This window comes from Coturnix japonica, chromosome 24 (genome assembly GCF_054131305.1).
Source record: "Coturnix japonica strain WE chromosome 24, WE-NBRP24, whole genome shotgun sequence".
Classification (NCBI taxonomy): domain Eukaryota; kingdom Metazoa; phylum Chordata; class Aves; order Galliformes; family Phasianidae; genus Coturnix; species Coturnix japonica.
In genome coordinates this window covers 4,832,501-4,952,500 of record NC_140686.1, presented here as the reverse complement: position 1 = coordinate 4,952,500, position 120,000 = coordinate 4,832,501, and the positions used below count along the sequence as shown (strand labels likewise).

Sequence of the window (120,000 nt, the reverse complement as noted above, 5' to 3'; positions counted from 1 at the left end):
TCGCTCTGTGTATGCACCGAGAGCACGGGGACACGGGGACGGCGGTGACTGATAGCAGGTAATGGGGTATTAGGTTATAGGGGCTATTAGGTGATGGGGTTGTGGGTTATGGAGTTATGGGGTTATTTATGGGGTTATGGGGTTATTTATGGGGTTATAGGGGTATGGGGTTATTGGGGTTTGGGGTTGTGGGGTTCTGGGGGTTATAAGGGGTTATGGGCTATAGGGGTTATGGGGTTGGCCCCCACATATTGTACTGTGTGTGTCGGGGCAGTTGTGGTGGTGATGATGTTCATTAAGGCCGTAATTACTAATTACTATTACTAATAACGCACTCTGTGTCATCCCCAGGCTGTGCTGAGCGCAATGTGGGACAGAAGGCAGCAGCTGGGCACCAACTGTGCACCATCATTAGTGCACTATCACTTGTGCACCATCATTTGTACACCATCAGCTTTGCACCACCGCTCGTGCACCATCATCTTTACACCATCACTTTACACCTTCAGTTCTGCATCATCACTTGTGCACCATACCTTTGCACCATCACTTTGCACCACTACTTTGTACCATCATTTGTACAACATCACTTGTGCACCATCACTTTGCAGCATCCCTTTGCACCTTCAGTTGTGCACCACCACTTTGCACCATCACTTGTGCACCATCAGCTTTACACCCCCACTTTACACCCCCACTCTGCACCAGGAGCAGAGCTCAGCAGCTGTTCCCTGTTGTGTTGTTGTGTTATTGTGTAGTTGTGTTGTTCCAGCCCTGCTCACACTCGTGTGTTTATTGCACCATTATGGGCTTTTTTCCCCCAATAAAGCCCCACTCACAGCTGCAGCTTCATCCTGGCTCGTCCCCCTCCATCTTCCTCCTCCTCCTCCTCCTGCTGTTGTTCACCCCCCGGCTCCGCTCACGACGCAGCCGCAGCAGCGACTCCAGGGCACGATGGGCGCTCATCACACGGCGGCTGTAGGATAATGGGACCCCATAGGGGATAATGAGACCCCATAGAGACCAATGAGACCCCATAGGGAACAATGAGACCCCACAGAGACCAATGAGACCCCATAGGGGGCAATGAGAGTCCCCATAAGGGACAGTGAGACCCCATAGGGGATAGTGAGACCCCTATAGGGCACGATGGGCGCTCATCACACGGCGGCTGCAGGGACAATGAGACCCCATAGAGACCAATGAGACCCCATAGGGGATAATGAGAGCCCATAGGGGATAGTGAGACCCCACAGGGGACAGTGAGACCACACAGGGGACAGTGAGACCCCATAGGGGACAGCGAGACCCCATAAGTGCCAATGGGACCCTAACCCTAACCCCCCCCCAGCACTCACTTGAGGTTGGACAGCTCGAGGATCAGCCCCCCCAGCACCGCAGACGCATCCTCACGTGGTGCCACCTCATTCCTGGGGGTCAAAGGGGGTGAAAATGGCACCAATCCGGGGCTTTTTAAGCCCAAAATGAGCTCTGGGTTCTGGTGGGGGGAGGGGGGTCCGACCTGGGGGTGCAGCTGGGTGAGGCCGGGTCCCCATCGGCGTCCACAGGGCACAGAGGGGCTGCAGGCTGGGAGGGGGTGGGGGGCTGGGGGGGAAATGGGGTGAAATGGGGGCAACTGGGGCAACAGGGGATGAACTGGGGGGAACTGGGATGAACTGGGGTGAATGGGGGTGAATGGGGGGGGATTGGGGGATATGAGAGTGACTTGGGGGGGGACTGGGGTGAATGGGGGTGAATTGGGGGGCATTGGGGGGATCTAAGAGTGACTTGGGGGGGAATTGGTGTGACTTGGGATGATTTGGGGGTGAATGGGGGGGAACTGGGCTGAACTGGGGCACCAAGGGCTGAACTGGGGGGAACTGGGATGAAATGGGGTGAACTGGGGGGGACTGGGGGGATCTGAGAGTGACTTGGGGGGGGAACTGAGATGATTTGGGGTGAATGGGGGCAAATTGAGGGGGACTGGGGGATATGAGAGTGACCTGAAGGGGGACTGGGATGAATTGGGGTGAATGGGGGCAAATTGGGGAGGATTGGGGGATCTGAGGGTGACTTAGGGGGGGACTGGGATGAATTTGGGTGATTTGGGGGTGAATGGCGGAGAACTGGGGTGAACTGGGGTAAGTTGGAGTGATTTGGGGTGAACTGGGGTAAAATGGGGCAATCTAGAGTGGAATGGGGGGTAAACTGGGGTGAACTGGAGCTCTATGGGGTGAAGTGGGACAATGTGGGTTGCAGTGGAGTGCTATGGGGCTGTTCCCTATGGGTTCTCATAGTACTCTGGCATTACCTGCAGCAGCTTGGTGTCCCCCCCTGGCACCCCACTGTGCTCTGGTGCTGAGATGTGGGGCAGCCCCACAGTGCCAGCCCCATAGCGCTCCTCACGCTCTGCCCCACAAGTGGGCTCCGCTTTGGCTGCCCACTCCCCCTCCAATGGCTCTTTGGTGGCCTCAATGCATTCTGTGCCCCCATCAGTGTCACTATGGGGCTGTGGGGAGCTGTGGGGTGCTATGGGGCTGTGGGTCACTATGGGGCTGCAGGTCTCCCATATCAGGGCTGTTCTGGTCTTCCTGCTGCTCGCAGCCATCCATCCCATCCTGGAACAACCCCCCCCATAACCTGTGTGCTCCTTACCCCATAGCTGTGGGGAGCTGGGGGGTGGGGAGTCCAGAGCGTCGCCTCCAATCATGGCCCCCATACTGATGTCCTCCATATTGGTGTCCCCCCCATTTATGTCTCCCCCATTGCTGTCCCCCATATTGCTGTCTCCCCCCTTGGTGTCCCCCATATTAGTGTCCCCTCCACTTACATACCCCTCATTGCTGCCCCCTCTATTGGTGTCCCCCCCATTTCTGTCCCTCTCCTTGATGTCCCCTCCATTGATGTCCCCCTCATTGGTGTCCCCCATATTGCTGCCCCCTCCATTGGTTTCCTCTTCCTCGGTGCCCCCCATATTAGTATCCCCCCCCTTGGTGTCCCCTCTATTGATGTCCTCCCCCTTGGTATCCACTCCATTAGTGTCTGCCATATTGGTGTCCACCATACTGGTGTCCCCTTCCTTGCTGTCCCTCCCCTTGGTGTCCCTGTCCCCTCCATTTTTGTCCCCTCCATTGGTGTCCACCATATTGGTGTCTGCCATATTGGTGTTTGCCATATTGGTGTCCCCCCCCTTGGTGTCCCCTCTATTGTTGTCCTCCCCATTGGTGCCCCATCCAATCATGTCCCCCCCCTTGCTGTCCGCCATATTGGTGTCCCCTCCATTGTTTTCCCCCTCATTGGTGTCCCCTCTATTAGTATACCCTCCATTGATGTCCCCCCCCTTGCTGTCCCCCATATTAGTGTCCCCCCCATTAGTGTCCTCCATATTGCTGTCCACCATATTGCTGCCCACCATATTGCTGTCCCCCATATTGGTGTCCCCTCTATTAGTGTCCCCTCCATTTGTGCCCCCTCCATTGATGTCCTCCCCCTTGCTGTCCACCATATTGTTGTCCCCACTATAGTCGTTCCCCCCCCTTGTTGTCTCCCCTCAGTCCTGCCCTGACTTTGACATTGGGGCCATCATGGTGGTCAACACCTGCAAGAGGAACAGCAGCTGCATGGACGCCATTTTGTGGCCATTTTGAGGCCCTTTGGAAACCATTTTGTGACCATTTGGTGGCCATTTTGAGGCCATTTTGCAGCTGCTTGGAGGCCATTTGGTGGCCATTTTGAGACCGCTTGGAGGCCCATTGGAGGACATTTTGAGACCATTTTAAGCCCATTTTTTGGCCATTTTGAGGCCATTTTAAGTCATTACCTGTCACCTGGCTGCTCCTCCTTTTGCCCATGGCGCCGCTCACCTGAGGGGAACACACGCCCATTGAGCATCATTTCCTCACTATTTCCCCTCAAATCCCCCCTGGCCGCCCGGTCTCTCTCACTCCACGTCCCAGAATAACACCGTTATCCCGCTATAACGAGGCCCAATGGCGCCCATCCCGCCCCAAGGCCCTACCAGGCCCCGCCGCCATTTTGCTTCACCTCAGCTCCCGCCCAACGCCTTCCCGCCTTTTTCACACCGCGCGCTCTGCGCCTGCGCCGCGCGGGGGACGCTGGGAGTTGCAGTCCCCGGAGAGACGTAACGCGGCGCAGCGCGGGGGATGCTGGGAGTTGCAGTTCGCGGCGCGCCGTAAAGCGCAGCGGGGTGCGGCGCTTTTGCGACAGCGTCGCCGTAAAGTGCGGAGGTGTTGGCAGCCCCGTAGGAGGAAGCGGTGAGTGGGGACAGACCGGGACCGGGGGGGTCCGATGGGGGGGGATCGAACGGCGGGGTCCAATAGGGGGGGGATAGACCGGGGGGGTCCAATAGGGGGGATCTAATGGGGTGGGGGTCCGATGGGGGGGGTTCAGTGGGGGAGGGGGGGGGGGTACAACGGGGGGATCCAATGGAGGGCGGGGGGATTCAATGGGGGGGGGGGATACAATGGGGGGGGATCCGATGGGGGGTGTACAACCGGGGGGGTCTGTGCTCTGTCTCAGGCATACAAGCCTGTTGGGAAGGAGTGCATTGAGGCTGCAGCGCCCAGATGATAAACCTGAGTTTGCTGTCACCAGCAACCAAGCTTACGGTTAATTTCTGAAACAAGATTAGTGATAGTATTTCCACGCAGCTGGCACAGAAGCTTCTTGGATTACAGTGCTGACAACACACATTCACCAGAGCCAGCAATGACAAAAAAATTTCCCACTCCCACCAGAACTTGAAGGACAGAGACCAATTTAGGTTTCTTCACTCTCACGAAGGGGAGTAAGTAAGAAGTTTCACTCAGTAATTCAACCTTACAGAGGCTACTTAGTAATTCTGTGAATTTAAGGAATTATAAAATGATGGATAAAAATCAGAAGTATTTTGTATTTAAATATATGTATACATTATACAGTTATTCTAATGCGACATCAAATGATTACTATTTTGCCCACAGATGTGAGAACTGTTAAGAGAAAATATACTTGCTTTTAACCACTGTAGATCACCCATGGCACATACCTAAGGACAACATAACAGCTGAAAGCAGTAACTGGGAGAAACACTGTACAAAGTATACAGATTGGGCTGCACGTGCGTCAAGTGATTTATTAACACAACGAGGTTGGGGGGGAAGAAGAATTAAGTTTGATACCTGTTGTCTTCATTTCTCCTCTTCAATAACAGCTTTGGCTTCTGCCTCTTTTATCTGTCCAGACATACAAAGTGATAAGTAACTGTTGTAAAAGCAGGTAAAACTATTATCTTACAGAGCCATAATTTATAGAACAGTTCTCAGAAAAGCGAGCAAAACCTTCACCAAGTGAGCTGTGAGCTTACTCAGATTCTAAAACATTCTGTGAAAAACCTCTATCAATTCATGTTTGAAAAACATGGAACATAAGAGACGCTACCATGTTATAAAACTAAACTTCTGACTAACTGGAAAATTCAAATGACAAATATAAAACCTGGGGAAAATATAAATATATATATTCATTAATACCAGGGAAAATTCCTTAATAAAGTCACTCTCTAAGCTTTCAGTAACTCAATCCTCAATTCAGCACACTGTACACTGATGGGTAAATCCTTATATATGTATGTAATTTACACTCACACACTTCATTCCAAGTAATTAAATATGCCCTGACTGCTAGAGCAAAAGGAAATCTCCACTTTTGTACCAAATGACATATTGGATAATGCATACTCATATTGTTCGACTGCTCTTGTCGTAATGGAAACTGTCAATGCAATTACATTTGCTTCACCATCAGAAAGTTTTATGAAAAATAAAACCTGGAACTACAACTGATCACTCTACAGAACTGTTACATAGCATTCAAGACAGCAAATTAAATGCCAGAAACTTAACCAGTTCATGCACCACTTCCTCATGTTTCCATAAAAGGCCTAGAAAAACAATGTGGATATTCTGTCTCTTTAGGTGAGATTATGCAGCAGTTTCTTTACTTCAAACAAAATTATTGGAGAGCATCCGTGTTTACAATGGGCTGAAAAGCACATGCAGTTGCTGAAAGCTCTCTGTAATTGTGGCAGTCACCTAATACTGTGCGACAGGAACACACAAGATAACACTTTGCTAACCTTCAAAGTAAAAGTAAGGCCTAAATGAAGTGCTTCTATAGCTCTCACTAGCAGTAATGATTTTATTATCATTGATTAGCACTTCTTGGCTGAAGAGGAAATCTCCAGTTCCAATGTACATTAAAAATAAAGAGGTAATAGAGCATTACCTTAACACACTGTTTCATCAAGTGAGTTGACACTATCTACAAGTAGTGCAATTCTCAGCAATAAGCCAGATTCAGTAGTCCAAAAATTAAATGTGCAATTAAACTGTACGCTGAGTTACACTGCATTTCTTGCTATTACTGTCTTGAAAAAATAACGATCTGCCTGTTTTTTCCAACTTTTCTCAAGGCAATGAAGACAACATAACTAAAATGGATACACCACCTCAGACGCCTTCCGTTTCATTTCCTTGCATAACACATCACACTCCAGTGAAACTTGGCCTTCTTGTATCTTGCTGCACTGTACTTCCTGTTAAGTATAAATTGAATTGTTTGTAATTCATTTCCCTATATAAAAATTTAATTATAACGTTCATTTGGTTGGGAAAATTGTAAAACAATTTTATTCGGTATATTTACAGAATGAAGCTAATAAATAAATATTATTTGAAACTGTAACTGTATTCAAGCATCCTTTTCTATTTTCCTTCTTTCTGATAAGCTAAACTGAAACAAGGATAAATCAAATGGTTCAGTTTAATTTTTCTTGTCTTTTTTTTCACTTATTTATTTAAGACAAAGCAATATAACTTTTTTTTGAATTTTTGTTGTTGCTTATGGCTTTTGAGGTGGTTGCCCTAAATAAAAAAAAGAACCACAAGCAGTTGTTTCCTTCAGTAAACACCAACTCTCGCAACGATCATCTCTTTTACATGAATTAGCTGTTTACTGTCTGGCACAGCCTCAAGAGCACAAGTGAAGTATGACATATGGGACTACATCTCTTCTCTTTGTCTGGAGGAAAAAGAGGAATTGGTCGTTCTATCAAAGAAGGAATTCAGTTTTGTCTGGCACAACTGATCACCTGCAAATCTACTTGAACTCTGCCTCATTGTTAAAAGATGGGTTAGATGCTCATGATTAAGCCTTGCACATGCTGAAGTCAGGCATGCTTCCATTAATAATGTCAAAGCCTGAACAGCTACATACCACCAGAGCACAGCACAGGAATATACTTAATGCAATACCAAAAATCGTATTTGCTTATTGAGTTCATACACAGCTCACATTCAGTGGGATGCAGGACAAGAATGAAGCTGACAGTTTCAGCTGCTTCTCAACCCCTCCAGTGCAAACACAACATAAACTCATGGGAAGCAGTTCTATGAGTGGCAAAACAACAGCCCCAAGAGCTAAGAGAACAGAAGCAATCCAACCAGTTCTGCCAGATAAGTGCTGTAGTGGGAAGGGAGGTGGTTTTGTCCATTTATTTTTTGCAAATGTTGAGGTGCTAAAATATAATGTGTTTATCCCCTTAGATCTTTTTCACTGTAAATATTCTGTTGTTAATAGCTAGTAAACTAAAGGCTGAAAAGAACAGGCTTTATATTTGTCATAGCAAGCCCATTAAAAGAAAGCAGTATAACCCACAACTCTGAAAACAATCAAACAGAAATCTTCATGAGCGTTTTCCACTTTGGGAATGCATTTAAATCCTAACATTATGCCTGGTGATGACAAAAACCGTCAACATTTATGGATGCTTAATCATTGATTAATTAACCATTAATCAAAAAGACAAACATCTCAAAGCTTCAGGAGAATACTGTATTCCATTGAACCTAAACTGCACCATGCCGAACGTGGTGGAGTTACAGAATACACTGATTTTTAATAAACATTAGTTTTCCTGAGCTCTTCTGGTAAACCAAGCTCAGATTCTGACACTGAAAAGGAAATTCTCATAAAAATTAACCTGGTATTTACTTTTGGGCTGCTAAGATAACATAAAAACATTTCAGATTTGGTGTTGGGGGGAGAATTCTATTTAGGCATGAAGAAATTAAGAAGAACAGAGAGTACTTCTGAGGTTATCAGAACAGGACTAGGGAAAGCAGGAGGAACAGAAAAACAAGGACAGGAACTACATGAAGCAGGACTGTGCTAACACATTTCAAGAAAATTACTAAGACAGAACTAGAAACACAGGAAGGGAAGAGAATGTATTTTTATGTAACTGATTACACTACAAAGTTTTGCATGTAGATGAAACAAGATATATCCATATCTACAGGAATGAGAAGAGTTAACCAAAAGCCTTATCCAACGAAAACAGACCCTGCTGTCCTGAGTCTTCTGTTCACATCCCACTGAATTCAATTCTAAAAAGGCCCTGCTCTACAAACGATGCAATTCTGAATTGCAGACTTGAATTCAGTAGTACTACTGGATGGATTTTAAACCTCAGACTGAGTCTTGGGAATACATCCAGAAAAATCTCAACAGTTAACATTAATCAAAATCAAAGAAGAGATATGGAAAAAATCTTTGAAGAGAACCTGAAGTACAGGAACACACAGTTCATGTTAAGAGATTAGAAGTACTCCTGAAAATAAAGAGGAGGAAGCGTTGCAGCAAATAAAACCAAAGGAACAGAGAAGGAAATGGAAGGACAAAAGTTAAGAGGTAAACAGTGAAATAATTCCCCTGCCGGGAAGAGAACTTTCAGACATCCAGGTGAGAAGATTGTGACAGATGGATTCATTTACTCAAGTAAGACAAATAAAGAGGATGTGCAAAACAAAGACATCACAAAGACAAGGGCAGAAAGCAGAAGATGCAAGTAGACACACAGCAAAGAGTCCAGAATTTCTATTGGGGTTTCATGGATTTGTTAACATAACCTTGTCTGAAAAACAGAGACTCTTGGGAAGCAGGCAGGAATACTCTCAGTTTTGCAAGTTACTCAAAACCAGGAAAGTCTATCTAGTAAAAGACTGGACACTTCTGAAACCAGAAAATAATGCAACACAGGTTTTGAATCTATGTCTATTCAGTTGAGGCAGAATTCAGGCAAGGTGAGACAACAGATCTCAGACTAGAGGACTCCACAGGCAAAGCAGCACAACGGAACAGAAAGCAAACAGTGCAGAAGGACAAGCTGAATCAAATTACTTCTGAGTGCCAACTACGTACAAAGTACAAGACAAAAGTACAAAGACAAAAAAGTACAGAGACAAAGTACAAGGCCAAAACAGAGTAAAAAAACAATAAACAATTTCAGGATTAAGTATTTTCAACCCTTTGAAATTATGCACAAGCCTTTTCTTTACAGCTGGGAAGCAGAATTTCTGAGAAATTCTGAAGTGTTTAACAGTGGAAACACTTTCCAAAATATTCCTGACTATTCACGTTTTTCCTCTTTGTAAATTTCCTAATTCTACAGTAAGGAAACAGAGTGAAGAAAGGGCTGTCACCCTTGCCACAACTAATGACAACTAAAGAACAAAGGCACAATAGTAAGTAATACATAGATTTCTGAAAACACACAAGCAGCACAGAATAACAGCACTGGGAGGGACTAGGAACAAGTCATTTTGCCCGTCCCTCATGTCTTACAGCAATAAAATCCATAACTAGACTAACCCCAATATATGTCTAAGCTGTTACTGATGAAAATTCTGTAGCTTTTCCAACCTATTCTTCCCAAGCTCTACAAGCTTTACTACTCAAAGGCAGTAACTAACACGAATCTTCCTAACTGATACAACCACTAGTTCATAGCCTGTTTGCCATATAACAAGTTTACTATTCTTCTTTACAGCAACCCTTCATATAGTCACATACAACAAAGCAATTAGCTCCTTTGTCTTAAGCTTCAAGCTACTCAATATGTTTCACTAGCACAGTCAGTCATTAAGAATTCATTTTACTTAGGTCCCATGCAGTTTTTTTTGTTTCTCTTTTCTTGTTTCCTAAAACTGTTGTGCAGACACTGATCACTGACCCTGCGCAAGAAAAATCACAAATACACTCCTCTGTATTTGTCCCAACAAAGAGTATCCTGTTTAGAAAGTCTGTTCAAGATCAGTTTTCAATCAGTTTTTCAGATCAAAGGACATACTCTTCCTCATTCAACCTCAGCAGCTTCAAGCTTCAGCTTTCAAGCCATGAATGAAGTATTCACTGATACTGTCCTGGAGTCCTTAACCCTCATAGAATAAAAAAATCATTACGGTTGGAAATACCTCTAAGAACAAGTCCAACCATCAACCTATCACCACCACGTTTGCAGCGTTTGAGGCACGGACTCAGATGTGAACGATCCAAATCGTTTATTACAAGTTCTCACATCCCTTATAGACCTTCACAAGTTGTTATTTTCTAACTTTCCCGTCCGCCCTTACAACTTTCCCAACCACCTTTACATGTCAACAGAGCATTCTACAGAACCCTTTTCAACTGTCCATGCAGGCACGTATCCAATCAGAGCTGTGAGACCCTTCTTCTCCTTGCAGAGGTGTCCTTGGTTCTCATGCTGTTTATCTTGCTCCACAGCTGCTGCTCTGAACAGCTTTTCTTGTATTCCCACAAGTACCAGTGCAGCCACCGCCCTCAGGCACCCTGGCCATCCCTTACTCACTTCCTTGGCAATTTGCAGCTCAGGGGTTTGGCAGATGACTTTTTTCCTGGCAGTTCTTAAGGTTCAAAGTCCAGCTGTAATCTCATTTCCCAAATATGTCACTTCCTGTTGAGTTATTTGTGCTTTCTGTAAACCAAGAAACTCAGCAAACTCTCAGTCTATTGTACACAGTCCTTTTGTTGCTGTGGCAGCCACGTGCTGCAGTAAAGTTCCACCCTAGGATGGAGGATCCCAGATCTCAGGCTCATGAGTTGACCATCATTCAGCTGTTCTCACAACCCTGGGTAACACTGTCCAGGTTAACTGAGACTCTTCTCCCCATATCAGGGCTTTCCTTTTCAAAGGCAAATAACCTTAGGCTTCCTTTGGCCAAACCAGGCAGAAGAGACATCCCTCAAATCCAGAAGGTAAACTTAATCTTTTTGTTCCTTAACTTGGTTAATAAAGTGCACGGATTTGCCACCACTGAGTGTATCCATTCAACTATTCTAGTACTTGCCCTCAAGTCTTGTACCAAAGTACAGCACTTGCTATCAAAATTGGAATCCAAACTCCAAAAAGTTACCTATTATTTCTTTTATCCTTCTACAGTCCCATACCCTCAAAGGGCACCGCTTTACCCTGACTAGGCAAGCTCTTGCTTTTAACTTCTATTTAGGGCTTCATTTTTGGCCCTGATGCCCACACCACTAAGTGTATCATATTTGAGATTGCTGTAACTCCTGGGGGTACAACATTGTTTTGCCCAGTTTGTGTTAAAGCCAGAGTTACAGTTTTTAATCAGTCAATATCATTGCACTCTTAGCTCCAGTTTTATTCAATTTCTTGCCAGAGTAACCTGGCAGGTACAAGATTTTCTGTATTCCTGCTTGTTTTCTTAGCTTATGTTTAATTAATCCAAAAAAGGAAACCTTTTCCCGTTGGGCAGTAGCATCTACTACTGTTACAAAACCATCTATGGGTAGTAAGAAGCACCCATATCCACCAGAAAATGAACCTCAATATCCTGCTTTCCTAAATGCAATTTCCCACTGCAGTTTGCACACTGCTTTTCTTCCAGTGAGGTCACTCCCAAGTACACTGCCCGGTGCAACTCAAGGGTAGGTATGGCCAGCCATACGGACCACAAACCCACACAGAACCGCAAGGTATCGCTGCACAGAAGACTTATTAGGACCCTTAGACAAGGATCTGGGGAAAGTCGTATTCTTACAGCAGCTTCTGGGTAAAGCTCCTAGCCACAGCTCGGTTCCATTGCAAGAGTTCTGTTCAACACACAATGTCCTCTGGTGCTGTACCGGAGATTGCCTCTTGCTGGGACATACTCGTGGGGGAGAGGAGTGAAAGGAACGCCAGGACAGCAAGGGAGGGATGCCTGATGACAAGGGTGTGCGAATGTCCCCACCGAAGGAAGCAAAGAGAGCCGGCAGAAAGCGATGCTTCATTAGCGTAACAAAACACAGCCCCCATTCCTCCCTCCCTCCTCCCCTGCACCCCTTCCCATCGCCATCCCCCGGGGGCAGATGTGCCATGAAAACGAGCTCTGGGCGTGATCGTTGTGGGAATTCCTGCCTTCCTGAGCCTGTGCGGAAGAGGCGAGAGCCTGGCTGGAAGCCATCCGGGCAGCACCGCGGTGGCAGGAGGTGCACCAAGGCCGTCCTGCGGCCAGCTCCGGGCTGAGGGCACTCGGCGTCCTCTGCTCTACGCGACTCCGAGGAGCCCGGCTACCTGCACCAGAGCTGGGAGCAGCCTGCTCCGCACCCAAGGTAGGTGCCCTTCGTGGCTCGTGCAGAGGAGCGCACGCTTCCTGCCCCCTGCCAGCAGCACCGGGAGAGGAGCGGGGAGCGGCCCCGGACGGGGCGGAACCCGCACTGCCGTACCCCAGGCGGGACCCTGGTCCCGGCTCCAGCTCCCGCTCAGCGCAGCAGGTTTGCTGGCCCAGACGGGCTGCAACCAGGGCGGCAGTTCATGCAGCCCGGGCTGGGCTCCGAGGGGCACGGGAACGGGCTGGGAGCTGGGACAGTGAGGAAGGGAGCAGAGGAGGTCAGCGTGCTCTGCTGCCCGGTTGGATCTCTGTAACACAGCGCAGCTGGGGCTGCAGTTCTTCCTCTGGGCCACGGGAGACACGAGACGGCCTCGCTCTGCAGCTGTGCACGCGTGGATTGACGGAAGCTTTAAACCCCCCGATGCCTCCTTTGGAGTGTCTTAATGTGAAGCCTCCAAGTGGAAATTTGCACTCGCCCTGCTCCTCCTCCCCGGCAGTTCCCAGCTTCTCTTCGGGGACCCTGCGGGCAACACGTGCCTCTGGCGACCCTTGAAATGGCGTTACCTTTTGTTTGCTGAGCGCTTGCCTGATGGCTCAGCTGGGGTTGTGCAAAGCCCTGGCAAGGCTTTTGTTCAGGCTGTCCCGGCAGCTGCAGATGCCTTGAGCACACAGCTGCGGGCCCTGAGCACGTTCAGCATCTGCAGCAGCTCCGGCACTGGGCTCTGGAACAGACGATGAGAAGCTGGCAGCCTGTGGGCTGACTGGAGCACGCGTTGAGAACACGGCCGAGCAGCAGCAGGTCAGTAAAGCACAGCCCAGGTGCCTTCTGCAAAGGGCACGCGTTGCTGAGAGCGTCCCCTGGCAGTGAGCGCAGTCTGCGTGCTCGGCTGAAGAGGGAGGGAGGAATGAATTTATTGATATCATGCAGGTGTCCTGGAGTGCTCTAACAACTGCTTAACAAGGCTGTTGTAACCACGTGGTTGTTTATTGCCTTAATTGTTCTGTTTAGCACTGCTGCTATTCGATAAGTTGCCTTCACGGTTCAGTTAAAATTCCCAGCACAGCATCGGCTGGTGGTGGCTGTGACCGTCACAGGCTGGTTTGGCTGCAGTGCTGTCAGATACTCTCTCTTCTCAGGAGATGGAAAAATAATCTCCATGTGGTTGGATGTTTTGTTGATTTATTGTTGTGTTTAAGTAAGCCATCCTATTTATTTGAGAAGTGTGAACCATCCAGTTGACTCCTCGCCGTTTTGCACTTCCTTACCCGAGGAATGTGAGCCATCACCACTTTTAGGTAACATCAGCAGTAGGTGGTTTTGAGAACTACATCAGTCACCTTTACAGAGTACTTTTCCCAACTCTTTTCTGAGGGCTTGCTTGATTTCAGCAAGCCCAGGGCTACTTCCACTCCTGAGAGGATGTACGGACATCTGCCAGAAGATTTAATCCATTTGCCACCAGGTGTTCCCTCACGGATCTGTGGAGGTGGTGCTCCAGCAGGCTTGCTGTGTTTGAGTGTTGGGGGCTGCATTCACGGTGTTCTTCCATGAACCAGGTGCTTTTCTGCACCTCCTGCTGGATGGTTGGATGGCCATACCATTTTCTAACAGTATTTCTGTTAGGGCAGGCAATAAGCCGTCATTCTGCTGCCTCTGTTTGCCTTAACTGTGTAGAGGCAGTGCCTTTAATTAGTGCTATGGGTGCAGTTTTGCATCTGTTTGGAGCCAAACCCTACAGGTGGAGGATGTGTGGCCTAAAGGATTGTAGGCGACTCGGGGAGGTCTTCGTTTATTGTGTGAATAAGCATTACCTGCACAACTTGCACCACGTAGTGCAGCAGAAATATTGTGGAATATCAGTCGCTTTTGATTCTGGGAGGACCGGTGCAGTTCTCTTTTGCTTCATATGTCACTTCCAAACCCGACACGATGCTGATAACACCTTTCCCATTTTGCATCCTATTACTGCCCCCAGTGACCTCTGCTTTCTGCTCAACTACAGCAGTCGCCACGAGAACATTCACAGAAGAATTTGGGACGTGCTTCATGTCTCTTGTCATCGGTTTGTTTCCCTTCTTGCCATCCTGCAGACTTTGCCCATTGGTCACAAGTGGATCCAAACACAGCATACACTCCTAAGGGAGAAGCAGGACTATATTTGTTGATATAATAGGGATATGCTGTAGTGATTTAACAGTGACACAGCAGGATCGGAGGTGGCTGGATACACTTGGTTATTTACTGCATGGAGGGTAGGGTTACGCACACACCTACAGGAGGCCCTCCCATTGAGTCACGAGGCTCAGAGTAGTTCCCCTTTTTTTCTCATGTCTTCAGACCACAGAGGTAAGGAGCTAGGATGTGGCTGGATCCTCTCCTAGTCCCAAGCTTGGTCAAGGCTTTGTGTGGAAGGAATCATACGTGCACAGTCCCTCTAAGACAGAACCTTAGAGAATACATGAAAGCTCCAAAGTAACCATGGGTGTCTTACAGAAGATCTGTATTGAGAAGGAGTCTTGATGTCAAGCTGCAAGGGATCTCTGTGCAGGTGTGAGCTGCAGAAACAGCCCTGCTCGAGGGCAGGTCCTGTGGTGCAGCCCGCTGCTGTGCAGCAGAGCTGGAGGGGCACTTGGGCTGCTCCCTCTTTTGGGGTAAGATGACTGCCTCCTTGCCGTGCTTTGTCTTAAGTCCCCTCTCAGTCTCAGCTGTTGAACTAAGTGTCAGCTACCAGTTGTTTGAGCCTCCCAGTCTGAGACAGCTTTGTGACGGTTCATCTCTTTGAGCCAGACTGTTTCCTGTGCTGCAGCTCATTGTCTTCCTCTGCAAGGCTGGGCAGTGCCCTGCAGAAGGGCTGAGCTGGAACTGGGACTGCTGCATTCCCTCACAGCTCCCCTGCCATTTCTCTTCTCTCTGCAGGCTCCAGTTCAACTTCTGCCTTCCAGCCGTGATCATCCCAGCCTGCAGGAGAGCAGCAAATGGCCGCAGCACATCCAGTTGAGGTAGGGGTTGGGGAAGCAGGCAGGAGAGGCCAAGGGGCCAGGGATGTGAATGCAGGGGTAGAGGGAGGTGCCCTCAGCCAGCGTGTGTGTGCTGGGGACAGAAAAGCAGCTGGGGTGTGAGGTTCTGTCCTGTGCGAGCTGCTTGCCTGGGCCTTGGCTGTTCCCAGCAAGGAGCCTCTTTGCTTGCAGGAGCCCGTGAGCTTTGAGGAGGTGGCCGTGTATTTCAGCAGGGAGGAGTGGGCGCTGCTGGACCCTGTGCAACGAGAGCTCTAACGGGACGTGATGTTGGAGACATACCAGTGTGTGGCCTCGCTGGGTGAGAGCCTGTTTGCCTTTCCTCCTCGTTAGGGCACCTTTGGCTGTGCAGAATGAGCCTCTGCAAGCTGGGCCTTGAATAAACACCATGCAGCTACATATTGACTCACACCACAGTGCCAGCAAGAAAGGAGATACTGAAAAGCATGAGTTTCAGAAGGGATTAGTATGCACGGCACTCTGATCAAAGCCACAGAGTCAGTGCTGGCAAGCAGGCATCAGCCAGGAGGGAGAAAACCAGCCCTTGTGTTGTGTGTTGCTTGGTGCCACCAGCTCCAGCTCACAGATGAATCCCTGGTTACTGCTATGGAATTGAGGATTTTCCATGCAATTGCCATCAACATTTTGATGCCTTGACCACTGGTAGACTGTAAGAAAACAAATAAGCTGTTGTAAAGTTAATTTGAAAGAAAAAATATCCCTTCACAATGTTCAGAGATGTCAAAACATTCTTTGCTCCAAGGGAAGCTGTAGGCACAGTGTCATTTAGACCTAAATGGTGGTTTCTCCTTGGGGAGGGGCACAGAGTGGAACTGTTGAACAGGCACTGTGCCAGCATGAGGGAAATGCTCTCTTGTTCCCTGTTTCTCTCCCTGAAGCTCCACTTCCAGTGCCCATCATTTGAGAATGATGACTGCTTTGTTTGATGTGTAGTTTCTGGCCCTCATTCGTCCTATTAATGCGATAGAACTGACAAACTTGTTTGTGTTTAGGTTGTTTGTATGCTCTATTTCTTATTTTCTCCGTATATGCACTGTCCCCATGATTTCCTGTGCATGTGATTAATTCACATGACAATAAACAGAAGAGACACTCTCCATTTCTTAGGAATGATGCTTAGGTTCACGTACAGATGAGCTTCTTAGTTTTAGAGGCTTCAGGCTTTGGAGACTACCTTGGTTTGAACAGCAGAAGGCATCAGTGTTCACTTCTCAGCAGCACCAATCTACAAACCTGAGTAATAGCTGCTTGTTGCTCTGTTTCTGCAGAGCCTCGCAGCTCCCCATGCACTGATTACAGCCTTTGGAAAGGCAGCCAACTCACTTTCCTTGGGAAGCCACACAGATGTGAACCGTAATAGCCCATTGACTTTAGAGATGATTGAACAGGACTCTTTGATTAAAGGATACTGTCAGATGCGTGTCTGCCCCTCTATTATCTGGTGCTCTGTGTTGGAAGCTTGAAGCTAGCACATCTTGCTCTGCTGTTTTCTGTGTGTCCTTTTCCAGTTGGCAAGCTCTGACTGCTAGAACCCAAGATGCTAAAGCAATATTTAGACTCAAATGCATTTAATGAAAGGAGGCAATCTGTGTGTGTGCGCTTTCTCCAATGAGACTGGCACTGTTCCCTCGTGTCTTTACCAGATAACTAGACTTTATTTCCCATGGCTGAAATATGATCTGTCATCTGCCCTGAAGGAAACAAGCTTTATAGCTTAGGATTCCTTGTTAGTCCAGGTGAAGAAAGCTTTGCCTTCGGTGCCCTGCCTGGATTTTGGTCTTGGTGTAAAGGCTCTGACTGTGACATTCTGACTGCTGTTTTGAGGCTTACCTTTTGTCTCGCACGTGATAAGGATGAAAATTTAGCAGAAATACCTTTTCAGTGGTTCAATACATGCTGGTGATTCTGTGATATCTTTTTCTGGTGTGAGTAATTGTTGTTTAGTGTTGGTTTTTGTCCTGCTGTTAAAATGGGGGTGTTTTTTCTCTACAAAGCCTGATTTAGGCACTTAAGCTTATAACAACCTCTGTGGTAACAGGCTGTGTGTGGATTCACACTCATCCAGAAACACATGCAGAGGAAGCAGGGATGGTGCTGCTCAAGTCTTACTAAATGTAGGCTCAGCCTGATGTAGATGCATTCCAGCGGAGATACCCAGCACTTACGTACTTTTGCTTTCACATAAATGCCCGAAATGAGCTGGGCATCAGCACGTTGTTAGAAAGCTCCCTGACTGTTTCCCAATTGATTCTTGTAGGACTTGGAGGGCTTTGAGTCTAAGACCTGGGAGATGGTGAAGAAACCCAAGGCAAGTGCTGCTCAGCTGAGCAAGAAAGCCAAGGAAAGCAAAAAGAAGCGATAAGGGCTTGAGCAGGAAGGCACAAAGGACAGCAGAATCGCCTGGAATGCTTCCTCAGAAGTGCACCAAAAGCAAGACTGCATGGTCTGTTTTTCAGGCATGGCTGTGCTTTCCCTTTCGTGGACTGCGGATTGGAACTAAGGAAGCTGGAAGAGAAGGGCTTCCAATGAATTAGCAGCAAAGAGGACTTCACCTATTTGGGACTTGATATATGGCAAGAGCTGAAGACACTGCATTCCTTTAGGCTCTGTCTCTTCAGGGCCAGGGACGGTCTAGTGTTAGCCTGAAATATGGCTAGAAGGGTCTGGAGAGAGGTGGTGTCGTAGCCACAGATTCTCTGTAAGGGATCTGGAGCTTCCTGATGCCAGCTCACTGCTTGCTTTGTTTGATCACAAATGAGTCAACGGGAGGAGAACCTGATGTGTTAGGTGCCCCAGAGCTTACAGTGGCTTTGAAGAAAAGGGTTCTGTGGTGGGGCTGCAAGTCTGCCATCCTTTTGCATACACAGACTGCCATCCTCAATTGACAAATGCATTATGAGCCCAGGTCCAGCAGCAGTGCTGTGCTGTGTCTGTTCTCTACCAGAAGACTAGCAGCACATTTGCTGGAACCATCAGTGTGAGAAGGACCGCGTTTGCTTCTCTCCCTTGCTGTTGGTGGATGAGTCAGGTGGGCAGCATGAGGAGAACAGAACAAAGCATGCGAGACAAAAGCACTCCGAAGTTGCTTGGAGATCTCAGGACAAAGAAACATGACAAAAATATCTGACACCAATTACATATAATCTTTGTTTCAAATTAAAACAAAAGTAACTTTTTAAAAGTCATGCTGCCTCTTTCTGTTTACTATGAAAGCTTCTTGAGCTCTGTAGAAACACAGGGACATCCATGGCCTGTTCACGAGAGTGACGCGTTTAGGGGAGGCCTTTCAGCTCCTTCGATCTGTGTGAGGGTGGTTGGCTCAAACTTTCAGGCATGCGTGAGTCTGTGCTTGACTTGGAAGCAGCAAAATGTCTGCCAGAACACCTCCACCTTCCTGGAAAGAGGAAACAGTGCAATGTCTTAATTAATTTGCCTCTCATGAGGGATGTTGGCTCCAAGAGCCCCCACGGAGGTAGCAAAATTAAGGCAGTGTTTGTTAATAGGATCGGGGGATTAGATGGGGATTCAGTCAATTGATAATGGGGATTTCTGTAGGCCCCATGGCAAGTGTAGCTGTAGCAGGGAGCTGCCTGGCAGCCACTTGGACTGCAGGAGGAGCGGTGAGCTGGGTGAGCTCTGGCTGGTGTTACTTGGTTCCCTCCCCAGAAGAGGAAAGGAAGGAAAGACTGTGCGGTAAGTCCTCAAATTCCCAGGCATCTATCTCAAGCAGTTTTTCTCTTCCATTTTTGACTGTTCAAGCAGGTCTCCCTCTCTGACCACATGCTGTCCCGCTCACAGTGCATCCTTGTGCTCTTCCAGTGCAAGCTGCATGATCCCTTGAGGCAGGTTAATAAGCAGCTCGTGACCCGAGTTCCAGTTCACATCGTTCAATTAAATCCCTATTAATCCTGCTTAGACCTAATTGACTTTCATTCTCATACATGTGCTTCTCTCTGCTTTAGAGATGCTCTCTGCTGATGTTCCCCACTGGCAGCAGCGGAAGAGCCAAGGCTGTCTGTGAAGAGAACCAATACTTCCTTCTTGCTGCTCTGGAAGTTTTGAAGCCAAGATTCTTTCCCAGCCTGGTGTAAAAAACATGAAAAGAGCCCTTTGGTGTCTGGGTGCCAGGGAGTGTCAAGGCTCCGTGTGGTGATACTTAAGGAGAAAGCAATGAGGCTGTAGGAGGGGAGGAGGTGGTCGCTGCCTCTGTTCATGGAGGTAGTTCTTCCAGGAAGGTGTTCTGTTGCTCACAGCGTGTTCCTGCAGGGATCAAGATGACTGTATTGATTTTGTTTGCTTCTGAATCTCATGAAGCATTGGACTGACTGCAGCAAGGAAGTGGGATGATGAATGGAGAGTGCTGGCGTTTGGATCCTGGCTGCTTGTTTGGTGATGAGGTTGGCTGCCGGGTTTGGTGCTCTGAAAGGATCTGACCCTCCTCATCCTCAGACCAGAAGGGATGATTTGGCTGGGGCCGTCCCACAAGAGATACGGAAGCAAACCAGTGTCAGCTTTGGTGTGTCTGAAACTGCTGCTGACTGCAGGGCAAAGGTCCTGCTCTCCTCCAGAACCTGTAGCTTGTGGCTTTGAGCAGTTCTTCTAAGTTTATGGAGTGGTTTTGTGGCTTTTGTTAAGTGGATCAGAGCAGTCGCTGGTCAAAACGTCCCTTGTTTGGGCTGGCAATTACAGGGTGATGATCCTGTTGGTTTCACATCTCTTCCTTTAAATTCAGCTGCTTTTCCCATCTTTCATTCTTGGTCTCCCAACTTCACCGCCCACCCCAATCTATCACCACACATCAGTGCTGTGCAGTCCCCACCTCTGGTGATGTTCACTTCCTTCCCCTCAGCTTGTGGGGTTTCACTCGGAGCCTGAAGGCCCTTGTGTGGCTCTGGAGCTTTCTGTACCCTGTGTGAACAGCAGCTGGCTGCAGCCAAAGGCCCTCAGACTGCAGCTGAAGCAGAGCCCAGTTGATTCCTGCACAGCCTGGGTCCAACCCACCTGCCAAACACAGAACCATGCTGCTGTGTGAGAGCCTCCAGGCCGGAGAGAAGGATCCCAGCATTAGTCCCCCCGCTTGGCAAACCTAAACCAGCCCTAAGCTCATAACCATGGGTTCCTGATGCTGGCCATGCTAATTGCTTGCTGTCACACCCACACTCTTTGCATGTCTGCTAAGCTCAGTGATTGTAAAATGATAGAATTCCTGAGCTGGAGGGTCCCTGCGAGGACCACTGAGTCCAGCTCCTGGCTGCACGCTTCAATGGCTCCAGGTGGGGATGGCAAAAAGCTGCTTGAGTTCCTGAAAAGATCAGAGCAATGGCTCTGCTGCATCTGTCTGCGACTCAAACACCACCACTGTGTTATTCATAATAATAATTCCTACAAATATAGTTGGAATTTGCAGCGAGCAAAGCACAGCTCACCTCAGGAACTGAATCAAAGGCTGGCACAGTCTGGAGCACACACCTCTGCCTGTTTTGCTGTTTCCCGGGCAGATTGCAGCTTGATGACATCCAACAGCAAAGCAGTTCTCCTTCAGCAGGTATCTTCTGAACTCACAAGCACCTCTGCACTGCAGAGCAGCCCTGTGTTTAACAAGGCTGTCCATCATTCACACTGGTTTCAGATCTGACATTCCTCTCCTAGCACCCAGGACCAATGCTTAGTCACTTCCCCGTGAGGAGGAATGACTTAGCATTAGGTAGTAAATGAGTACAGGATTCTTTCCTATGTTGCTCCCTTATAAGCTCAATAACCACATGCTGCACGTGGGTAACAAGAGCCAAACAGGAGCTGTTCCATCCCAGACTACACCTACAGATGTCTCCACAAGGTCCGTCTGAAGAGTCTCACAGCTGAAGGTCCTGGGACTGCTCTTCCTCTCTCCAAACACACGGTAGCTGAGGAAAGCTCCCTATTAGCTGAAGAGACCAATTTCAGGACCTTCACTGACTGGAGGAGCCACTGTGGGACACAGGTGTCCCCTCCCACTCACCCTCTCTCCACAGCCGACCATGGTGCAGCTCTTGAAAAGATGACGGAGCTGTCTAAATCAAACTCTAGCACTGACTACATAAACAAATACATGGACTAGCTGCATGAAGAGCAAGCAGCAGACATTGCAACAGCAGGTCAAATGCAACCTCAAAGATTTACTAACGAAGAGTCAAAATGCTACATTTCCTACCTGCAACCCCCAGCAGCAGTTCAATCCTTCATTTCTACACTTGTGCTTCGTAACACCAAACCAATAACGACAGGACAAGCATCTCTTTGAGTCATTTTATAAAAGTATTTGACTTACAGAGATATTGTTACAGTTTCCTGAGTACTGGAAATTACAATACAAGGAAATTTCCACAATTAACTTCATACAGTATTTTACCATCCAGTGCTGCTGATCCCTGTTCATGTCCTTGTTCAATAGAGCAATACACATAAAACACACCTCGTCCCCTTCCCTTCACCACCTCCCTGTGTCCATTCCAGCGTCTGGCCACCCTTTCTGACCAGTAATACTTCGTAGTGTCCAGGATGAATCTCCCCCCACCCCCTAACCCTCCTCCCCTTAAAACAACCCCCCACCCCCTTAAACCCCCCCCTTAAAAAAAAACCCCACCCCCTTATACCCCCCCCTTAAAACACCCCCCCCACCTCCCCACCCCCTTAACCCACCCCCTTAAAACACCCCCCCACCCCCTTAAACCCCCCCCTTAATACAACCCCCCCCCCTTAAAACAACCCCCACCCCCTTAAACGCCCCCCCTTAATACAACCCCCCCCCTTAAAACAACCCCCACCCCCTTAAACGCCCCCCTTAAAACACCCCCCCACCCCCTTAAAACAACCCCCACCCCCTTAAATCCCCCCCTTAAAACACCCCCCCACCCCCTTAAAACAACCCCCCCACCCCCTTAAGCCCCCCCCCTTAAAACACCCTCCCATCCCCTTAAAACAACCCCCCACCCCCTTAACCCCCCCCCCTTAAAACACCCCCCCACCCCCTTAAAACAACCCCACTTCCACCCCCCTAAAAACAACCCCCCACCCCCTTAAACTCCCCCCTTAAAACACCCACCCCCTTAAAATAACCACCCCCCCACCCCCTTAAAACAACCCCCCCCTCACCACCTATGGGGGGTTAGAGGGCGAAAACGGGGGTCTATGGGGGGATAGAGGGGGAAAACGAGGGTCTATGGGGGGACAGAGGGGGAAAATGGGAGGCTATGGGGGGTTAGAGGGGAATGGGGGGAAACTGGGGGGCTATGGAGGGTTAGTGGGGTAAAATGCGGGTCTATGGGGGGATAGAGAGGAATTGGGGGGAAACTGGGGGGCTATGGGGGGTTAGAGGGGGAAAATGGGGGTCTATGGGGGGATAGAGGGGAATGGGGGGAAACTGGGGGGCTGTGGGGTGTACAGGGGGATGGAGGGGGAAAATAGGGGTCTATGGGGGGATAGAGGGGAATGGGGGGAAACTGGGGGGCTTTGGGGGAGTACAGTGGGATGGTGGGGGAAAATGGGGGTCTATGGGGAGATAGAGGGGGTTAAAGGGGGAACTGGGGGGCTGTGTGGAGGTAGAAAAGGGTAGAAGGGGAAAATGGGGGTCTATGGGGGGATAGAGGGGGAAAATGTGGGTCTATGGGGGTTAGAGTGGGATAAGGGGGGAAACTGGGGGTCTATGGGGGGACAGCGGAATGGGGGGGAAAATGGGGGAACTGGGGGGATAGAGGGGGAAAATGGGAGGCTATGGGGGGTTAGAAGGGAATAGGGGGGAAAATGGGGGTCTATGGGGGAACAGAAGGAGAAAATGGGGGTCTATGGGGGGATAAAAGGGGCTATGGGGGGAACTGGGGGTTGTGGGGGGGGCTCATAGAGGCAGGTGTGGGTAAGGGGGGGTACCTGGGATGGAATGGGAGGCAATGGGGGGCAATGGGGGGGCCAGAGGGACACAGAAGGACACTGAGGGGTAATAGGATGCAATGGGGTGTCCCATAGAGGCAGGTATGGGTAAGGGGTGGGTACCTGGGATGGAATGGGAGGCAATGGGGGGGCCCAGAGGGACACAGAAGGACACTGGGGGGCACTGAAAGACAGTGGGGGTTAATGGGGGACATGGGGGGCCAGAGAGAGACACTAGGGGATAATGGGGGACAAAGAGGAATACTGGGGGGTAATGGGAGACAATGGGGGGTCCTGAAGGCCACATGGGGGTAATGGGGGGTACTGGGGGGTCCTGAAGGCCACATGGGGTAATGGGAGACAATGGGGGGTCCTGAAGGCCACATGGGGGTAATGGGGGGCACTGGGGGGTCCTGAAGGCCACATGGGGGTATGGGGGGCATTGGGGGGTCCTGAAGGCCACATGGGGGTAATGGGGGGCACTGGGGGGTCCTGAAGGCCACATGGGGGTAATGGGGGGCACTGGGGGGTCCTGAAGGCCAGATAGGGGTAATGGGGGGCACTGGGGGGGCCCAGAGGGACACTGGAGTGGAATGGGAAATACTGGGATGGAATGGGGGGCACTAGGGATCAATGGGGTTGTTACCTGGGTGCTGTGGTCCCGTCGCTGTCCTTGCCCTGCGCCGTGTCGTTGTTGTTCCTATCGTTGTTCCTGTCCAGGTCCTTTGCATCTTAGGTTGGGTCTGGATCCAGTGGGGGCTGAGTCCCGTGTAACAGCTCCTTGGTGTTGGGGCCGAGTCCAGGGCGTGGGGCTGCGCCGCCTGCAGGAGGGCTGCGGGGCTGGGGCAGCTGGTGTGGCTGGGTGCAGTGTGTGGGCGTGTGGGAGGGCCTGCAGCAGGGATTTGGGGTGTAATCAGAGTGACTGGTATCCCAGTTCAGTCAGAGGTCTTAATTGTAGGTAAGGGTTGAATCCGCCGAGGTGCTGCGCAAGGAGAGGCGCTGGGTGCAACTATGGAAAGCAGAGCTTGTGTGTCCCAGCAGGCAGGTGTAGTCAGGTCCCCTTTGGAGCCTGCCGTTCTTGGCGCTGAGCTCAGGAGCCCCATCAGCGTGGTGCTGCGTGCTGCGTCTGTGTCCCAGACTTATCTAGATCAATCTATGATGGATAGATCAATCTATGATCTCCAGATGATGTTATGATGTGGAATACCAATAGAAAAAAATACAAAACCATGAGAGTATGGCAGCCCAAAAAGATTCCCTTGTGGAAGAAGGGGGAGGGTGAAGGAGGGTGATGGAGGCTGAGGGCCCTTTACTCGGTGCCGACTCCTCTGTGACCTCTTGCTGGCCGGAGAGAAGGGCTGCCTGCTGGGCACAGGGAGCGCCTTGGAGCTCCCATGTCGTGCCCTGCCCTCCAGCCCCCTCCTCATCCCATGTGGAACGCCAGTGCCAGCAGTGCGGCCGCCATTTTAGAACCCTCACCACGTCACCTTGGTCACCACTGCCGCGCGCAACACAGTCGCCTCTGACAGTTGTGGCAGTTAACAGCCATGTCGGCAGCTAAGAGGGCGAGGGTGGAATTTTCCCCAGTTTCATGCGGGAGGATGGAGCTGGGGGCCCTAGGACTGAGAAGGAGGAGGGGGCCCGCCATGACCACCAGGCAGAGGATGGGTAAGAGAGCCCAGTTCCATCGCGCCTGCACCAGCCTGGTGACGAGCAACCATGTGGAGCCCATGGAGGTGGATCCACCTCCAGAGGAGCCCATGGAGGTGGATCCACCTCCAGAGGAGCCCATGGAGGTGGATCCACCTCCAGAGGAGCCCATGGAGGTGGATCCACCTGCAGAGGAGCCCATGGAGGTGGATCCACCTCCAGAGGAGCCCATGGAGGTGGATCCACCTGCAGAGGAGCCCATGGAGGTGGATCCACCTCCAGAGGAGCCCATGGAGGTGGATCCGCCCGCAGCATAGCTGGCCTGGCACCACACCACCGTGCCAGGCCCCGCGTTGGCACCATTGCAGCTCCACCGTGGCTGGTCCAGGCGCTGAGCTCCTTACCCGCTGCTTGGCCCCCCGCCCCCGGCATTAGCTGGGTGGCATTTTTGTAACATCTGCTCCTCCTTCGGGCTTCTTCTGCAGCCACGTCCTGTGGGCCCCCAGTCCCATCTTTACCCAGTTTTTCTTGTTGTTTTTTTGGTTAAGTTTAGTTTTAGAGTTAGGTGTAAGTTGTTGTTCATATTTTCGAGTTAGGCATAGGTTTTTGTTCATGTTTTACTGTTAGGAGTAGGCTTAGGAGTAGGTTTAGTGTTAGGAGTTGTTGTTTTCCTGTTCGGAGTAGGTTCCTGTTCTTGCTGTAGTGTTAGGAGTAGATTGCTGTTCCCATAGTAGAGTTAGGCATAGGTTACTGTTGGTACTGTAGGGTTAGGCGTGGGTTCCTACCAGCAGCTGGCAGCAAACAGCGCTCGCTCGGTAAGCACGTCTGCTTTCTCCCCCGGAGCCGTGAGTGCGACTGCCATGAGAGCAGAGGTCTGATGCCATCTGTGAGGGATGAGATTTGCATCCGCTGGCTTTTCCGTTGCAGAATGTCCAGCAGCAGAGCGTGAGTGGCCGTGAAATGAAGCTGGGCCTCAGGAGAGCCGTCTGGAGCTGCGTCACGAGCTTCCTGCATGGCCAGCACAAGGTAGGTGTGCCTTACTGTAAGCGTGCGCTGAAGCAGTGTTGGTTAAGCACGGCTCACTCCTCTGTCTGCAACAGATGGGCTTTCTGCACGCTTTATTGCTGTGGCCGGCGTTGAACAGCACAGCAGCAGCGAGGCCTCGAACATGTCCACAGCCAGGTACGTGAATGTGAGTAAATTTAGCTGTGTGAATGATGTTATTGTTCATATTAGTAAGGCAGTATTCACATGTGTGTGATGGAGCTCAGGGATAGGTTTTTTCTTGCCTGGTAAATTTTCCCTTCTTTGACACCCACCCGTCCTCTCTTGCTTCTCTTCCCCTCACCTGTAAGTGCAGCAATACTGAAGGCTGAGGGCTCTTCTCCGAGGCAGGCGCTAAAGGGCAACTGAAATGCAAGTTTGATGTCCCTCTTTGTTCTTGGGTCGGTAGTCCAAGGTGACCAAGCTTCAGAGCACTTCTCTAAGTCAGCCTGGAAATGTTTCTAGCAGGAAGTAACTCCATCACAGTGCCTGAGAGTAATGATGCCTCTATTTTCCCCCCTCACAGCAGGCAGCCTCCATAAGAGAGCAGTAGAGCAGCAGGCTGTCTGTGCTATGGCTGCTGATCTGCATTTCTGGCCACCTGAGATCCCTGAGCCCATGCTAATGAAGAACATGCTGCGCCACGGACTCTTCTATGGAGCCGTTTTGCAGCTTCTCTGTGCTGGCCATCATGCTGCCAGTTTCCAGGTCCCCAAAGGCAGTAAGTGGTGCTCTCATGGGCTGGGAGAAAGGCACGGGCAACCGGCAGGGAGGGAACCATCTGTAGCTGTTGCCAGCAGCCTGGAGGTGCCAGCTCAGTCTTATCCTGCGGCTGCTGCTGCACACTATGAGCTGCCAGGCAGAGGGTCCACCTGCCCGTGCAGGGACCACATTGCAGGAAAGGGCTTTAGGCTCTGGTTTGTGTGGGATTTGGGGAATGAGACAGGGGTGGAGATTCTTGTGTGCCCGACTGTCAGGAAGGCGGTTCCCAGTTCTGGCAGCCCAACGTGCCCAGCAGGGTGACTTGAGCTCCCAAAGCGAGCCGCCAACCAGTTGTTAGCTGAGAAGGTTCCCTGAGCGTTTCTGAATTGATTCTTGTAGGACTCGGAGAGTTTGGGGACTGAGACTTGGGAGAGAGTGAAGAAAGCTGAGGCAAGGCAAGCGCTTCTCAGCTGAGGAAGAAAGCCGAGAAGGAAAGCAGAAAGCAACGATGATGGCTTGAGCGAGAAGCTACAAAGGACAGCAGAACCACCTGCAACTCTTCCTCGGAGGTGGCACCAAAGGCAGCTGACTGAACAGCCCAGTTTACCGGCACAGCCGTGCTTTCCCTGTCATGGACGGTGGAGATGATGGAAGTGAACTGGACAGGAAGGGCTTGTGCTGCGTTAGAAGGAAAGAGGGCTTCACCTGTGCAGGACTTGGTGTATGGCAAGAGCTGGAGATGCTGTGTTCCTTCAGGGTGTGTCTCTTGAGGTCCAGGGCCAGTGTAGGGTTAGGTTGAATTAGAGCTGGCTGGGACTGGAGAGGGAGGAGGTGATGTAGCCCCATGGTCAGGCTTCTCCTTGGGTCTGACTGGAGGCTGAGTGACTGATTGCTAAGCGGAAATCGTGGGCACTGGGGTTTCATTTTGGGGTGTGGGCGGGGTAATAAATAGAAGCCGAGTCCTTTTGTACGCAATAAAATTGAAGCAAACTTTCTAAACCTGGTGCTGCCTCTTTCAGTAGCTGGTCAGAACGTCCCTCGCTCGGGCTGGCAATCGCAGGGCGATGAAGCGGTCGGCTTCACGTCTCTCCCTTGACATGGTGCAGGTTTTCCTACGTTTCCTTGTTGGTCTTCCCAACCTGTGGCCTTTCAGCCAACCGGTAAGTGCTGGTGACAGGCTGTGAGCATCTCCTTACTCTCTGAGGTCCGACAGAAAGAAACCAGAGGAGGGGAAGCAGCCCGCGAGGAAGAAGGGTGTCCCGTGCTCAGCCCCTTGAGTTGGCCTCTCTTCCCTGAGGGTTCTTTCAGCTTCTGATGCACCGTGTGTTGCTGTTTGCCCTGGAAAGCCCAGCTGCACGCTGGCAGCCGTGGCCTGTGCATCAGCCTCCCCTTGAGGCCCAAGGAGTTGTTTGTTTTTATGTATTCACTATTGGTGTGGCATTTTGTTGTTTTGTTCAGCTTTGAGATCAAGGGGTAATTTAACACCGTTGGAAGTAATTGGGGTTCAGGAGTAGCACATGTAGAATTCTGATCATGCAGCAAGTTGTGATTTCTACTGTGTTAAAGAACTGGCACACACATATACGCCTGCAGCCGGAGCTTGATTGACTCTCATCAATACGGCCTTCCAAAGCCCGGCCCTGGGGAGTTGTCCACAAATTTTCCAACCTTTTGTATTACCTAAGTTTATTTTAAACAGACAAGGAGGAGTAATCTTTTAAAGGCTTTTTCTAAGGCATTGGACTAGGTTTTGATTATCATGTCACAGGAAGCTTCTGCATTCCACCTAGTGCTAATGTGATAAATCAAGAGCAGATTACACAAGAGATTCAGGCCTTGCTGCCAGTCTTTTATGAATCAGAACTTTGTTTCATGTTGCCAGATATTCTGGTTTCCTTTTCAGGAGATTCCTTTGCTGTATATTAAGAAGGCCAACTGCATCCTGGCCTGCATCAGAAACAGTGTTGCCAGCAGGAGCAGAGAGGTGATTGTCCCCCTGTTCTCAGCACTGATGAGGCCGCAGCTTGAGTGCTGTGTTCAGTTTTGGGCCCCTCAGGGCAAGGAAGACATGGAGGCCCTGGAACGTGTTCAGAGGAGGGCAACAAAGCTGGTGAGGGGTCTGGAGCACAGGCCGTATGAGGAGCGGCTGAGGGAGCTGGGATTGCTCAGCCTGGAGAAGAGAGTTTCACTCTCCCATCTTCTACAACAGGAGTCCATTCTTCTTTCTTATCGTTGATGGGTGGCAAGTTTCCATGGACTCTGCATTCTGTTCTTCAGCTTACGTGCCCGCAAGCGTCTTGTCCTTCAGCGTGGACCCACTCCAGCTCTGTGAAAAGGCTGTTCTCACAATTTGGAAAGGCTGTTCTCATGGTTCGGGAGACAGCCAGAGCTGGGGAATGGATGCATGGCACCCTAACTCTGACCAGCAAGGGAACGAGAATGGAAATGCAGACACTGCCAACTTCTACCAGTTTAAATCTGCTTCCAAACTGTTGTGGTTTGGTAATTTGGTTGGTGTTGCTATTCCACATCAGAACATCATGTGGGATAACGGGAGTAAAGGACACAAGTTTTTTATTTCTTTCTTTTCTTTTTCTGTGGACAGCCTTAAATGGGCATGGGGGGAGGGAAGCGGCAGCGGAGGGGAGGCCACCCTGCCCCATACATGCCCCCCCACCCCATAACTCCCCCCACCCCACATATGGCCACCCCTCCACCCCATAGAAGCTCCCCCTGCCCCACAGAAGGCCCCCTGCCCCATATAAGCCCACCTCCACCCCACATATGGCTGCCACCCCGCCCCACAGAATAGCTCATGAAGCTTCTTTAGAGCAATACAGTTTATTCAGTCTAAATGAACATGTGAACTTAATTACTCCACCATACAGTAAGCCTAGGATGAGGAATTAAATAGATCCCTTTATGGGTTTTGACATGAGTGAGGTTTTGGCAAGTTGTGCAATTTTTTATGATCTTTAGTGGGTTTTGTTGTTTCTTTTTTCCTTCCTAAATTAAAAACAAGAGCATCTTTCCTTCTGATACAGATTATGCCTCAATCTGTAAGTGTAAATCAGAGGCAGACTTCAGGCACAGGAAGGCAGTAAACATACAGAGTTATAAATTCAAGTACATTTGGACTTGATAAAAGCACAGTAATCCGCTGTTAACTGAGAAAGCCGCTTGGCATTCTGATCTGCTCATCATCATGGGAATCTTGCTACCCTTGTGGAGATGTCTTACTTTTGAACTCAGTCCTGTCCTGTTTCTGTCTAGTTCTTCGTAAATACTGATGCATCAGGAAGGAGAAATACTAGGGATTACTAGGAAGAACAATAGAACAGCAGGCATCATTGTGTCATTGCGTAAATACCTGGTATGCCTTGAATTTCAGAGGGTTGCAGTAGGAAAATGCACAATGAGCAGAAGTTAGAATAACGAGAGGTATGAAATGTTATATGTCAAGGAAAACCTGAATAGACAAAGGCTTCTCAGTGTGGAAAAGGCACAGCTGTAGAGTCAGCTGATTGCTGAAATGGTACAATGAGGTGGGAGAATACCACGAGAATTTGGCATTTAAGTGATAGAGCTCTACAGTTAAATTTAAGCAATAAAAACAAAACTAAGTCTTCACTTTCTAGGTTTGCATCAGAGGATTTTAACAATTGGTAACTTGTTTTTTATTACAGTGCTGTCATTGGTGAGATCGATGAAGAGACAGATTCAGCTCTTGACTTAGGGAATATTCGAGCAGAACCCTTAAGTTCAGTTGTGCATTGAAAAGAAGAGAATGCACAAGGACTTTGTAAATCTTTGGTTGTACAGACCTATTTAACAATGTTCAACAGTTTTTACAAATTGTGCGTAACTTGTCTAGTCACCAGTTTTGGTTTTTTTATTATGAATATGTTGTAGTTTCGCTTGTAAATTAAAGTTTCTACATTTTACTAAGTATGTTTTTGTTGGATTTACTTTGGACATTTCATGCTGTGTAATTTCACTATGAATAATGGGAAACTCGAGCAATATCAGGACAGGGGGCTCTAGTATAGAGTTCAAAGAAGGTAATGCATCTCTATTCACAGGCTGACAAAGATGTAGGTGCTAGAGCATTCTTGGAGAAGCTGAGAAAGGTGATTTCAGACTCTTTCAGAAAAGACTGCTGACAAAAACTGGCAGCACAAAGCCCTATTAGGTTGATAGGCTGTGCATTGTTGAACTCTTCTTCAACAAGGTAGGCAAAGGATGGTCTGCTCACGGGTCTGGTTAGAATTTCAGACTGCAATTCAGTGCTGCCAGGAGGGAGACTACTCAGAAGCAAAGTTCTGTGTGACAGCTTAAACTGTCAGCTGTGAAGTTTGGTTACCTACACATGTAGACATCAGCAAAGTTAAGATTATTTTTTACTTTTGGATTGCATTCAAATTTTCTGTTTCAACAGCAGATTTTATTTCAGTTTTGATGCCATTGGTTTTGGTCTGGATTTGACCAAAGACTGTGCTGGTTACACTGGTGAAGAAATCGGAGAGAGAAGAACTGGTAACAAAGGGGTTCTTTAAATCAAACAGAAGGCCCACTACCCTTCTAAAAACTACAAAGGTGAAATCATAGCCTAATAAAGTTACACTCTACAGTGGATTGTTAGGTCTTAATTAGAGCTTAATTTTGAGAGAAGTTTCATTCTCAGATGTTGGAAGAAGTCTGGGAGAGGAAAAAGGGAACCACAAGCCGTTATTGTTTTGGACAGGGCTGTGCCAGTTGCTGTGTGCCATTTGGCTGGCTGCTAAGATTCCTGTGGTTTCCCACTCTGTACGGATGTAGAAAAGAAAGTGTTTCCTAGGAGATAAGTGGTAATTTCTGCAAAAGAAGTCCTTTCTCTCACTGAAGGAAAGAAAAAAGTACTCAACAAAGAAGAACAATTCTCAGGCTTGAAGGTACTCTCAGTACGGACTGCTGGTCTTAAGACTGACAGATGGTTCCTCAGTACATGGAGAGTCCTACTGAAATACATATAAGGTGTCAGTTCACAGTGTTCTTGAAAAGCGGCTTTTCCTGCCAAGAGCCAAAATCAAGAGTATGATAAATAACAAGAAACTGAGTAAAATTCAATGTGTCCTTGCAAATTAGCAAACTGATTTTACAAAAATGAGCAGGGAAGAGAAAGATGATGTTGAGGACAAAAGGAAGTAACACTGAATTGGAGGTAATCGTCATAATCCACTACGTTTCCTGTGTTGCCTGATGTTGGTCGCTTCCTCCTTTTGTTTATTTAAAAGACATCTTGGAGTTAAGGGACAAATCTTGGCTAACACTGGAAAAGGATGTCTCCAGTGAAAGGACTGAGCTGGCTTATAAAAAGATGTGTTGAATTCATTTGGTGTGCTTGAAGCAAAACAAAAGCCACCTTTGTAGTCAAAGAGCAAGTTCCTTAATTGCACTCCGTGTGCAGAGCCTCCGTGTCCACACGTCTGCAAAATTCTTCAAACATTAGTTGGTCAACCCATAGGTTGAAGGAATGTGATTCTGTTTTGAGGACTTAGTCTGATAAGGGAGGCTTTCTGTCCAGCTCATCCCTTGCTATCAGCTACAGCCTGTTATCCTTAGGCCTTGGACTTGGTGAGTATCAAACATGCTGAGCTAGATCTGGAGACTCATCAGGTAGTGTGATGTATCTAGTACGATTCCATCAGTATACTACCTTCCCAACAAACATACCAGTTCTGTATGTGTGAATAGATGCTTTTCCACCTATTAGCTTCCGATGGGTGAAGCTGTGCTCCACTGAGAATTTTACTCTGCAGGTAAAATGATCCTAAATACCTGGCTGGTGTTCTCAATGCCTTGCTGAGAGGTGATTTAGTTGATTCCATGGCTGACAGTTCATGGCTTGGAATTTTGTCATGTTCCTTTAGGAACTGAATGACCTTGAAGGCACTTCTCAGCACAATGAAAGCCTCTCAGAAGAGACTCAAACTCCAAATGGGAGTAATGCCGCTGTAACTACATGGTTTATGCTTGCAAGGTTTATTTGGTCTATAGTATTTGTGAACACATCTGCCTCTTTCGCATCCTTCAGGCTGTGGGTTTAAGGAGTGACAGTGACAACCAAAGGAAGTGTGAGCCATGGAGCCAGACATAGCAGCTCTGCCTTCATGTCTGGCAGCACTGTATGCAACTTGGCTAATTTTTAGTAATTGTATTTTCATTCCTACCTTCCAGCTGTGTGTTCTGCTTAGTGATTAGAACCATGAAAGTCCATGAGTTTTCTTTGAGTGGAAGAGGGTTCTTCAGTCTCAATTGCTGTCCAGTCAATGAGGGGAAACTTGTACCAGGTTTAGTTTAACTACATGTGGCAGAAGGTAATGAGTCAGGTGTTTGCCTTGAAAATCCCACACTTGCCTCTAATACTCTTTTAAGGATTTATTTATTTATTTATTTATTTATTTATTTACAGTAATTTTTACAGCAATTACAGAAACTGTGACATTTCTTCCAGTAGTAGAATCTTCCCTGAAGAAAATAAAAGCTCTGCTGATGAAGGTAGAAATCAAAGGTGAAAACAATAGCAGTCAGACTCCTGCCAAGAGCCACTTGCCTGCACTGTGATCCTGACCTTATCCAGGCAGTAATATCTTCCTTCCTGGACCTTGCAGCACGTTCCAGGAACTCGGGGACTTGTGCTGAACAATGTGTTGCTGCTGTTAGTCTGACATCAGTAACGCTGGCCCTGAATGGGTGCCAAGAAATGTCACTCCACAATGAACTCCTCCACTTGCACTGTTATATAAACGGTGTTGGTTTCTCCTGGGGACACGAGGGCAGGAGGAGGGCAGTCCCTGTACGATTTTTGTTCTCTGAAACATCAGTAGTGGTTGTTCCCCACACCTCATTGTCATCATTGTGTCATGGTTTTGTAATTTTGTAATTTTGCTATCAGTATTCCACATCATAACATCATGTAAAGTATGGATACTTCTATTGAATGTGCAGTCCACAGAAGAAGACTACATATCCCAGAGAACAACAGGGGTAACGATAAGTCACGGGACCAGGACGCTGTATAATCTCGTTCCCAGGCTGGAGTGCCCTCCTCCTTCTCTCGGACTTCTCGGAGAGTGGGAAGCGTTCCAGCCGTGTCGCATAGAGTTCACAGTAGGCCTCTCTGTTTTCGGGGACTCTTTCTCTCTCTGTTTGTTCGATTTGTTAGCCTCAATTATATTATATTGTGTTATCTTGTATTTCAATATCATATCCGCAGGCACCGAACCCCAAGGGGCCACACACGCTCCGCCTCACTGCTCCGGCAGCCCAACTCTAACTCGGTCCGGTCCTGGGCTTGGCGCAGCTGCTAGTCCGATGGCAATGGAAATTATAATAATTGATCACAGTCCGTTACAGATTTCTTTGTTCTTTCTCCACACCCACTGCTGCATTTGACTAGTCTTTAAAAAATCTGTCATGGGTTACTTAGATTTACCTATGCCCGTGACAGGGGAAGCCACCCCGTGGGCCCCCCCCGGGGCCCAGAAAGGAGGGGGAAAAAGGGGGATGGGATAAAAACAGCGGCAATCTAAGGAGGAAAAACTTATTTTACTAAATATGATATCGAAATACAAGACTCCTCACAAATTGAGGATTTCCCCTGCAGTTTCCTTAAATGACAGCATTCCCTGTCCCTTCTCTATCACAAGGAACTATCCACTCCCTGCACTGAATCTAGTTTAAAGCGCTGGTAATCAATCCAACCAGCTTGCTCCCCAGCATGCTTTTGCCCCACCTGCTCTGTCACATTCTGTCTGATGTCCACATACCTGGTCTCTCAAAGGCCTGCCCAAGATCACAGTAACCAAAACCTTGATCTGACACCATTACCTGAGCCAGTAATTTACCTGGCCCATTCTCACTCTTCATTTCTTAGCCCCCAGTCAGCAGTACAGAGAAGACTACTTGTGTTCCTGATCCCTTTAACATCTTCCCAAGGGATGCAAAGTCCCTTTTAATGTTCTGTAATTTCCTTTTTGCAGCCTCCTGGGACCCTACTTGAATGAGACCTTGAGTGGGTAGTAGCCTTCTATTTTATCAGAGGCAGTAGAGTCTTCTTAACATCTGTGACATGTGCCCCCAGATAACAGCAAACTGCTCTGGAGAGGTTATTTTTGGTGGCAAATTCGGGGCCTCAGTGCCTCCCAGCAAGGAGTCCCAATTACCAAGGCTCGTCAGCTGTTTTTGGTGGCACTAGTTTTAATAGGACTCCTTGGTTGGCCCTGCCCTGCATGCTTGTTGTATGCAGTGGAAGCAGGGACAGGTAGCTGGGAAGGGGCCAGGGATGCCGTCTGGACATGCATGGGATCAGGAAGGCTGAGGCACAGATGGAACTGAACTTGGCGAGGGATGTAAAAATAACCAGAAGGGAGCCTACAGGTGCACTGGGCAGAAGTGACAGTGAGGAGGGAGAACTGGCTTTAACCAACATGGAGAAGCGCAAGGTACTTTATGAGTGCTTTGCTGTCTGGATTCTGCTGGAGATATTCTTCCACCTGGCTCCTGGCTTGTACCAGCTGGAGAGAGCACAAAGGGCCACCAGAAGTTATCTCATAAAGGAATGGCCAACCTGCAGAAAAGGCTCCAAAGATCCCCCTCCCAAGCATGGCCAGGTTTACAACAGAGACTTTACCCTCGGCTTCCTGTTAATGAATCACCACCGAAGACCTGAAAGTGGTTCAGCACACCCATTAAAATCACAACCCTCCACACTTGTTTCAAGCATATACCCCTTAATTTCTATGATGACAAACCTTATGACATATAGTAGCTGTTTGCCCCACTGCTTCAAGTACCCAGGAGGAAAAGAACACAAATGCATGCTGGCCACTTGTCTGATCTCAGGGCAGACTGAAAGCACCAGAAGGAGAGATGGAAGTGAGCAGAGGAGGACTGTAGCAAGTCATAGAGGCAAGGAATGAGGTGGAAAGCAAGTCAAGAAGGCCAACAGAATAAAACAAAGATGTACCAGATATGAAAGTTTATTAAATACCAAGTTGGAACATAAATATCTGGAATTAAATATAGCATATTAGTGTCATAAAATACATTCATATAAAAAGGTGCAGTACCAATTGGACAGAAGGTTGAAACATTAATTTTCCTTCTTCCCACTATGAACCGCTTCAGGTTCATCATGTGTTCATCTACCAACTGTGAATGTCTTAAGATGAGTCAAATTCTAATGCAAAATCCAACAAGGATATCAAGTCAGAAATATCAAAAAGGTCACATTAAAGCTTTCTTGGCACTGCTACACACGCACAGTATTTTTAAACCCTAGGTGCGTGAAAGTGACAGCAATGTAAAGTGCATTCTTCTCCAGCTTAATCACTGCTAAAACTTCCACTTAACCAGCAGAAATATTCACAGCATCAGGACGGAAACAGCTGGCAGGAATCCAATCAAAATCTCCTATGCGTTAAAATAACACTGGAGACTCTACCACAAACAGTGGAAGGGTTAAATAGAACCAAAGGAATGCTTCTGGTAAAACCTTTAACAAAAAACATGGAGCAAAATAATGTGTCAAAAACATTTTGACAGTTCCGTCAAGTTCAAGAACCAACCTTACTCAGTCTGACAGTAATTAAAAATAGATATGGTTCTTATCCTGAGTGCAAAATAAACTGACTACCCCTCGGTGACCAACAGGTAAGTGCAGAGTGTCAACCTATTTAATATATTTAAAATTTATATTCAAACCGCAGTAAAGATGTTTCCACACTAAGCTGCAGGATGGGAAGTCACAGACCTCCTATGTAAACAAATGATCTCCAGTACTTTTCCCTTTACATTTTAAATAAAAATATATTTAGATCAGGTAATTTTGGTTTAAAACATCCCGGTACTCCTGTACCGCTCTGCAAAGGGGATCCTGGTCAACATTGAGATTTTTTGAAGATCCATAAGTAGATTTCATTGGAGAAGCTCTAGCAGTTTCAAGCTCAGCGGTGGCTGGAAAGAAAAGAAACAAGATTGACGATGTTACTTTTACAGTAGATTGAGTCAAATCAGTCACTGTAAAAACATTACTGATAACTGATCAGGCTACGCTCTAGAGAGATATTTAAAAACTTCCAAGGAAAACACAAATCAAAAAGGACAGGCATAAAGGAAGAAACATTTTTTCACATTCAATGATCAGCCAATACAATTTTTAAAGCTAGTTAAAGAAATTCCAGGTTTTAGAAACACAGAATGGTTTGGGCTGGAAGGGACCTTTTAAGATCACCCAGTTCCAATCTCCCTTCTATAGGCAGGGACAGCTCCCTCTAGACCAGGTTCCTCAGAGCCCCATCCGGACTGGCTCTGAATGCCTGCAAGATGGGGGCTATGCACAACATCTCTAAGCAACCTGTTTCAGAGTCTCACCACCCTTACATTAGGAAGTAAAGAGTTTCTTCCTAATATCTAGTCTAAATCTACCTACTTTCAAGTTTACAGCCATTTCTCCGCATCCTGTTATTACATGCCCATATATATATATGAAAGTTTTAGCCTTAACTTTAACTGCCAGGGATGTCTTAACTTTCCCTGGCTAAACCCTCTTTCGTTCATGGAAACACATCTTCGATGAAAGCAGAAAAGGATTTTCAGTACTTCCATCCATCAGCCTTTTCCAGACAAGATCCCCGGACCAAGCAAATACTACGGCTCCTACTACACATGTAATTATGTTTGAATATGCAAATGGGCACATGGCAATGGGTTTCTGTCTATTCAGGGAAATTGGAAGAGCTGTGAAGCAACAGCTGGATTCTCAAGGGCTCCCTGCTTCAAAATAACTCTAGGAACAGCAGCAGTGACTCTGGCAGAATGCTAATTGTGAAACAGTATGAATTCTTCTCTGAAGACCTGGCCTTTTATTATAGAACAGGCTTTACACTGCATATTAAAAGCAATCAGTTCATGCTGTGTTTGCCTATATATTGCTGAATGATTTTTACCTAAAGAAAGGCTATCTTTTCCACTGATTCTTCTTTATCCAAAGACAAGTATGACAACATGTCAGGTACAAAAAAAAGCAATGAAAAAGAGCGAGCAAAAATTAAGAACACCAGAAAATGTATATGGTATATTTGAAGTGCTGAATGCAATGAATGTATGCAGAAAGAGAAGTAGTGACAGAAGTCCATAAAAATCTTATTTCTGGGCTTTTTTTTTTTTTACATTTGATGTTTGTGCCTGAGGATGAAAGGTGACTTCAGCTTAAGCCAAGTGTATCTGTGCGGGGGAGATGGTTTGCTCTCCATGCTTTTTCTCAAAAGTAGCTGCAGAACATTCTGAAGAGTATATTGGTTAGCAGGAAGTTTTCCATTAAAACTCTCTAAGTTAGAGTTAAAAACAGCCCCACACTGTGCTTCAAACAGCACAAATCTTGACAACTTTTGAAAATAATTACATAGAAGTTACGAACAGTCATCACCTTCCTTAAAAACACTGATATCAGAGTAGCATATTACCTTGCTGAAGTTCCTTATTGATTTTTTCCTCCAAATCCTTCTGTACCTAGAATTATAAATAACACATGCATTATAAATAACACTGCACATTTTATTAAGTAACAGAAACCAGCTTGGATCGCTAGAAAGGAGCATTTGCCCCTCGCTCTCCCAGGAGATGTTTATTTACTGTCATTTACTCTGAATGCAAAGTTTTCATAAGGAGAAATTAGACCTTTTAAAGGGCCACAGTCCAAACACCGTATGCGATCATTTACATTTGAAGATATTTGCGACTCCTGTGTTATTTTCCATCAGGTCTTTAACGCATAGAAGTAATTGTCAAAACAGACAGCATATAGCTTCCAGACTCATGTAATTAGCAAATACAGTTAAGTGCTTGGAGCATGTGGCTTACGTGGAGAGGCTGAGAGCATCAGGACTGTTAAGCCTGGAGAACAGAAGGCTTGTGGTCTCACCTACAGGTGTAATTATCTGACTGTGGGATGCAGCATAAAGAGGACAGAGCAAGAAATTTCTCGGTGGTGTCAAGTAAAAGAACAAGAGGAACAGGCAGAAGTCAAAAGAGTGGAAATTTATAAGACTGCTAAAAATCAGGAGTGCAGACAGGAAATAAAATCAGAAAGGAAACAGAAACTGAGAGACGGAATGGGAAGTAGGTGTTCCCTTTCTTATGCTACCAGTAGGAAAACTGGTTTCATGAATCCATGCACTCACGCTGGTTGCAGCTAGCAGAAGTCACTATTATTTCCTGAACCCACTTTTCAGAGCTGCATTTCTTTCTCTTGTTTGTAATCAGTGCAATTTGTTTCTTCAAACAGTTGCATGGACAAAGTAATTGATACCAGCATTTTGAATAACGGCAGCGTAAAGTATTTTCAGCTTCTTATCCCTGAAGCTTTATCAAAGCTTTTGCAAAATCAAAGCCAAAATCTACACGAGCTTCCTCATCCCAGGAGATGCTCACACTCTACTTCAGATAACCTCCCTTACTTTGAAAAACACCAAATGTGCACTGAGAGCTTTAAATAAAAACAAAAGTGCAAGATGACTACACGAGGCAAACTCCAATTAAAGTTCCTTATTTTCCAGTTATTATGAACTTTACTGTCAGGAGAACTTGTAATCTCCTCCATCCAAGAAGGCAGCACTTAGTTTGAATTTAATGGCAATACAGAGGTGTTTTTTTTTGTTGTTGTTTTTTTTTTTCCCAATAGAAGGAAACAGATTACTGGAAAAATCTGAGGTATAACTGAAGCAAAGACAAGGCTCAGAGTCAGGTAAACTCTTGTCTTTTTAAGTAGCCTGGTGAACAGGCCAAGTACTAAGCAGCACAACTGGCAAAGTACTTCAAAGCTATTGCAGAAGTTGCAATCATGTATAAATTGCTGCAAAATATTATAAAGCTGTGAAGACTTGAAGAGTAGGTTGTTGTTTTCTCAGGTAATAATACATAGCAGGAAGCACAAAAAGAAATGTTTACTAGGCACAGCATGCATCCCACAGCAGACTGTATAGGAAGAAGCAAAGCAATCATACTCACATCATCCTAGTTTTAAAGGATGTCTTTGTTAGTATTAATGTACTAAAAGAAACTAAAAATGAAGATCAGTAAGGAAAAAAACAACGTGGCTTGACCAGAGATGTCTGATGGGCTGAGCAAAGATGTCAAAGTTATCCATTTCAAGTATGTCATACACTTATGCACATTCTATACAGTAAAGTTTAATAAATAGCTTAGCTGGGAACTTCCAATGCCACAGCAGCTGCTTATTAAATTTTCTCTAGTTGAAAAAAAAGAAAAAAAAAACAATACAAAAACCTTACATAAGTACATAGTTATGTGTATATACAGTTAGATAGTTCATCATTTAGATGTCAGTATTTTTGGTGTCTGAGCACTCTAGGAATTCTGTACAATCTTAATGACCTAAAGTCTTCATCACTGAAGAGTATTTCACAATGCTTACCTTATCCATGTACACTTCAACTTTTTTTCTTGCCAATCATGCAATCCCAGCAGCATCTAGGAAGCATTCCCCTTGGCTGAAGCTTCTGTTCAGTGTGGAATTGTTTCTGAGATTTCCCAGTTCAGCTGAATATTTTCCTGGACTTGCAATAGGACCTCCACTGACAGTGCTGCTCGCAATTAAAGATTTGTTTCTTTGGCGTTCCTCAAAGAGCTTACAATTGGCTTCTGCAAGTCTCTTGGTTGTTCTGAAATATTTAAAAACACACAAAGAATTATCTTTGATAATATTTTTGCAGAGTCACTTCTTCCAGGTCTTTGACTACTATTCAGCTTTTGAAAAGAGAAGGCATTAGAAGTCCAAAATGAGAGGGGCCCAAAGGCCATGTGTTAAAATGCTATCAACTTCAAACATGGGCCAGTGATGCCATAACTAGTGGTGTGACTGCTAGAACACTGAAGTGAAATGATGGTGGTTCCAAAAATAAAGGAGAAAGGTTTTAGAGGGTTACGCTTACATCCATAGTGCTGACACAGAAAAAGGATTTTAGGAGGAAACAGTACAAGGCTTTTCATGCAAGCTACTGCTACTTCACGTCTTGTTACCACTCCAAAAAAGCACGCACTTACCTTTCCAGCTTATTTGCTAGCCTTATTCTCATTTTCATTTCTTCACGATGCAGCTCTTTGTATTTTTCCACTTCCGCAAGCATAGATTCGTTTTGAAAAATATTGTCTTTGGTATTTTTTATTTTGTCCAACTCACATTCAACCTCTTTTATTCTGCACTTCAGCTGGTCTCTCAGCGAGGCATGATGATTTTCTCTGATTTGTTCTATCTTGTCTTGTGAGGCTGCCTGGACCTGAAGCAGATAATACAATTTCAACCATTGCAAAGAAAAAGTGAACTGCATCTCCCTATACGGTTGCCCATAACCAATTTAAAGGGCCCAGTTTTACTCAACTGAGTCAACTGGACCTTTTCACTACTATCAGCAATCAAGGCAAAACCCTGGAACCAACACGTTAAATAACTGTTTTCATCCAGACAGATCTGCTCTTAGCAATATTACTTATGGGAGCAGCTACTAAAAGAATGCTATGGCTGAAGGACAGGGCACACAAAAAGGATTCTACAAAGAAATTATGAGAATCCCATCCCCACTCTTTCTGCCCCACGGTAACTTCAGTGACTTCTTCCCTGAGCATTTTATCCTGTACAATGATAAAACATAACCTGTACGTATGGCCAAGCCATCTCTAAGTTATAGCATTCATGTGATGAACAGCAATAACAAGATGACCAGATGGCCATAGCTTCTTCTAAGAACTGCAAAACAGAAGTCTGTCAAGGGACGGCTATTAGCTTGGGGACCTGCAGGCAAATTACACACACAAAAGCACTTTTGCCAAACAATTTTCCATTCTTCCACTTCCCTTCAGGAAATATAGAAGTATGGCACTAACACAAAAAACCAAAGTACGAACAAGAAATGGCAAAAAGAAGTTACATAATAAAAACTACAGACATACACAACAAATTCACTTACCTGCAAAAACAAATTGACTTCTTGAAGTTTTTGATTTATTTCTTGTGCAGCTCGCTCTTCCACTTCTTTCTTGTATCGTTCGATTTGGTTGTAAGTCATCATGTGCACATTGTGGACAGCCTCCAGATGTTGTCTCAGGTTTGCCACCTCTTCTTTCAGCTGGCATCTGGTCTTCTCTAGTTTTTCATGTTTTTTCATGTTTAGAGCCAGCAGTTCTTGCAAATAATGGTTTTGTCCTTGTAGTTGGACGCATTTTTTACACTCTAAATCCAGCTGATGAGAAAGTTCAGTAACCTACAGACAGTAATAAAATGAACTTAGAGGGGTGTAAAATTATTCTCTGAAAATTTATGAAGGGGAAGACCATCAAGTCTGTAACTGTCATCTGCTGACTCAGTACCCGAGTCAAAGGAAAGACAAGATCATCTTTTAAGGGAAGAACAACTTTTAAGTTCTTGCCAATAGGGTTCCTTGACTTACAACCTTCCTCAGTTCTGCAGCAAGTAAAAGATCAACAAGTAGCAAACTAGCAGAATTTCACTTACGGGAGTGTGCTGAAAGGCACTAGGGCCATTCTTTTGTGCACTGCTCTACTGCTCGATGGAAATCAAACCACTCTACCCAGACAGCAGAAAGAATGCCTATCATGCTTCAGGGGGAATGTTCCAGTACAGAGTTAACTGGGCACAGGTAACAAGTACTCCTCCTGCCATTGCTCTTGAAAGCTTTGTAAACAGTGCTTCAAAAAGCAGCTTCCACAGCAGTGGTAAAAGAAGGTATTTTCTCTCTAGGTCAAATCCAGTGTCTGGTTGCAAGAATATGTACAAAATATGAGATGTTTCAGTAGTTTCCAAGGTCAACTGTGAAGCCAATTTTCTCTCCCAGAAATATAACTTTTCCATACCTACTGAAAAGAATATTACAAGTCTCTAGAAATTAACATGACCCAAACAAAACAACAACAACAACAAAGAAACAAACAACAACAAAAACAACAACAACAACAAAACCACCAAAAAAACCCAAAAAGAAACAACAAGAACTTGCCTTTGTTCTTGATTTTTCAACTTCATTCACCATTTCAGAATACCTGTTCTTCATTTCTCCCTGGAAATTGAACTGGGAGTCTCTTTCTTTGGCTTCATGCATCTTTAGTTTTTTCACAGCTTTCTTCAAAAGGCTCTTGAACCTGCACAACAAATCAGTCAAGAAAATAAGCAAAGGAACTAGGTATCTATTTGTCACGCTTGTACAAGAAAAGCATAGCTATGGCTTGCTTCATTTTTACCATGCTCAACAGGCCAAAAGTTAATAAGAAAAACCAGCATTTCAATGCAATAGATCACCTGGAGGGTCCACATTTCACCTCAACAGAGGAAAAAAAGACTTCCCTCCCAGAAGTGCAAGGCAGCCTACATTTGCTCTTCTTATGGCAGCTACAGAAAATCATAGGCTCATGTACCAGAACTGTCTTGCAAGAACTGATGTGAGATCTGAATTTGTTCAGAGTTAAACACACCTACTTTTACATGCAAGTTCCTTAAAGCCTGACTTCTAACCTACATGAGCTCTCTTTCAAGTACTAGTGAACCATACCTGTCACATTCCTTCTGCAGTTCAGTATTTCTTTCCCTTTCCTGGTCAAGACATGCTTCAAGTGGTCGTTTCAATTCTATCGGCTTCTTCACATTCTTTCTTTCATTCTCACACTTTCAAAAAACAAACAAACAAAAATACATGATACACTCAGCACAGGACAGTACACATAGCAACTGCAGATAGCACATATCCATCCCTTTGCCACATTCAGCAGAACACTGAGGCACAGGATTCTTGTAAACATTTAAATCACTTCAGGCTTCACACAAGCGGGCCAAGACCTAGGGATACCAATTAACGCCCCTGCTGAAGCAAATGCTCCTCTGCCCCCTTATTGGGCTTTGTCCCAAAAAGCTGGAAAAAAGATGCTAGAGAACAGCTTCCGCAGTTCCTCTGCTAATAGGTCAGCTTGCACAGGTAGCCACAGCCCTGGAGAACACTGCACACTCTACAGCATTCATTCCAATGACCAGCAGGCTCTTGTGGAAGAGTCTGCTTTTCTGGAATTCACCAGTGTCTTCTCAGTCATTACTTCCATATCTTATTTGTGGGTGTTTACTAATTTAGTTGCTGTTCCTCATGGTGTTTTTTCAGACAAACTACAGGAGAACTGGCAACTAGTTCTGTAGTTTGCATTTGCACCTTATTTATTCTGCAAGGTTTTTAAGCTCCTGTTATTCTGAAAACATGCAGCAGTTCCTCCGTACACTGCACTGAAAATAAGGGGTGTTTTAATCCTGATTGGAAATCAAGGGGTCAGACAATAACCAGAAGGAAATCAAATAAAGAACACAGGAACTGCTGCCTTGCTCCATGTGCTCAACTGGTATCAAACCACACCGTCTTTCTGATAGCACAACTCCGAGATATTCTCTTGGCTTTTATTCAATTCCTTCATGACACCCAAATCACAATAGTACTCAGGGCCTGAGTAGCAGGGATATAAAATCAGAGAATGTAAGAACTCAAGAAAATGTCAGCATTGCTCTGGGTATTGGCTAGGTGTTAGGGACTGTTTTCTGGGCTCACTTCTTCTAAAAGCTCAGCATTTTCCCTACTCAGTTTAGCAATATGGTCTTCAAGGTGGGCTCTCGACTTTCGATCTTCCTCGCACATCATGCATGAGCCTCTGGATGTCATAGCCAACATATTCTGATTTTGTATCTATGGAAACAACAATGACAAAGGGAATGCCAAGATAACCAGAGAGACAACACTGCACATGAACTGCATTATAAACTAGTAACTCAAATGGAGGCAGGGCTAAGCTCTCACCACTAAGGATCTATAGTGAATGTTACACTGAGTTTATAAAAGATGGCTTGAGAAGCACCGTCAAGAATAGCACTTAATGCTAGTGGAAAAAGTGAATGCTCTCTATGCGATAAAATGAGGTTACATCATTTGGAGATAAGAAGACACACATACAACATTAACTCACAGTTTTCTTCATAAAATTCTCCAGATTTCATAATGATACAAAAATGACTGCATTTATAATTGTGCCCACCACTTAAAATTCCCTACACTTACTGACTGTGAAATAACTGCAGATCTCCTCAGAGCAAGAAAATGTTTTCAGAACAGCAATGTTACTTATCCTTTTACACAAAGGAGCAAAGATTTGCATCACAGATGCATTTGTGTGTAAACAAGTTTGCTTATTCAGTTCCCTTTGTAAAGAATGAAAGTTGCCTACATGCTTTGAATAGCACATTTTAAGAAAAAGAGAGACATCCCTGACGTACAGAAGGACATAAAAACCTGAGCTTAAAGGCTTATATGACAAACTCATAAAACTTCCTCATGTGTCTTTACAGGATATGTTAAATGTCAGTTCTCCCTATGTGACAATGTATGGGTAAAATACAGAAGTGTTAAAAATGCTAAAAACCTTCTAATTGGTATATCACCAAAAGAAGATGACAGGAAAGGAACCTGGAAAAGAACTCAGACTGACTTTTCTGGTGCAGATAATCAACAGCTTTTCCCTTCCACTAGATCCTTCTTATTCTCCCTATAGCAGCTTAATTTTCCAACAGCAAACTAATTAAAGAATATTCCAAGGTTACACAAGATGCTAAGCCATGCATGCGCACCAGCTACTTCCCAGCTGCCTGCCACTGACTGCACAGCATTACTTCACCTAGTTGTTCTTTCCTTACCTCAGCCCCCTGCGGGGCAGTAAAGTACCAACACATATTCACAAATGGAAAAAGAACCTAATGAGCTCAGGTGGAAACTATGACAAAGCTCTGAAGATAAAATAGATTTCTCACATCCAGGTTTCCCCTCCCAGATCTCAACCACACATCTCCCTCCTGCTGACACTGTCCGTCCTATCCATCAAAAGAATCATGCTGATTAACACAAACATTTTCATACTACTGCAAAGACAGAAATGGCAGCAGTGAAAGGTGGAGATTCACAACCTTTACCTTATGGGAAAACTCTCAAAACTGGAGAATAGACCATCAGGATTTTCAGAGTACCCTACAGTCACACCACAGCTCAGATGACTCAGCTCCCCTATGATCCCCAGGAAAATATCTAAATAGGCTCAGAAGCTCACATAAAAAAATAAAAAATAAATAAATAAAAGGGAAGTTTATGACTGGCTTACTGAGGCTTCAGTTCTCTTGTCCTGGTGTTGCGCAGCAGCTTCCACTCTGGCATTTTCCATTTCAAGCCTTAAAGAGAAGCACAGATCTTATTAGACAAATCCATAATAGCGCACACTGCAAAAGAATGGTGTGAAAGAATGCTATTTAAAGCAAGAGCTTCTTTTAAAATCATGTTTTACCCTGATGATGCAACAAGGCAATTCTGACGTTTTCAGAGAATCCCAGAAAGCAAAACCTTGCTTCACTCTGTTATTTTCTTACCGTTGGACATGTTCTTCCAGCTGCTTTATTGTAGAACTGCTTCTGGAAGCTGCTAACAGAAGGTCTTTCATTTTTTGGTTAGAAGCTGATATTTGTCTTTCCTTATTATCTAGGTCAGTCTTCAAATCTTGAATGCAACGCTCATATTGAATACGCTGTTGTTCAGAGTCATGTAACTGTAAAGTAGCAATGAGAATCCTCAGCAGCCCGGTTAGGTTCAGTATAGAGAGCTCAGTGAGCACTGAAGAATTTGGATATTGCATGTATCTACATACACCCCCTACCCAAAGTACTGGAATCGTTTCCAATTCATTCAAGCCTTCATTTCTCTTAGCAAATGAACAATAACAGATGATATTTCATCATCTGTGACACTGGCCTCTCCCATCTGTACAAAGGATTTTCTATAACACCATTATGAGCATTGACACTGCCAATCCTACCTTCTCAGTGACTTGTGACATCCTGAAATTACTTGTTTGCTATTCTATCGAAAATATTAACCAAAAAACCTCATCCTTTTCCTAAAGTGATTTCACAGCTCATTAGTACGTTATTATGGTAGATGTTTCAGAAAAAACCCACAACTCTCACAGAGAGCAAAAAAGAAAAACTCAAATTCAGCTGTCCAGTATTTCTACTTTTTCTCAGAAATCAGACACCAAACTTGGCCAAACCAAAAGCGATAACCTGCTGAGACACCAGGTCATTTTGCAAAGCAGCTTATCAAATACAGATCTTCTCCAGTTAAAGACATAATGACTTCGTGTCGAAGACCACCCAGTCATGGACACCAAGTGCACAGAACAATGCAGTTCATATACTTGTCTTTAAATCTATACCCCTGAATTTATTTCTAGGATAGGAGGACATTTGCTTATACTTTGAACTCTCTGCTCTGATTTGGCACAGGCATGACTGTGATCACAGATGACAAGGGGCAAGTTGAGAAGACTGAGGGGATAAAGACCACCTTATAGTGTTTACAACCAACCTTATAAGACACAGAAAAACAATTTGTAAATTCAGAGCACCTGTGTAATGTTGCTTCAGATAGCTGGTAGTTTGTACACATCCCATCCACAAATAAATTCTTAATTGTGTTTGACACCAGGAGAGGGAAGTAAGTTGGGAAAAGAAAGAACACTGCTACAACACCCTGGAGCCACAAGAAGAACTTTAGCTGTGGGGCTGAAGAACGGCTCCTACTTGCAAAAGAAACTAATTGGCTTTTTGATGATTCTAGTAACACTTATCTTTCACTACAGAGGAGGAGGCCAGCTGGCAAAGATTTCACCAGCTTCGTGAATTATGACAGGGTATCACTGCTAACCTCCTTAGCTCTCTCTGGTACTTGCTCTCAGAACATTATTTTTCTCTTCTTCACCAGAAACAGGGAAAAATCACCCTCAGATTTTATGTGTAAGTTACAGCCTCTCTGTACCTTAGCTTTAATCCTGTCCAGTTCCTTCTGCAAGTGCAATTTGTCTTCCTCAAGGTTACTGCGGTAGCATGTAGTAACTACAAGGGAAGCTTCTGACATAGACTGCTTTTTAAGAGCATCAGCAAGCTCCTGCTGCAGCTGTCTGACCAAACCCTAAGGAAACAGATAAACATGAAGAAAAACATGAAACTTGACTTTACTCCTTTAAACTGACTATATTATACAGTTCAGTCATTTACCGGTCCTCCTTAATTCTAAGAGAAAAAACAATGAACCACAACAAAACAACACAATTTGGTCCTATGTGTAAAACTTACACCTGATGCATTTTAGAAATACAAAATCATTTTATGAATTGAAACATTTTAATTTATTCTAATTGTATAGCTTACCTCTCTTTCTACTTTGTCAGTCTCATATTTAAAGACTTGTTCCTTTAAATCAGTACACTTGGTATTTAATTCCTTGTTTCTCTCTTCCATGAGGTAAACCTGCTTTTCACTGTCAGCTCTGAGTTTGTTGAACATATCATGAAATCTGTCCTGGACATCATTCACAACCTTTTCTTTGATGATCTCCTTGTTCTGCAAATCTTCCAGCTGCTGACGGAGTAAAAGGTTTTCACTTTGGAGCTGGGCCAATCGTTCCTGCATAGATTCATGCTTTATCATAAATTTACTGACTTGATCTTTCTCAAGTTGCCACGCATGCTCATTTTCTTTTGCTTGACACTGGGCTTGATTTAAGTCTTTTTGTGTCATTTCTAAAAGCAGTGTTTTTTCTCGAAGTGTTTGTTCCAACTGGGGAAGCTCGTTTTCTAGACTATTAACTTTGCTTTCCGTTTTACTCAGCTGCTGAGACAAGCTCTTGTTGCTCTCTCGCACCTCAGAGAGCTCACGATGGAGCTTGTCTTGTAAACGAAGCCATTCATCACGTTCTCTCTGAAATGTTTGTTCGGCATCACTTTTCAATGACTGATGATGTTCGAGATCTTGAACCACTGCATTCAAGCGGGAACAGAATGATTCAATCTCTGTTTCCAGTCTGTCTTTGCTTTCTTTTTTCTGTTCAAGCTTGGAAGTTAGCATTGCAGATTCCGTCTTGAGTAAATTCAGCTGTCCATTGTACTGAAATACTGTCTGTGTTAAGGTTTCCTCACTCAGTTTAAGTTCCTTCTGAAGAGAATCATTCTTTTCTTTCAAAGACTCATTTTCCTCTAAGTATTTTCCTTCATCCTCCTGGTGCTTAAGTTTTACTTGATTGAGTTCCAGTCTTAGCATAGCAATCTCTTCTTGCAGTAACTGATTTCTGTGTAGCAAATCCTTTTCTCTGTCATTAGTGTCAGATTTCTGTGTGATAAAGGACAATAATGAATAGTTAGTTGGGAAATAAATTCAGGTTTAACCCATCAGGCAGCTAGGCACCACACTCTCATCACTAAGTGGGATGAGGGAGAGAACAGGAAACAAAACAGAACTCATGGGCTGTGATAAAAATAATTTATTAAGCAAAAAGATGAAGGACATGGAAACAAGAAAGTGATGACAGTATAATAACGAATTCAAAAGCCAAGTAATAGGATCACAAACAGCCTCAGCCAGCTTCTTTCCTAGTGAATCTCCAGATATCTGGACATTTCACGGGTAGAAACCTTAGAAATGATTGTAACAACTATACAGTGAAGAACAGCAGGCAGTTTAAGAGACTGGGAACACAATGTCTTATTTTCCAGTGGCTTCCTACTTCCACATGCAATTCAGGTCTATGTGGGATTGATGATGCTATTCAGAGTTTTTAGACAACAGTAACAAAATTTGGTTATATTGATAAACTGTAGATAATCCACGAAAAGGCACAAAAGGTTATTTTTCTTAAGGTTTTAGAATGAGCACAGTGAAGTATAACCAAATTAATTAGGAATGGAACTGCTTACCTCTGAATTTTTCCCAATAGTTTTTCTTGTCTCTTCTTCCAGCTCCTTCTGTCTCCACAGGTGGTTGCTCAAAATTCCTTCTTGCAGAGCTCTAGCACTCCTTTCATTAGAGAGCTGTCTCTGTGTTTCATCACGCTCTTCTTCAACCTACAGTAATATAGTTGAACTTGTGAATCTTGAACAAAATCAGAATTAGCAATACCTTCCTATTTCATTCTTTTTATTCTTACATTCTATTAATTCTATTAAGAGTCATTTATCATAAAATCATAGAATGACCTGCATATCAATTTTCCATGTTTGCAAACAAACATCTTTAGATTTATCTGAATTGAAAGTTATAAGGATAGTGTGAGTCCTTTGCACAAATCAGCATCATAGAAGTTTTATACTTAATGAATCTCCCTCTATAACACAAGAAAAAAACAAACAAACTAGAACTACTATTCTTGGAAACATACAGAGTTTAAGTAGAAACCCAAGTTATCTTTCTAACAAACTATATATACATACTAAAACCAGAGATGGACACTCATATGCTTACAGTCAAAGATTTAAAAACATCTATTCATCAATATGAGCACTAACACTAAGAACTGCACAAAACAAATGACTAAGATTTCCAAAAGCACAATAACTACACTTACTTTACCCCACTGCAAGGTCTTAAGTCTACATCTCTTCTACTAATATTTAGAAATGCTTCAGAAAATGTGCCAATCCATTTTCAGTTTACCAAAATCTAGCAATACTGCTGGATAAATTGAGTTGTATGAGATTTCCAAAGGCTATTAATGAAGTGAGACACAGAAGAGGACTGACCAGCTGAACAGCAGACCAGGAGGTAAACTAATGCCAATGATGTCCCTGTTAAATCCAGGCAGACTGAAAGAGGTGATGCTAACTACTTACTGCTTCTGCCAGAGCAACGTGGCCACTGAGGATCCTTAATGACCACTTTCACATGTTCTTAATATGTTTGCAAATACAAGTTCTGAAAATTTGAGGCTTACTATTTATGGGGAAAAATACAACACAACAGACCGAATTTCCGAGGTATATTTCAAACTGCGTAGAACCATGACAGGAATGCTGAAAAGTAGGTAAAGGCCAGTGAAAAGACCCTCAAAACTGTATGTAAGAACTGAAGAATTCATGCAGGTTGTGTACAGTGAGAACATCATCATCTCAATTGCATTAAATAAGCCACTAAACTTGTAATAAAAATAAAGGTGAGAGTTTTTCTGGATTCAGTCTTGATTGTAAGCAACTGAGGCAATTTACAGATTATCAGGTAAACAGTAACATTTAGGCCTAAATTTAAATTCATGTAAGTATACTTGAAAGAATACTACAAACAGTAACTGTAATTTCCTTCTGAAGAAAAAAAACAATAATAAAAACATTATATATATATATATACACACATATAATATATATATAGATATATAGATATAGACATACATATACACACACGCGCACAGAGTTCTGTAGTAATTAGGAAAAATAACTCAAAGAGAAGCTTTGCCTGAAGCACAAACCAAACTATAATTCTGAAAAATGTGAAAAGGTATCATGAACTTGTTTGTTCACGCTGGTTTCATGACAATGGTCCTCAAAATGCACCAAGATAATTACCTAATGTCTCTTTCACCAACAAGTTGAACATACTAGCATAAAATATCAGTTTGAAAGAAACAGAAAAACAGAAGATATATATTTAATATACCTGTTTCTTGAGCTGTTTCAGCGTTATTAACTCTGTTTCTAAATTCCTTACACGAAACTCAAGTTGTTGTTTTTCCTCTGTCTCTCTAGAATATTGATCCTTTTCCCTCTTTAGTTGCTTTCTTGTTTTTTCATATCGCATTTCAGCTCTATGTCTCTTTTCCTCTTCTTGTTTCACAGAAAATCTGGGATTTAAAAGAGAGTATTTGAGGAATTAAAGCACTGACAAAAAAGTAAATATGCCACATCATGAACCAGGAGAAACAACTTAAAACTGTAGAAATGTCACACCTTTTCAAATATAGAAGTTTTTCTGCAATTTGAAACTTTTAACATCACTCTAATTTCATTCCATTAGTGGTGGAAGACACCTTATACATGAGCTGCACAAGACTGACAAATAAGCCCTTAAGTGATGTACAAAATTCATCATGTATTTCCATGTCGACATAGGTAAACATGAACAGTAAACCATGAACTTTTACTAACAAAAATACACTGTTTTTAATAAGTTGATCATCACCTATATAGTACAGATTCATAATGACTGCAAGGAATACCGATAAAACATCACATCACTTATCTAAGACAAATCAAAAACTTTTAAGAAGCCTTCCTTAGACTATAACAACTGCTTACCATGTGCGGATGAACCTTTTCATTTCTTTTAATAAATTAAAGGATAAGGATAGTGTTCAAAAAAAGATTTGAATATCAGCAACCACTAACAAGTAGTTCAAAACATTGGCTGTAACATCAGTATTGAAGCAGCTTATTCTAAAGGAGAAAGATTTACATGTAGTCTTTAGCTTCCCAAAAAGTACAGCTTTTACTCATGTATAGCTAATACTGTTTTGAGATTTTACATAGAAGAAAAAATTAATTCCTTCTATTTACAGATGTTTGGGAATTCTGAAAAATGTTTAGAATCAAATCCAGGCCAAATCAGGAACGGCTTTGTCTTACTTACAATCCCCTTCCACGTACTGGGAGACTGCTGGCACATCCTGAAGTTTATTTCCCTCAGCTTATTCTCACAGAGTTTCATGCTCTGTGATCAGCCTGGAAAGCCTCTACTGAACTCACACATGTTGACTACGATCTCTTGAAGGCCATAAAAAGAAATGCACACAAGTACTTGGAGGCCAAAAGTTGGACCCAGTGCTCCAGACACAGACCAACTAGATGCTAAGTAGGGATGGACTCCTCCCTTCAGCTTCTTGACTCTGCAACCCAGGATGCTGCTGGCCTTCTCAGCTGCAAGATCATTCTGACTCATGTTGCACTTAATCTCTGCCAAAGCCCCCAGAGGCTTCTCAGCGAATCAGCTCACCAGCCAGAGCATTTCACTGTGTACACAAGGGGTTCCTCCTTCCCACGTGCAAGGGCTTTGAATTCGTTCTTGATTAATTTATTAGGCATAGGAGGTAAGATTCTAAAGACACGATTAGAGTCAGTGTTAAGGAAGAAATTCTCTGGGAAGCCTGGTCTGGTGGTTGGTGACCCTGCACATAGCAGGGGGGTTGAAACTAGATGATCATTGTGGTCCTTTTGAACCTGGGCCATTCTATGATTCTGTGATTAAGACCTCTATCACCTCCAGCAAAATTAATCTGAACCTCCACTGTGCATTTAGTTCTTTGAAAAATATACTTTTAAAACAGTTTGGGGAGCAGGGGACTACTCAGCATAGCTTTCAATACCGAGGAAAGTGCTTCAATTACAAGATTTAAAACAATCTAATTCTACGGATTATTTTATTAGCTTACCCTTTTACTGGCATTTCAAGTAATTTTGGTCTCTCCTCAGATGAAGAATTCTTTGTGTGTTTTTCTTCTATCATTTTTTCATTCTTCCTTAGAGCAAGCTTTTCTTTTACTGGTTGATGGGTAATATTGCCCACTGGTGTATTTGATTTATCAAGACTTTCCTGTTTCTCCACTGCTTGCATTTTGAAATGTTTCTGCTTCCTTTTTTCCTTCTCAACCTATGAAGAGAAAATTAAGCTTCATATATTTTTCTGATTCTAAAGGAGATCCAAGACCAAATAATCTAAGCTTGACTTTTAAAATAATGTAAAATAAAAAAGATTTTCCCCCAAAATTACTCTACAAAATGTACCAAGTCAACAAATATACTCTGAATTCACTCTTGATTTGAAGTATAACAATCAAACAAAAACAAAAAAGCAAAGCAGCCCTAAGGAAACAAACAATAGAAGCATTACTGATGGATAAGAAATCAGATGGACTACACAACAGTAGCTGTAGAAACACAAAGTATGAGTGGATGTATGATGTCGTACTTCCTTAATGATGAGGACAAAAGCAAACTGAACTCAAAAGCAGAAACAGCTTCACAGCAATCAGGAATTTTAGTGAGAGGCAATGAAGGCACACCATGCACAAACCACAGCAAATGAAGAGATAAATCAAGACCCTGTTCAGAAGCTATTTTCATTCCTTGATCGACAATCAAAACTGGTGTACTTGTATGAATTTCTTTTTATGGTAATGAGGTGATAACTACTTACACTGGAAATGACTGCCACCTATTGTCAAACTGAAACAATACACTTTGCTTTCTCAAAACCTTCTGATTACATTATGGGGAAAAGCACAGTTCTCCACTGCTTTCCTTATTTATGAGTAACGTTCTTCTCTTAAGACAAAAAAACCAATTTGCACAAAGCACCTTCTTTTAATGATCAATAGCTAACATGAACAGGACCACCGATACTGAGAAAGACTAAAGAATAAGGAAAAGCAGGTGAACTTCTACCTCTTTTTGTAGCTCTACCTTCTCTTTTTCCAAAGCCAGGAATACCATTTGCAGCATTCCTACCTTACTCTTAAATCTTTCCACATCTTGTTTTAGTTCTTCATCCAGATTCCTTTTCAGCATGCCACAAGGTTGCTGAGCATGCGGGAAAAGATTTTCGATTTCTGTTTCTCCTATTTCCTTGTTTTTGATAAGGAAGTCTCTGGGAACACTGTCACTAAGACAGATGTCCTTGCCAATTTTCTTCTCACTTATAAAGCCAAGTGTACTTTCACCATTTGTGGAAACAGGTCTTATATTAGGAAGATTATTAGAAATGTCATCCCAAATATTTGTTTTTAAACAATGTCTCAGGGAATACTCAGGACTTCCCTCTACATCTCTACTAATCCCATTCTCATTCTCTTCCATTTCCTCTGATTTTGATAGATGTACTTTTGTATTATCTGTGTAATTAGTGCAGCCTTCTTCATCTGGTATTCTCCAGGTATTTTCCATGCTCGCATTTAAGTTATTGTGATCAGGAAGGACACAGAGACTCAGAATAACTATTTCAGGTTTGGGTTCTTTTAGGTCTACATTAAGTTTCACATCTCCAAATTCACCTTTACTTTCTAACTTATCACTTGATTCTGTCACACAAGACGAAACACAAAGACTCTTCAATTCTTCAATGAGGTCATCTTCTGACACTTCTGCCACAAGGGATGGAGCTTTCTCAGATTCATTAATTTCACCAAACAGCTGCTTCAGCTCTGCTGTAATGTTTGTAAAATTTCTTTTCAACTCCCTTTTCTCTTTTTCAATCCACATTTTTTGTATCTTTCTTCCCACGGCTTTAGACTTAACTGCTTGTCAGCACTGTGGGATTCCTCATTTTCTGCTAGGGCTTCCTGATGAGAAATTTCTGCTTTGTCAGTCTGCTTTTCATGTGCTGTATTTTCTATCAAGTTGGTAGTTTCTAAAACATATTTATCCTTAAGTAAGCAGGTAAAGACAGAAAAATTACCAAGAAAAATGAAATTACCGTTAAGCCATATAATTTACATTGCAAACTCATCCCATCATACAACAACAACAAAACAAAGATACCTTATTTATTTTTTCCTCAAAACAGAAGGATCTAGTTTAGAAACATAAACCAATCAAACAGATCAAAACCAATCAGTAACAACAGAAAACACAACTGCCCAAATTTTCCCATACTCCATTACTTTCTACTGACTGTCCCTTTAAACCCCCTGCTGGTGAGCGTTCATAACAAGCGTGAGTGATCATAACAAGCTTTTTTACTAACCACCACAAGGGACTGGCTACATTACAATCACTTATGCTCCTCAGAGTCAGAATTATTAAATTCTATTCCAAGCTCCCAAGACAAATATTTACAAGGAATACCTGTTCATTCCTGCCCTCAGCCCAAAATCAAGAACTGAGACATCTATCCAAACGGTACCATGCCTCAAGCTCACTGACCAGCTCCTCTCTCCAGCCTTCTCACTATCTCTGACTTCACAGTCCCTGCAAAGTTGCCCTTGGTTTGTGTTCCCTTCTGAACAAGGTCTGCAGCCTTGGCATCCCAAGGAACCACAACTATTGTCCTTCTTACTCTGGTTATAGAGGCCCTTTTCTCCTTCCACATCGTAACTCCACAAAAATCTTTCACAATGGAGAGCATCTCAGTCACCACCTGTCTCAGCCACTTCATTTCCAAGCTCCATTCACTTTGCACATCCGCTACCACCTTCCAATACTTAAGTTCCGCTCTCTACCTGCTGAAATGAATCACATCCCTCTTCCACAGTGCCTTGGATGTATGATGATATTACTTCCTCCACTTCCCTTGAGGTATTACAGAAGACTCCAGACACTCAATGAAGATCCCTACCCAGTCCTGTATGCTCAATACAAACAGGACGCCTAGCCTATATGACCATAATGACCTTCAAAAAATATTTTCGAACACTTACTAACTTGATCAGATAAGGAGATAAGCACTGACAGATCATATTTCAGGTTTTTACTTAATCTTTCTAATACACAGAGGAAAATCTGGTGTGTTTTGTCAAAGAAATAATCACATGATATAAAATTTTGCTCCCAAATGAGTATGTATTTTGCATAGGAAAAAACAAAAAACCCACCACATGACTGCACTGTTTCTCAGAATTGCACGCAAGGAAAAACACAATATTTGGTTTCACATACCTGCCTCCCAAAGTTTTCAGTGGCATCCTTGACCATCTCTTTTTTAGCTGATGACGACACATGAACGGTAGATTCTGAGCGCTCACCTACAGTGAAAAAATTACATCTTTATAACGAACATGACTTATTACAAATTAATTATACCTAGAGTACATCCTGAATCATTGCATTTGTGAGAAAATAGCACAAACTAACACAGCCTCTCAAGCGTATGATTATTTACGATTTGAACATAATATTACAAAACAGTTTGAAGATGCCTCTGTGCGAACTAATCCCTCTCAGGGCATTTTCTCTTTCATTCCTAAGGGAAATTTGATGAAAATCAGTCAGAAATACACCTTTAAGAATCTCAAATGGTTTACATGTAGAACTATATTTATACATACATGACACACTGTATGCTAGACAGCAATCGGCTAGATTCCTCTAGCTACTTTCATTTCTCCTTGTTTTGTGCCACAAAGGGTCTTGTTTAACCCTTTTAGAGTTAGAAATACTTGTACCATAGGAATTATAACACTCTGCAGAAGAAATACAGCTTGCTGAAACCCAAACATAGGAGTTTGAGACAAACTTTCACATATATTTCTTAATACCTGATCTTTGAGCAAATACATGGATTATAGAAAAAAAACAGACACGAGGAAGGATGAACAGAAAATACATGAAATGATGACATTAAATGAGCTATGAAAAGACTGTTTTTCCTATCTAACTTTCCCATGTCCCACACCATCACTGGACTACATTTCACATGACTACATAAAACAGACAAAACAAGAACTCACAGAATCACAGAAACACAAAGGATGGAAAAGACCTCCAAGATCATGGGTAAATTAGGTTGCTAAGTCACTATCCACCATATTTAAAGAGTTGTGGCAGTCAGGTAAAACCCTTAGTGACAGGAGAAAGGGAAACATCACACTTGTTTTTAAAGAGTTTAAGAAAGGAGGTACTTTCCAAGGCCCAGACAACCTTCTATTATGGAGTGACTAGAGTGGAGGATAAAGAAATAGCAACTGATGTTAGCTACCTAGAGAGCTCATCTCTCTAAATTGGAGAAATATCATGGATGGATTCTTTGGTAGACAGGGAAGTGCTGCCAAGTGGTGTATCTGATATGTTAGTGAAAAGAGATCGCATTCAGACAGATACTGACAGCCTACAGAAGAAGGTCTTATGATGTTTAGCAAGGCCAAGCGCAAGATCCTGCACCTGGGTTGGGAAGTCATCAGCTTCAGCACAGGCTGGACAATGAACAGACTGAGAGCAGTCCTGTGGAAAAGGACTTGGGGATAATGCTGGATGAAGAATTACATATAAGCTGAGAATGCATGCTTGCAGTCCAAAAAGCCAATTGCACCCTGGGCCACAAAAAAAGAAGCACTGCATGGCCAGCAGGCCAAGAGAGGTGGTGTCCCCTTCTACTCCACTCTTTCAAAACCCTACCAGGAGCACCGAGTTCATCTCCGGGGCCCCCAGCACAAAAAATCTCTGGCTAGAGCAGGGCCAGGGAAGGGTCTCAAAAAACAATTTGAGGACTGGAACACTTTTCCTATGAGGAAAGCTGACAGAGTTGGGGAATATAAGAGTTTGCAGAGACCATATGATGGCCTTTCAATAATTAATGGGGGCTTACACGAAAGACTTTTAACTATGGCCTGTAGTGACAGAGCAAAGGGTAACAGTTTTAAACTAAAAGATCGTTCAGATTAGATATAAGGAATAAATTCTTGATGAGGGTGATGAGGCACTGCAACAGGTTACCCACAGCTGGGAAGTTTCAATTAGGTGATTTTTAAAGGTCCTTTCCAGCCCAATTCTATAATTCAATGATTCTAACCACCTTTTGTGCATCTTACAAAAACAATATCAATGCAGTAGAGAATCTCCTTTTCTTTATGCAAACACACGTACATTTTTTTTCTAGAAAGAAGTTTAACCTCTATTGTCATCAAAAGAAACAGTACCTTTTTTCCCAAGACATGGATGTCAAACAGCTTGGAGCAATTTCCATTCCATACTTAGAAGTTGCAATAGTTTTCTGAACTCTTATCTAATCATCTACTTCATATGCTTGCTTATATAGGTTTTCACCTGATTTGTAATTTTCAGGGCTTGTTGTAGAAATTCTAAGACCTTAATAGGGAACTGTTTTGTATCTCGCTAACAAATAATTAAATTCACATATATCAGAATTAAGAAACTAAGAACCCATTGAGGTTAGATATACTCTCTCCCATGTATAACAAATGATCTAGCTGCTTCACTTTTATTTATCTTTCCCAACCAAAAGGAATACCTGCCAACATACTTCCACTCACTACCTCCCACCTACACTCTCTTTCCCATGTCCTTCCACTAGCTCTAAACTCAGTGGCCAGTTTAAACAAAACATGAGAGGATGGCTTTGGAAGAGCATATGTAATACATGTTTTCATACAACTGCCAGAGAGGCAAAGAAAAAGCCAGGTAAATAATCAATCATGCTAATGAAGCATAAGCCTGTGAATCACCCATTCTGTCCCACCTGCAGCTCCTGGACAGCTCCATCTGCAGACCCTAGCCAGGAATCAGACACAGGACATGACCCCTATTGCTCCTCTGCAGATTGGTATATTTGGCAATGAGAAGGAAATGAGTAAATGTGGACTGCCTGACAAGGGGTGATGATAGCAGGTATGCTGGAGGAACCTTACACTGTAGAAGGATGTTTAGAAATGTTGAATGGAGCTGTAGTGGAGAAAACACCCAAAGATAGAGCCATATTTCATTAAATCTGCTGCTGAAATAACATCTTGCTAGCAAAACATTAATTTAATATGAAGAATTTACAACTACAATGTATCTGCCCACAAAGGGACATGACAAAAAAAAAACAACTATTTATAAATACCTTCAATATCATCTACACTCAATTTCTCCTGTGGATCTGCAAAACAAATGAATCAAATGCTTAATTAAATATGCTTATCAGAAAGATTTTGAAGCTAAAATCAGAATATAAAAGACATCATTACCTGATTTTTGCTTTTCTGTTTTTGAAGATGTTTCATTCATCTCTAAAACTGCAGAAACCTTTAACTATGAAAGACAAACCAATGAAAAATAAACACCCATACATTCAAAGTAACTACATATTCATTAATGAGCAGGACAAGTAGATTTCAATGAAAAGCATTTACCTGCAAATTACTGGGTTTCTCTGAAAAGCCTGGAGATGAAAAATGAAAGCGTTATTTTATTTAATTGAAGATATCTTTTATTCTTTACAACATTAGTAGGCTCTGTAATTGTTTCTTGCACAAATTACTTCACTGAGAGTGAAATAGCTAATATCCAATTATCTTATCACACAGAACTTGTAGTAGTATATAAGAAATACAGAGTAATTCCCATCATCCAACTTTTATTAAAAAAAAAAAAAAAGAATCAAATCACAGAATGACAACAATTCATGTGAAGCATTAAGTCATGTCTATTAAGAGAACAAGATTAAAATATTTTGTTCCTTTTGGAAGCTGAATTCTGCTTTCTGGAAAAATTAATTAGAGCAGATAGCTTTGGCTTCTTAATGACCAATCAAGAAAGAACCCAGCAGAACTATGACTACTTCTATTCTAGCAGTGCATAATGTTGAGGCTACTTTCTCATTAACAGCTTATGGAGAGCAAGGGTACAGACACAGCAACCTCATACAAACATCATTCAATGAGGTAAAAACAATCTGGTTCTCAACTGACCTCTCTGGATCAGTTTGCAAGGAAATAAATGATACAAACATTGCTTGGTTGTAATGCACAACATGTGCGTTATTCCAAATCTTTTTCAAGTTTAGTGTCAAATCTTATTTCCTAACTCACACAACCTACTGTGTTGCAGTCATCTTATACTTTACGACTCCATTCATGAAACAAGCATACAAAATGCTTCTACGAATTGTTCCACAAAATAATTTTTAGATTTAAATAAATACTAAAATCATCAAGACTTGATTTTCAAACACTAGGTGGTCAAGTAACATGGAAATACATTAGATAGACTACCACAGTCACCTCTTCCCACCTTCCACACTGATTTCAAGCTTAGCAGAATCATATGAAGCAGACATTAAAGACAATTGGTAAGTTGATTTATGGATTCCAGAAGCTTGCTAAGATTTGGTGTCTGCTTACAAAAATAAAATTGGACTTGCCTCTTAGGCTATGTCATTGAATCCATATTATAAGCCACATTGCCAAAGCACTCTCAAAAAGATAAAAGATTTATTCCAATAGCAAAATTTTCCAGCACACTTATGATCAATCAGGATGGTCATAAAGCAACTGCCATGAGCTGCAGGTGGAAACCCGCAGAAACATAACAAGAATTTGCCCACATATTTTAGTTCTTAAAGAAAAACAGGAAACTAAAAAAAATTAAACAAACAAACAAAAAGATAAACCAAATGATATTTTTCTTCTACTGATTATCCAGAAATATCCAAATCCTCAGACAGATAAATCTTAAACCAGATATCACTCCCACCACTTTAAGCAACCACTTAAAGCAAAGAAAAACACCCGAACAAACACATATCCAAAAAGTATACATAATGAACGCAAGAACCGCCTGGACTAATCAAGCAGGCCAGCAAGTTCAGTGTTCACTGCTGTTAATTAACATCAGCCAAGCACTTCATTGCTACAGCACATACTCACTGAACAACAGGACTGACAAGGAAAACAAAAGAAAAAGTTCACTTGTCTATAAACACAGACAAATCCAATCTATGAGATAGTTACCCTTGTTGTGCTCCCCTGAAACACTCTGCAAGCGTACTCCATGTTCAACTGCAGGTGGGAGAAACACAGGAGGAGATGCTTTCCTCGAACCTTCAGAACACGGCTGTATAATACAGTACATACGCGTAAGAATTTGTACAAAACAATTTTTTTAAAATAAAATCTAACAAAGGCTTTTGCATTTTAAATAAAAGGGCAAAAAAATCCTCACAATTCATCTAAACTATTCCATAATGTTGATTAAGGCTGGCAAATCACAGAGCCACACAAGAAATTTACACAGGAAATCAAGATGTTGATTGTGAACAAGAAGCTGCAGCTCTGTGTTGATTGAACATTGGCATCAAATTTGCACCTGGCATTCAAATATCAGCCTACATTGCTGGGGCACATGTCCCACAATGTTGAGTGAGTGCATCACTACGTTGCAAAAGCAAGATTTGATTTGCTTAAAGGCCAAAAAGGCAAAGCTGATAGCGATTAAGCTATCTAGAAAGTCTTGTATTTTTAAGAAAGGAGTGGGGAATTAGTTTTTTTCCCAACAACAAAGGCTAGAGGGGAAGTAGCTACAGACCCTGCTCACTCTCATCTTGAGAATTATCAGACAGAAAGGATAAACACAGCCAGCACACTTGGTGTCTGCTGAACATGATTTTCAAAATCGGATTAAGTCTATCTAGAGAAGACAGAGGTTCTATACAGAAAAATCTAAATGTCTGGGTTGCTCAATGTATTGGTATCCGTTAAACTCTGACTGGATCAGCAGAATAGATCTGAATAGTAGGAAAAAAAAATCCTCAAAAAATATGACTGAGAAGTTCATAAGTTTAAAAGCAGCAATAAACTGCTGTATTAAAACTGTGCTAGAAAATCAACTTCAAAGCCTGCAGCCAGGAGGCCAACGTAAGTAGTCTGACATAACTTTGTCCCAGTACTATCTCAACAGAGAACCTACGCTACAGGTATTTCAATGACCCTCAGATACAGGACATCGAGCAGCAGCAACATGGGGTAAATAAGCCTCACCAGGGGCGGGGCTCAACGCAAAGGCAAGCTCTCACGTAGTTCTCATCTGGCTCTCCCACAGACCGGGGAGATGCACATATCACAGAAAGTACCTCAGAATCCCAGGGAGAATCAGACTCTTCCTTTTTCTCTGTTCCTACTGCTGGCAGAGCACCTACAAAAAAATGGACAAAGAGAGACACTGAGAATTTACTGCACTCCACTTTTATACCCCATCAGTCAAACAAAGGATCTGAAAGATGAGTAACAGTACTACAGCAAAGGACAAACCAAGAAATGAGTTACACTCAACGGTAGCTTTACACCCAGTCACATCACAGTATTCTGTTTTCTCCTCTTCATTTCTTTTCCAGCAAAAGATGCATAAGAATGGTGGCTGACATGACAATGTCCCTCGTGTTGGGACAACGTTAAGGAAGAAACTCCAGCATGCTTCAGTCTCAGCATATGGACACCCTGAGTCATCTTCCCTCTTGCCTACACCTCCATCATCTGGCACTTACTATCACATTCCACTCTACAGGACATACCACAAAAGCACGATACAAAACAACCTCACACTAAGAGGAAGCTGCCAACACACACGGCTCCTTGCTTAGTGCTATCAAGGGATACCTCACCTGACCATGATTCATAATCCTGCAACTTCTGACCAGGTACATACATAAGAAACTGACATTTAGGAATGAAACAGAAGCTCACAGCTCCAATACAGTCCAGAACACTGCAAGCATTTTAAATCTTATCACTTCAAAGTCTAGTATCTTCTGACCACCAAACTCCCATCTAGAGCAGACCACAGTCAGTTCTCTCTTCTAAGCTACTCCATTATGTAAAACAAACTCAGGATTGACTCACACAGAAACGCAAGGAAAATTTACAGGAATGAGCCAGACAGGAGCAATGGTGTCCACTCTGGAAAACCATAACTGCTGATTCCAGCCTGAGTGCTGACTATTCATGCTTTTCCAAAATAAACTCTTTGCACATAAAATGCACTAAGAGAAAAGTGAATGCACCGTGAGTGCTGCTTCCACACCTTCTGAGCAGCAACTGACCAATAGCTACACGAGCTCTGAAAACATCTACAGCAACAAGATATCCTCTGGAGACGGACATACTATCTTCTGCTCTGAGACCCTGGGGTGAGTACCTAAGCACCCACCTCTCTCTGAGGTCATGCTCTCAAGCATACAAACGAGTAGCACAGGAGAGATCTCCTACATTTTACAACTGAACAAGGTGAGGCACTGGAAGAGTCTTCTCTGACTTTGAATCAGGTCAGCTCTTGGCTGAAGCCCTGAAAAACCACAGCTTTTCAATCTGATAGTACCCATTAGAAAGGGAATCAATAGTGTCACACACAAGGCACACTAGACTACCTACTTGTTTTGTGCAGATCAAGGAGAACACAGCAACAAAATTAATAAAGAAACTTGCATCATACATAATCATTAGGAACCCAGCACCACCATTTGTGACCTTTAGGAAAGAACGAAAAGCAACAAAAGCTGCAGACCTTCTCTACCACAGCAGGCTAGGGTTCACAGCTAAATCTTAAGCCAGATACCACTCCCACCACTTTAAGCAACCACTTAAAGAAAAGAAAAACACCCGAACAGACACATATCCAAAAAGTATACATAATGAACGCAAGAACCGCCTGGACTAATCAAGCAGGCCAGCAAGTTCAGTGTTCACTGCTGTTAATTAACATCAGCCAAGCACTTCATTGCTACAGCACATACTCACTGAACAACAGGACTGACAAGGAAAACAAAAGAAAAAGTTCACTTGTCTATAAACACAGACAAATCCAATCTATGAGATAGTTACCCTTGTTGTGCTCCCCTGAAACACTCTGCAAGCGTACTCCATGTTCAACTGCAGGTGGGAGAAACACAGGAGGAGATGCTTTCCTCGAACCTTCAGAACACGGCTGTATAATACAGTACATACGCGTAAGAATTTGTACAAAACAATTTTTTTAAAATAAAATCTAACAAAGGCTTTTGCATTTTAAATAAAAGGGCAAAAAAATCCTCACAATTCATCTAAACTATTCCATAATGTTGATTAAGGCTGGCAAATCACAGAGCCACACAAGAAATTTACACAGGAAATCAAGATGTTGATTGTGAACAAGAAGCTGCAGCTCTGTGTTGATTGAACATTGGCATCAAATTTGCACCTGGCATTCAAATATCAGCCTACATTGCTGGGGCACATGTCCCACAATGTTGAGTGAGTGCATCACTACGTTGCAAAAGCAAGATTTGATTTGCTTAAAGGCCAAAAAGGCAAAGCTGATAGCGATTAAGCTATCTAGAAAGTCTTGTATTTTTAAGAAAGGAGTGGGGAATTAGTTTTTTTCCCAACAACAAAGGCTAGAGGGGAAGTAGCTACAGACCCTGCTCACTCTCATCTTGAGAATTATCAGACAGAAAGGATAAACACAGCCAGCACACTTGGTGTCTGCTGAACATGATTTTCAAAATCGGATTAAGTCTATCTAGAGAAGACAGAGGTTCTATACAGAAAAATCTAAATGTCTGGGTTGCTCAATGTATTGGCATCCATTAAACTCTGACTGGATCAGCAGAATAGATCTGAATAGTAGGAAAAAAAAAAATCCTCACAAAAATATGCCTGAGAAGTTCATAAGTTTAAAAGCAGCAATAAACTGCTGTATTAAAACTGTGCTAGAAAATCAACTTCAAAGCCTGCAGCCAGGAGGCCAACGTAAGTAGTCTGACATAACTTTGTCCCAGTACTATCTCAACAGAGAACCTACGCTACAGGTATTTCAATGACCCTCAGATACAGGACATCGAGCAGCAGCAACATGGGGTAAATAAGCCTCACCAGGGGCGGGGCTCAACTCAAAGGCAAGCTCTCACGTAGTTCTCATCTGGCTCTCCCACAGACCGGGGAGATGCACATATCACAGAAAGTACCTCAGAATCCCAGGGAGAATCAGACTCTTCCTTTTTCTCTGTTCCTACTGCTGGCAGAGCACCTACAAAAAAATGGACAAAGAGAGACACTGAGAATTTACTGCACTCCACTTTTATACCCCATCAGTCAAACAAAGGATCTGAAAGATGAGTAACAGTACTACAGCAAAGGACAAACCAAGAAATGAGTTACACTCAACAGTAGCTTTACACCCAGTCACATCACAGTATTCTGTTTTCTCCTCTTCATTTCTTTTCCAGCAAAAGATGCATAAGAATGGTGGCTGACATGACAATGTCCCTCGTGTTGGGACAACGTTAAGGAAGAAACTCCAGCATGCTTCAGTCTCAGCATATGGACACCCTGAGTCATCTTCCCTCTTGCCTACACCTCCATCATCTGGCACTTACTATCACATTCCACTCTATAGGACATACCACAAAAGCACGATACAAAACAACCTCACACTAAGAGGAAGCTGCCAACACACACGGCTCCTTGCTTAGTGCTATCAAGGGATACCTCACCTGACCATGATTCATAATCCTGCAACTTCTGACCAGGTACATACATAAGGACTGACATTTAGGAATGAAACAGAAGCTCACAGCTCCAATACAGTCCAGAACACTGCAAGCATTTTAAATCTTATCACTTCAAAGTCTAGTATCTTCTGACCACCAAACTCCCATCTAGAGCAGACCACAGTCAGTTCTCTCTTCTAAGCTACTCCATTATGTAAAACAAACTCAGGATTGACTCACACAGAAACGCAAGGAAAATTTACAGGAATGAGCCAGACAGGAGCAATGGCGTCCACTCTGGAAAACCATAACTGCTGATTCCAGCCTGAGTGCTGACTATTCATGCTTTTCCAAAATAAACTCTTTGCACATAAAATGCACTAAGAGAAAAGTGAATGCACCGTGAGTGCTGCTTCCACACCTTCTGAGCAGCAACTGACCAATAGCTACACGAGCTCTGAAAACATCTACAGCAACAAGATATCCTCTGGAGACGGACATACTATCTTCTGCTCTGAGACCCTGGGGTGAGTACCTAAGCACCCACCTCTCTCTGAGGTCATGCTCTCAAGCATACAAACGAGTAGCACAGGAGAGATCTCCTACATTTTACAACTGAACAAGGTGAGGCACTGGAAGAGTCTTCTCTGACTTTGAATCAGGTCAGCTCTTGGCTGAAGCCCTGAAAAACCACAGCTTTTCAATCTGATAGTACCCATTAGAAAGGGAATCAATAGTGTCACACACAAGGCACACTAGACTACCTACTTGTTTTGTGCAGATCAAGGAGAACACAGCAACAAAATTAATAAAGAAACTTGCATCATACATAATCATTAGGAACCCAGCACCACCATTTGTGACCTTTAGGAAAGAACGAAAAGCAACAAAAGCTGCAGACCTTCTCTACCACAGCAGGCTAGGGTTCACAGCTAAATCTTAAACCAGATACCACTCCCACCACTTTAAGCAACCACTTAAAGCAAAGAAAAACACCCGAACAAACACATATCCAAAAAGTATACATAATGAATGCAAGAACCGCCTGGACTAATCAAGCAGGCCAGCAAGTTCAGTGTTCACTGCTGTTAATTAACATCAGCCAAGCACTTCATTGCTACAGCACATACTCACTGAACAACAGGACTGACAAGGAAAACAAAAGAAAAAGTTCACTTGTCTATAAACACAGACAAATCCAATCTATGAGATAGTTACCCTTGTTGTGCTCCCCTGAAACACTCTGCAAGCGTACTCCATGTTCAACTGCAGGTGGGAGAAACACAGGAGGAGATGCTTTCCTCGAACCTTCAGAACACGGCTGTATAATACAGTACATACGCGTAAGAATTTGTACAAAACAATTTTTTTAAAATAAAATCTAACAAAGGCTTTTGCATTTTAAATAAAAGGGCAAAAAAATCCTCACAATTCATCTAAACTATTCCATAATGTTGATTAAGGCTGGCAAATCACAGAGCCACACAAGAAATTTACACAGGAAATCAAGATGTTGATTGTGAACAAGAAGCTGCAGCTCTGTGTTGATTGAACATTGGCATCAAATTTGCACCTGGCATTCAAATATCAGCCTACATTGCTGGGGCACATGTCCCACAATGTTGAGTGAGTGCATCACTACGTTGCAAAAGCAAGATTTGATTTGCTTAAAGGCCAAAAAGGCAAAGCTGATAGCGATTAAGCTATCTAGAAAGTCTTGTATTTTTAAGAAAGGAGTGGGGAATTAGTTTTTTTCCCAACAACAAAGGCTAGAGGGGAAGTAGTTATTGTGTTTCACTACTGTGCTAGAAAATCAACTCAAAAGCCTGCAACCAAAGGGCCGATACAAGAAGCTTAACGTAACTTTGTCCCAGTACTATCTCCACACAGAACCTACACTACAAGTATTTCGTTGACCCTCAGATACAGGACATAGAGCAGCAGCAATATGGGGTAAATAAGCCTCACCAGGGGCAGGGCTCAACGCAAAGGCAAGCTCTCACGTAGTTCTCATCTGGCTCTCCCACAGACTGGGGAGATGCACATTTCACATAAAGTACCTCAGAATCCCAGGGAGAATCAGACTCTTCCTTTTTCTCTGCTCCTACTGTGGGTTGGGCTTCTACAAAAAAAAAGGAGAAATACAGACACTGAGAAATATACTGCACTACACTTTTATACCCCATCAGTCAAATAAAGGATCTGAAAGACGAGCAGTAATTCTACAGCAAAGAACAAACCAAACAGTGAGTCCCACTCAAGGGTAACTTTACATCCAGTCACATCACAGTATTCTCTTCACTCCTCTTCATCTGTTTTCCAGCAGAAGATGCCCAAGCAGGACAGCTGACATGGCTACGTTCACCATGTTTGGACAATGTTCTGTGCAGCATCTGACCAATAGCTACACATGCTCTGAAGAAGTCTACTGCAACAAGCAGTGCTCTGGAGTCAGACAATGGAAATAGTATCTTCTGCTTTCGCACCCTGGGGTCTATGCCAAATTACCCAACTCTCTCTGAGCTGGTCATGCTCTCAAGCCCACAAAGGTTTAGCAAAGGAGAGATCTCCTACATTCTACAACTGAACAAGTCGAGGTACTGGAAGAGTCTTCTCTGAGTTTGAATCAGGTCTGCTTTTGGCTGAAGCCCTGAAAAACCACAGCTTTTCAATCTGACAGTACCCATTCGAAAGGGAATCAGCAGTGCCACACACAAGACACACTAGACTACCTACTTGTTTTGTTCAGATATAGGAGAATACAGCAACAAAATTAATAAAGAAACTTGCATCATACGTAATCATTAGGAATCCAGCACCACCATTTGTGACCGTTAGGTAAGAACGAAAAAAAACAAAAGCTGCAGACCTTCTCTACCACAGCAGGCTAGGGTTCACAGGTAACAGGAAAGTTTATCATCTTTGAGGATAATCATCATTTTACTTTATTTACTGAACATTAATACTTATAGAGGAGCAATCAGGATCATATTTAAACTCACTTCTCGCATAAGCTGTGTCTTCTGAAACTTTACGGACTTGATGTTTATTACTAGAAACAGAATGTTTCACATCCCCCAAAACTGTCGTTTGCAGCTTCCTTCTTGTATCTTCCTTCTCCTGTTCTTCTTTCCATTTAGGTGACTCCTTCTAAAACAGATTGACCAAAACAGCTGAAAAGCACAGAAATCAATATCTACTTCACCACCCATTAACAACTTGGAAAACGGTTTTCTTGGGTAAGACTTAAATGAAGCAAAGTGCAACATGGTTTCTAAAGGCCTACAATTTTTAGTGGGAATCTGCACAATTAAACTGCAGTGCCTCATGTTGTAAACCTCATCTCTGGCTATGCAAAACCTCTGAGAAGCACTTCCTTGTGTCAATCTAAATGCAGTTTCATTGATATTATTCAGAAAGTCTTCTTTCTGCCTACATATCTCACAATTTCACTAGTTTCCTGCCCTCAATTTCATTCAAAACTTCCTTTTGTTTCTTCATTTCCAGTCATTACCTCATGAATTCTACTAAATGGCTACAACTTCTAATGGATATTATCCATTCCCTCAGTTTTACATAACAGAAAGTGCACAGATTCCAGAAAGAATGAAGTTTCCTGTCTTTCTCCTTCCAAAACTCTCCAATCTCATAATAAAAATATTGAAAATAATGTCTGAGTTTGGCTATGAACAAGATGTTTTCAGTATCAAAATACAATGATTGAATACAGATACGTGATTGAGTATTAACAGGAAAATAGTTTACTGTCGCTTACCTGTATTACCCTTAACAAACTCTTCCAATTGAATCATCCCTGTACACTTACTTTTGTGCTTGAGGGAAATGCTGCCCATAGATTTTCCTCATATCTATTTAGGCCCAGGTTTTCACTTTCTTGTTTTAGTGTTTCATGGAATTTATTATGTACCTCTTTGCACTGCCCTTCTTCCTCTTCCACCAATTCATCTTCCTCAAGGTTGCCTGAATCTGAGACATCTTGTTTCAACAACTCTCCACATTCTCCTCTGCTCAGATTTGCACCTGTTGGTTTTTTTTGTTTGAGGCTTTTCTTCTGTGACTTAGGAATTTCAATTCTAGAACTATCACCACCACCTTAAAGCATGAGAAAGGGAAAGAGGAATATGAATCAAATGGGTTATATAAATAGCAGCAGGCATTTTACCCATTAAAAACACAGGAAAGTAGTCATCTGGGACTGTATGGAAAAGAAGCCAGGTAAGGGCAGGATGGGAGAAGGACACATCAGACACAAAGGCTTAGGAGGGGACTCAGTATGGTCATTTCCATTATCTTACTTATTTTATTCTGACATGACCATCTGTTCTGTTCTTATAACACTACTTTCCTCAATTACTACAGCCAAGTGAAAACAACAACAACAAAAACCGAAATGAAATTACTTAGTAAGTTTACTTTTGTATGTCATTGTATTATGAAGTACTTTCCAAATAACTTACCATTATTTCTGAATTTTTGGGGAACATTCGTTAACGATGTCAAGTTTGGCTTCTGTGGCTTCTGCAAATAAAAACACATTTTAAAAGAATTATTTGATCTGTTTTTGTTTGCTTTTTTGTTTTAAAGCAAATCCTTTACTTACATCAAATCTTGAACAGTAAATACAACCAGGCTGTCCCCTTTTGAAAGGACTCAGATACTTGCTAGATCCTTCAACTTTAATTACACAAACATTCCTCTCCTCTTGTGTACAAGTCAGTGACTATTCAAAACTATCTGTAAATGCGTAACAATTCTAAAAAGGTACTTTAATCTATTGGTAAAATACAACTACACTCGCGATTACTTACTTGTAAGTATGCACAACTCAAGTATCAATTAAAGTTCCTGAAGCTTGAAGAATAAATTAGTTAATATAACTCCACTTAGTGAAATATCTGTAAATTTCAAAATAATGCTAGAAATTTGAATCACTTCCCCTAAAATCAATGTAAGAAAATAGAAAAAATTTTAAAGTACACATGCTTACATCTCCAGCATTACAGAGTGTGCTGAACTAACAAACTAAAGTTCCTAATCACTGCAGAATCCCAGTGCAACAGACTAAATACTCCAGACGCCATTGAAAAAACTGGTAATCCTTTGGAACATTCATAAAAACAGCAGGATAAGCACATGGAGCTTATAAAGAGAAAAGTCCAAATATTCAAAAAATGAAGATAGTCATGCAGTGTGAGATTATATACAAGCACGGAATGTCATCCCACAGAAGGAAAAAAGAAAGAAAGAATAATTATTTGAGCAACTCAAGTATCGAACACTCGAGGAACCTAGCGAGGAAGGAAAGAGAACCAGGTGATGAACAATTTCACTAGATTTTGATAAATAAATGTTCTTTTTCATTATCGTGTTCTTTTTCATTAATCATCCTATCATGTAAATTAGGGGAAACAATTGTGAAGTTTGAAAGAGAACAGAACAGGTTATTTATTAACTTATCAATTCCTAGGGTTGGCAAATCTCACTCAATGAACAACTAATACGATGTGGTAGTTTATCTTAATATCTACTCTTTTGCCTCAAACCACAAATCTACTGCATGTTCTGCCAAAGCAACAATTTTTAGGAAAAACTTACAGCAGAAGAAAGGTTGGCAGATGAGAGACTCTTCTTAAGGAGGAAAAAAAAAACAAAAAAAAAAACCCAAAGAATTGGCTGGAAAAAGAGTTTCCTTCTATCTCATAGGAAATTGCCTTCAAATCACTTATTTTACACAACTATTTTCCCATAAAGGCACCATACCTTGGCTGTAAAATCCAGTTCTTCTTCCTCAGAATTATTCCAGGTGCCATTACTGCCCTCTTTTTCAGAACTTCAAAAACAACGAAAAGTAAGTACTGGTCCTCTCAAATAATTCCTCAAATAAGCATTTGGTATTTTTATAAGACTCACCTTGTTGAGTATCCTTCGAAAAAGTCATCCATTGCTGTTCAAATATAAATCGACATGTTGAGATTAGATTTTGCATACTAAAAATTAACCAATACAGACATTTAACATGAAAACAGCTCATAAGAGTACAGAAGCTGAAGTGGCCAATTCAATAAGAACAGCATGAAGGAAAGTATTTACAAAACAAATGCTTTTTCAAATTATACTGAAAAACAAATCAGACATATCTACAATATCTACCATTTTTTGCTGCCGTACCTTGCTATGGATTATAAATAAAGTATATTTATAAATACAAAGAAAATCAAAAAGCATACTCAGGAGCTATAGGTTATCCCTAGCTAGAAGAATCACCAGCATTTCTCTACAGTGAATCAAAAAATGATATACTTGAGACAAAAGGAGCATTAGCAGGGCATGCTATACTACACCCCCAAGTTTTTATCAGTTCAGTGAAGGTAGTAACTCACACCTAAGACTATAGGATAGGTCAGGTCAAAAGGGATCTCTGGAAGTCTCTCAACCAACTACTTAAAGCCAGCTCAGCTTTGAGGTCAGGAAAAGTTGGTCAGGGTTTTATTCAGTCTAGTCTTGAACACCTCCAAGAGAAGGTTCACAACTTCTCTATTTTGCCATCCTTATCATGGCAACACTTTTCATCTCCAGCTAGAAACCATCTTGCTTCCATTTATACCTCTTGCCATCTTCGCTTCCTGTCAAGTATCACAGGGAAGCATCTGGCTTTGTCTTCTCATCTGCATTGGACGCTGCAGTTAGGGCCCTTCAAAGCTGCCTCTTCTTCAGGCTGAGTAAGTCCACTTTCTCAGCCCTCTCTCACAGGGCAAATACTCCTTCACAAATATGATGGCTCCCTAGAGAATTAGCTTGCTATTGATCCATCGACCTCTCACGTAGAAGGAACTCAAAATTACAGCCAAGGCACAGTCAAGTGAGTGCTAAACAGGGGCTGACAATCGCTTCTCTCAGTCTCCTGGCTTTGCTACTCTTAGCACAGTGCAAGCTGCAGCCCTTAGCTGCCAGAGCACCCTGCTGCCTCATGCTCAGCTTGCCTTCTGACAGGTCTGTGTCCTTTCTCAGCAGAGCTGCTCCCCTGCCGTGCAGTCCCATCATGTTTTGTAGGAAGGGGCTTTTTCACCCCAAATGGGTCTTGGTATTTGCCCCCGATGGATTTCTTAAGATGCCTGCCAGTCTATTGCCCTGGCTCATTGAAGTCCCTCTGAATGCCAGCTCTGTGCTGAAGCATATCCAACAATCGCTCTTACTTCAGATCATTAGCAACCCTGATGAGAGCGCCCTGCAGTAAATCCTTCAGGTCACCGTTCTAATGAAAACTGCAGTCTAGGAACACAATTTTTGAAGCGCTAACACCTCTTAACAACTAAAACATAATAGAAGGACTTTCTGATTCCCAGCACAGAAGGGAAAACAGACATACCTGATCTCCACATAGAAATCATAATTCCTGAAGTTTCTGAACTGTTAAATATTATAACAAAAAGAAGGGTTACTACTAACAACCTACAAATGAGTGTACAAATTTTGCCTTTCCTAAACACAGTATGCGAGAATATTCCCTGATCTGAACACAGCTTTCTGAGATGCAGTACAGTATAAATGTTCAAAGAAATCTCATGGAGAAAAAAGCTAGAGGCTGAAACTTCCCATCTGAGGGCATCTTAAATGGTTCAAATGCTAACAATCTGATTTTTGATGTTTTCCACTACAGAAAACACAGAATATTCTTAAATGCTAATGGAATCCTGCTGTATGTAAAGCTAAATAACTAACTCAGTACTATGACTCTATCTGCTAACTTTCCACGCAGAACAGAAAATTGCTGCTGTGTGGAACAGTTAAACTCTGGACGAACGACTTCAGTTACATCTTCAATGAGTACCACTAGAAGTAAGGAAAACAGCTCATTAAATTACCTACACTTTTGCTTTCAACATATAAATACTGCCAATGATCCTGCTATCCTTTAGAAGGCGAGACAGGAATTTGATGAGATAGCTTTCAGCTAGACCAAAACCACAGCCATGATGCACTGACACAGAAATGAGATCTAGTCTCCAGGGACCCGTTTCCACTTTAACTGAAGCCTATATCACCATTTCTGAGCAAGAGGAGAACAGATTACAAAACAAACAACCCCAAAACCAACACTATCACAAGTGATAAAAGCAAATGCTGAATTCAGTAATAAGGGACTCATGCAAAACATGCAAAGAAACAAAAGCTGCCCCAAATCCACTCTAACTCATAGATCTTAAATCATCAAGATACAGATCTGCAAGATAATAAGCACCTATGATGAATAAGTATTTGTGTATCACAAGACATGTGTGGTATTTAAAATACTGCTGTGCAGAATGAATACCTTCACTCGATTCTCCTGTTCTCAGAGTCTGCTCAGGGGACCGTTGCATTTCTATATCCATTAAGGGAAAGGCATGGAAAGGACAGACAACAATGACATCAGAATAAATGCGGAATCTCACAAGTTTGGAAAATACAAAAAGCACACACACAAAGCTACAGCACTGGGAGAATGTGCTGTGACTATGACATGCATTTGTGTGCATGTGTACATCTGTGTGTCAAAAGAGAAACTGTGGAACACTACCTTGACATCAAATTCTTTCACAATAAATCTGTTACTTTTCTCTGGAGCAGAAGGTTGTCCTACTTACATGGATTTTATCACATACACATGCAGTGCTGTGGAAAAACAGCTACTATCAGAAACATACACTTAAGAGAAAGTTTAAAAGAATCATAGGATGGCTTGGGTTGAAAAGAACCTCAAGATGATTTCTCATCCCTTCTGGCTTTTCTCTGTTTCCTTAAGAGGGAATACAGGAAAAGTTTTATCTGACCTCAGGAGATAAAAATCACACAGAAGTGATAATTTACTTTTGTAAAGAGTTTTACAATGCTGAGACAATTCCTCTAATCATAGAAACACTAAGGTTGGAAAAGATTATCAAGTCCAATTGCAAATGACTCAGGGAAACGCTGAACAATACACTAGTATGTGCTGCAGTGGCCAAACATACTGTCACTGCAAACATACTAGAAACAGAAATAGCACAACTACTGTTTTCCTCAAAAAGAAATTGTTACTTAAAATCTAAGAGATCGGTCATTCAATATGTTCTGGAAGCCAATCTGTACGTGATTAATAAAAGGGTTCATGTTCTGACATCCAAATAATCATGAGCAAACTTGTTGAAAAATGCTGACCTGTTCAACATTCTTCAGAATCTCCTCTTCTAATTAGAAAGTACAAAAGTAGCAGAAAGGATAAGGTCAAAATTTTAGATAGCAGAAAAATAAAACAGAAGAGCAAAAGACAATAAAAGAATTCCAAAGTGGGTATTTCTCTGGTCTCTCTCTCAACATCCCGGCTTCTCTAAAGGACACTTTTAAGACTGTTACTGTGGCATATTAAAAGGACTCTCATGATTCAGGGTGTGGATGCAATCAGAGACTGCAGAATTAATTCCAATATTGTTTCTACTACGCTACTGAACTTTCTCTCTGCTCCCTCCTACTCCTCATGCTGGTGTCATCTTTAAGAGACTGAGCACAGGGAGAATCACAGAATGGTTTGAGTTGGAACAGACCTTTAATATCATCTAAATCCAACTCCCTGCTATAGGCAGGGACACCTCCCTCTAGACCAGGTTGCTCAAAGCCCCATCCACCTTTGGCTTTGAATGCTTGCAGGGAGGGAGCATTTACAACCTCTCTGGGCAACCTGTTCCAGTGTCTCATCCCCCTCACAGTAAAGAATTTCTTCCTGATATCTAGTCTAAATGTACCCTCTACTTGGAAGAAGAAACCCTCAAATCACATATTTTAAATTAACCCAGGCCTGTTAGTCCTTACAATGGGGTACCAGAGCAACTATCTATGTGCATGGAAGGTAGCAACTGAGTGGATTTGGATAAAAAAAAGTATTTCAATGATTAAACCAACTGTATTGAGCCCCACTGAAAAACAAGCAAACAAAACTTCAAAACCAAGCTACGAAGAAACTTTTTCAACCACTCTCTAGTTCAAAGTAACTGCTCCTAAGTCAAAGGCAACATCACTTGGGTCTAAAATCTATACTTCCATCTGGGATAAGTCCAGGAAGAAAAAATATGCCATGTATTCTTTGATCATATTTCTCAGTCTTTATAATAAAAAAGTAATGACTTGTGTTTGAACAGTCTGCTGCCCATCTGACACATGATTCTCACAAAACCCTTAAAAATAAGGAACAAATAAAACCTCGTACGTTGGGGCTTGAAACGTAAACTGCAAGGCAATCTCATTCATACTAAAATAGCAACTTTCTAAGATTCATTTAGGGCAATTTGAGCTTATAAACGCTGCCTGGATTTTACAAATTCATTGAAGGAATGTATTTCTTTTATTTACAAGGCAATGAGAAAATGTAACAGTTTTTCTGGATCACAAAGTCTTTCTCAGTTGTTTTTTTTTTTTTCTTTTTTAAATAAAAGTAATTGAAAAAAACATTATTTGATTATAAATCAAACCATGTCCAAAAAGATACGGTATATACAAACAATGTACTGTTGTTGCTTATGAAGTTATTTTTCCAAGACAATTTTTGTTACGTCTCCACAACACAAACAAAAGCAATTGTAATTGAAGGTGAGAAATTATGTCTCCCAAAAAAGGAGCTTTATGCAGGTGAAACTATTAAAATTAAAACAAAGTGACAGAAATCCAGTGGTAATCAACAAAAGATGCATCTTCTTGCAATTCATCTGCTGCTTCGCTGCTACAGAAGATAAAACTACTATTTGGGATGAAACTACAGCTTTTGCAATTGGATTTTCTGAACAACAATCTAAATGAGCATCTCTAAGAAAAATTGCACACCCATAAAACAAGGCTACTTTAACCTATTTTGTTTCTTCTCTTCCCTCCTCCCCCTTGCTAAAGGGACAATTTAAATAAATGGGCAACTTGATGTGCTGAAAGTGACAACTGTATGAGCAGATGGATGTAGTGCACACAAATCACAACTGTCCCCACAGCCTGTGGAGATGCAGTGTAAACTAGCAGCAAGCAAACACATTCATAACATTTCTTATTACAGTCCACCTGATGCTTCCACTGAAGTCCACACTGAGCACGGTGAATTTAAAAGATGCAAACCAACCTAAGGAAGGGGCCACCACGATTCTGCCCATTAGCTCTACCACAGTTAAGCATCCTACCTCCTCTGCTCGAAGCAGCTGCACCCAACGTAAAGCCAGCAGCTCTTGCCTGGTGAGGAGTCACTGGCACAGGGATGCCTCCTTTAGCACCTGCAGAAGCTTCCCCTGCGTTCTCATGGTCTGCATATTCTGCCAGTGTTTTACTAAGACTATGGAGAGCAAAAAAGGAAATGCATTTGGGAAAAATAATCCCATAGCTACATAAACACTTAATGGGATAATAAGAGCCTTATACTATCTATCCTAAACATAACCATAGCCAAAACAATTTTCATATTCAGTAAGTGTAACATACTCTACTTTTTGCAAACCGTAACATACTCAAATATAATGGACACATCTATTTTATAGATGCACATCCAGATCTATGAAGTTATTTACTTCTGCTCGGTACCCTTTGCAGTCCAGTTTTTACAAATACAACCACTCTTATGAATGAACACCCATGGGTAAAATACTTATGTGTAGGAGGAGTTAAACTGCTTAGTAATTTAACAAAAGAAATAACAGCTAGATCTCCTCTGAAACAAAACAGGTGGTTCCTGGTCAGTGGAACTGAAGACAGTAATAACAAGGGTTCTGTTTTGAGAAGAATTTACAAACATTTCAGTTTTTCAAGTTGAACTTCTGCGTCTGTGGGCTACAGACACATTTTAATAGTGTATAGCAGGCAGACATCAGCTTAGAAACAAACACTTGAAATCTTACAGAGAATTTTGAGCAGAAGCCCTTTTCTCAACTTTCAAATTAACACCAGACACATGAACAGTATACGTGAGAAGATGTCAACGAACACATCTTCAAAATAGCACCGTTAAACTTGGTGCTGTTACCAAAAAGGTTCAAACTCAACACTGATAACTAAAAACCTAGCAATAAATTTAAAAGTTTACCTAGCATTTCCATGAAGAATAGCATAGTCCTCAGCTGTCCATCCATTAACGTCTTTATGGAAAATTTCAGCACCATAGCGAAGAAGTATTTCTACCAACTTAAGCTCCCCACCGGCTGCTGCAGTCATAAGTGGGGTTCTACAGCATCCAAAATACAAGACAAACCATACAATTTAGTCAGACATTGTAATTATTTTAATTCCCATTTGCTCAATCTCAAAGAAAATCACTTTATGAACAGAAAAAAAAGCTTCCATATTAACAACACTTGCATACAAACTTGGCGTCAATTTGAAAAACTCTCTCTGGCATAACAGCAATGTTGCTGGCACAATAGCAATTTTCCTGCCACAGCGGCTACCAGAAACAATGTTTTCTTGCAGTTCTCAATGCAGAAAACATGCAATAATGCATGTCACCTGCCAAGCTGAGACCTGCTTTCGCCAGTCACTCAACGAGCTCTTTCTCTGTGTCTTTCTACTTCAATGCTCATTCCCATCCCTCCCATCAGTCCAACCTGAAGACAACTAAGGTGACCTGCAGAGTTTAGACCATCTCCTCACCTTTCACACGGATCTCGAGTGTGAACATCAGCTCCTTTTTTAAGAAGGAGCTCTACCATTTCTTTGTGATTTTCAGAGATAGCAAGAGTAAGAGGAGTACATCCGTCCTGAAAGAACAGAAATAATTCAAGTTAAAAATCAAAAGAAACAAACAAAAAATCTACAATAAAAATATCAATGCAACTTTTTGAACTTCTCTATTGAATCTCGAAATGTACCTTATTCTGAGCATTGATACGGGCACTGTGCTCAATTAACATCCCTGCTAGAAATGTGTTAGGAGTTACAGCAGCCAAGTGAAGGGCAGTGTTGCCACCAGCATCTGCCAGGTTCGGATCAGCACCATGCTCTAGCAGGATCACTGCACATCTTTCTTTCTGGCATTGTACTGCCTGGAAACAACACACACACACACACACAAAAAAAAAAAGGTAAAATTTCCAGCAGTCATATTTCACTGTGTCACTACTACTACAACTTCCCATTCCTGGAATATAAAAGCATCTGCCAAGATTAGCTAGCACATGCCAAAGCCACACTGATTACAGCATGCATGCTTCTACACAGACTTACTTAAAGAATCTGGAAAGACATCATTTAATACATAATCAATAATTCCTACTTGCAGCAACATAGTATGTTCTACTTACCTTCATCAGTGGAGATCTGTTATCACTGTCAAAAAGATTTAGCTTACACTTGTTTTCTACTAGAAACGTAACGACATCCTCACGTCCATTTGCACAAGCAAGATGCAGTGGTGTCCTAAAAGTGAAACGTGTAAATTGAAACAGACAGCTAAACAAATATTTTCACTCTGTGGTACATGAACAGGGCAAATTGAATTTCTTTATCCCAATTACCTCCCAAAATAAACAAAATAAAATAAAAACAAGCTTATTCCATTACCAGCGTGCACCAAACCACGTCGCTTAGTACAACATCTACATGTTTCTTGAACACCTCCAGGGACGGTGACTTTACCACCAACCTGGGCAGCCCATTCCAGTGCACAACCACTCTCTGGAGAGGCTTATCCTAGCATCCAACGTGAACCTCCCCTGGTGCAAGCTGAGGCTGTTCCCTCTTGTCCTAACAGCTCCCATCACAGGCAGGCTGATGAGTACCCTCCATAAGACCAGCTTCCTCCAAGGCAGATAAGATGAGGACGAAATAACAGGCAGAACGTCAAATAACTCATCATGCCTTGTCACAGACATGGAACAACTCGAGAGTGACTGTTCCCACTGAGAAATTCCCAAATAAGTATACAAGATCCTTCACCTCCGAATAGAAGCCTGACAATATTGATCTGAGCACTGTATTTATTATTTATTTAGCACAGTGTACCGCAAAGAGCTCGAATGAGTAATTTAACTGTAACAAACACAACTTTGTGCAGGAGCCCCTCCTCACCCAAAAGCAGCCGTTACCAAGCACTGGGGAATATGACAACCTAAAGGAACCACCATCAGCTTCGCAAGCAAGAAAGCCTTCATGAAGCCAGCAGCCTTATCGCTGCCCTTTCTCACCAGCCCCCAACAGAGCTCTCAGCTCGGAGGAATGCCGAGCAGCCCTACGAGGGATCCAGGCCGGGAGGGCACATCGGAGCGGCCTCTACCGGCCGTCCCAGCCACGCACGGCCCCCGTTAACAGCAGCCCTCTGTGCCCAGGTCATGCAGCGGGGATCCCGGCCCGGCCCGCCGCCCTTACCGCTGCGCCCTGTCGCGCTCGTCGATGTCGTGCTTCTTCAGTCCTTGCTGCACCAGGGCCAGGTCTCCGGCGGCGGCCCCTTGGTGCAGCTTGGTCAGCTCCTTCCGGCGGATCTCGTACGCACCGGCGGAGCACGCCGAGGCGGCGCTGCCGGGCGGCGGATCCCGTTTTTTCTTCTTTACGAAGCTGAGTATCTTCTTCATGTCGTCTTAAAACTCTGCCGGGCCGAGCCCCGAGCAGGACGCGGAAACACGGCGCACGCTCAGAAGCCGCGGCCCAACCCACAGGCTGCAGGGCAGCCTCAGGCTCCCAGCCGGAGCCGGGAGCCCCACGTATGCGTTATACGTGCGATATTAAGCGCTACTAAGCGATATGAAGCGATAGTAAGCGATATCAAGAGGATACACACCCGCGGAGAGCAGGAGTGTGCGCGTCTGTAGGCTCGGCTGCCTCAGAAAGCGGTTGGCAACGGTGTGTCCTGGGGCCGTTGCCTTTGGAATAGTCACGGGGATAACCGTCTGCAGGGTTATTTCTTGCCCTACTTGTGGGTATTATTTAATAGGGATCTCAAAGCACGCGTTTTTAACCTGTTACTAAACCAGTTGTCAGCTTTCTGTCTTCAGTTTTCCCATCTTCCCCTCCCCCCCTCCACCTTTGTTCATACTGTTTATTAAATCTTTAATATGGGTGATTTTGAATAATATTTTTAATTCATTCCTGTTAAAAACAAATAGTTCCATTTAATTTTTATTTTTCTTCAGAAATTGGTATTTCCTGTCACAGTTCCTCATATTCTCAGTGTGTTCTCTTTGGTAATCTGGAGCTTTCTCTAAGAACCATTGAGCAATTGCTATTCCTGTTGCTGTCTGCGTGAGGTGATTCCTCTTCTCTTACCCAGTACTAGATCCACGTAGCACAGTAAGATTTTCAAGTAAGGGCTTAAGTGTGGCTTAAGTGTTGCGTAAGCATTGGCATTTGGGTTAGTCTGCTAAAGACTCACCTTTCCTTTGACATAACAATACGGCTGGATAATTTAGCTCACAATCCTTGCAGCTCTGAGGTACAAAATGGCAGTCTGAAGCTCTCTTTTTGCAGTCTTTATTTTTCCCCTATTAAATCACTGTGTGTATTTTGCTTATTGAAGAGTAACAATGGCAGTAAAGGCTTGTGTGCTGCGTGTTGTCTGGTCATAGAATCTTTTAATCATAGAATGGAATGGCCTGGATTGAAAAGGCCCACAATGACCATCTAGTTTCAACCCCCCTGGATATAGCCACATCCAGCCTGGCCTTGAATGTCTCCAGGGATGGGGCATCCTCAACCCCCTTGGGCAACCTGTTTCAGTGAGTTACCACCCTCTGTGTGAAAAACTTCCTCCTAATATCTAACCTAAACCTCCCCTGCCTTAGTTTCAAACCATTCCCCTTGTCCTATCAGTATCCACAGGTGATTTACTACGCCTGATTTGCAGCTGATGTGTTTACAAGCTGGGAAATCTGGCTGGGCAGATAGCATGTTTCTGCATTGCTTGCTCCAGGGCTTTGAAGAGAACTGGGCAGTTGCAGGTAGAGACTATAGCAGCTCCAGCTCTGTCTAGGTTGGAGAGCTGGAGCTGAGGTGGTGCTTTTGATGTTACACTCTTGCTTCCCTATGCAGCCAATGTGTATGCTTAAATACAGTTTTGCTTGTTCCTGGTCCAGTCTGAAGCTCTCACACTGTATCTCATGCACATGGTCTGTTAATCCTCAGCTGGATTAACAGCTAGTTTCTATTGATAATGCTGAAAGAATTCCTTTTGGCTTACTCTAAATGAAAAAGATGCAGCTATGCTTCCCATTTTAACAATGAAAATTAAGAATAGGTTTCAAGATTGAAAAAAAAAATATATCATTTATTTGCTTTCTTTATGACTCCATTTTCAGTTGACATAAATACATGACTTGCAGATTTTCAAATGGAATATATGGAGTTGCAACTAAAAGTTTGATCATGTCTCTCTACCAGACCTCTACAAGTCTCATTTTACCAGAGAGAAATATCCTCCTTCTTACTTGTGTCACCGCTTCTGGCAGTAAATACATTTGTGAGTGACTGTTTTTCAAGGCTGAAGCACAGGAAGAGTAAAATTTCATCAAAACTGTGATCAAAACCTGGAGTTCTCACTGAGAATGGCAATCACTGCCATTAAAGCAGCCTCATGTGGTTGTTTCACAGAAACAAGATCACATATCCCACTAGTTTTGTGGGTTTTTTGGTCTCTTTTTTACATGCTTTAATAATAAAGACTAAAAATTAAGTTTTGTTATTTTGTATATGCAGTGTTTCTTCCTGAAGTTCACACCTTATTGCCACTCTTGCCAGTATCAGTACAGCACAGGGCCTGCAGTCACCTCCCTACCTCCCCAGACCAAATCCATGAATCATTTGCTTCTCATAGGCCTCAGATGAAAATACTATTTTATAACAACTCTAACCACGTTAAGGACAGTGAGACACTTTAAGTCAGTGCTGTGCAGTTCTACAAACTTGGCAAATACCTCTAATGCAGGAGGAATGTCTAACGTGCAGCCTGAGGTCTTCGATACCACAACTAAAGCAGATCTAAACCTGAAAATACTTACACCAGCATGTTAGTGTAAACCCTTACCTTCTCTAGTGTTAACTACGGCTTGCCATAGCATCGTGGCAAGTCTCAAAACCACAAACGTGGGGAAATAACGAATGGCAGGATTTTCAGAGTAGCCTATGGTCAGCACAGCTTGGGAATTCAGCTCTCCTAGGCCCTCCAGGAAAATGTCATCATGCATTTTCCTCACAGAATTACTTAACTAGTCTCAGGAGCTTGCAAAACCCACAGAGGTTTTTAACTAGCTTACTGAAGCAAAGGCTTGAAGGTTGTCCTGAGGGGCTTCATTCGTTTTGCTTTGTTGCTGAGCTGTGGTTTCCAGTCTGTCACTTCCAGCCTTGAGCCTGAAAGAGAGACAGGCCTTGCTGTGGACATTCACAAGAGCACAACTTCTGAAAGAGCAGTCTTTATGGAGGGAAACTGACAACTTCTACTTTCAAAAACTCACGTTACTTAATTGCATTCCCTTCTATTAGAATTCAAAAAATAGCTTTTGAAAGGAACATGCACACAATTCTCCCAGCATGGAAAAAGCAACTTCTTGATTGGCAGCCCTCCTAATTACAGGTTAGTAAAACAAGGCAACCAACTTTCATATCACTGAATCTACCCTGCTGAAACGATGCTCAGTGTGCTACAGCAACCTGAGCTCATGCCCCCACTGTAACCTTAAGCTGCTCATAGGAGCAGACACGGAATGCAGCAGCCCCATTCCTTCCCAGTCACTGTCATAGCTGAGTGCACGCTGAAGCATCCTGAGCTACAGAAATGTCCCAGAGAAGGAATCAGCTCTCCACTCTGGGTTGTTACAGCAAAGACCTGAGCACCACTCTCTGGGAACTACGTGGAAACTTAGGACGGACATGGAGAAACCTCAGAGTCCAGAGCTTTGATGTGAGTATATGGCTTGTGTTGTCGTGTAATTTGGTGCCTGTTTACATTAAACATCCCCAATATGGCTGCAGTCTTTCATGTGGCACAAGCTTAGCAAACGGGCCAATTCACAGTTGGGCATCGAAGGCAGGAGCTTGGGCTCCTCCTAGAATCAGGGATGGGGAGAATTCAGAAATACCCATTGCTCATCCACTGTTAGGTTCATGTCAGCTTCAGTGCAGAAACCTGCAGGGGGAGCAAAGTGTTTCTGTGTATCCACTAGAAGGCTGTTTCTAACACACTGCTTTGCCCCTCCAGCTTGTGAAAAGCACCCAGGCCTGCTAGCAGCATTATGTACCTTGAACAGCTGGCCTAGAGCTTAAGTATTTCAAGGTGTCATTGTTCAGAAGCATAAGGCAGAGGCAGCAGCAGAGGGAAGTGGGTCCAGAGGTGACAAGCCTAGAAGTAAGCAAGCCAAGAAGTAAGCAAGCCAACAGGGGTCCCTGCACATCCTTCAGAGAAAGTACCTCAGAGTACTGGGGAGATTCAGTCTTCCTCTTGCTCTGCTCCTGCTGCGGGCAGGGCACCTATGAAGAATGGACAAAGTGAGACACATTCAGTCTCTTGCAGTGAGTTTTCCTAAGTCTGTTAAGCCCTGTCATCAAAGCTTTGCCATGCTCTCTGTGGGGAAGTGCAGCTGCAAGCTTTGTTAAAAATTGTTGGTATCTAGCTTTACAACGTGAGTTTTCCATTTATCATGTTCTGTGTTTTTTTCCAAGATTGTAATAGGGCCCTCTGTCAAAAGAAGCCCAACTCTATGCAGAGAGATGTGCATAATCAGGCAGAGCTTTCTAAAGAACAGCACCTGTTGCAGAACGGCGGGAGAAAAGCAAACGATCACACCTGTCATTGACATATGATCAGCTAATCTCGTTTATTCCTTGACTGCGTGTACATTTATAATACGGATAATTAGCTCATACATATTGCAAAAGTGGAGCTCATCATTGGTTCCCAATTACATACCATCCCCAAGTATCTTTGCAGCTTCTTGTTATCATCCTGAAAGCTACTCCCTTGCTGAGTTCACAAAACCATGGCTAGTTTCTCACCATCCCAGGGCATCCTGTTGTTCTCACTGTCCTTGCAGGTGTTATGGCTGCTTGATTAACTGCACCGTGTTTATGACCCTTCTCAGCTAACTAGCTGTAAAAAACACTCTCTACATTTCCCCCGTTTTCTTTTAGGCTGAAAAGGCTCAGTTTACCGACCGACTAACCATATTTAACAAGCAATTCAGTTCATTTGTTCAATTAGTTCTCATGTAGTTTTATCCTGCTCTGTAGCTGCTGCTCTGTGAACTCCTTATCTTGATCCATGGCTGCTGCTCCATAAAATTCTTCTTGTATTACAACAATTTCAAGATACTGCCTATAGAATAACAACACTACTTATATTAATAACATAACTATGATAACTCAATCAAGGCCTTGATTGACAATACTCTAAAAGTGAAAAAAGAGACAAGTCAAATACAACATAACAACATTACTGTTAAACCCACTAAAAAGAACAAATATGTTTGTACTGCAACCTAAGTTTCTGCAACCTGAAAATAAATCTGTGAGGGTCCCATTGTGTTAATCTGTAACTGATTTGGAAAAGTCTTCAATTTTCATATACTCTGATACATTGATTTTTTAATGACCACTAAAATTTGTGCAATAAATGCTTTTAAGATGCTCATAACCATGCTCTACTGACTGAGTTATCCGGGCTAATAATTGATTAATGATCATGCAATTTAATGGAATAGCATGTCAAATAGAACCAATTTTAGAGGAAAAATGTACTAGAGTATCACTAGGGGCATTATTACTTACTGACCCTTGAGAAACAGCAAACCATGTTGGTGGTGGATGCGACAGGTAGTGCCAGCAGGGCGTCCCCTGCTTCAAGGTGCACCTTTCCTCTCTCACCCATCACAGATTCTCTCCTGCATTCAGGGTCTGAAGGATTTCTTCCAGTTGTACACCATATCCGCATGGCCAGTGCATGATATAGAGCCCAAGTGGAACACCTGCTTGGAAAACAGAATAAACTATCAAATTTAGTTCTATTAGCGTGCACTTTTGTCTAAAATGATGCATGGTTATATTTTCAAGTCCCAATTAGTTGGATGTAAGAGAGGTATCTATTCTATGATACAGGGTCATCTCTTTGTCTGGGATTCCTATCCAGGTTTTGTCTTTGCAAATTAAGAAAAGCTAATTAATAGGATAATAACATCGTAACCAAACAGTACTAAAACACCGAGAGAGCTGTTCCTGTACATTCTAGCATGGATTACATCAAATCCTGTTTAATACACATCTGATCTATTACTAAAATAGAAGAAGCACACAACATCCTAGCTAATGCCTAAAACTCTAATTCTTGAGACTGCATTGGTAAAACAGAAAATCACACACTATGTCAAACTATTACTAATATTATCTATAACAAAGAGTTACATATAACTCTTTGTTATATATATATATAACTCTTTGTTATATATATACTATAACTCTATACAAAGAGGCTGTTAAGATGTGTAGAGGGAAAATCAGAGAGGCAAAAGCCCAGTTTGAATCTAAGCTGGCCACTGGGGTAAAAACAAACAAGAAACCCTTTTACAAGTACATCAGCTGTAAGAGGAGGACAAAGGGGAATCTCCATTCTTTACTGGACGAGGCTGGGAATGTGATTACAGAGGGTAAGGAAAAGGCAGAGGTTCTGAATGCCTTCTTTACGTCTGTCTTTAAAAGTCGTCTCGGTCCTTCCCAGGGCTCCCCACGCTCTGACCTGGTAGTCTCGGCTGGGGAGCAGACTGAACCCCCTGTGATTCTTGAAGAAGCGGTCAGGGAATTACTACTCCAACTGGACTGCCACAAGTCCATGGGTCTGGATGAGATTCACCCGAGAGTGCTGAAGGAACTGGCGGAGGTGATCGCTGAGCCGCTTTCTGTTATCTTTCAGCGCTCCCTATTAACGGGTGAGGTGCCGGAAGACTGGAGGCTTGCCAATGTGACTCCCATTTACAAGAAAGGTTGTAAGTGTTAGCCTGACCTCGGTGCCAGGGAAGGGAATGGAACAAATTGTCTTGAGGGAGATCACAAGGCAGGTGTGGGATGACCAGGAGATCAAACCTAGCCAGCATGGGTTCATGACGGGCAGGTCCTGCTTGACCAATCTGATCTCCTTCTATGATCCTGTGACTCGTCTAATAGATGAAGGAAAGGCTGTTGATGTGGTCTACTTAGACCTCATCAAAGCCTTTGACACTGTCTCCCATGCTGTTCTCCTACAAAAGCTGGCAGCCCGTGGCTTGGATGAGTACACTCTTGGCTGGGTAAGGAGCTGGCTGGAGGGCTGGGCCCAGAGAGTGGTGGTAAATGGAGTTAAATCCAGTTGGAGACCAGTCATGAGTGGTGTTCCCCAGGGGTCAGTGCTGGGACCTGTCCTCTTCAACATCTTTATTGATGACTTGGATGAGGGCATTGAGTGCACCCTCAGTAAGATCGTGAATGACACCAAATTGGCAGGGAGTGTCAATCTGCCTGAGGGTAGCGAGGCCCTGCAGAGGGATCTGGATAGTCTGGAGAGCTGGGCGAAAGCCAACAGGATGAGGTTCAACAAGACCGAATGCCGAGTTCTGCACTTTGGCCACAACAACCCTGGGCAGCGCTATAGGCTTGGGGCAGAATGGCTAGAGGATTGTGTTGAGGAAACGGACCTGGGGGTACTGATTGATGCTCGGCTGAACATGAGCCGACAGTGTGCCCGGGTGGCCAAGAAGGCCAACGGCACCCTGGCTTGCATCAAAAAGAGTGTTACTAGCAGGAACAGAGAGGTAATTGTCCCCCTGTACTCAGCATTGGTGCGGCTGCACCTTGAGTACTGTGTTCAGTTTTGGGCCCCACACTGCAAGAAAGACATTGCGGCCCTGGAACGCGTTCAGAGGAGGGCTACAAAGCTGGTGAGGGGTCTGGAGCACAGGCCGTATGAGGAGCAGCTGAGGGAGCTGGGATTGTTCATCCTGGAGAAGAGGAGGCTCAGGGGAGACCTTATAGCTCTCTATAACTTCCTGAAGGGGGGTTGTAGTGAGCTGGGGGTTGGCCTCTTCTCTTGTGTAATCAGTGATAGAACTAGAGGGAATGGTTTTAAGCTGCGTCAGGGGAGATTCAGGCTGGACATTAGGAAGTATTACTTTTCGGAAAGAGTAGTCAGGCATTGGAATGCACTGCCCAGGGAGGTGGTGGAGTCACCAACCATGGGAGTGTTCAAGAAACGCTTGGATGTGGTGCTGAGGAATATGATTTAGCCAGGAAGTATTGGTAATGGTTGGACTAGATGATCTTCTAGGTCTTTTCCAACCTTGATAATTCTGTGATTCTGTGATTCTATAACACAGCAAGTTTCAAAGCAATACCACTAAGTAAGAAACACACAATTACAATTACTATGAAGGCTGGATGCTATTTTCTGCCTTCAGATGAGACCAAACATATCATGCTGGAACCCACGTAGGGCCAGTCCCTGTGGAAATACGAGCATATTCATGACCCCAAGTTGTCAGTGGTAGGGGACTGTCCCAAAGTCCCCTAGGCAAACGTCCCCAGTCTTGTTGAACTAAGTGTACCTTATGGGACAGGAAACGTGTTCTGCTGCAGGAAAGGGCTGTACCTGCTATGGTGGTTCTGTTAGAGTTTTAAGCATTCAGAAGTTACGTTGATGAAAAGCAAGATGAAAAGGGGTAGTGAAAGATGCAGCATTTTCCAAATTGCATTATGTTTCCCCAAAATATTTTGCAGAGATCAGTGCTGAGAGCTTGAGCAGCAATGGTGCAGCCTGTTAATTCTTTCTATATGATGGATCACTTCTTTTTGCTACTGTTACCCCTATACAAGGATTGTCAGGTGTTAGAAAGAAAGGGAAAGAGAAAGTCTTGTAGCATAATTTGGTTATAATTGTTCCTGGCCATTTGTTTTTCCTGTACTTCTGGGCTTTCAGAGTTCATCTCTGTTATGGCTGCGTTTGAGCAGTTGAAGGTCTTCGGGGAAACAAATACAACCCTGCCACCCTACACAAAGGATGTTCATCTGAGACATGAATTGTCTGCATCCCAAGGAGATGAATGGATTTTTATTGAGTATCACTGCTGAGGAATGCAAGGCTTGATCTATTCTCTTGGAAGGTTTCTGCAGTAGTTTGGCTGCAGTCCATTTGTTGGAAGGAGATGATATGGCTCTCTGGGATGGAAAGGCTTTTCCAGGTTATAAATAGCAGTACTGTAACAGAGAGCAACTGATGCTCTTTGGAGAGTGATGTTTCTAAAACCCTGAAGACCTCATTCAGCCACACAGCTTCTCTACTTGGTTTGACTGAGTACTGCTGGGGGGCTGCTGCTGTTAGTAATATGGTCTCTCTGGGGCAAGGTAGAAATATTCTGGAGCTCCAGTCCTGGAAAGAAGCAACATAGGTTTTCAGGTACGTGTCTCTTGGCTGCAGGAGGACTTCTTTTTCATGTAGACTATGGAAAGGCACTTTAAAAGAGTAAGTGGAGGACCAGCATGGCATTTTTCACAGGAAAACATACTCAGAGCTGGCACATTTCCTTGTTGTAGTCCCAGGCCCATGAGCAGCTCTGCAGCTCCATGCCTTCTGTGTGCACAATTCAGGCACCACGGTGTAAACGTGTGTGTTGTGCTGAGGGCTGGTGCAGTCTGAGGTGTAAGAATAAAAATTCCTTTTAGGTGAAGTATTTGAACTATGTGAAGAATTTGGGGATTGTTTTCTTCAGTAGTTATTTAAACATTGTCTGCAGGGGGGGGTGTGGGTGTAGGAAGCAAGTCTTTGGGGAGCAAGTGGAGTAATCAGGCACTTTGTAGCTGCTACTCAAAAAACGCCTTCACTTTTCTCTCTGTGGCTTCTTGTTCTAATGGTCTAATCTCCCTGCGATTGCTTCTTGTGTTCAGGAGTGTTTGAAGGCTCAGGACTCAGTGTCATGGTATGTCATGCACATCCTTATGTACATGGTGAGGCTTGAGGTCTGTGATACGGTGTGGGTAAGGGGCTGGTCTTTCAACACTCTGTGCCTTAAATGTAACACCTGCAATCCTAATCTCATTTCTTGCAATGAACTCTGAAATCCCTGCTGGTAGATAAAGCTTCACCTTTGTTTTAGCCCTGTTTTGTTTGTGGTGGGAGTCCAAGACAAGGAAGTCAGTGGCTTTTTTTGCTACTGCTGCACTGTGTAGGCCCTGGAAGCTGCTGATTTGTTTACAGTACTCAGAGGTCATTCATGGTGTTAATGAAAATAGGGCTAAAACTCATCTTGGTGCTGGGCATTGAAAGTTTAGCCAACAACTCTTCCTTACATCCTGTGTGTTATCTCTAACTCCAGCCACAGGGTTTCTTTCACTACATATGAATCATGCAAACCCATGTTGGCTGGTGGCCATTTAGTTTCTAGTTGAATGTCCACAGGGAATTAGGCATTGTGATTATGTGGCTGCTGTGGTTCTATCCATTCCTGCAGGAACTTACCTGCTCGTTAGCTCATTTCAGGTAAGCTGGAGAGAACAGCAGTGGCATTGGATCTACTTGATTTCCATCAGTATCATGTTAGTGCAGAAGGATTCCTTTACTGCTGCTTCATTGTAGAGAAGTCTGTACTGTGAGCTTAACCATTTGCAGACCTCAGAGAAGCCACCATAGGAAGCCATGCCAAAGACTTAGGTTTCTAGGCATAAAAATAGCTTTGATTGTGTTTTTATCGATACACAGTAAAAGCAATTTGTTCAACAAATCCATTCATCAAATTATCACCAAAATCTACATGTTAGCAGCTTTTTGAAGGACCTTAGTTGGACTCAGATATTGGTTTTGGAGTGCTATTGGGTCCATGGTTCCAAGGAGGATGCTGTGTGTTAAAAGGCGTGGGCTGTAAAAGGGGGATTTTCAAGAGGAAGGTAGATAGAATTTCTTTTCAGTGTAGTTGTAACACAGCAATAAGGTTTGTGCTGTTGACTGTAAGGGCAAATAGGTGTGTTTCACTTTGAGACAAACCCAGAGCACCTCTGGATGTCTGAGAGGTGCAGGACTGAGTGCTGTGGTTGGACAGGCCTCAGCCCAGATGACTGCTCTCTTCCTCATCTGGATGGAGAAAGGTCCCTTTCAACACACACCATTCTGTGATGATTTCAGGCCTTGGTATGCTGTGTTCAAGAGCCCTTGTGATGCTCTTCTGGCTCACATCATGTGGAAATCCACTGTTCTAACACTGAAGCTGTCAGCAGGGGCTGAGTACCTAAGAATCCCAAAGTGCATTGGTGACTGGCAATGTCAAAATACTAAATGTAGAATCTATGTAGCAACAATGTAGAAGGTGATCCAGTAATGGAAATTTTTATCAGTACCAGAAACACTTTCATATTAACAACGTGCAATGACATACAAATTAATGACTTTTCCTCTCTTCTAGAAAAACATCTTTGCAGCATTTCTCCTGTCTCTGTGTTATTGGGGACAAAAGCCCTGCAAAATTAAAGCAAATGATTGTCTTCTGGTAAAATGAGTTTGCTAACTCAAGACTCTCTCTGCGAGCGAGTTTCGTAAAAGATAAATGGTTTGTTCAAGTAAAAAAAAAAAAAAAGTGGGAATTTTAATATATCCTTTCTGAACTGGGTGCAGTGCTAAAATAATTTATGCTGTGGGGGTACAGAATGAACTTGGGGTTTGTTTTTTGGGGTGGTGAGTGGGCTGAATAACCCTACAGTTTTGTACTTAGTATATTGGCTGATCCTTTTGATGATGCTAATTTAAGTGTGGCTTGATCTCTCAAAGAGCCTGGTTAAGAACTGGAAGTTGGCCTGTGCTACACTTATGTGGATGCACAGTGATCTCGATAGCCAACACCAGGACTGCTTGTATTTTGCTTGAGATTGGCTGTATAGTTTTTTCTTTGTGTCCTTGTCATTTTATTTTATTTACATACCTAAGGCCTTTGTTAATTTAGTCATTTTCTGTCCCTTGGCAGGTATGTGGCTGCTTTTGGAAACATGCCTAATCGTGCTGCTCTAAGTAGTTTAGATGATTTTTGGTCAGGTTGATTTAGAGTTATAGAATCATACAGATAGGAAAAGACCTCTAAGATCACAAAGTCCATCCCAGCCCCACCACGCTCACTGAACCATGTCCCTCAGTGTCACATTTTCACAGTTTTTGAACACCTCTGGGGATGGTGACTCCACATCCCTCGACTACTTGTTCTGGTGCCTTACCAATGCATCATTTGGTAGGATAGTGTGAGATTTCTTGTGTCCTTGAGAGTTTGCATCTCACTGATGGCCCAGACAGGCAAGAGTCCAGTCCTGCCCATCTGTAAGGCAGTTTTGCTTACCTTCCAAGGATTATCTAGGGTGTGTGGAAATCGATCTCCACTGATCTTGCTGATTAAATCTGCTAGTGAAGAAATTCCCATATACAAGAAGGGTCATAAGGAGAACCTGGGGGACTACAGATCTGAGGGAGCTGGGTCTCTTTAGGTTGGAGAATCATAGAATCATAGAATCACCCAGGTTGAAAAAGACCTTGAAGATCATCAAGTCCAACCACAGCCTAACCAGCACCCTAACTCTAACAACCCTCTGCTAACTCATATCCCTGAGCACCACATCCAAATGGCTCTTAAACACATCCAGGGACTGCAACTCAACCGTCTCCCTGGGGAGCCTATTCCAGTACTTAACTACCTTTTCTGTAAACAAGTGTTTCCTAACATCCAACCTAAACTTACCTTGGTGCAACTTGAGGCCGTTTCCCCTTGTCCTGTCACTTCTCACCAGTGAGAAGAGACCAGCCCCACTCTCACTGTAAGCACCCTTCAGATACTGGAAGAGAGCGATAAGGTCTCCCCTCAGCCTCCTTTTCCTCAGACTAAACAGCCCCAGCTCCCTCAGTCTCTCCTCATAGGGTTGATTTTCTAAGCCCTTCATGAGCCTCATTGCCCTTCTCTGGATCTGCACCAGCACCTCCATGTCTTTCCTGTGCTGAGGTGCCCATAACTGAACATGGTACTTGGGATGAGGCCTCACCAATGCCGAGTACAGGGGCAGGATGACTTCCCTAGTCCTGCTCACCACATCATTCCTGATACAAGCCAGGATGCCATTGGCCTTCTTTGCCACCTGTGCACAGGGAAGGAGAGACTGAGGGGTGACCTCATTAGTATTTATAAATATGTTAAGGGTGAGTGTCAGGAGGATGAGCCAAGCTCTTCTCGGTGACGTCCAATGATAGCACAAGGGGCAGTGGGTACAAGCTGGAACACAGGAGAAAAACTTCATCACAGTAAGGGTAACAGAACACTGGAACAGGCTGCCCAGAGAGGTTGTGGGATCTCCTTCTCTGGAGACATTCAAACCCTGCCCAGACACTCCTGTGTGACCTGGTCCAGGTGTTCCTGCTCCTGCAGGGGGATTAGACTAAATGATCTTTTGAGGTCCCTTCCAATCCCTGACATTCTGTGATTCTGTGTTTGTATTGGTTCCGTTACCCCTATGATGGGTGAGGTCCCTCTTCAATAAGCAGCAGAATCAGGTACCATTCAGACCTCCTGCTCAGAGACCCCCTGTGTGATTGTTTTATTTTCATTTGCTTACAGATAGTTTCTGTTTGTGGTTGTGCTGTTATGATAGTATCAACATGTGTTATATTACCTCAAGGGTTTAAAATGGGCTTTTACTCCAACAAGTAAATATAAAAACGAACATGACACTGGAGACTTTTACTGCTGTATCATTCTGTGGGTTGGGGTGGCCTACATTCTGTGGCTACAATGTGTGGGCTCAGCTGTGATCCTGTATTGTTTTCTCCAATGTGCTGATATTAAGGTTGCTCTGTGGCAGATGCTACTTCTGGCACTGACTTTGCATATTTGCTGTTTTTTTGCAAAGGCTTTAGACTTGCATGTAGTACAGCTGGGCTGATAGGTGGTAACTTGAGCTGCTGTAGCTGGAGGAGGGGGGGGGAGAGAAAGGAGGGTGGAATGAGGGACATAGAAATTTCATTCAATGAATTGAAATATCATAGAGCAAATGAGAGCCACAACCCTTAGATCTGCTGAGGTCAGCTACCTCATTAGTGAGTAGTGCTGCCTTTGAAAACTTTCTGGCATGAAATATTTCCCCATACTTCTCTCACAGTGCAGAAATAATTGGTAGGAGGATAAAAAATAAGTGGAGGTACTGGTTGACAGGCATGGACCTGCTTGTTTATCTTGCAGAAGGGAATTAATGCAGCATGAAATAACACCAGCTTTTGTCTGTGAATGGAGGTGACAGGGGACAGGTGCATCTGACTATGCAGTGGTTCTTCAGTTACTTAGGTTAAGGGTAAACCCAAAAGGAGTATACAGTTGGTTTGTCCGCGTTCATGAGGTTTGCCAGCAGATAAGTGTAGCAGGAGCATTTGCTGTTAGTACCTTGGGAAGTGTGTGGTCCAAGTATTGGTGCCTGCTGAATGCCTTTTAAAGCCCTTCTCGGCTCTGTCAGTGTTGTGGATTAGTACAGAGGGGCAGCTCTGTGTCTGTTGGCCAAAGGGGCCTGAGCTACAAAATGATTGATAAAGAGGGAGGCTGACTAAATCCGTGAGCCCCTGGGACTTGTTAGCCCATTTTCTTGTGTTTTCTGGAGGAGAAAAGAGCTGCCTCCATCCCAGCCCTACATCATTGGCTTGATGGTGGCACTGACAAATGTGGAGAGAGCCTGATGCTTTTTGCGCAGACATTTGGCATGGTGTTGTTGAGGTGAGAGTTTGGTTTAGACCCTTCTCTGCTCTTGAAGGGGTGGCTGTCAAGGGACAGGAACTTTCCATTTAGGGCTTTTTTTTTTTTTTTGCATAGGTAACAATGGGCCTGGTTTGCACTGTAGAAAAGCTGTCATGTAAATGGTGCCTGGCTCCATTGTCAACCATGTCTGGCTGTGTTCCAGCAGCTATGGTTTGCACAGTTCAGGTGTGCAGTGTGTGGAAGGCACACTTGTCCCAAGAGAATGTGGTGGGGAGAGGCAGGGAAATGTCCGATGCTGTATTTAAATAGAAATTGAGTACATGGGAAATGGGCACACGGAGAGAGAGAGACATGCCCTCCCATGTTGCTCCCCACGTGAATCATACTTGGCCATCTTTGGGGAGCATCCAGACCCTTGAAGCTCAGGCATGCAGAAAGCTCTCTGCAGTCTGAGTGCTCTGGTGGAGACTGTTTTGTTCTCTCTCTGGCTTGTTCATGCTACTGCTTCGGTGATAAATCATTATTGATATTTATAATGAGGCTTCTAGAACTGCTCTGGAAACTTTAAAACCCTCAGCAGAAAGGTAGAGATAGGTAAAACTCCTTGGAGGCTTGATTTTCCTTCAAGGCAGGAAGGGTCAGGTACTTTTTTTTGTTTGTAACTTGTTTTCTGACTTTACTTGAAAGCCATAATGTTTCCTCTCTCTTTTTTCCTCTTGTTCTGAGTTTACTGCAGGTTTCAAAGTATCACATTCAAGCACACTGAATAAGTTTATCAAGAGTAATTCATAGTTGTACAACATAGCTGTACAGGTCTTACCGTAGAGCATAAATATCAATAGCATTTTGCAGATGGAGAAACCGAGTCTCAGACTGTGGGATTTGATTTCATTTAACTGTATGAAAGGCACCTTCATCTCACCCAAGCTGTTCCTTTGGACTTGTAGGAATGCAATCTGACCGGCGACGGCAGGTGACGGTGTTGTGGTTGTCCGAGCGGCAGTTCTGGCACCACACACCGACAGCTTGGCAATTCCGTCGCAAATGTCCCTTAACGCCGCACCAGAAACATTTAACAGAGGTGCTTGGGCCTGCACTGGTTACCGCAGATGCTTGTAAGGGTGCAAGAGCTGCTGACACTTGATTCTGAGAAGCCTCAGCCTGTGCCTTTAATCCTGCCCCTAGCTCTTTAATAGCCTCAACTATGAAAGCCTGAGCCCCTGTGGGAACGCTCGATAATCTGTGTAACGCCTCCTCTATTGTCCAGTTACTCCTCAAGGTACTTAGAATGCCACGAGCTGTAGCATTACAATTCTGAAGTGCACAATGGCTCATTGCAAAGGGGGGTCGAGGGGGCCGGCTGTAGCGCCATGGTCGATGCAGGCGGCTCGTCTGATACGGACGTGCAGGGAGACGGAGACGGGGCACTCGGCTCCGCAGCCACCGGCAACGCAGGCTCGGCGGCCGGCGGCAACTTTATGGTGGACACAGCAGGGGGCACCGGGCAATCTGACCATTCATTATAATTCTTATTCCTCCCCTGCACAGCACTAGCTTGCTCTGCCGCTTCCTTTTCTGCCAGATATTGCAGCAAATCATTATAAACCACACGCCACCAGTTCCCGCAATTTTTAGCCATTTTCTCCCCATCTATCATTCCCTGAAAAATTGCATCTCCAAATTTACGCCATTCAGCAAGATCATGCACTAAATGCAGATTCTGAAATAACCCTTTAGCATACCCATACGCTAATAACTTGGGGAGTTCCTTTTGCAAGTCTGTCCCCTTAACCTGACTCTTTTTTTTCAAAAAGCAAGAAAATACCTGACGCTTTTTTTAAAAAAAGCAAGAAAATGTTTAATAAACCGCTTGCCTTCCCATACCTATTTGTCAGCGTGCTGTTGCAGTCTTAAGGATGTTGGAGGCCCGTATCGACTAGGCCCTTCTATAAGGTCACCTAGAGCACCTGCACCTTCTTTTCCTGGCTCATGCTATCCCCGCTGCTTAAGGATCCGAACACCTTCACCGCTGCGATCCTTCCTGGTAGGCCACGTCAAGGGTCACCATTTGTTGTAGAACGGCGGGAGAAAAGCAAACGACCACACCTGTCATTGACATATGATCAGCTATTCTCGTTTATTCCTTGTGTCACGGTTTGAATGAAAAATCCACCTGCGTCCGTGACAGGGGGCCGTGGGCCCCGGAGGGGCCCTAGGCCGAAAGGAAAAAGTTAATTAGGAAAAGAAAACAGCGGCAACAATCTAAGGAGGAACACTTATTTACTAAATACTATATCGAAATACCGGATAACACAATAAAATACAAAATAATTGAAAATTGAAAATTGAGCTAACGAATCAAGCAAAATAGGAGAGAGAATGAGTCCCGTAACCGAGAGGCCTACTGTGAATCTAGGCGAACGGCTGAAGGCTCCCACACACTCCCCTGAACGCCAGAACTCGAAAGACCTCAGTCTAGTCTGCGACCGAGTTAATATAGAGTCCAGGTCCCGTGACCCATCGTGTTGCTCTCTGGGAGATGTAGTCTTCTTCTGTAAGTTGCAGATTCAGTAAAATTATTCATGCTTTATATGATGTTATGATGTGGAATACTGATAGCAAAATTACAAAATTATTAAACCATGACACCTTGGCTGCATGTACATTCATAATACGGATAATTAGCTCATACATATTGCAAAAGCGGAGCTCATCATTGGTTCCCAATTACATACCATCCCCAAGTATCTTAACAACTTGTTATCATCCTGAAAGTAACTCCCTTGCTGAGTTCACAAAATCATGGCCAGTTTCTCACCATCACAGGTCATCCTTGCTTGTTGTTCTTGCTGTCCTTGCAGGTGGTATGGCTGTTTGTTTAACTGCACCATGTTTACGACCCTTCTCAGCTAACCAGCTGTAAATAAAACTCTCTACAGGAAATAAAGTCTAGTTATCTGGTAAAGACACGAGGGAACAGTGCCAGTCTCATTGGAGAAAGCGCACACACACAGATTGCCTCCTTTCATTAAATGCATTTGAGTCTAAATATTGCTTTAGCATCTTGGGTTCTAGCAGTCAGAGCTTGCCAACTGGAAAAGGACACACAGAAAATGGCAGAGCAAGATGTGCTAGCTTCAAGCTTCCAACACAGAGCACCAGATAATAGAGGGGCAGACACGCATCTGACAGTATCCTTTAATCAAAGAGTCCTGTTCAATCATCTCTAAAGTCAATGGGCTATTACGGTTCACATCTGTGTGGCTTTCCAAGGAAAGTGAGTTGGCTGCCTTTCTAAAGGCTGTAATCAGTGCATGGGGAGCTGCGAGGCTCTGCAGAAACAGAGCAACAAGCAGCTATTACTCAGGTTTGTAGATTGGTGCTGCTGAGAAGTGAACACTGATGCCTTCTGCTGTTCGAACCAAGGTAGTCTCCAAAGCCTGAAGCCTCTAAAACGAAGCTCATCTGTACCTGAACCTAAGCATCATTCCTAAGAAATGGAGATTGTCTCTTTTGTTTATTGTCATGTGAATTAATCACATGCACAGGGAATCATGGGGACAGTGCATATACAGAGAAAATAAGAAATAGAGCATACAAACAACCTGAACACAAGTTTGTCAGTTCCATCGCATTAATTGGAGGAATGAGGGCCAGAAACCCCACATCAAACAAAGCGGTCATCATTCCCAAAGAACAAGCACAAGATATACAGTATCTCAACTAAATTCATCGAGGGAAATGATGGGTAGTGATGGCTGCAAAGAGAACAGAGGAGTAACGGAGAATCAGCACCAGCAATTGCAGGCTCTGCCTCACTGTAGACCACATCACTGAGGTCCAATTTTAACTAAAGGGAAGGTGGCATCATAGTCTCCTGTCTCACATGAAAACTTCACCTAAAGCTTCAGCTGTACAACCTCAAAGAGCAGGTGTGGAAGCCAGTACTGGAAACAGCCAGTAAACACAAAACCCTCCGAGTCCAACATGCAGCTGGGCTTCCCAGTACAAACAGCAACAGACAGTGCATCAGAACCCAGAAAAAGCCAAAGGGCTTGAGACAAACTCAAGGCGCAGGGACACCTTTCTTCCTTCCACGCTGCTTTTGTTTCTCTCAGCCCTCACAGAGCAGGGGATGCTCACAGTCCGTCGCCAGCAGTTCCAGATGGGCTGAAAGGCCACCAGTTGGGAACACCAAAACGGAAACATGGGACAAGCAGCTCCATTTCCAGGAGGGATGTGAAGCCAACCAGTTCATGACCCTGCGATTACCAGCCCGAGCCAGGCATGTTTTGAGCAGCTATTGAAAGAGGCAGCACCACTATTCAAATGTTTGTTTCGCTTTTATTTGCAACAAAGAGAAGCTAAATGCATCCAAAATACATTTCAATATGAAATCAAATAGGAGGGATACTGGTAATGACTAAAACTTCCTTAGTTCCTCTCCGCAGTCCACGAAAGGGAAAGCATGGCCAGGCCTGAAAACCAGACCACGCAGTGTGTGTCCTTTGGTGCACCTCTGAGGATGCAATCCAGGCGATTCTGCTGTCCTTTGTGCCTTCCTGCTCAAGCCCTTATCGTTTCTTTTTGCTTTCCTTCTTGGCTTTCTTGCTCAGCTGAGCAGCACTTGCCTTGGGTTTCTTCACTGTCTCCCAAGTCTGAGACTCAAAACCCTCCGAGTCCTGCAAGAAGCAATTGGGAAACAGTCAGGGAGCTTTCTTACAACTGGCTGACAGCTGCTTTGGGAGAAAAAGTCACCTGACCGAGCAGCTTTGGGGGCCAGCACTGGAAACCGCCTTCCTGACCTCAAGGCACATTAGAAACTCCACCTCTGTCTAGTTCCCAAAAATCCCATGCAAACCAGAGCCTAAAGTCCTCTCTAGCAAGGCGGTCCGTGCTGGGAGGGTGGACCCTCTGCCTGGCAGCTCATAGGGCGCAGCAGCAGCTGCAGGATAGGATGAGCTGGCAGCTCAAGGCTGCTGGCGTGCGGAAGGAAGGACAGAACCAAGTGCGGCACTCTCAGCAGTGCCGGGGCACACTGCCGTAGGCAACAGCTACAGACAGTTCCCTCCCAGCCGACTGCCTGAGCATTCCTATCAATCTCACACAGCGCTACTTACTGCCTTTGGGGACTTGGAAACTGGCAGGATGATGGCCAGCACACACAGGAGCTGGAAAAGGTCTCCAAACAAGAGTCCGTAGCGCAGCATGTTCTCCAATATCGTGGGCTCAGGGATCTCAGGTGGTGAGAAATGCAGTTCAACAGCCATAGCACAGACAGCTGCTGCTCCACTGCTCTCACAGAGGCTGCCTGCAGTGAGTGGGGAAAAAGGCATCATTAGTCTAAGGCAATGTGATGGGGTTACTTCCTGCTAGCAAACATTTCCAGGCTGATTAAGAGAGGTGCTGGGAAGATATCCAGGGCCTACTGATGCGAGAACAAAGAGGGACAGCAAACTTGCATTTCAGTTGCCTTTGCCCGCCTGCCTACGAAAAGAGCCCTCAGCCTTCAGTACTGCTGCACTTGCAGGTGGGGGGGAGTGAGGGTGACGGAGCACTGGAACAGGCTGCCCAGGGTGGCAAATGGATTAAATCCTCTGGCAGATGTCCGTACATCCTCTCAGGAGTGGAAGTAGCCCTGGGCTTGCTGAAATCAAGCAAGCCCTCAGAAAAGGGTTGGGAAAAGTACTCTGTAAAGGTGACTGATGTAGTTCTCAAAACCACCTACTGCTGATGTTACCTAAAAGTGGTGATGGCTCACATTCCTCGGGTAAGGAAGTGCAAAACGGCGAGGAGTCAACTGGATGGTTCACACTTCTCAAATAAATAGGATGGCTTACTTAAACACAACAATAAATCAACAAAACATCCAACCACATGGAGATTATTTTTCCATCTCCTGAGAAGAGAGAGTATCTGACAGCACTGCAGCCAAACCAGCCTGTGACGGTCACAGCCACCACCAGCCAATGCTGTGCTGGGAATTTTAACTGAACCGTGAAGGCAACTTATCGAATAGCAGCAGTGCTAAACAGAACAATTAAGGCAATAAACAACCACGTGGTTACAACAGCCTTGTTAAGCAGTTGTTAGAGCACTCCAGGACACCTGCATGATATCAATAAATTCATTCCTCCCTCCCTCTTCAGCCGAGCACGCAGACTGCGCTCACTGCCAGGGGACGCTCTCAGCAGCGCGTGCCCTTTGCAGAAGGCACCTGGGCTGTGCTTTACTGACCTGCTGCTGCTCGGCCGTGTTCTCAACGCGTGCTCCAGTCAGCCCACAGGCTGCCAGCTTCTCATCGTCTGTTCCAGAGCCCAGTGCCGGAGCTGCTGCAGATGCTGAACGTGCTCAGGGCCCGCAGCTGTGTGCTCAAGGCATCTGCAGCTGCCGGGACAGCCTGAACAAAAGCCTCGCCAGGGCTTTGCACAACCCCAGCTGAGCCATCAGGCAAGCGCTCAGCAAACAAAAGGTAACGCCATTTCAAGGGTCGCAGGGTCCCCAAAGAGAAGCTGGGGGCTGCCGGGGAGGAGGAGCAGGGCGAGTGCAAATTTCCACTTGGAGGCTTCACATTAAGACACTCCAAAGGAGGCATCGGGGGGTTTAAAGCTTCGGTCAATCCACGCGTGCACAGCTGCAGAGCGAGGCCGTCTCGTGTCTCCCGTGGCCCAGAGGAAGAACTGCAGCCCCAGCTGCGCTGTGTTACAGAGATCCAACCGGGCAGCAGAGCACGCTGACCTCCTCTGCTCCCTTCCTCACTGTCCCAGCTCCCAGCCCGTTCCCGTGCCCCTCGGAGCCCAGCCCGGGCTGCATGAACTGCCGCCCTGGTTGCAGCCCGTCTGGGCCAGCAAACCTGCTGCGCTGAGCGGGAGCTGGAGCCGGGACCAGGGTCCCGCCTGGGGTACGGCAGTGCGGGTTCCGCCCCGTCCGGGGCCGCTCCCCGCTCCTCTCCCGGTGCTGCTGGCAGGGGGCAGGAAGCGTGCGCTCCTCTGCACGAGCCACGAAGGGCACCTACCTTGGGTGCCGAGCAGGCTGCTCCCAGCTCTGGTGCAGGTAGCCGGGCTCCTCGGAGTCGCGTAGAGCAGAGGACGCCGAGTGCCCTGAGCCCGGAGCTGGCCGCAGGACGGCCTTGGTGCACCTCCTGCCACCGCGGTGCTGCCCGGATGGCTTCCAGCCAGGCTCTCGCCTCTTCCGCACAGGCTCAGGAAGGCAGGAATTCCCACAACGATCACGCCCAGAGCTCGTTTTCATGGCACATCTGCCCCCGGGGGATGGCGATGGGAAGGGGTGCGGGGGAGGAGGGAGGGAGGGAGGAATGGGGGCTGTGTTTTGTTACGCTAATGAAGCATCGCTTTCTGTCGGCTCTCTTTGCTTCCTTCGGTGGGGACATTCGCACACCTTTGTCATCAGGCATCCCTCCCTTGCTGTCCTGGCGTTCCTGTTACTGCTCTCCCCCACGAGTATGTCCCAGCAAGAAGGCAATCTCCGGTACAGCACCAGAGGACATTGTGTGTTGAACAGAACTCTTGCAATGGAACCGAGCTGTGGGTAGGAGCTTTACCCAGAAGCTGCTGTAAGAATACGACTTTCCCCAGATCCTTGTCTAAGGGTCCTAATAAGTCTTCTGTGCAGCGATACCTTGCGGTTCTGTGTGGGTTTGTGGTCCGTATGGCTGGCCATACCTACCCTTGAGTTGCACCGGGCAGTGTACTTGGGAGTGACCTCACTGGAAGGAAAGCAGTGTGCAAACTGCAGTGGGAAATTGCATTTAGGAAAGCAGGATATTGAGGTTCGTTTTCTGGTGGATATGGGTGCTTCTTACTACCCATAGATGGTTTTGTAACAGTAGTAGATGCTACTGCCCAATGGGAAAAGGTTTCCTTTTTTTGGATTAATTAAACATAAGCTAAGAAAACAAGCAGGAATACAGAAATTCTTGTACCTGCCAGGTTACTCTGGCAAGAAATTGAATAAAACTGGAGCTAAGAGTGCAACGATATTGACTGATTAAAAACTGTAACTCTGGCTTTAACACAAACTGGGCAAAACAATGTTGTACCCCCAGGAGTTACAGCAATCTCAAATATGATACACTTAGTGGTGTGGGCATCAGGGCCAAAAATGAAGCCCTAAATAGAAATTAAAAGCAAGAGCTTGCCTAGTCAGGGTAAAGCGGTGCCCTTTGAGGCTATGGGACTGTAGGAGGATAAAAGAAATAATAGGTAACTTTTTGGAGTTTGGATTCCAATTTTGATAGCAAGTGCTGTAGTTTGGTACAAGACTTGAGGGCAAGTACTAGAATAGTTGAATGGATACACTCAGTGGTGGCAAATCCGTGCACTTTATTAACCAAGTTAGGGAACGAAAAGATGGAGTTTACCTTCTGGATTTGAGGGATGTCTCTTCTGCCTGGTTTGGCCAAAGGAAGCCTAAGGTTATTTGTCTTTGAATAGGAAAGCCCTGATATGGGGGGAAGAGTCTCAGTTAACCTGGACAGTGTTACCCAGGGTTGTGAGAACAGCTGAATGATGGTCAACTCATGAGCCTGAGATCTGGGATCCTCCATCCTAGGGTGGAACTTTACTGCAGCACGTGGCTGCCACAGCAACAAAAGGACTGTGTACAATAGACTGAGAGTTTGCTGAGTTTCTTGGTTTACAGAAAGCACAAATAACTCAACAGCAAGTGACATATTTGGGATATGAGATTATAGCTGGACTTTGAACCTTAAGGACTGCCAGGAAAAAAGTCATCTGCCAAACCCCTGAGCTGCAAATTGCCAAGGAAGTGAGTAAGGGATGGCCAGGGTGCCTGAGGGCGGTGGCTGCGCTGGTACTTGTGGGAATACAAGAAAAGCTGTTCAGAGCAGCAGCTGTGGAGCAAGATAAACAGCATGAGAACCAAGGACACCTCTGCAAGGAGAAGAAGGGTCTCACAGCTCTGATTGGATACGTGCCTGCATGGACAGTTGAAAAGGGTTCTGTAGAATGCTTTGTTGACATGTAAAGGTGTTTGGGAAAGTTGTAAGGGCGGACGGGAAAGTTAGAAAATAACAACTTGTGAAGGTCTATAAGGGATGTGAGAACTTGTAATAAACGATTTGGATCGTTCACATCTGAGTCCGTGCCTCAAACGCTGCAAATGTGGTGGTGATAGGTTGATGGTTGGACTTGTTCTTAGAGGTATTTCCAACCGTAATGATTTTTTTATTCTATGAGGGTTAAGGACTCCAGGACAGTATCAGTGAATACTTCATTCATGGCTTGAAAGCTGAAGCTTGAAGCTGCTGAGGTTGAATGAGGAAGAGTATGTCCTTTGATCTGAAAAACTGATTGAAAACTGATCTTGAACAGACTTTCTCAACAGGATACTCTTTGGTTGGGACAAATACAGAGGAGTGTATTTGTGATTTTTCTTGCGCAGGGTCAGTGATCACTGTCTGCACAACAGTTTTAGGAAACAAGAAAAGAGAAACAAAAAAAACTGCACGGGACCTAAGTAAAATGAATTCTTAATGACTGACTGTGCTAGTGAAACATATTGAGTAGCTTGAAGCTTAAGACAAAGGAGTTAATTGCTTTGTTGTATGTGACTATATGAAGGGTTGCTGTAAAGAAGAATAGTAAACTTGTTATATGGCAAACAGGCTATGAACTAATGGTTGTATCAGTTAGGAAGATTCGTGTTAGTTACTGCCTTTGAGTAGTAAAGCTTGTAGAGCTTGGGAAGAATAGGTTGGAAAAGCTACAGAATTTTCATCAGTAACAGCTTAGACATATATTGGGGTTAGTCTAGTTATGGATTTTATTGCTGTAAGACATGAGGGATGGGCAAAATGACTTGTTCCTAGTCCCTCCCAGTGCTGTTATTCTGTGCTGTTTGTGTGTTTTCAGAAATCTATGTATTACTTACTATTGTGCCTTTGTTCTTTAGTTGTCATTAGTTGTGGCAGGGGTGACAGCCTTTTCTTCACTCTGTTTCCTTACTGTAGAATTAGGAAATTTACAAAGAGGAAAAACGTGAATAGTCAGGAATATTTTGGAAAGTGTTTCCACTGTTAAACACTTCAGAATTTCTCAGAAATTCTGCTTCCCAGCTGTAAAGAAAAGGCTTGTGCATAATTTCAAAGGGTTGAGAATACTTAATCCTGAAATTGTTTATTGGTTTTTTACTCTGTTTTGGCCTTGTACTTTGTCTCCAGTAGTATGTAGTTGGCACTCAGAAGTAATTTGATTCAGCTTGTCCTTCTGCACTGTTTGCTTTCTGTTCCGTTGTGCTGCTTTGCCTGTGGAGTCCTCTAGTCTGAGATCTGTTGTCTCACCTTGCCTGAATTCTGCCTCAACTGAATAGACATAGATTCAAAACCTGTGTTGCATTATTTTCTGGTTTCAGAAGTGTCCAGTCTTTTACTAGACAGACTTTCCTGGTTTTGAGTAACTTCCAAAACTGATAGTATTCCTGCCTGCTTCCCAAGAGTCTCTGTTTTTCAGACAAGGTTATGTTAACAAATCCATGAAACCCCAATAGAAATTCTGGGCTCTTTGCTGTGTGTCTACTTGCATCTTCTGCTTTCTGCCCTTGTCTTTGTGATGTCTTCGTTTTGCACATCCTCTTTATTTGTCTTACTTGAGTAAATGAATCCATCTGTCACAATCTTCTCACCTGGATGTCTGAAAGTTCTCTTCCCGGCAGGGGAATTATTTCACTGTTTACCTCTTAACTTTTGTCCTTCCATTTCCTTCTCTGTTACTTTGGTTTTATTTGCTGCAACGCTTCCTCCTCTTTATTTTCAGGAGTAGTTCTAATCTCTTAACATGAACTGTGTGTTCCTGTACTTCAGGTTCTCTTCAAAGATTTTTTCCATATCTCTTCTTTGATTTTGATTAATGTTAACTGTTGAGATTTTTCTGGATGTATTCCCAAGACTCAGTCTGAGGTTTAAAATCCATCCAGTAGTACTACTGAATTCAAGTCTGCAATTCAGAATTGCATCGTTTGTAGAGCAGGGCCTTTTTAGAATTGAATTCAGTGGGATGTGAACAGAAGACTCAGGGCAGCAGGGTCTGTTTTAGTTGGATAAGGCTTTTGGTTAACTCTTCTCATTCCTGTAGATATGGATTTATCTTGTTTCATCTACATGCAAAACTTTGTAGTGTAATCAGTTACATAAAAATACATTCTCTTCCCTTCCTGTGTTTCTAGTTCTGTCTTAGTAATTTTCTTGAAATGTGTTAGCACAGTCCTGCTTCATGTAGTTCCTGTCCTTGTTTTTCTGTTCCTCCTGCTTTCCCTAGTCCTGTTCTGATAACCTCAGAAGTACTCTCTGTTCTTCTTAATTTCTTCATGCCTAAATAGAATTGTCTCCTCAACACCAAATCTGAAATGTTTTTGTGTTATCTTAGCAGCCCAAAAGTAAATACCAGGTTAGTTTTTATGAGAATTTCCTTTTCAGCGTCAGAATCTGAGCTTGGTTTACCAGAAGAGCTCAGGAAAACTAATGTTTATTAAAAATCAGTGTATTCTGTAACTCCACCACGTTCGGCATAGTGCAGTTTAGGTTCAATGGAATACAGTATTCTCCTGAAGCTTTGAGATGTTTGTCTTTTTGATTAATGGAAATGGTGGAAAGCATTGTACTTGAATTGCAGGTGTTGTGCTTCTTCCAAGGATTATGAAAATCAGCTGTATTGTCTGGTGCCTTGGGAAAAATACAGCAGGAATTGAAAAGTCCTGCCAGGTTTCATGCTTTTGTTTTGCATGTGGTAGTATTGAGCTATTAAGAAAGACTTCAAATGTTGTGCGGTACAGCTCGTATTTCCTATCTGCTTAAAGGGAGAAGCAAAGTCTTTGATACTGCTACAGCTGTTGGATGTGAAGCTTTAATTAAAAAGTTCTTTGCTTTGTTTGGTAGCAATAGCTAAATATCCTGTTGAAGGAAATGTAACTTTTTTTAATCAGGGATGATTAAATTCTTATGATCACGTTAGCAGATGTTTTGGGACAGATCTTAAACGAAAGTTTTAACAGTTTCCATTGCTGTTTCCATTGCTTACATGTCCATTACCAGTAGTTGTGGGTCTGTTTAACATGTTTTTCTTTGCTCCGTGTGATTATTATTTTTTCAACAAAATAACAGTACTTTTGCTTTTACTGTGCATTCTGCTATTATCTTATTGTAAAACATGGGACCCCATTGTGATGCATCTATGAGGGCTGCTCTGAAAGTAATGCCTCCTATTTTATTATGTCAGCCCATGACATGAGAGGCAGATGTTAGTGGGATGGCAGTAGAGGTTGAACCTCCCCGCCAGTATTCCATTACATTTTATTACTGTGCAATGAAAGCTTTGCTTCTATCATAAGCATGTATCCTTCTCAGTGTCTAGCTTCAGCAGTAGAGGTTTTCACAGAGCTCTGAGAGCAGAGCTACACTTTAAAACTGGTGAGTCTGCCCCATGGGTTGGAAGTGATAAGCTTGGCTTTTGTTTGTAACTTTGAGACAGCTGCTCAAGAGTGGGGTTATTCTCATGTGTGCATTAACAGATAGCTTATTACCTGCTGGTGAAGATTAGTTAAGCATCCATAAATGTTGACGGTTTTTGTCATCACCAGGCATAATGTTAGGATTTAAATGCATTCCCAAAGTGGAAAATGCTCATGAAGATTTCTGTTTGATTGTTTTCAGAGTTGTGGGTTATACTGCTTTCTTTTAATGGGCTTGCTATGACAAATATAAAGCCTGTTCTTTTCAGCCTTTAGTTTACTAGCTATTAACAACAGAATATTTACAGTGAAAAAGATCTAAGGGGATAAACACATTATATTTTAGCACCTCAACATTTGCAAAAAATAAATGGACAAAACCACCTCCCTTCCCACTACAGCACTTATCTGGCAGAACTGGTTGGATTGCTTCTGTTCTCTTAGCTCTTGGGGCTGTTGTTTTGCCACTCATAGAACTGCTTCCCATGAGTTTATGTTGTATTTGCACTGGAGGGGTTGAGAAGCAGCTGAAACTGTCAGCTTCATTCTTGTCCTGCATCCCACTGAATGTGAGCTGTGTATGAACTCAATAAGCAAATACGATTTTTGGTATTGCATTAAGTATATTCCTGTGCTGTGCTCTGGTGGTATGTAACTGTTCAGGCTTTGACATTATTAATGGAAGCATGCCTGACTTCAGCATGTGCAAGGCTTAATCATGAGCATCTAACCCATCTTTTAACAATGAGGCAGAGTTCAAGTAGATTTGCAGGTGATCAGTTGTGCCAGACAAAACTGAATTCCTTCTTTGATAGAACGACCAATTCCTTTTTTCCTCCAGACAAAGAGAAGAGATCTAGTCCCATATGTCATACTTCACTTGTGCTCTTGAGGCTGTGCCAGACAGTAAACAGCTAATTCATGTAAAAGAGATGATCGTTGCGAGAGTTGGTGTTTGCTGAAGGAAACAACTGCTTGTGGTTCTTTTTTTTATTTAGGGCAACCACCTCAAAAGCCATAAGCAACAACAAAAATTCCTGCAGGAGTGATTGGAACGAGAAATGTTGGCAATAAGGGGATTTTCCAAGGGCTCAAATTGAGGGCTAGTCTTGCACTGTTTGCAGTAATGACCTTGGCACCAAAAACTCGTTGGGATTTTCTTATGAGAATTTGTGGTGTGTTGTCAGTAGGTGACAACTGAGGAAACGCATGTGCAGCAGAACACATGCGTTTGGGACATGGTACAGATACAGAAAAACCAGTGAGACTGGGCATGTCAAGGCCAATAACAACCCTCCTGGGAGACAGTAGAAAGCCTTACTGTTGCAGCATGGATAACTGGAGAGAAGTGAACAGGAGAGTGGAAGATGTATAGGGAAAGATATTCTGTGGAGAATAAGCTGCAATTAAGGCATTGTACAATGTTCTTCCAGCTGGAATATTACTTGCAGTTCTGGCTACTGTATTCAAGAAACATTGATTGAAGCTGCTTGGAATTCAATGAAGGGAATATTATGGGAATAAAGAGCCTGTTATGAAAGGACAGTAGAGAAGTTTTTCAGTCTGTGGATAAGAACTAATGGCTGGATAAAATAAATGTAAATGAATGGAAAAGCTCTTGCCTCTTAAGGTGGGATCCTGGAAGAGACTCTGTGGTCATTTGTCCAGTGTGTTTTCCCCCAACTCTTTCTGTACAGGGAGTGATATTGTTTAAACCTACCTTTATAAATGAATCAGTTGGGTATCTTACATGAGTTATTGCCTTTGTTTATAAACAGTATTGGACAGTATTGATTTATGTAATTGGAAATGAAAAATCATCATTATGAAGATTTTGTTTGGGACCTGAGCAAGGTCAGTTGAGCTCCCAACACACTGTGGAAGAAAACTTGTTTTTATTCTTGTGAATTATTTTTTTAATCTCTAATGTTGTTCTGGGAACACTGTTACATCCCTAAAAGGCAGCAGCATATTTAAATTATCCCAGTAATGAATAATTATATACAGTAATGAATAATAATAGTTTCATTATAAGTGTTAAAATTTTCACTGATAGTTATAGGTGCTGAGATGTGGGATAATTTACCAAATGCAGAAATTTAGGATTTAGTGAAATTAATTCAGGTGTAAGAATATTGGTGGCCTGTATTTGACTCCTGCATAGTTTGCAAGGTTCTTGCACATAAAAACTAGTTTTGTGGTATTTTTGCTTCTAATTCTACCCTCTTGTTAGCAATTTGTGGGTCAGGCTGGGTCACATCACACTTCATTTCAGTTTTCAGTTCCTTCTTACTTCATCTACTTTTATTCCTCCATCATACAGGTAGTTAGGGCAGTCGATATATGAATCATTGTGGAGATGACTGTTCCTGTAACATTTGAAAGAAAAAATTGTTTTTTGATCAAGCGTTCCCAGTAAAAGATAAATAATTCTATGTGAACCAAAAAACTCTGAGTAACTAGTGAAATAAGTTGACCTTTTTCTTTGCAGTTTTGCAGGTAGGAAGACAAACCTGATGAGCTGAATGAGTTTTCTGTTTAGCTGCTGTGTCTGAAATAAAACTAGTTCATAGACTGCATGCAATTTCAGTTATTCATTGGTGGGGTATTTCTTGTTTTGCTTGTAGTTGCCTTGTGGTCACCGGTGTGAAGAGATTTGCCATTCAGGTGATTGTCCTCTGAACTGCAGCCAGAAGGTTAAACTCAAGTGTCCTTGTAAGCGACTGAAAAAGGTAAGTTTTGAAGTTGCAGTTCTGAGAGTGACACATTTTCTTTGTATGTTCCTAGGCTTGTGTACATGGATTGTCTCTGGTCAAGACTGGAATAGAATCAGTTACTTGAGCAGAGCAGCAACAGCAGCTGAAAGTCTGGGTGGAACAATCAAAATATTCACTAAGGAAAATAAAATTCATTGTAGAAAATGTTAGCTCCCAGATTTGCAATACCTTTCTCTTCAAGCACACTTCAATTTTTGTAGTTCCATTAGGAAAATAATCAGATGATCTGGAGTGATTTAAGAAGTCAAAGCACATTTTCCTCATTAGGAACTGAGAAGTTTATAATTACATAAATTGGAACAGTCACAGATGTTTTGAATTCCTAATTGATGGTTGTCTGAGGCCCTTAAAGCAAACAGAGGCATCAGCATCCTTAGCTTTCAGCAGAGATAAAGGACAAAGCTTATAGCTATCAAGTATGATGAGGGGAAAACCAGAGGCTGCTGTGACCTCTTGACAAGTGTTAACTTAATGAAAAATTCACTATCTGGCTTGAACAAAGCATGCTTAAATTATTTTCAAGACCCGGTTAACTTCTGAGCTTTCCACACAGATGCAGTTTCCCCAGAGTTCTTAGCTTCTCCAAGAAATGTCTTCAGAAATCTCAGATCTTGCAGGGCGCATGTTCAAGAGAAAGGATGGTAATGCCCAGAGTACGTGCTTCAAATTGAGCAGTCTCTGCTTATAAATAACTAGCTTTTCTTTATTTGTAAGTTGAAATGTTGACTTCTGCTGAGGATAAATTATTTTGTTGTGACTAAGTGCTCTTACTAATTTCAGTTTTTCTTACTCTACTGTGTTCAGTAAAATCAATAATATCATTGGTTGCGTGTATACTTCTGCTTCTTGTTCCTTAAGATATAGGTTTACAGTTGGACTTGATGATCTTTGAGGTCTTGTTTCTTATGCCAGACTTAATTGAATAAGGAAGATGGGTATTTCCATGATAGCTCTCTTACATCTAGTTGTTGCTGTCCCTAATTTTCATACTGCTTTTGGAAAACTGAAATGTGTTATCATCTTCTGCTGAGTTCTGACACTGTATAGCTATTTCAGACCAGTTCAGATTTTATTGTCCCAGAGTGCCGGGATGTCTTCAGTGATTATGTGGATGTCCAACTGAAGTGTGGTAGCAAGAAGCAATGAAATTAATGTTTAGGATGCTCACTTTTCACTTTTACAGTGGCCTGAAATGGAACATTCCAGATCTGCTATTCTGAAAGTTTTATGGTCCTTAAATATGATGACGGTTACTTTTTTTCCCCCCCTCAATCTTGTAAATTTGATTTTAATAAGGTGGAAAGGTTGTTATGAGTTAATTATATAATTAATAAAAATTAATTCTTATATGATGACAGCCCACTTATTTAAATAGCCACAAAGTGATCCTTCTGATTCCTAGTGAAATGGTGTCTCCCTTCAGAAAGAGAAGAAAACACTATCCCCACCTTAAATATCATCTCACTGTTTCCAGGTCAAGCCCCAAATCCATGCTCTCTTTTGTACAGAGAGCTACAGTGTAGAGGGTAAATGATGGTAGAACCAATAAGCCACTGATAATTGGACTGTGTATTAGTTGCAGCTAATCTGACTGCAGAAATATGACTCGTTTCTGTAGTGTGAAAGATGATGTCTTTTAACGTTTGCTTTATGCATCTGCCCTTGTCTGAGATCGTAATTAGGATATCTTTGATTCCAGAAGGTCCTTATGCATATTTGCTTGGAGCTGCATTCTTACAGCAGATAGTGTACTTCTTTCTTAGCTTGGATTGGATAGTGTACCTGTATATTTAGTCTTCTGTGCCTGCAGCCTGTGATCTTGAAGATAAGGAGAAACAGAATTGAGTACCTAATATTTGCAGCTGAATTCTCCTCTACCAGTCTTCTGTCTGTGTATACTACTGGTGAAGTTGGGGGTTGACAGGACACGTATTCCAAGCTGCTCTGTAAATATGCCTCATCTGAACCATCACAATTAATATCAAATGTAGGAGCTCATAATTTGAGTGCAAAACAGGAGGATTTTTTCTTCCTTTTCTGGTGTTGAAGTTAACTGTTGCATCATGAGGCTATGCATGTAAACATGCAAGGTCGTATAAACCACTTGAATTTGTAACCCACAACTTGTAGTGGACCATATTCTTAACCATCTAGGCAGGTGGTTTATCTCAGCATGCTGGAATTGCTCTGAAGAAGTTAGTTTTTGGATTTTGCTGTATGCTATGAAAATTGTTCTGCATATTGTCAGAAAGCATGAAAACCAGAATAGCTTCTGGCTATGTTACTGTGCTTTCCTGACAAAATTCTTCATAGGCTAGTGGTATAGATTATAAGATTATAACTTTCTCTCTGTGCTGGTATTCTGTTTTGGTTTTGTTGGTGGTTTTTTTTTGTTTTTTTTTTTTCTGTTGTTGTTGTTTGTTTGTTTGTTTGTTTGTTTTGGCCTTCAATGTAAGGGGGAGGAAGGAGAAGGAAGTAGGGGAGATCTTCCCATGACCAGACCTTGCCCTGTAGTTTCAGCCAGTTTAGAGAATTGATACGAAGTTTCAGAAGAGTTACTTATTAGTTACTTTGCATGGTATCTTTTGTAACAGTTCACAAGGTTATATTGCTTTGTCTTAAATAAATAAGTGAAAAAAAAAAAGACAAGAAAAATTAAACTGAACCATTTGATTTATCCTTGTTTCAGTTTAGCTTATCAGAAAGAAGGAAAATAGAAAAGGATGCTTGAATACAGTTACAGTTTCAAATAATATTTATTTATTAGCTTCATTCTGTAAATATACCGAATAAAATTGTTTTACAATTTTCCCAACAAAATGAACTTTATAATTAAATTTTTATATAGGGAAATGAATTACAAACAATTCAATTTATACTTAACAGGAAGTACAGTGCAGCAAGATACAAGAAGGCCAAGTTTCACTGGAGTGTGATGTGTTATGCAAGGAAATGAAACGGAAGGCGTCTGAGGTGGTGTATCCATTTTAGTTATGTTGTCTTCATTGCCTTGAGAAAAGTTGGAAAAAACAGGCAGATCGTTATTTTTTCAAGACAGTAATAGCAAGAAATGCAGTGCAACTCAGCGTACAGTTTAATTGCACATTTAATTTTTGGACTATTGAATCTGGCTTATTGCTGAGAATTGCACTACTTGTAGATAGTGTCAACTCACTTGATGAAACACTGTGTTAAGGTAATGCTCTATTACCTCTTTATTTTTAATGTACATTGGAACTGGAGATTTCCTCTTCAGCCAAGAAGTGCTAATCAATGATAATAAAATCATTACTGCTAGTGAGAGCTATAGAAGCACTTCATTTAGGCCTTACTTTTACTTTGAAGGTTAGCAAAGTGTTATCTTGTGTGTTCCTGTCACACAGTATTAGGTGACTGCCACAATTATAGAGAGCTTTCAGCAACTGCATGTGCTTTTCAGCCCATTGTAAACATGGATGCTCTCCAATAATTTTGTTTGAAGTAAAGAAACTGCTGCATAATCTCACCTAAAGAGACAGAGTATCCACATTGTTTTTCTAGGCCTTTTATGGAAACATGAGGAAGTGGTGCATGAACTGGTTAAGTTTCTGGCATTTAATTTGCTGTCTTGAATGCTATGTAACAGTTCTGTAGAGTGATCAGTTGTAGTTCCAGGTTTTATTTTTCATAAAACTTTCTGATGGTGAAGCAAATGTAATTGCATTGACAGTTTCCATTACGACAAGAGCAGTCGAACAATATGAGTATGCATTATCCAATATGTCATTTGGTACAAAAGTGGAGATTTCCTTTTGCTCTAGCAGTCAGGGCATATTTAATTACTTGGAATGAAGTGTGTGAGTGTAAATTACATACATATATAAGGATTTACCCGTCAGTGTACAGTGTGCTGAATTGAGGATTGAGTTACTGAAAGCTTAGAGAGTGACTTTATTAAGGAATTTTCCCTGGTATTAATGAATATATATATTTTCCCCAGGTTTTATATTTGTCATTTGAATTTTCCAGTTAGTCAGAAGTTTAGTTTTATAACATGGTAGCGTCTCTTATGTTCCATGTTTTTCAAACATAAATTGATAGAGGTTTTTCACAGAATGTTTTAGAATCTGAGTAAGCTCACAGCTCACTTGGTGAAGGTTTTGCTCGCTTTTCTGAGAACTGTTCTATAAATTATGGCTCTGTAAGATAATAGTTTTACCTGCTTTTACAACAGTTACTTATCACTTTGTATGTCTGGACAGATAAAAGAGGCAGAAGCCAAAGCTGTTATTGAAGAGGAGAAATGAAGACAACAGGTATCAAACTTAATTCTTCTTCCCCCCCAACCTCGTTGTGTTAATAAATCACTTGACGCACGTGCAGCCCAATCTGTATACTTTGTATAGTGTTTCTCCCAGTTACTGCTTTCAGCTGTTATGTTGTCCTTAGGTATGTGCCATGGGTGATCTACAGTGGTTAAAAGCAAGTATATTTTCTCTTAACAGTTCTCACATCTGTGGGCAAAATGGTAATCATTTGATGTCGCATTAGAATAACTGTATAATGTATACATATATTTAAATACAAAATACTTCTGATTTTTATCCATCATTTTATAATTCCTTAAATTCACAGAATTACTAAGTAGCCTCTGTAAGGTTGAATTACTGAGTGAAACTTCTTACTTACTCCCCTTCGTGAGAGTGAAGAAACCTAAATTGGTCTCTGTCCTTCAAGGTCTGGTGGGAGTGGGGAATTTTTTTGTAATTGCTGGCTCTGGTGAATGTGTGTTGTCAGCACTGTAATCCAAGAAGCTTCTGTGCCAGCTGCCTGGAAATACTATCACTAATCTTGTTTCAGAAATTAACCGTAAGCTTGGTTGCTGGTGACAGCTAACTCAGGTTTATCATCTGGGCGCTGCAGCCTCAATGCACTCCTTCCAACAGGCTTGTATGCCTGTGACAGAGCACAGACCCCCCCGGTTGTACACCCCCCATCGGACCCCCCCCCACATTAGATCCCCCCCATTGTATCCCCCCCCCATTGAATCCCCCCGCCCTCCATTGGATCCCCCCGTTGTACCCCCCCCTCCCCCACTGAACCCCCCCCCATCGGACCCCCACCCCATTAGATCCCCCCCATTGGACCCCCCCCGGTCTATCCCCCCCCTATTGGACCCCGCCGTTCGATCCCCCCCCATCGGACCCCCCCGGTCCCGGTCCGTCCCCACTCACCGCTTCCTCCTACGGGGCTGCCAACACCTCCGCACTTTACGGCGACGCTGTCGCAAAAGCGCCGCACCCCGCTGCGCTTTACGGCGCGCCGCGAACTGCAACTCCCAGTGTCCCCCGCGCTGCGCCGTGTTACGTCTCTCCGGGGACTGCAACTCCCAGCGTCCCCCGCGCGGCGCAGGCGCAGAGCGCGCGGTGTGAAAAAGGCGGGAAGGCGTCGGGCGGGAGCTGAGGTGAAGCAAAGTGGCGGCGGGGCCGGGAAGGGCCTTGGGGCGGGATGGGCGCCATTGGGCCTCGTTATAGCGGGATAACGGTGTTATTCTGGGACGTGGAGTGAGAGAGACCGGGTGGTCAGGGGGGATTTGAGGGGAAATAGTGAGGAAATAATGCTCAATGGGCGTGTGTTCCCCTCAGGTGAGCGGCGCCATGGGCAAAAGGAGGAGCAGCCAGGTGACAGGTAATGACTTAAAATGGCCTCAAAATGGCCAAAAAATGGCCTTAAAATGGTCTCAAAATGTCCTCCAATGGGCCTCCAAGCGGTCTCAAAATGGCCACCAAATGGCCTCCAAGCAGCCTCAAAATGGCCACCAAATGGTCACAAAATGGTTTCCAAAGGGCCTCAAAATGGCCACAAAATGGCGTCCAAGCAGCTGCTGTTCCTCTTGCAGGTGTTGACCACTATGATGGCCCCAATGTCAAAGTCAGGGCAGGACTGAGGGGAGACAACAAGGGGGGGGATGACTATAGTGGGGACAACAATATGGTGGACAGCAAGGGGGGGGACATCAATGGAGGGGGCACAAATGGAGGGGACACTAATAGAGGGGACACCAATATGGGGGACAGCAATATGGTGGGCAGCAATATGGTGGACAGCAATATGGAGGACACTAATGGGGGGGACACTAATATGGGGGAGAGCAAGGGGGGGACATCAATGGAGGGTACACTAATAGAGGGGACACCAATGAGGGGGGAAACAATGGAGGGGACACCAATATGGCGGACAGCAAGGGGGGGGACATGATTGGATGGGGCACCAATGGGGAGGACAACAGTAGAGGGGACACCAAGGGGGGGGACACCAATATGGCGGACACCAATATGGTGGACACCAATGGAGGGGACAAAAATGGAGGGGACAGGGACACCAAGGGGAGGGACAGCAAGGGAGGGGACACCAGTATGGTGGACACCAATATGGCAGACACTAATGGAGTGGATACCAAGGGGGAGGACATCAATAGAGGGGACACCAAGGGGGGGGATACTAATATGGGGGGCACCGAGGAAGAGGAAACCAATGGAGGGGGCAGCAATATGGGGGACACCAATGAGGGGGACATCAATGGAGGGGACATCAAGGAGAGGGACAGAAATGGGGGGGACACCAATAGAGGGGGCAGCAATGAGGGGTATGTAAGTGGAGGGGACACTAATATGGGGGACACCAAGGGGGGAGACAGCAATATGGGGGACAGCAATGGGGGAGACATAAATGGGGGGGACACCAATATGGAGGACATCAGTATGGGGGCCATGATTGGAGGCGACGCTCTGGACTCCCCACCCCCCAGCTCCCCACAGCTATGGGGTAAGGAGCACACAGGTTATGGGGGGGGTTGTTCCAGGATGGGATGGATGGCTGCGAGCAGCAGGAAGACCAGAACAGCCCTGATATGGGAGACCTGCAGCCCCATAGTGACCCACAGCCCCATAGCACCCCACAGCTCCCCACAGCCCCATAGTGACACTGATGGGGGCACAGAATGCATTGAGGCCACCAAAGATCCATTGGAGGGCGAGTGGGCAGCCAAAGCGGAGCCCACTTGTGGGGCAGAGCGTGAGGAGCGCTATGGGGCTGGCACTGTGGGGCTGCCCCACATCTCAGCACCAGAGCACAGTGGGGTGCCAGGGGGGGACACCAAGCTGCTGCAGGTAATGCCAGAGTACTATGAGAACCCATAGGGAACAGCCCCATAGCACTCCACTGCAACCCACATTGTCCCACTTCACCCCATAGAGCTCCAGTTCACCCCAGTTTACCCCCCATTCCACTCTAGATTGCCCCAATTTACCCCAGTTCACCCCAAATCACTCCAACTTACCCCAGTTCACCCCAGTTCTCCGCCACTCACCCCCAAATCACCCAAATTCATCCCAGTCCCCCCTCAGGTCACTCTCATATCCCCCAGTCCCCCTCAATTTGCCCCCATTCACCCCAAATCATCTCAGTTCCCCCCCCAAGTCACTCTCAGATCCCCCCAGTTCACCCCATTTCATCCCAGTTCCCCCCAGTTCAGCCCTTGGTGCCCCAGTTCAGCCCAGTTCCCCCCCATTCACCCCCAAATCATCCCAAGTCACACCAATTCCCCCCCAAGTCACTCTTAGATCCCCCCAATGCCCCCCAATTCACCCCCATTCACCCCAGTCCCCCCCCAAGTCACTCTCATATCCCCCAATCCCCCCCCATTCACCCCCATTCACCCCAGTTCATCCCAGTTCCCCCCAGTTCATCCCCTGTTGCCCCAGTTGCCCCCATTTCACCCCATTTCCCCCCCAGCCCCCCACCCCCTCCTAGCCTGCAGCCCCTCTGTGCCCTGTGGACGCCGATGGGGACCCGGCCTCACCCAGCTGCACCCCCAGGTCGGACCCCCCTCCCCCCACCAGAACCCAGAGCTCATTTTGGGCTTAAAAAGCCCCGGATTGGTGCCATTTTCACCCCCTTTGACCCCCAGGAATGAGGTGGCACCACGTGAGGATGCGTCTGCGGTGCTGGGGGGGCTGATCCTCGAGCTGTCCAACCTCAAGTGAGTGCTGGGGGGGGGTTAGGGTTAGGGTACCATTGGCACTTATGGGGTCTCGCTGTCCCCTATGGGGTCTCACTGTCCCCTGTGTGGTCTCACTGTCCCCTGTGTGGTCTCACTATCCCCTATGGGCTCTCATTATCCCCTATGGGGTCTCATTGGTCTTTATGGGGTCTCATTGTCCCTGCAGCCGCCGTGTGATGAGCGCCCATCGTGCCCTATAGGGGTCTCACTATCCCCTATGGGGTCTCACTGTCCCTTATGGGGACTCTCATTGCCCCCTATGGGGTCTCATTGGTCTCTGTGGGGTCTCATTGTTCCCTATGGGGTCTCATTGGTCTCTATGGGGTCTCATTATCCCCTATGGGGTCCCATTATCCTACAGCCGCAGTGTGATGAGCGCCCATCGTGCCCTGGAGTCGCTGCTGCGGCTGCGTCGTGAGCGGAGCCGGGGGGTGAACAACAGCAGGAGGAGGAGGAGGAAGATGGAGGGGGACGAGCCAGGATGAAGCTGCAGCTGTGAGTGGGGCTTTATTGGGGGAAAAAAGCCCATAATGGTGCAATAAACACACGAGTGTGAGCAGGGCTGGAATAACACAACTACACAATAACACAACAACACAACAGGGAACAGCTGCTGAGCTCTGCTCCTGGTGCAGAGTGGGGGTGTAAAGTGGGGGTGTAAAGCTGATGGTGCACAAGTGATGGTGCAAAGTGGTGGTGCACAACTGAAGGTGCAAAGGGATGCTGCAAAGTGATGGTGCACAAGTGATGTTGTACAAATGATGGTACAAAGTAGTGGTGCAAAGTGATGGTGCAAAGGTATGGTGCACAAGTGATGATGCACAACTGAAGGTGTAAAGTGATGGTGTAAAGATGATGGTGCACGAGCGGTGGTGCAAAGCTGATGGTGTACAAATGATGGTGCACAAGTGATAGTGCACTAATGATGGTGCACAGTTGGTGCCCAGCTGCTGCCTTCTCTCCCACATTGCGCTCAGCACAGCCTGGGGATGACACAGAGTGTGTTATTAGTAATAGTAATTAGTAATTACGGCCTTAATTAACGTCATCACCACCACAACTGCCCCGACACACACAGTACAATATGTGGGGGCCAACTCCATAACCCCTATAGCCCATAACCCCTTATAACCCCCATAACCCCACAACCCCAAACCCCAATAACCCCATATCCCTATAACCCCATAAATAACCCCATAACCCCATAAATAACCCCATAACTCCATAACCCACAACCCCATCACCTAATAGCCCCTATAACCTAATACCCCATTACCTGCTATCAGTCACCGCCGTCCCCGTGTCCCCGTGCTCTCGGTGCATACACAGAGCGATATGACGCCGGGGTGAGCGGGCAGAACCTCCTGGTGTGCGCGTTGTCCCGCGTGGCGCCGCACTGCGGACACACGTAGCGCCGCAGGATGGGGCACAGCACGCGGCCACGCGCGTCCTTCAGAGCGTGGCTGCTCCACACCGCGCGGGACTCCCCGTTACGGCGGCAGAACGGGCAGAACGGGGACGGGAAACGGGGGCGGGCTGATAAGGGGGGGCGGGCCGACAGGGGGCGCTGTGGTGGTGCGATAGTGGGTCGTGATAGTGAGAAGGAGGGCCTTGGTGGTGATAGGGGGGGACATGGTGATAAGGGGGGATGGGGGGGGGTCCTGCTGATAAGGGAGGTCCTGCTGATGCTGTGCTGAGCCGTGGTGACACCGACACACCTGGGGACACACACAGACATGGTGGAACATGGCAAATGGCGACCAGGGATGGGGACACCCCCCCCAATATGGTGACCCCAGTGGCAATGACCCCAGTTGACCCCCATTATGTTGACCCCCCCATTATGGCGACCCCTCCCCCCCCCCATGACAGTGACCCCAGTAATGGTGACCCCAGGTGACCCCCCCCAATACGGTGACACCCCCATGATGGCGACCCCAGTGACACTGACCCCAGGTGACCCCCCGGTCACATTGCCCCCCCCTGCCGTTGCCCCCCCCCCCCCCCCCCCATTCCCATACCTGCCATCCCGGTTTGGTCCGCTCGGTTCTGTCCCGTCCCGGCTCGGTCCGTTCCGTTCTGTTTTGTCCCAGTTTGGTCCGTTCCGTTCAGTCCGGTCCTATGGTTCCGTTCCCGCAGAAGAGCCCTCAGCAGGGCCGGCAGCCCCATGGAGTCGCACCACGGCTCCCACATAGGGCCGTGATCCCTTATAGGGCCCTGATCCCATATAGGGCTGTGCTCCCTTATAGGGCCGTGCTCCCCTATAGGGCCATGCTCCCTTATGGGGCCGTGCTCCTCTATA

At 44.0% G+C, this 120,000-nt stretch overlaps 2 protein-coding genes, 7 long non-coding RNA genes and 1 pseudogene across 16 annotated transcripts in view; 7 read left to right on the top strand and 3 right to left on the bottom strand.

Moving 5' to 3' along the window:
- LOC146757133 (uncharacterized) overlaps nt 1-433 on the top strand; it is an 893-nt gene extending 460 nt beyond the window's left edge. The window contains exons 1-2 of the long non-coding RNA XR_014937044.1: nt 1-58; nt 352-433. The exon at nt 1-58 is cut by the window's left edge and continues 460 nt beyond it. This is a non-coding gene — a long non-coding RNA (uncharacterized LOC146757133). The remainder of the gene's footprint in view (nt 59-351) is intronic.
- Nucleotides 434-4,220: 3,787 nt separating this feature from the next.
- Nucleotides 4,221-6,744, top strand: LOC146757132 (uncharacterized). The gene is made up of 2 exons (XR_014937043.1): nt 4,221-4,274; nt 4,671-6,744. It is a non-coding gene; the product is annotated as an uncharacterized LOC146757132 (long non-coding RNA).
- Nucleotides 6,745-10,389: 3,645 nt separating this feature from the next.
- Nucleotides 10,390-18,694, top strand: LOC146757131 (uncharacterized). The gene is made up of 3 exons (XR_014937042.1): nt 10,390-15,473; nt 15,663-15,789; nt 17,767-18,694. It is a non-coding gene; the product is annotated as an uncharacterized LOC146757131 (long non-coding RNA).
- Nucleotides 18,695-25,511: 6,817 nt separating this feature from the next.
- LOC146757130 (uncharacterized) lies at nt 25,512-27,806 on the top strand. Its single transcript, XR_014937112.1, has 2 exons — nt 25,512-26,826; nt 27,207-27,806. It is a non-coding gene; the product is annotated as an uncharacterized LOC146757130 (long non-coding RNA).
- A 920-nt stretch (nt 27,807-28,726) lies between these two features.
- LOC146757129 (uncharacterized) lies at nt 28,727-30,758 on the top strand. The gene is made up of 2 exons (XR_014937041.1): nt 28,727-29,317; nt 30,494-30,758. It is a non-coding gene; the product is annotated as an uncharacterized LOC146757129 (long non-coding RNA).
- Nucleotides 30,759-35,817: 5,059 nt separating this feature from the next.
- LOC146757128 (uncharacterized) lies at nt 35,818-80,511 on the bottom strand (annotated as a pseudogene). The gene is made up of 37 exons (XR_014936950.1): nt 80,068-80,511; nt 79,005-79,119; nt 78,573-78,746; nt 78,355-78,461; nt 77,792-77,929; nt 76,899-77,047; nt 74,039-74,089; nt 71,638-71,671; nt 71,488-71,557; nt 70,185-70,245; nt 69,635-69,819; nt 68,709-68,856; nt 67,767-67,828; nt 66,925-67,027; nt 65,122-65,243; nt 61,199-61,346; nt 59,600-59,628; nt 59,435-59,498; nt 59,311-59,346; nt 56,409-56,494; nt 54,169-55,177; nt 53,633-53,645; nt 53,189-53,406; nt 51,421-51,604; nt 49,692-49,838; nt 48,151-49,107; nt 47,759-47,911; nt 46,315-46,490; nt 46,053-46,119; nt 44,459-44,593; nt 43,427-43,539; nt 42,878-43,019; nt 41,831-42,124; nt 40,911-41,143; nt 40,282-40,528; nt 38,312-38,357; nt 35,818-36,803 (listed from the first exon to the last, which is right to left on the bottom strand). The product of XR_014936950.1 is annotated as an uncharacterized LOC146757128 (transcript).
- An 18,210-nt stretch (nt 80,512-98,721) lies between these two features.
- Nucleotides 98,722-101,690, bottom strand: LOC146757127 (protein MANBAL-like). Of its 6 annotated transcripts, none has more exons than XM_085523477.1 (3): nt 101,413-101,690; nt 99,518-99,708; nt 98,722-99,079 (listed from the first exon to the last, which is right to left on the bottom strand). In XM_085523477.1, exons 2-3 carry the CDS (start codon nt 99,665-99,667, stop codon nt 98,972-98,974), a joined length of 258 nt encoding a protein of 85 aa, XP_085379603.1. In that variant the 5' UTR covers nt 99,668-99,708; nt 101,413-101,690; the 3' UTR covers nt 98,722-98,971. The 6 variants fall into 6 exon arrangements, with proteins under 6 accessions (XP_085379603.1, XP_085379601.1, XP_085379600.1 ...); XM_085523475.1 differs by lacking the exon at nt 101,413-101,690 and adding an exon at nt 100,635-101,316; XM_085523474.1 differs by lacking the exon at nt 101,413-101,690 and adding an exon at nt 100,138-100,628 and having other exon boundaries at nt 99,518-100,044.
- A 10,704-nt stretch (nt 101,691-112,394) lies between these two features.
- On the bottom strand, nt 112,395-114,593 carry LOC146757126 (uncharacterized). The gene is made up of 2 exons (XR_014937040.1): nt 114,326-114,593; nt 112,395-112,666 (listed from the first exon to the last, which is right to left on the bottom strand). It is a non-coding gene; the product is annotated as an uncharacterized LOC146757126 (long non-coding RNA).
- A 1,362-nt stretch (nt 114,594-115,955) lies between these two features.
- LOC146757125 (uncharacterized) lies at nt 115,956-118,205 on the top strand. The gene is made up of 2 exons (XR_014937039.1): nt 115,956-117,677; nt 118,060-118,205. It is a non-coding gene; the product is annotated as an uncharacterized LOC146757125 (long non-coding RNA).
- A 1,493-nt stretch (nt 118,206-119,698) lies between these two features.
- The window catches only part of LOC146757124 (uncharacterized), a 7,794-nt gene continuing 7,492 nt past the window's right edge, over nt 119,699-120,000 (top strand). Inside the window, exon 1 of one of the 2 annotated variants that reach the window (XM_085523471.1) lies at nt 119,699-120,000. This exon is cut by the window's right edge and continues 779 nt beyond it. The gene's annotated coding sequence lies outside the window, so the exon portion shown is untranslated. The other variant, XM_085523470.1, reaches the window with a different exon arrangement.

What these genes read in the sequence shown, in the direction of transcription:
- LOC146757127 (XM_085523474.1), bottom strand. Translation starts at nt 99,736, where the DNA reads ATGATGCCTTTTTCCCCACTCACTGCAGGCAGCCTCTGTGAGAGCAGT. An exon ending in TTTCCAAGTCCCCAAAGGCA is followed by an intron (nt 99,080 to 99,517) that starts GTAAGTAGCGCT and finishes TGCTTCTTGCAG; the next exon opens with GACTCGGAGGGTTTTGAGTC.